The sequence below is a fragment of the Larus michahellis genome, chromosome Z, assembly GCF_964199755.1.
Source record: "Larus michahellis chromosome Z, bLarMic1.1, whole genome shotgun sequence".
NCBI classification, from domain to species: domain Eukaryota; kingdom Metazoa; phylum Chordata; class Aves; order Charadriiformes; family Laridae; genus Larus; species Larus michahellis.
In genome coordinates this window covers 23,177,872-23,299,767 of record NC_133930.1, presented here as the reverse complement: position 1 = coordinate 23,299,767, position 121,896 = coordinate 23,177,872, and the positions used below count along the sequence as shown (strand labels likewise).

Here is a 121,896-nt window from a genome sequence, read left to right as displayed (position 1 = left end):
GCCAGCAGGCCTGCTGCTTGCCCTTCATTAGCTGTCTTGCTGGATCCAAACACACTCATCTGGATGGTTAAAAAAAGGTACAGTGCTACTCTGGGAATCTGCACATAAATGGTCCCTTTAATGTGCAGAACCTGGGGTTGTTACTTGATTCCTTCTGATTGCCATTTGCTGAAAAGATGAACTGTCAGCACACTGTGCAGTATCATTTCTCTTTTTGGTTAGCAGGCTCAAAAGTTCAGGCACTGAGTACAGCACATCTCCACAGCAGAATGCTGACAGGTCTATCAATTGTCAAAATTTTCCAGGATTTGGATTAAAACATTCAAATAGCTCTAATGAATCCCTATAAAACTCATGGCGCAGCACTGCAGTGCTTATAATCTTCTGTTCCCAGAAGATCTGACTGTAAATGGGAAGCATCTTTATTGCTTTTATGTACGAGGAATTGAAGCACCAATGACTGAGCAAAGTGTGTCAACATAGAGTCAAACCCCAAAATGACTCTACGGATCATATTCTGTTGTAGTACACAGAACTCCCCTACGAACAAGTAGTAGTCTACTTCTACACAGTAATTATTTTATACATTGGAGATAAACCCTGTTCCCACCAAAATCAAGGCTCAACTCCCACTGAAAGAAGTATGATCTGGATTTCACATATTTGGAACCAAACTCAAGTACTTTGTCACACATAGCAGAGGTATCAAATAGCCTCGCAGCATGCTTGATCACATTTCATTGTCTATTACAATTTTGAATTATAAAAACACATTATCAAACATTTCGCCTTCTTCAAGTTTTTTCTTTTCATGTTATTGTCGTTCACAGGACTGCTGTTTTCCTTAACTGTGATTACTACAGGCTAAAAAGGGAAAAAGAAGTAACAAAGAAAACAGAACACAATAAATCCTATTACCCAGTTGACTGAATAAATGTAGATTATCACCATGTCCATATCAAACCGCCATCCACGGCTATCATCCTCAAAGTCCATGTAGTCCATCCTGTGAGCAGCATGTGGGAAATGCCTCCTTGTTACAGTATGTGAGCGTCTTTGAAAACCTGCTGAAAAACACAGTAGGAGACAGAAATCTTTACAAAAGCAACCAGACTGAGTTAAAAAAAAAAAAGGTTAAAAAAAAAAAAAGGTTTAACCCTCCTTCCCCCAATTATTTACACAACAAATGGAAGCAGGAAATCTCACACCTCACTGCCAGGTTTCCTTGCTTTGTTGGGCAAGAAGCTCTCTGTGGACTTAATTTTGAAAGATTTAAAAAGTAACTGCCTCCCATGTCTGGAAAATAATACGTTTATTTGTTTGGATTTGGCACTCTTTACTATAGGAAAGTAATGCTATCTGCTTAGGTTATCCAGACTTACAAACAGCTCTCTTTTGCTGCCTTCCACTGAATTTGATTCAGTGATCTAGAATTGAAAGGCTGCATATCTGCAATTAACCTCGTGAGTAACTAATCTCTGGATTCCCTAAGTCTATTCATCTGAATTCTTCAGTAAATGAGACACATCCATATGTGTACACATATAGTTCAATAGTGCAAATACATCTGAATTTCTATTTCTAGTATATGAATTTTGTTCAAAACACTCTTCTAAATAAATCCTGCTTGCTTTAATATTAGGTCTCTATATGATACATACCAGGTTAAAATTTGATTTTTAAATTACTGTTTGTATGCTGATAGTACCTTAAAAGTATATAGGCAGATGCAAACACAGCCTTTCAAGTGGGTAAAAATCCTGTGACTCCAAGAATGGCCTGAGCTTGGGGTCCTGCCAAAAGGTCCTTCTTCTTCCTTCCTCCCCTGACCTCTCTATGTATAGGAGCATAGTTCTTGCATATGTCAAGATACGAGGTTAGAGGAGTCTCTGTGCAGCTGTGTTAGAGAGCAGGTTGTGCACAGGAAAGTCCGGGAGCTGCGCTGCAAAGGCGGAAGATCTGTTCCATTCTGATGAAGGACAAGGAGGGAATGCAGTTTTACTTCTCTGGTAAACTCTCAGGTTTTCAGGTAACTCTCAATTTTTATGATGCATTCTATGATTTTGGAAATCAGGTCTTTGCTGAGCTTCCCAGACTCTTCTCTGCACTGACATCATGGCTTTTGGGGTCTCAAGGTGGGTAGGCAGTGTTCCCTTCAGTGGGCACCACCGCACACCAGTTTGCCTCAGTGTGCCTTCCTCAGTTTTAAACTACTACTGTGCTGTCTTCTAGTCCAGCTTAATTAAGCCTCCTTGAAGTTCTTCAGTCCTCTGTTTTTGACTAATATAAATAGTTGTGTATAATTGGTGTTCATGTGCCAGTAATTTTCATTTTAACATTCTCAGACCTTATTCAAGATAATTGAGAAATATATTTTTAAAAGTGCCCCAATACAGAACTTTGTTGGAATTTCAATGTTTTTCCTTTTCAATGGTGGATATTGAGTGTTTCTTTGTATTTTTTCTGAATTAATATTTTGCCCAGAACTTTTACAGCACAACTGTTTCCACGCCTTCCAAATAAAAGTATTTTCTCTCTTTGGTAACCTTTTCTAAGATAGTTCATCAGAGACCTTTTGACTCCAAATTACATAGGTAAACTGGTCCTCCTCTATGTGTTTAATGACTCCTTTACTTAGGAATTTGACTAGACTACTGAGTCACAGAAATTCTTCCTTTCATCCTGGTACGATTGCATTTCTTTTTACTTTTTATTTTTAATGACAATTTGTATTGGTTTGTCATGTACAGATACTAAGTTTCTAGATCCGTATACATCAGAATCTCTCTAACATTATTTATCTTATTTTGGAAACTATACATGAAATCTCCATGCTGGTTAAGAGAGTGGTCATGTTTTACAATGGTTTTGAGTGACTCCAAGTGGGCTCAGATTTGTCCCACAGCTAAATATGCTACACTGACTCTAGAAAAAAAAGAAGTAAAAGATTCCAAGGATTTACTTTTAAAGATTTTTAGATTACAATACCACAAAATTTTATCCAAGTGTATGAGCTGAACATCTGCTTAAGGATGCTGAAGATCTGTTTAAAGTGTGATATGGACTTCCTTGTTCTTTATGTTATGCTTTAGATTATGTTAATTTAAAATTATGTTAATTTAAAACAGTATCTTTGATTACTGAAAAATAACATTAGTAATTCAGTAACAAAATTCTTAAAAATATGTCTTCTTTAAGGAACTTACTTGAAAAATGCTCATTTAAAAACTTACCTCAATTTCAAACCTGTATCGTTCTTAATTTCTTTTCTAACATTTTATATACATTATAGTCAAACAGAAACCTAAATCTATGCTGTTAAGTTCTACTTTTTAAATTTAATTTGCAAGTGGCATAAAGGTTTGTCACTAGTGGTATATGATTCGCTTTGCCTTTTAAACATGAATTTTAGTGTCTATTATCCACTCTGGAGGGTCTTAGTGGAGACTTCTACCTGTGCTTTCTTTTTATTTATTTCTACACTTAAAGTAAATATAACACAAAATGCTAGAGGCTGGTTTTGGAGCAACAGGGATAATCAAGAAATTTTGCAAACATGTAGTTACATTAGTTTTAACTTGTTACTCCTTGTCTTCTAGAGGATTTGGGCAAATATTATCCTTGATTTGTATGTCTGTGCAGCTCACCTTAAGCAAACCTGCACTGAATTTATCACATATTCGACTTTGCAATGTAATCATTCCACATTCAAGACCAGCAGTTTCAGTATAGGAAACTGGCTATTCTCTAATTGGTCTTCCTACAGAAACCCACAGAAAAATTGTTGGTGCTGTATTAAATGTAAGTATACAATCAGGAACTGCTTACTATACATGATGTGTAGTCCCTGCGGTTTTCCTGAGTGTAGTAAAGCTATTGAAAGCTGACAGCCAGTTTTGTGGAAGAGATTTCAATTCCATTGCTGAAATAATCTCTTTTCAACCATCTGTAAATTGATTAAGCTTCAGCTGAAGTTGTCAATAGTACAACTATTATGTAAAATGAATTCTAGGACTTAACAGAGTCTAACAAAGAATGAGAACTGTTTCTTTTCCCTGAAGTATATTACCAAGTAAACTTGCATACAGTAGTGAAACCAAGGATCAGATTTAGAAGCCCTCCATAATCATGCACAAAAGTTACTGCAGACTCTATGATCTGTACTGTGACTACTGTCTTTAGAAAATTCTGACATGAAAAGTACCTTCAGATGTCTATCTCTCCAGCTAGAGTGGGAATAAGCCATGTCTCTGCATCTGATTTTAGCCATCTGCAGATAAAAACTCAGAGCTGTAGAGTTCCTCAAAAACTGTACAGCAATATGGAGTAGGGGTTTGAATTATGAAACAGAAAAGCTGAGGGAGCTTCAAATCACATCTAATGTATTTGCTTCTTTTTTAAAAAGAAATCCTATTTTATCTGATGGATACAGTCCCTAAACAATTTCTACACAGGCACGTATTTGTTAAAACATATATTTTACTCAACTTTTTTGTGCATGCCTGTGTTGCTATACGCTGAACAAGAACTTCCACTCAAATCATATGAATATGCATGCACAGTGCCCGTGGAGTCTGGCAGACTGTTAGTGGAAACCTGCTACTAGATAACAAAAACAATGTTGTGTGCAAATCACACTTTTATACCCACCAAAGCATGCAAATCAAAAAGGACTTTCACCAGAGCATCGATACACACATCTGTTGCATGTGTACCCGCCAAAGATTTTGCAAGCTCCTGATGAGGTACGAGAATACTCAAAATAAGACTACAAACAATTTAAAATATTCTCCCAATTTTATAAATTGACTGACCTCATTTTGCTATGACTAAAGAATATAAGATATGAGATGGAAAATTTTACTCTATAAGTGCGCTGAAATGAGTAATATGCAATCTGTAATAGCCATTTACATTACAAGTGCTCGTGTAAAAATTAAATTACCTAAGAACAAGTGTTCTTAGGTAATCAGATGTACCAAGGTCACTTTGACGCTGTCTCTTCTTTCTGATCATGAGCTGCAACAGACAGATAGACCTACTGAAAGACTATAAGAAAAAAGGCAAGTACAGACTGACACCTTCACGTATGTGCCCTTGCAACAACCAGCAGCTTAGGACAGCAGTGCTTTGGAAGCTGTGCTCAGAACAGTGCATTAAGACAGCATTTCTTTCCTTACATGTGTCTGTGCATACTTTTGAACCAGATCCCACACTGCCTCCACTTACTGCGCTTTGTGTCCCTTGGTGGAGTAGTCTTAGAGCAAATCAACTGATTTCCTTTCAGGTGAAAGTAAACCAGAAGATGAGCTCCAAGAGCTCTGATGTGTTCCCATAAGATGCTTCAACCACTAATGCGCATTCAGCCCTTGAGACTGGAAGTTGCCCCTGTTCCCTAAAATGCAAATGTGGACATCTGGCCCTCAGCGCCAATTGTTTTGCCCTATCTATTATGGCTGATATAATTGCTAATGAGATAATTGCTAATTGTTCACTGAGAGACAGTGAACAATCTTTCCTAAAACATCTTTATGCCATCCATAATTTTACGGACCTCTTCTATCTGTCTTCCGTAATATCCTTTCCAAACAAAAAAAAACTTTTAAATTTCTTTTGTATGGAAAATCTTCCATACTTCTGATCATCCTTTCTCCAATATGCTTCACCTGCTTTATCCTTTGAGATGATGTAATCTAAAATTATATGCAAAATTGGACAATGTGACATAATTGTTTCAGTTTTGTTATGATCCTAATAATTCCTTCTTACCTTTTGACTATGATTGTGCATTGAATGTTTTCAGAAAACTAATAGCTGTAATACCCAGCTCTCTTTTCTTAAGTGGCAATAGCTAATTTACAGCTCATTATAGTAAATATTATGTATTGCGGAGGTTGCATAGCTTCTGTGGGGAACTGCTCCACCACTTGACTGTCCTCCCAGTGAAAGTGTTTTTCTTACTTGGAGTCTGAACCTCTCATATTCATCATTGCTCATCCTCCTGCCGCACACCACTGTAAATAGCTGGTCCGTCCTCTTGGTGGTCTCCTGATAGGTACGGTGATGCTGCCTGGAGATCCTCCCCAAAGCCTACCCTTCTCCAGACTAAACAAGCCAGTTCCCTCAGCCTCTCCTCACAGGTCAGGTGCTCCAAGCCCCTGAGCGTCCTGATGTCCCTTCGCTAAACCTGCCCTAATTTACTGCTGTCTTTCCTGTATTGGGGGGGGTGGAAACATGACAAAATGGCAGTATTCTAGATGTGGTCTGCTGAGTAGCAGGGGATAAAAACTTCCCTCATCTACTGCTGTTCACACATCATGCTCCTATTCATAAAGCCGAGGGTGTTGTTGGCCTTCTTTGCTGCCAGGGCAGAGTGCCAGCTCACGCACAGCTTGCTCTCCATCAGGACGCCCAGGTCCTTTCCAGAGAGCTGCTGCCCAGGCTGTCAGTGCCCAACCTGTCTCATTGCCAGGGGCTCTTCCTTCCCAGGTGCAGGACTCAGCATTTGTTCTTGCTGAATTTCACAAGGTTCCTTTCAGCACGTTTCTCCAGCCTGTCTAGGTCTCTCTGAACAGCAGCCCTGGTGCTGAAGCTATCAACCTGTCCTCCAATTTGTTGTCCTCTGCAGACCTGATGAGAGTGCATTCTGTTGCCTCCTTGAGGTCGCTGATCAAGAGAACTGTTAGCTTTCAAGTTCGTATTTACTATCATCAGTGAACTGAATAATTTAGTATCACTAATAAACTTTATCAGCTGTATATGTATCACTTTTCCAAATGAATGTTCTGAACTACACAGACTGCTGTGGGATTCCAACAACAACCCAATGTAGTTTGCTAGATGCTCTTTTACATCATATTTTCCATCTTCTACCTTGGTCTGGTTTTCTTTTTATGTGCCCTGCTGAAAGGGACTTTATCTGCCAACGCACCTGCTTCACTGTTTCAGTGCATTTCTCCAGCCTGTCTTTTTCTCTCTGAATAGCAGACCTGCCATTGAGGCTACGAACCAGTCCACCGATTTGCTGTCACCTGCAGACCTGATGACAGCATGGAGAAATGGGCCAAAAATTCCCAGCCTTCTATACTTTTTTCAAGGATACAGTGTTTTTATACTGCTTTCACAAATGAGGTATCATCCCAAACTTCTTGCATAAACACCAGCCTTCTCCCATATGCACATCACGTGGCATCATATTCTGCTTATACTAATATAATATATAATACTAATATAATACTAATATAATATAATATATAATAGCTAAATTGCAAGATTTGCTAGTTAAAATGGGCTATGAGATCTTTATTTCAACACAGAAGCTAGTATATCTTATCACAGAATCAGCTTATTGGAAAAGAAAAGAGAAAGCTTTGAAAATGAATGATAAAATGCAAAAAGTCACATTAAATGCATGCATACATGTTTTACACTGAGTATTTTGCATAACCAACATTTTGATAATTTATTAAATATGAAATCTATTTACCAATTTTATGAAAATATTCAATGACTACTGTGCCCAGTCCCTCTGATAAATTGAAAGCAAAACTAGAACAACTCGTGTTTTCTATCTTGGGCTGTTTAATTCCCTGGAAGTAAATGAATCAAGAAGCAAGAGGACTGTGGGAGGGCAGAATACGCTTAGAAAACATATTCTGTCCAAACATTTGTGATTATTCTATAATTATCAATACTCACAAATACAAGCTAATTGGCTAGTTTAAGTGCTAGGAAGCATACTAAAGCAAGAGTAACTAATCTCACATTTCACAATGTAAAAGTCATTTGACCATGGAAACCATGAAGAAATTTTGATAGCCAGTCTGCAAGAAGGGTTTTTTTAGGTAACCAAGTGAATTATTTGTTTGCTTTTCCTTTCTTCCTGTAAACCATAACACACAAAGTACGAAACAGGCAGGACATCATAGAACAGCTTTTTAAAAAGATTTATAGCAAAACCTACTCTCCTACTTTAAAACCACTTTATTTCAAAATTCAATTAAGGGTGACGAAATAAAAATATTATACAGATGAAATAAAAATAATATAAAGTAACTGAAATGCATGGCCTTATTTTTCAGGGTGTAAACTAGATCTGTGAACAAATGAAACATTTGCTTTTTAGCTGCCCTCCCCTTCACCATACCTGTTCTGACTGCAATCCACAGTCTTGATGACTGATACCAAGAAATGACACTGCCTGGTCTCCCCATGAGATCATGTCATGGATCTAAATGGACAGTTTGCATACATTCTAGACCACAGAATGTTTTCCTTTAGCTTTAAAGGTAAGTTTTTTAAAGATAAGTTTTTGACACTGATGACATACATATTATAGTTATGATAATTTTCATACATTTACCTTAAGATGGGGATTTGTAATCACTTTTGTTCTCATTTGCATGTAGGTAAACTTAACAGTGAATTTAATCTGTGGACAACTTTTCTCCTTGCCATGACAGTGCAGAAAATGAAAGTCAGGGAATCTCAAACAGCAACCTGAAGTATTTAACTTTCCATGGCATGTGCACCAATAATCTATATGAAAAAATAATTTTAAAAAGTATTCAGAATATTCTGACTCCGTGAATTTTCTTATTAATTTTGTATCTATTTTCCATTTCTCTTCCACTGTCTCTTCACTAAATCGTGAACTCTATTCATCATCACCCTCTTCTGTTGTTCTTACTTATTATCACTGAACATTTCTAAAAGTCATGCTGCACGTTTATATTTTCTTTATATTTGTCATCTCCCCAGTTGATCAAATACTGTATTTCACTGCTAGCAACACTTGCTAAATTACCATCATAAGACCCTTCACCCTCTTGTACCATATTGCTGTAATGGTATCAGCTCCCGGTAGGTTTATTCTCCTCTACGACTCTTGCCTAACTTACATCCCTTCAGGCTCCATTTGTTCGGACTGCTACTAGACAAAATACGTAGAGGCAAAAGCCATTGATATTTATAGGTAGGCTTAATATAATAGCTCAAGATGACTGAATAAGTATAAAATAGCATTAAAAAGTATTTCATACCGTTGCTTGTCTCTAGTGGGAATGCTATTTCGTATCGTGCTCAATTCTCTTTAGTTGCTTATTTCTTGATTTGCATGATCACTATATTTTGTTAAAAAAATAATATTAATTTAATACTAAGGATCATTTAACAAAAACTTTTCAGATTTTTGTTATACACTGCTGCCTACAGGCCTTTCAGTGCTTAAGGCTTTAATGTTTTAAGCCAATTTTAGTGGAACGTCGCAAGGTAACAGTAATCCAAATAGTTTCTTAAAACGACTTACTTAAAACTAGCATTATGAATTGGCTCAACTTGTCTTAAGACAGGGTCAGTCTGACAGCAAAGGTCAGAGCGAAAACACAAGACAGGCATGCCACGGCCTCACCACACCCCTCTGTAAGACATGGCTGTATGTATTTACACAAAGCATTTAGTGTATTTGCAAATCTAGCTGTCTGGCAACATGCCTCCCTTAATTCCTCCAGAGAAACTGGTGAATGACCTATCTTGGAGCCATGTCATCATCTTTGAGCAAATTCATATTTAGCTTTAGCTAATGGCAACCCCAAAAATTCCTACTTCCCCTCTGAGCAAAATATTAATTCCTCCAGAGAATGAAAAATAAAAAGCAGAAGACCATATCTTGAGAAAGGTGGCACAGTTTTTCTGAACTAAAAGTTTTCTGATGCTGACAGTACTTAACAAGTTTTTAGGAAGATGACCAAGGTTCTACGGAAAGAGCTGTCTGAAAAGCCTTCATATATGTTCAACAGAAAACTAAAAATAAATTTTCACAAAGAAAAGTTACTTAAAAGGTTATCAAGAAAGAAGCTATTTAAAATTTAAAAAATATGTTTATGAACTGTAAAAAAATCCGTCCTTTATCCTTCATTAAATGTGTAATTGTGGTTATCTCTGACTTTTTCTGATGCCATTTCAAACATCCATCTTTATCTACTCAGCTTAGATATTCACCAAAAGTCTCCTGGCTTTACTCTGCTCTTTGTTCATCTCTTGCTCCTTTGAGAAGGTACGCTTAATCTGGCTCTGGTCTAATAAAAATACAATCACCTTTACTTGTTTATTATTCTCACATGTCACCTTGAGTGCTTTCAGGCTTCCTCTTTTGTCCTTCATCAAATTCAAATTTCAGCTTTTGTTTTCACTTTTAGGGGTCTCCAAAACTCTGCCTTGCCCAAAAAATGTTGCCTTAGTTTTTGTAATTATGCTATGCAAGTACCATAATCCTCCAGAAACCTTAGCAGTTCATGTCCAAATTTTGCAATGGCATGGAACTGTCTGTATCACTGGTATGAAACAGAAATCGTGGGCATGTTAAGAAGCAGAAACAATGTACAAGTTCATCCTACTTTCTTCTCTATTAACTCATTGATAGTGATGAAGCCAACTGATCTCTCTACAATCCATTCTCAGCCCCAAATACTTTGTTATTCTTATAGCAAATGGTATCTCTATGAAGCATTGAATCAAACAACTGAACACCGGGCAAACTTAACTTTCAACGTAAGATGTGTTTACACCAGCAGAGTGGAGACTTCAGGGGCTACTTCAGTACAAACTGCTCTCCTATGCAGTGCATTTCAGTGCTAAGTGGATCGGGGAATTGTGCTGGGGAAGTGCGTCTGACAAAATGTTTACTAAACATAATTAGTTCATAGATAATTAGGAAAATAATTTTACTGGTCATTGCTCAGTGGACATGATCTATCTTTTTGCCATTCTAGTCAGCATAGCTGGCAAGGATCATTCCCCACTTCCGCTAGAACACATAGAAAGATACTTGCTAATTGCTGCCAGTGATGAAGACTGAAAGTATCTTGGCTTCCACTTGTTCACAAAGACCCGTCGTAACTTGAACTAGTGTCTGCAGAATCTTACACAAAACATAAAAAATTAAGACCAAGAGATATTTTAGGCTCTAAACGGATTCTGTGACGAAAGACTACCACTTTAAAAAGCTAGTAATTCAAAGTTTACCTAGGGTGGTTTAACTATGATTATGTATTGTTCTCAGTTGTCTTTAGAGGGCAAATAATAAATACTTATGTAATCTTCTTTCATAAATACACGAAATCTTTTTACAATGCCTAAGTTAAAATTGTAATGGAAGACACGATTGTCATCAAATTGTAGGATATTTCATAAGGACAGGTATACAAAGAGTAGACTAAAGGTCTTCCTACTCTATCATTCTTTCTCTGACAAGGTCAAACAATGAGGAATTAGTGAATGGCAAGGAAAGAACATAAGAACAGGGCAAGCACATTGCAATACTTTTCCTGGTGCTCTCTCTGTTCCCAGGGACTTGCAGTTCAAGGATCTTCGCAGGTAAATGGGGTCTCTTTGCGTTTAGTATACTTTAGTCCATTTTTCTTCCAAGAATTTGCTGTTATTTGAACCCATGCTCTGGAGTAATGACAATTTTATTTTATGTCCTCTACTTCTTTTATTATGAGACAGTGAGTAACAGCAGCCCATTCACTTTTGCCATGCCTCTCATGATTTTAATTACCTCTATCATCTTCCCTCTTTAGTCATCTCTTGTTTTGGCTGAAGCATTCTAGCCTATTTACATATTCCTCATCAGGAACTAATTTAAAACTGACATTCTTATTTATCTTCTCTGTACCCTTCCAGTTTACTACCTCCATTTGCACTGAAAGGAAAAATATGTAAACACTGCTAAAGATCACTCAGTACCACAAGTCTTCTGCCACTTCTTGCACTTGGCTTTCATTTTTATTATTCTGAATATTTCACTACTGTAAACAAACGTTATGACCTCTGTTTCTAGTAATAAATATGCTGGATAGTACAAACTGTACCATATAACGCTCTAGGACCAGACTGCTAATGTCCCTCTGGTGAGAAAAATGAATCATTTATTTCCATTCTTTGTTTGGTATCTTTTAAACATCTATTAACGGATGAGAGGATTTTCCCTCTTATCCTGAACACAGCTATGCTTTTTCAAGCATCTGCAGAAAAGAACCTTCTCCAAAGACTTTTGGAATTTCTAAGCTGCAGGGTTAAAAACGTGATACCTCTAATTCCCCTACAAGTTCATTTGGATCCCTCCAGCATAGCTGTGGGACCGTGTCTGCGTAAGAGGTCTAAAATATTCCTAGTTTGTCTTACCAGCCAGTATGAACACTTGGTTCTCTAAGCAGAACTAAAGATGCCAATCTAACATCTATTCAGGGATATGTCAAGAAATACATGGGAAAAGGCTACAGAATGCTTTTTTTGCCATGGCCATTCTATCATAATCCTTGGTGTTGCATAATTATAGCTATCAATATTCCTGGTACACCAGTCTTATCACAGCTAAATGGAAACAAGCAATCCTGATGACACATACAGATTAGCTAGAATTTTATTCCCTTCAATGCACGGATGAACCAATAGAGATGACTGAGCAGCCATAATTTCTGAGAGTTACTTCACTCTCCCCTACACAGGCTAGCTCTGGATGCAGTCCTCAGCACTGGGAAAAGGCTAGAAAATATCTTTTCCAATGGGACTGTGGCTATGAAGAAGTCTCTAAAGAACAGCCTCTGCAAAACAGCTTAAAAGATAAACAAGGCTATTGATACTTACACAACACTTTGTACTAATGCTGTTGGCAAAACAGCAGGGACAGAAAGTGGCAGTGATAACACAGCTGAAGCTTAAGACATCTCTGTACCTTAAAGTTTCCATTCCATTTTATTTTATTTTTTTTCAGATCCGCTTTTGCATGGTGAGGTGCAGAAGTGAAGGCTTGAAGGCTACCTGGAGCACAGCTGCTCTGTGGGACCCATGTGGGACCTTGGAATCAAGAAACCAGTCATGTGTTTCTTACGAGTGACCTGTTGGAGCTGAAAGCACTTGTGGGCAAGGAAAACACGTGCAAGTGTTAGGCTCCACGTGCTGACAAATCAGCAAAACGACAAAGCCGCCACCAGTGTGACCTAAGACACACACAATCATCAGTGCTTGGATTCCATGCTTTCTGTCTTAATATACTATAGGCATAACAGATGCTCAAAGGCAACACTTCCCAGTAATGTGTGTCTCCTTGAGGCAGAAAATTCACTGTGAATTCTTCACAGCAAAGACTGTAGACTGTAAAAGCATCTTGTGGGAAATGCATGTGTGCAAATTAGCTTTTTGTGGTTCCATAAGCTATACTGAAGAACCTGATGGATCCTGGCTGAAAAAGGAAAGTGCCTAGTGAAGAACCATTGCATGGTCACACAACTGCAGTCTTGAGTAGTATGACAAAGGAACTTAAAGAAAAGCAATGAGGAAGTAAGGAAACTAACTGAAAGAAAAAATGCAGTAAGGAAGGACGGAACAGTAGGACTTGGGAAAAATAGCTCAATATAAGGATTATTCTGAGAGACTTATACTCTGGCATTATTCTTTATAGTTAATATCAATGCTGCACCTTCTATTTTCGGTGACACCTCTCTTGTTTCCCTTCTCAGTAGATCAGAGCATCAGAAACTTGAAAACCAGTATCAGTTTTTTCTTCTTTTTAAAAACAGAAGTATGAACTTAAAACGTAGTTGAAGTAATTTTATAGTTGTAAATTTTCACAGTTGTTAACGTCTTTCATTTATTGCCTATCTGACTGAAATCGCGGTAACAAGAATCTTGAATCAAGAAAGTAGATTTTAAAGTGTTGTATCCTAATTTAGAGACAGAGAGATACAAAAAAGTACCAACATGCATTATTAAAAGCTTTCAAAACATTACTATTATTTTTTAAGTATGTACGAAATTGCACACCCTTTTCTTTAGATAATGGTTACATAAGAGGACATGGCAGATGTGACATACTGAGGTGGTGGGAATTTCCACTGCTATTAGCAGGCATTGAAAACACTGTATCTTGCAATCCCTGACTGATGCAGAAGTCAATAGCTTTTTATTAAGTCACTAAACAGATGAGATCAGTAAAGAACTAGCACAGATTTCACTGTATGCAACATTAGTGCAATGTTTTCTAGATTAAGCATTAAAAAATAAACAGATAAAAAAGAATTGCTATATTTCTAAATAGGGTCACCCATTTTCAATTTAATCAGTATATTTTAAATAAAAACGTTAGCATGAAAACAACTGGAGGAAATTTCCTATTAGTCTAGGAATAATTATATCTTGAAATAGTCACCAAGGGCTGTAACTCAGAGGTTTCATAATCCCTCTCTTTCACTCTGAACACCTATCTATGTACTTATCTTCAGGCATATCTACAATCTTTACATGCAGACAGCCAGCACCCTTTTACAACGTTACCATCTGACTACTCTATTCTGTATCTCTGCTCTCTTCAGTGTATTTCTATCTCAGATTTATGCACAAGCTTTTCTGCCCAGAGTACTGTCTGTCTCAGTCTGTTTTTTAATTCCTGCATTTGACTACACCGAAGTCACTGCCAAATTAAGTACTGTATTTTTAATTTAAATGATCTTTATCACCTTTTTTAGTCCACATTGTGGTATCAAATTGCTTTTTGAGACTTACCCTTAGTTTGTGAAATTTCTGTGACTGTACGGTGCTTATAGAATGCAACTCCAATTTAATGGCATGCATGTGTTACACGTACAATGTTATTAAACTATAAATACATGATAACACAATCCAATCAATATGAATTCATTCATAAAAGAATGATTCTGATTTTTTTTTTGGAGACATCTTTATTGACCACACTCATAACTAATAACTTTTTTCCTTGACTATTTTTCCTTTATTCCCTTATGCAGACACAATTTTTCCAAACAGGAAACTACACATAATTAGCCTGATGATATGCACAAAAATAAAGATTTAAGAATAAATAAACAGGTAAACACATAAATTGTCTTTTTGCAATTTGCAGTTTATCTTTAGATTCAGAGCACTGTGTATGAGTCACCCAGAAGAATTTAACTGATCTCTAATAATCATCCATCTCTGATTTTCTATGGCATGTATAGCTAGAGACTGATTTTCAAATGTACTCAAGACTGAGTGAAGTTTAGGGAAAAATTAAAAAACTTACCTTCAAAAACTCTGAAGGCTTTCTTGCAGCTTGGTAGAGGCCATTTTGCAGAATTTGATTTTTGAAAATTTTCTTTTAACTTCAAATATTCCATAGGGAAAAAAGATTTGGTAGAGTTGTTCAGTTCTACAATAGTTAATACGAAAAGAATGTATACATCAATGCTGTAAATATGGCAATAATTTGCACACATTTATACTATAAAATAAAAAGGCCTTATCTATTGTGTAATCCTTTTTCTGATTATAACATCTCTCAAATTGTTTTAAAATCATATAAACCCAAGCACTTCCAGATATGCAAGAACAAGTCTTAAACATGCGGTTTTGATTCTATTCCTTTGAAAAAAAGCATTTAGGAAAGACAGTGTCAAATTCTAGCAAAATGAAATACATAACAAATCAGGCACTTTAACTTACAAAACTATGATGAGGTCTATGAATGAAAATGGCATCTATCAAACTGACTGTGGTATTAATTCTCAGTTCATATTGTATTTTGTTTAACACCATCAAATAGGAACAGTAATGCAAGGACAGGGGAATTGTCTGAAATTTTTTTTGGAGATTTTTTAAATGTTTTGGATTAACAGGAATTAAGAACGCATTTGTAGAATGATTAACAACACATTGTAAGACTTGACATAATTTACTAATCTCAAGAAATCACCAGCTTCTTGGGATATAATTTGAGGAAATATCTATATGGACTGCAACTCAAAACCGTCAAAACTAAACTATCCATAGCAATACACCAATGAAAAACAATTTAAAAATAACCATATTTTCCTACAACAGAAAAGTGATCTGCTGGTAACAGTTAGAGTTGCCAAGTTAGTAGTTAATGGAAAACTTTCACAGATCTTTGAAAAGGCTTATGTATTATTACTTTACGTGGTCCATTGCAAGTGTATATACTTTTTCAATAATCAATTTGTTACGAAAGGATCAAATATTTTTCTCTGGCAAATTTGAGAAAGCTAAGCTTTTTGCGAGCAGGCTCCACAAAGATGAAAAAATTCCAAATGCCCTTTGGTCGCAGTAGCTTTTTCTATGTAAGAGGAAGGCCTTAGCAGATTTGAAGCAAAAAAAACCCCAAAAATGCCGGTCTTATTCTAAAAATTATCCTGTGTTTCACTGCGTCAGAACGCAGGTGGAATGAGGCTACACAACACATGCAGAGTACAGAAATCTCCAAATCCTTCTATCTCGTTATGTGAGAAAAGTGTTACTACACCCATAAACGTCTGTCAGCGAAGAGAAAGAGGTCATTTTCTCTCGTAAATGTAAAAGGATCAAGCTGTGTATTTTTCAATACTGGTTTTTAATTTTTATATAAGAGCTTTATATGCTACTGAACATATTTGGATTAAGTGCTCTTCGGATTCACAGAAATAGCCTCTCACAGCATCAACTGAGAATATTTTAGTTTCCTTCTACAGGCCACAAAAATCGACTCAGTTCTGTAAACTTTATTGTCCAAATTTAAACACTGAAACCTCTGGTGAGGCATCTAATTCCTGCTTTTCAGAAAAGACAGTGGTGACACCTCTTACTGGGTTTTAGAAGGTTGTTTGGTTAGGCTTTTAATAAAGGACCCTTTCAGGCTGCCCAGGACACCTGTCTTTCTGCATGTATGTGACCCTTTCCCTGCCACGTGCCTGGACCTCCTGTGCACAACCACTACACTGAGTTTGTGTTTCTCCGAAGTGGTGGATTTATTGTGCATAAGTGCCAGATCTGGCCCTTCTTGGAAACACTCAAAATAAATGAAATTTTGTACAAATGAAAGCATAGAAGCCAATTCCCGGCTCACTCTTTCCCCTGGCAGAAGAGGCATTTAAAACACAAAGTTACTTGAAATGGGTTGCTGCAATCAGATCAAAAGCTGTTGTCTTAGGTGTATCCTGGGCATCCTATCAATTGACCAGATGTGAGCTTATCCTGACGGGAGAAGGGTTTTAAGGAAGACTGAGAAAGACAGGAATGCAAGGCAGACACCATGAGAGCAACCTATCTGGACTGGAACTCACTCTCATGGAAACCAGTGGAAAAGGCTCACTTGATGAAGGCAACAGGGCAGAGGAAGCACCCTTGTGGGTCACATCCGGCTTTGTAGCTCTGGGTTAAGTACTCTTTTTCTTCACAATTGGTGGATAATTGACCTGTTAGCCTCCATCTTTTTGTACATGTTACATGCATCCTTCCGTTGCAGTGATGTTCAGTTTGCAAAACTGTACAATTTAAAAAGTGAACTTCTGAATATATCCTTATATGTTTTCTTTTTGAGATATCCTTGTAAGATAAAATGCAATTATCCAAGAGGAAAGCTCCAGAAAATATCCACAATAAATTATTGAGGGAAATAAGACATCCCAGCTGTAGTGTCAGAGAAATACGTAAGAATGCTAGCAACTTTGCTTTGTTGGATACACAAACCTATAGCAGCAGTAACTTTAGCATAATTTTTAAAAGGCTTACTAAATCTGAGTAAAAAAAAATATTTACTACCCTTTACATTGGTCTGGCACCAGTCATGCTACTTTAGTTCACATTAGTGTTGATTTTACTAATTTCACTACGGCTATGATATCATCATCAGTATTTCTTGGTTGATTAAAAAGCTGCTCAATATGTTATGCACTGAGAAATTACAACTGAATTACAAGCTGAACTTGGCAAGTGATGCAAAGAATAATAAAAAGGGCTTCTACAGGTATGTCAGCTAGAAAAGGAAGGTCAAAGAAAGTATACCCCTCCTGACGGCAAACTCGTAACAATAGATGAGGAGAAGGCCAAGGTACTCAACAACTTTTTTGCCTCAGTCTTCACTGGCAATCTGTCTTCCCACTCCTCTTGAGTGGGTGGCCTGCAAGGCTGGGACTGGGGCAGCAAAGTCCCTCCCACTAGAAGAGAAGATCAGCCTCAAGACCACTTGAGCAACCTGAACAAACAGAAGTCTATGGACCTGACAAGATGCATCCCAGAGACCTGAGGGAATTACGTGATGTAGTTGTCAAGCCACTCTCCATGGTATTTCAAAAGTGAGGGCAGTCAGGGGAAGTCCTTGGTGACTGGAAAAAGGGAAACATTGCACCCATTTCTAAAAAGGGTAGAAAGGAGAACCCTGGGAATTATGGACCTGTCAGCCTCACCTCTGTGCCTGGGAAGATCATGGAACAGATCCTCCTAGAAGGTATCCTAAGGCACACGGAGGACAGGGAGGTGATTTGAGAAATCCAGCATGGCTTCACCAAGGGCAAGTCCTACTGGCCTACTATGATGCAGTGACTCCATCAGTGGACAAAGGAAGAACTACAGATGCCATTTTCTGGACTTCTGTAAGGACTTTGACATGGTCCCCCACAGCTTCCTTCTCTCAAAATTGGAGAGACATGGATTTGATGGGTGGACTGTTTGGTGGATGAGGAATTGCTTGAATGGTTGCATCCAGAAGGCAGTGGTCAACGGCTCGATGTCCAGATGGAAATCAGTGATGAGTGGTGTCCCCAGGGGTCCATACTGGGACCAGTACTGTTCAGTATCTTCATCAATGATGTAGTGGGATCGAGTGCACCCTCAGCAAGTTTGCAGATGACACCAAGCTGAGTGGTGCAGTTGACACACCTGAGGGATGAGATGCCATCCAGAGGGACCTGGACAAGCCAAAGATGTGGGCCTGTGTGAACTTCATGACGTTCAACAAGGCCAAGTGCAGGGTCCTGCACGTGGGTTGGGGCAACCCCCATTGTGCATCAAGAAGAGTGTGGCCAGCAGGTCGAGGGAGGTCATCCTCCCCCTCTACTCTGCCCTGGTGAAACCGCACCTGGAGTACTGTGTCCAGTTCTGGGCTCCCCAGTTCAAGAAGGACTGGGAACTGCTGGAGAGGGTGCAGCAAAGGGCTACAAAGATGATTAGGGGACTGGAGCATCTCTCTTATGAGGAAAGGCTGAGGGATTTGGGTCTCTTCAGTCTGTAAAAAAGATGGCTGAGGGGGGACCTTATCAACACTTATAAATACTTAAAGGGTGGGTGTCAGGAGGATGGGGCCAGGCTCTTTTCAGTGGTGCCCAGCGACAGGACAAGAGGTAATGGGCACAAACTTGAGCATAGGAAGTTCCACCTAAACGTGAGGAAGAACTTCTTTACCCTGAGGGTGGCAGAGCCCTGGAACAGGCAGCCCAGGGAGGTGGTGGAGTCTCCGTGTCTGGAGACATTCAAAACCCACCTGGACGCGTTCCTACACGACCTGCTCTAGGTGACCCTGCTCCAGCAGGGGGAGTTGGACTAGATGATCTCCAGAGGTCCCTTCCAACCCTATGATTCTATGATTATGAATAAAGGCTGGGGGATTAAGGGATTGAGAGCAGCCCTGCGGAAAAGGACTTGGGTGTACTGTTCGATGAAAAGCTGGACATGAGATGACACTGCGCACTCACAGCCCAGAATGCCAACCACATCCTGGGCTGCATCGAAAGAAACATGGGCAGCAGGTCGAGGGAGGTGATTCTGTCCCTCTACTCTGCTCTCATAAGATTCCACCCAGAGTACTGCATCCAGCTCTGGGGCTCCCAGCATAAGACAGACATGGACCTGTTGGAGTATGTCCAGAGGAAGGCTGAAACACCCCTCCTGGGAGGACAGGCTGAGAAAGTTGGGGTTGTTCAAGCTGGAGAAGAGAAGGCTCTGGGGAGACCTTATTGTGGCCTTTCCTTACTTAAAGGAGGCTTATACGAAAGATGGTGACAAACTTTTTAGCAGAGCCTATAGTGATAGAACAAGGGGTAATGGTTTTAAACTAAAAGAACAAAGATTTAGACTAGCCATAAAGAAAAAATTTTTTACAAGGAGAGTGGTGAAACAGTGGAAGAGGTTTCCCAGAGAGGTGGTAGATGCCCCATCCCTGGAAACTTTCAAGGTCAGGTTGGATGGAGCTCTGAGCAACCTGATGTAGTTGAAGATGTCCCTGCTCATTGCAGGGGAGTTGGACGAGATGACCTTTAAACGTCCCTTCCAATTCAAACTCTTCTATAATTTTACGATTCTGTTAAAATATTTTTCTAAATATATGTATAATAAAACAAAGTAAATTTAGTGTATCTATTTTCAAAAATATATTGCTAAGCCAAGCATGTTTTGCTATATACTGTATAGCAATACACAAGTAGCTGCTGTAAGGTCATACAGATTTCTCTCATCTGAAGCTGTTAATACTAAACACATCTCATATACTGTTATGGCTTTCTATTTGTAGACTCTCTATTTACATACTCATGACACTATATTTACACTTTAGCCACACAAACCCTTCTCCTCACCACTACATATCTTTGTAATATTTTCACAGAATGGGTTATGCTGCAAGGGATGTCTTGAGATCAACTAGTCCAATCCACCCTGCTCAAGCAGAGTCAGCTACAGCAGGTTGCCCAGGAGTGTGTGTGGTTGGGTTTTGAGTGTCTCCACAGATGGAGACTCCACAGCCTTTCTGGGCAACCTGTTTGACCACTCTCACAGGAAAAAAGTATTTTCTTGTATTCAGATGGAATTTCACGTGTTTCTATTTGTGCTCACTGTCTCTTATCTTGTCAGTGGGCACCACTGAGAAAACTCCAGCTCCCTCTTCTTCATTCCCTCCCATCAGATATGTTTACATTGTAAGTACTCAAAGGCTACAAGTAATCCTGGTAATATTTCACTTAAGTGACAGTACTTTAGATGTGTTGCAAAGTTTTGCAAATACATTTTAGCAAGCATCTGTATTCTCTATTCGTGCTCTCCCAGTAGTGTTTTACTGCAGCAAATCTGCTAAATAGCTTTTTAAAAATTTAAATAGCCCTAAAACATCTAGAAGTAATTATCTATTGGTGAAACGCACTTGATCTGTACATCAAATCCAAAGAAGCATCAAACATTAAGAATATGAAATGAGAACAGCTTGAAACCTCTGTACACGAGCCAGGCAGGGTGCTGAGAGTGCTCAGGCTGCAGCTTTCCATCCATTTTCTCTGCTGACATAGTCAGTCCCTATCCCTGGCTACCAGCAGGTCCCCACTGAACCATCGTGGGGCAGTTTCTTTGTCTCCTTCCCACCAAAATGAGTTCTTATCTAACCCAGTCAGCTCCTCAAACCGGGCTGCCATCAAATTATGCAAAGCTGTGCCTGTGCAGAGGAAGAGTCTGTGCAAAACCAGAAATAGAAGCTAGGCAGCTCTGCTGATCAATGTGAAATCATACTTTAATCTGCATCCCCAACCTGTCATCATCACAGCACTCTCCCAGTTTAAAGAGGATCGTTGCAAGATCTCTGCAGCGTGCAAAAATAAACAAACTCTCCTACATGGCTGAGTCATTTCCATTACTTTGTGACCTGTCTATGCAGTGTTTCAAGTACTGTAAAGGGCCTAAATCCAGACATCATTGTGCAATTTTATCCATGGTGCTTGAATTTACCTTTTTAAGCTCCAGGCATAAAAGACTGGCTCATGCTGTTCCAGGTATCCCATCTACAGCACTACTTACCCTCTTCTATCCCTGTACCAATTCTGACATCAAACACCCCTTACCCACCATGTTTTACTTCTGCTAAAAGTCAGGAACACTAGAGATAAGGGTGTAAGAGGCCACGAAGGGAGAACTTAAAAACAAGATTAATTAGGAGGATTCTATAGTTCTGCCAGCATTTATTTTCACTTGTAGCTAAATTAAAGCCATAAAACCAAGAAAAGAGCACTTTTGTTTTGTGTCATTAAGTTAGCAATTTTAAAAATGCTCTTCTGGTAGGATATTTTGAGAAAATGTTTATTATATTTGGAGTTTGTGATTATTTAGCAAGAGGAAACCAAATAAATGCAAAATATCAGAACCTCACTTCAAAATCAGAAAGTCTTAAAATAGGCGTGCAGAAACAGCTTCTTGCCACTGAAGAAAGCCTGCATGGAATATCCGAGGAAGAGTTAAATGCAAAGAAAACTTCACAGTGGATTAGCATCAACAAATTCTGCTCTGCATGCATTTTGGATGTGGCCCATTGCATATTATTATTTCTTTCTTTCTTCTTTTTATGACTATATTTGGTTAGCAGTGTTTTACTCTTCTTTTAACTACATATTTATTCAGGCCTGAAATACAGGAAGAAAGTTACAAATATTTTTCTGTATCATAAAAATTTCCATTTTTGTACCTGCTTGGAAAAAGACTCTGGCAATTGTAGTGCGACACAGTGGACATGGAGTGCTGGCTGGATTGTCTTTGGCAAGCATCCTTAAGCAAGGTTCACAAAAGATGTGGTGGCATGGATAGCACATGTAAGGATTGAAATAAACATCCAGGCACACTGCACAGAGATAGTTTTCTTTATCCCTTCTGAGTTCGTGCTCATCGTCTGTATGCAGGTTATCATTTGCAGTCTGCAAGAAGAAAAAGAAAACATCTTTTCACTGCTCATTTCATAACTATTTTGGATAAACCAATCATCAGGAAGGTGACTTTAAATAATGCTTAAGAAGTTGGTACACACTGGTGATATTCTTAATTTTTAATACAGGTTACTTTTAACGAAGTGATAAAACGTACTGATAAGACAGGAATGTCACAACAAGCACTCTGTGGGAAAGGAGAACAAAAACCATGAGAAACAGTAAAAGAAGGAAATAACAAAACCAAAACGGCTGAGTAAAACTCTACTATGATCTGATTTCTTATTTCAAAATGAATTTTAGCAATTTCTTTGTAACTTTCTTACCAAAATACCTGGTTACTTCTCCAAGAAAGGCAAAAGTCTCTAAAAATAACCTGTGGATTGTTCTCCCTTTAAAAGGCAATTTGTGAATGGCATGTTTCAGCAACAATAATGACTCAGAGTTTGAAGCAAGCCACGATTTTATTACGATAATGCAGAATCTAAACCTTAGACTAGAAAGTGTAGGAACCCCTAATATCCTTGGTAACTGATTGTTTTTGCCAGAATGTATGCCCAAAATTTCCTTGCATTGGTATACTTGTAGGGCAGCATAGTTGGACTTCCCAAGTGGTGTTCTCTTGTAAGATATACCTTTCCATGTAATCTGAAGATCTCATACTGATGGCATCCAGGGCTTTGGATTAAAGAAAGACAAATATTGTTTTTTCATCTCTATGGGAGCCACTCAAGAGACACTGACTTTGCTCTAGCTCCTCTGTCCACCCTGTCCGTTTCACAGCTATCAGAACCCAACATAACCCAATATCCAAGAGACCCACCAGGAAAGAACCAAGACAGCAGGTGTCAGACATTGCTGAGTGTCAAAACTCTTCTCTCATGCCCCTTGTTTTAAACTCCCAATCCTTGCCTAATGATCTCAGTTTACGTGTCTTAATTGTAGTAGCTTTGTAGTCTCAGTGCTTGTAGCCACCTTGTAGTACCACCAGTGACTTCTTGCAAGCTCCAGTATCCATACTTAATACTCTCATAACTCTTGCTCAACCACTGCTCTGTACCTACCTCTTTTTCTGGTCCTCCAACACCAGCCCTGCAAGTCCTTCCAGACACCTATTACTGACATTAGGCACACCTGTTGATGCATTTCTACCCAATAAATACTACTCTGTGCTAGGGCAGCTGCTTGATTTGCATCTAATTTGCATACTCACCAGCTGTATAATATACAGGCCTCTTGACACTCACAGGCCATGGCAGACAACTACTGCCTGACACTGGTACACCAAATATTAATGACAATTGTTATTTTGTGTCTACTGTAGAGATGGGATTCTCTAGATCTGTTTCAGAGACGATTACATGTACGGCTTACTGGCTGGGATTTCTGTTGTCTCTCATTATAGTCAGTCCTCTTCTACCTGGGATACTGAGCACTGCAAATAATGAATAAGCCCTAACAGTATGGGTACTGTGGAATGCATTTAAATACACAGAGCAGAAGTATTTACCCAGAATTTATCAGTTCTGGATAAGCACTTATCCAGTCAGCCTTTCCAGAATACCAGGTGCCAAGAGGCCTTATAAATTCTGGCTTGCTGTGACACAAATGCATGGAGACAGTCTGTGTTTAACACTGTGTCCTAACGCAAGCTCTTGTGCAACCCTCAGCATCAGTAACTGTGTGACTCTTGTAGCACTTACCTCAGCAGTTATTACTCCAGCTTGATTTTCTCCATGCCAGACTTGAGATGGGCCCAGAAAGGTTCAGTGTGTACTGAAATTTACTGTAGAGGCAACTAGGCTGTCCTGACAAGCAGCTGGCATAGGTCTGCCTGGGACTGGATTCTAGCTTCTCTACCATCTATAGAAGCTGGTCCCAGACAGAAACAACTGGGACTATTACTTCTAACTCCATGCTCTAGGAAACAGCAGCACTGTACTACAACTGATCAATAACACTGTTTGACCAGGCTTTTCTGCACTTACAGCACAGACAACCCACACCAGATTGGAATGGCAAAAATTAACTGAGAGTTGATTATACCTAGAATGAAGCTTAGAATGAAGGAAGCCTCATAATACCATTACTTTGACAAAAAGTGGAAAATAATTTTGCACAGAAAGTGAGGAAAGTAGTCTGAGCATGACAGAGATGACAGCAGAAGAAATTAGGAAATACTAATACATTCTGACAATAACAACCTCCTCCAACCCAGCCACATGGACTTGGCAGTGTTAGGTTAATGGCTGGACTTGATGACCTGAAAGGTGTTTTCCAATCTAAACGATTCTATGACTCTATGCAAGGCCAAAATCATGATTAAAAGCTAGCATAAACCTAAAAAGATGGCTGGTGGTGGGGGGAGGGAAAGAAGCAAGCTTTTGCTGACTGGTTTTGATGAGCACTGATTGGAAAGAAAATACACACTGTCTATAGAGGAGCTGCCTGTCTCATTGGCTGCAAGTTAAACATCTTGTATGAGCCAATTAAGTAAATGAGGGAGCTAGAGGCAAAATGGCTGAGGACTCAAGGATAATGGTTGGTTCTGAGATAGGTTTGTGATCACTGTAAGATGCACAGGCAGGAGAATCTCAGACCCAACTGCAATTAGAAAGAAGATCAAAATCATTCTAATGTGCAAACCAGACTCTAGTTAACAGTAATTTGCTTAGTGGATCACAGGAAGAGCTGTTTTTTCTACAGCTTTATACCCCTCCTCAAAAGACCTACCTAGGCACCATTTAGTACCGCAAAGCTAAAATCAGAGCAGCTTCCTTGTGCAAGAAGCTAATGCGCAATAATTAAACAGGCATTATTTTTCATTTGCAATTAAGCAGTGCCTATATGTTCCAACTAGAGCCAGAGCTTTGGTGTTTGAGAGCTTTACAAACATAAACCAGAATATTGTTCTTGCAGAATTATAGTACAGACAAAATCGAGAAAGGCCATGTAGACACCAAAGACAGTCATGGGAGTAAAAGATTGCCAAATACTAATAGGAAAACCTTGAAAGCAAAATGATTACTCCTAAGAAATCAAAGGAAGGTAAGAGCCTCCAAAACCTTCCTAAGTTACTTTGGAACTGCTAATACTGACTGTATCACCTGATGGTAACCCCCGGTATTTCACAATCTGGACGGCCAAAGGATGTTAACAAAAAAAGAAAGAGAGGAACAGAGGATCAACTTTTGCTTGAAAAGCCTATAAAGAATGTTAATTAACAGGAAGTCTAACGCAGTTTGGCTGGACTACCTGAAAGTATCTGATTCAGTCTCACATTCACAGAAAACACATGCACCAACGAATAGCATGATATTTAATGTAAGATTTACCTGTAATCATGTGACAGATCTAGAACTAGTGGATGTAGACACTAACAAGAAAAGATTCTGTATGTATGCTACCAGTAAGAGGAGGTTCAGAGTAAAATCTGGAAGTATGATCAGAACAGTGATAAAACTAAATAAAGCACATAACATTTTCCCCAAGATGCCAAACTATGAAAAAAACCTGGCAAACCCCTTCATTTTAAACTGATGAATTTAGAATGCTTTGTAAGCTCAAAAATGCCCACAGTTAAAGGAAATGATGACCAAGAAAAACATCAATTCTATACTTCACATGATTATCTTGCAAAGATAATTGCCTGAAATAAAACTTGGAAAAAATACATAAAAGTGTATTTCATAGAAATATTAACCCAGAAAAGATTAATGATCAAAGGTGGAATTTTTTAAAGGCTTTAAAGTTAAGTAAACATTAGAGAAAGTTTTCCATATATTTCACTTCTTAAACAGAAGAATGGAAGCCTAAAGATACCTGTGTATGCTTTGTCAATGCAAACACAACTCCAAGTTAATTAGTAGTTGACTTACTACTAGTGCATAGTAATTGTGCCAATAAATTGCCCTGAAATTACACCAGAAGAATAATCTAAATGCCTTGTAGGTCTACATTCTTCTACTAACCAAGAGTTAAAAAAGAATGACATGGACTCTCCCCATCTAATTGAAATTAGTGTGAAAGCAAAGTCAGGGACAAGCCATTCGGCACAGACATGCCATTTTCAGGGGAGTGCTTTGCAGTGTTGTGGTACCAAGAATGAGAAATAATCTGTATAATCTGGGATGGGATGTGCTAAGCAGCAGAGTGCCGTGCAGTACAGAGGCCTAGAGAAACACCTAGCAGTGTGAGATGCTGGCCTGAGTACTAACGAACACTCTGGAATGGCTGGGCATTAAATAGCACATGACAATGCAGAAAATTGTGTAAGAGTGATGGAGAGCCCTGTGGAACAGAAACTGGGGAAACAAGACAGAGGCATTACACCAAAATACATCCAAAGTTATTCATCCTTGCCATAAAACTGTGGAGATCCCATTCCAGACTGCACTTGTAATGTAACAGTGACTACATGTTCCACTGGACAATGATAATCTTTTTCAGTAATTCCTTACTAAAAGATAGTGACATATGTGGCAATTGGAATACATGTTCCATTAGATATTACACAGACTGGTTAGGAGGTGAAAAAATTTCTTTCTGTCCTTGTATGCTTAATGTAAAGGTGGAGAGGCAACTCCTTCACTGTTTTCTTACATGAACAGTACCTCAAACAGTACCTCAAAAGGGGAACAGTGGTGTGGGAGGCTCAAGAAGCCACATTTTCACCCTTAACAAACCCAGAGGAAGACCTGATTTGCTGCATATTGGCATACCTCACATTTTGAAAAGGCACAGTATGCGTATTCTCCTTTGTTCTCTTGGAAGCTGCCTCTTGGTAATTTGTTCCATGCTATTCATAAACTGTACACAAAAAAATCTACAATGATTTGCAGCTCTAAAATAGACTTTAAGTCTTCAGTCTTCAGAATCATACACCCCAGGTCTGAAAAAGTTTGAAAGAATGAATATAGATCCTGTTTTGTACAGAAATGGATCAAAAAGGAACAAATACTCTCGGTTACTGCTGGAGAAAAATAACCAGTTGGTTTAGCCTGATTTCCAACAGAAATGCAGCTTATGGGAGTGCCACGTCTATACATCTGTCAGGTGGTCCCACAACAGCTTTTGAACCCATTAGTCAATTGTAACCAAACCTGACACAGGGTTGTGACCTCAGATACATTTCCTTCATGAAAATTTCATGAAAATTGACAGCTAGATTGAGTAGAGAGACTGAAATGAGTGTGATCACTATAGGAAAGTCTGCAGGTGCTTTGTTGTTTTGAATAGAATTTATCTAACCTAATTTCTGCAGTCTAGATTGGTGACTTTTAATGGAATTTCAAAAGCAAACAAAAGAAAACAAATTCAAGTCGAATTTTAAAATGTAGGAAAAACCCTACCAAAAATCTGAACTAGAAGAAGTTCTTACAAATCAGGCCATAAGGCCCACCAGGGTTTGTATGCCTTTGAGCATTCTGTTTTGGTTGACTGGTATGATGAATGCAAAAGGGCATCTTTCAGGTGTCTGGCAAAGCTAAGCTTGAAACATACAAATCACAACAGGGCAGACATGCCAATGCCTATGGCTTAAATACCTGTACAAATCAATAATTCAGTCTGAAGTCCCTGAACGCCAAATTTCTCCCTGTGCAACATTTCAGAAAAATCCAAAGGCAAACCAAAAACTTCAAAGCAGAGCAAAGCAGCCTAAGCATCTCTCTGGAGCTACCTACTGCCACGTCCTCCGTTCAACCCTCTCTGCTGCATTTGGGTTGGAAAAAACGCTCAAGGGGAAATAACTGAAGGGCATTTTCTTCTTTCTTCTTCTAGGGAAGTTTGTTTAAAGCTAAAAGTGTATTTTTTTTTTTTTTAAATTCTGCATCATTTAGAAGTAGCTTTAGGCAGTGGAGTTGTTCATCTTGTGTGATTATGTGCTTTACAGATCAAGGATTTTGAGGCAACTACTGACAGGACACCTATACTTTTTGCATATGGTGCTCTAAAGAGACAACAATAAATGAATATAATAAACAATGAAAGTGAAAATAAGAATATTCTCAACAGATATTTGCGCTCTAACCTCTAGTTAGCCTCTTCCATGTTCCAGAAAAAATAAACTACCTATCTTCTTGCTTGTCTGAGAAGATATGCTCCTTAACAGTCTAATGCCCTTTCCCTCTCTATTTGAGTTACCAAAGGTTGTTCTGAGGTCATGTTTATTCACGAGGGCTACTGCTTTTCAGACCTGAAAAGAATTTTTGACCCTCCAAACTTTGTTTTTTTCCACACTCGAGCAGTTTGCCTAATCAAATATGCTTTATTTGATTTGTTTAATTAAATACATGTACACGTACTAACTAACTTCTCTCTATCAATCTTGAATTGTTTCTATCTTTAGGTAATGATGGTATTACTACAATCTTTTCTTAATCCTGAATGATCTCATAGTGAAAAACATAGGCTAGTTAAAGTTTACTGAATTATTTTGCATAGGCCATAATTGAGAAAATTAAGTATCAGGTTTTTAATGTTTACTGTATTCAAACATTACACATGCTACAAACACAGCCAGGTCAATAACTCTATGAGTTTATCATACTCCTGCTGAAGATAATTATCCGGTCTATTATTTTAGTATCTGAGCATTTCAGGAGTACAACTCATCACAATTTGTCTGGTTAGCTCAATCAGTTTCTCTAATATGCATTAAAGTTTCCTGTCCTTGCCTGCTGCGACTTTGTACTATTGCCAACCTACTCAGCTATGATAAACTCATGAAGTTCTGCACAGTGGTGCTTGGACGTGACTAGGCGACTGCCTTTGCACAAATCACTGGTGCGTCATTAGAAGGTCCAAGTCTGTTAGCCGCAAATTAAAATGCATGCAGAAAAATTGGATAGCATACAGAAAAGATACTAGAGATTAAACCAGTGAGCTATTGGCCTGAAGATGAGATGCTCATAAAGAGCAAATGATGCTTGTTAGTTATGAACCATAATCTGTGAACTGGCACTAGTACTGTTTTCTTTTGTTCACATGCAAGAAGACACAGTTCAGAGGAGTGATCAAAGGTGCTGACAAGGCTCTGCATAGTCAATAAATCTTTAAGAATTGCTCTGAGTTCACTACTTTCCTCAAGAGTTGAAAGACTTGGAAGTTGTGCACCCTGAAATATAAATAAGTCTTTTTATATGCTGGCCTGTAAAAGTTAGCTTGAAGATATTGTTGAAGCACAAAGAAGGAGGTAGGAAAGGAGACAATTTCTTTGGTACCAGATGGAAGCACTTGGGCTAAGTGGGAACTGGGAACTGAGCAAAGGATATGCATGGACACAGAGCCTTGCTTCTGTGCTTACAAACACTGCCTGGGGCTGCCGTACTGGAAACTATTCCTTATGACTAGTAAGCAGAAGTCAAGTGTCCAGAGCCAAGAAACTATGCATTTCATTTAACTCATGTATATTGCCCCTTTGATGAGGCCATTCACATTATCAGCAGAGCAGAGGCCTCACTAATGGAAGATATAGGAAAATGGAAAACCTGACAATTCTGTGGAGCCTTTTAAGGCAAAAAAATTCTTCAAGTATTGAATGTCAGGTCACCTTCACAACCACAGGGTAAATGTGGGTATAAAAAAAGTTGGAAGAATGTAGTTTGCACTTGCTCTCTTGCTGCCTTACATAAACTGCTTTTAAAGGCCTTCCTGAAGTTCTGTACAGGTTGTTACTGAGATGTCTTCTAGAATAACATATCCAAGGGAGAACATCTACAATTTAAAATTAATATTGAAAACCAGACGGGGCACAATAAAAACATATAAAAGCCAAAAATTCTTCCTACAACAGAAGGCAAAAGAATTCAATCAACTTGATTTTTAAAAATTTACCATAAAAGGAATAACAAGGTGCCACATGCTAAAGATGTGACTAACACTTCAAACTGAAAATAAGCCACAAACTGGAAGTAAGAACAATAACAATTCAGATGGATTATCAATGTGATAAACTCTCTGAGAGTTACAGGCTACCTATGCAGACTATTTATTTTCAAAATAGCTTATCCCAAGGCCTGTAAATGAATGGAGCAGGTATAAGACACTAAGTGCAAAGCCTACAAGAGGCTATTTAACAGTATGCAACTATTACAACCCAGCTGCAGGCAGAAATTTACTCAGAAACAGTACTAGCACTGAAATGGCTGGATTAATTCAGCACTCGATGGAGCATAAAGTGCCCTTGCACATGGGTGCTTCACTGGAGTCTAAGTAGTTTCAGCCTGTGTTTTTCTTTTCTAGAGAAGCAGTTATATTTAAAAAATATCAAGGCAATCTGACAATATCTGACTTTCATAGACCTAAAACTACTACAAAGAAGCAACAATAAACATAACTTACTCAGAATGAATTTAAAGTTTTACTGGGTATATTTATTTAAATCTGATTGCTCAAGGAACCATGTCCTTTTTACACACTTCATTAATTAACAAATGAATTAATGACTATTATTTAGAACACTTTTTAAACTTCCAGTTAGAGATTGAGAGTTACAGAACTGTAATAACCTCAGTAGCCTGTTAACAACAAAGATTATTTAACATTAGTTAAATGCATTGTTAATATGATTTCTTTAAAGTGAAAGGACAATTTGAGGACATAACTGGAGTACCTTAAGAAAAATAAATTTATAAAATGCCTTGATACATAGCAAGTTAATCAATTTGTCTCACTGAAATATTCTTAACTTCAGCAGATCTTTAATCTTATTTATGTCAGGAGATAAAGGCTTATTTTGTGGAAGAAGTGAAAAACAAAACTCAGAAAAACAGATAAAGGAGAAGAAAATTATTTAATATCTTTTCTTTTTATTCTTGTACACACTTCATAGAACTAGAATAATGAATATTTTATTATATTACCGACTCATACTGTTTTAATCGGTTTGAAACAGGCCACGTAGATCTGAATATCCCTTGTGCAAGATGTTGTACATAGGTATTATGTACATATCCCCTTTCTTTCCAAGCATCTTATATAATACATTTCAGTTTCTTGTTATGATGGATTTGAAATTATTTAAGCATTTTTTGTTATGCAATTTGGTTAATCTCTCCAGTTCCTCCTGTGGAGTAATTGAGCCTTTAAGCTTTAGGATATACATCTAAACTGGCAGCTCTAGATATTATTACCCCCTTGGAAATTTCTCTTAGGAGAATCATATTTATTGTTTAAGGAATATCTGTTAACACAGCATTTATGAACATCTCTTGAACATCATGGCAACTACTTCATTGACTTATCATAAAGAATTATTCATTTTAAAATAATTTAATTATCAAGATGAATTCAGAGACAGGCCACTAGAATAAATACTACTCAAATTACTTGAACCCCAATCATCATAATGCTTTAATATTTATACCCACCCCTAAATGAGGACATAAGAAATGAGTGCCAAGTTACAAGCCTACCTTCGTTTTCATTTTGATTTTGCATTTAATAAAACATACACATTATTTACTCAGGCATTTGAGAAAATGATGTGAGCATTATAGCTAGAGTTGGTAACTGAAGCTTCACGCCAAAAATAAATATGCAGAGTAGAGCATCTAGGCACAGCTATTAGTGTCAGTACACCTAACAATAAAGCAAATATTAATAATAATTCATCTGTATTGTAACCATTATTTCAAAAAAGAGGAGGAAAATTAATTTGCAGAGGCCTGCAGAAACTTCTATGAATCTCCTAGAGCCTTGATGCAATGCCTAAATAACAGATAAGAGGTTGTATTGGCCCTTGTGGTGTGAATTCTATGCAGAGAAAACATTTTCTTTTTTTACAACTTCTTTTTTTTTTTTTCACAGAAGTTGTAGGGGAAAAAACGTGATTAATATTGCTCCAGTTCCTCCTTTTGGTATTAGAGATCTCCTTTGCATTTGAAATGATGTAGAACTGGCAGTAACACGTGTGCTAAACATACTGCTGAAGTTTACAGACATATTTGGACTGGAGGGTTAAATGATAGTCCTGAAGAAGTAAACAAGCCGCAAGCACAAAGATTGCCTTCTGTTAGTTAGATCAAAGCAGTTGCTATCTACATCTGAAGAGTCCTCCTCTCCAATATGACGAGAATACAACTGCTCTCTAGTACAACCTAGTAGTTGTGCTGGTAAATGGTAAAAAGACAGAATCCTGTCAATTCACATACATCAAGAGCTAGAGAATCAGTAAAATATTTCTGTTGAAATATTAATGTTATACCTGTAAGAACAGTGAATCTGTTAATTTTAACAAAGTGATTTGCAGCACTGAAATAACAATTGGATGCATTTATTTTTCCATTCTACTTCTAGACTTTGCGTGAATCTATGTGTAGTATTACTCTGTTAGGGAAAATACTTGTAACAAAATGTCTGTAAAAGAACGTCTGGAACAGTGCTGCTATATTTTGGCAGCTTTGCATAAATATAGTCATAGTATATCAAACAACCCATCTGAAATTCTTCTTGTCAGTCAGCATAAATTTAAGCAAATTACAGTGATGCATGACACAATTTGAGTTAATAGATATCACAGAAAAGGCTCTTTAGTGCAGAACACCTACTCTTACCATTAAAATAGGGCTCTTCCCCAGCACTATACAACAGAAAGTGGAGCAGATGACATGGGGAGGGTGCTGGTCAGAGATGGAGGTCCACTCCTGTTCTGAATAGTATTTACAAACTGTTTATAACTCAATGTATCCGGAACACTTCTGGAACACAGCTTTATAAATAACATCACTCTACAGATTTTATGTTTCCTACCAAAGCCTCATTGTTCCTGGGATTTTCCAGCTCCAAGTTACAGTTCTCTCTGCTCATAAAGTCTAGAGCAACTGCACAGATTTGTCTGCTAACAGTTAGCAGAAGATCAACACAATGAGAGTTACACAGAGTTTCTTGCTGCTAGATATGGTTATAGAAGACGGACTACTGTTTCAGTTTGCTGAACTTAACTGTCACCATAAGATTTTTCAAAAATGTCTTTAAATAAATTTTACACAAATTCCTTGTTAGCCTTATGCAAGCATGACCTTCATTTCAGTCGTTAATTGTGGTGACTACATGATGATTCAAATTTATTAATACAATAATAACATAGATTTCCAACACAGGCTGGGGCAGAAGTGAGAAAGTTCTTGCCTTTTATTCACCAGAGAGAAGAGAATTTAGGTGAGAACCATCACAACTATGACTCAAAAGAGGTATTTAACCCAGATAAATTAACTGTGCGTCTACCTGTGTTTACCTGGATGCACATTACGGTGTGCCCAACCCTGACCCTTCAGCTGGGCACTTGTCAAATGTGACATCCTTCCACCTGAGCTGGGGGCCCACAGTGCCCTTTTCATTGGGCTGGGTACATGCCTACCTCCCACCCCAAAATCAAGATACAAAGAGGACACCCTAGGTTTACGAATCTGCCAAGTACCCTCTGTTTCCACAAGCGAGGCATAGTTTGTGACATATTACAGTAAAAGAAGAATTCACCTAGTGAGGTGAATTGCTTTAAAACATGCTGCCCTAAAATTAGGAACCTAAAGCTGTATTTAGGCAAATAAATGATTGTCCCAGTTTTCAAAAGCTTCCTTCTCTGGGTGGGGCAACTGGGTGATCATCTTGCTCAGAACAATCAGGCCACCTATTTAAAGTGCAGAGTTCCTAAAACTCAATTTAATTTTTGATGACATAAATAGAATCTACCTCTAAACAGTGATCAAAATACAATGTTCACTTACACTAAAGGAAAATAAAGACAAGTAAAGGGTTTCAAAAAAGGACATACCTGAAAAACTTAGGGAAAAGGTAATCAGATTTCATCACTGTTGCTTAATTTTTTTATACCTAGTCAGATCACTACTGAATCCTAACTTCATCAGAATCAAACCTGTGAATTCACTTCTTATGCAATTCTGGGATCACCTGAAAAGATCATACACAGTTTTTCTTTAAAATGGAAAAAAGCAAATCACTGAAATACATACATACATACATGTCTTTACTTCAAAAAATCAGGAAAACAATGGTAGATTTTCCATTAATACAAATTTGCAAGAAGTCCAAATCTGTTTGATTCCCCATATAACTTCTATTGCCTTTCTGGAGATTTTCTCTAAGTGGACACTTTGGAAAGAAAAAAATAATTTGAGGTTAAGACTCTAGGAGTCATCAACAACAAGAAGCAAAATATTTTTCTCCATTTTGATTAGATAGTTACTCTGACTCAGTAAAACTTGTAATCCATCTGTAGTAGAAATTGTAATGCAAAATTAAAACAATAAACCAATAAAATACCAAAGCGTTTCAGACGTCTTCATGTAGCAATAGGAAAAAAAAAAGTCCCCTTTGTTTCTTCTTTTCATGCAGCCTTTGGAGAGTGACTCTGAAATTTGATCCTGTGCTGTTTAAAAAAAATCCATGTGGATCTGCAGTAACAAAATACAATCCAACTGTTCCATATATTGCTTTTCCGACAAATAATATCTAGATGCTCTATTAGATTAACCAATCTCTCCTCAATTCTTATTCTTCATGATATTTTATCACAAAATTTATCAGAAATTTTATCATAAATTACAGTTCTGTCATGGCAGCTGTCAGCAATAAACACTACGTTCTTTCCTCGGTATTTTATTCAGTCATACCGAAAGTCATCCAAACTGTGCCAAAGCTTGTTTTCCTCAAATTTAACCATTAGATGCCTCAGTCTGAAAGTGCTCAACGTGGATGGCTTCAAAGGGGTCAACTGTCAGTATAATGATACCTAAATAAATCCTCTTTCCAGATACTTGATTTAAGCTGCTATTATCCAAATCTTTTCTGTCTGATAAACAGAGCAGAAATTATTGCTTATTTTTTATTTCACAGGATAAGTGCAAAATCTTGTATGCATGTTTGTATAATAACTAGTAATTTCATATACACTTCCACAAATATTTCCTTTCATACAGAGCAAATTACATTCCCTGAACAGGTATTACAACATTCAGACTTTATTTCATGCAAGATGACTTTTCCGTGTTGTATAAGCAGCATATTGCATCCTACTTCATTTTCCCCAGAAGTTATTTATGAAGATGGTAAGGCCATTTTAAATTTTAAGGTGGCAACATTTCTCGAGAGCCTTCGTACAAAAACCTTGAGGGGTCTGAATAATGACCACTGATGATTTCAATCTTTTCTCTCTGCTACAGTTTAATAATGCAGATTTCCCCTCTAGTGAAGGCTCTCACAAAGCTTCTCAGAAACCGAATATGAAAATCCGCACCCCCTGCAGCCCCCCCCCCACCCCCGAAATATTAAAAAATATCAGTGTTTAAAGTTTTCCTTTGACAGGATACTGAAATAGAAAAATCAAGCTGAACATCTGCTATTTCACATTTCTCTGCCAGGATTAAAAAAGTAGGATGCAACTATTAATGTTGGTGCAACATACTCACCAACAGAAAGATTTAAGAATTACTGTGCTAAAGTCTATAAATGATTATAAATAGGATTAGTAGCAATAAGAAAGCAACCTCAAAGTAAACAATAACTGTGTAAGAGAGAGAATATGGATTAAAAAAATCACAGACCATAACCTTGACCTTCGCTTCTCAAACACCATTTCCTTTGAAATAACTTGTTTAAATCATAAACTTTACATAGGGTCTAGATGGTCCAAAAATTGAAGCTTTATTAATTTTAAGCAGCAGACTGATGAAAAGATCTTTTGACGAGCCCTGCCAGCTGTGCCCTTCTCTTGTACAGAAATTTCTTCACTGTTTAACAGTGGGCTAGGCATCCTATGTGGCACCTCTTTAACTGGTATAAAGTTGTTATAACACAGTTATATTTATGATACACATGCTACTCTGCTAATTATTATGCCATAAGTTTCTGTTTAAATAAGATGTTGCTACGAAAATAGACCTTGGGATTAAAAAAAAAATCAAAAGAACAGTGATGCTACAGGATTTTATTTTCTGCTTACATTGCTGATGAAATTTTATTAGCAAAGGGAACAAGCGCTTCACTACATTTGCACAGGAATTTAATTCAAATTTTTTCTTGTCTTTGTGTAAAAAGAATATAGCCCCGTAGATGACGCAGAAGTGGCAGAAAAAGTTTTGCAAAGAATGAGCAGGATGAAGAAATAACAAAACCTGTCTTCTGCTCAGCTGTTTAGGATACTCTGATATTGGCGATATTTAGGAGGTAGAATTAGACTTATCCTTTCTTAGAACATCTTGGACAATGATCTTCCAGAGGAAGCCTCATTGCCAGTTACTAAGCTGTGATCCATTGCTTGTAACATTACAGTTTCATTCTTGACAAGATCCACTGCTATAAGCTGATGTCGACTGAACATAATTTGTCTTCTGCGACTCAGAGGGTATGGGACAAGGGACCTGCCTCAAGACAGGCTCCTATGTCTCTCTCTTCAGAGGGGATGTGAGATGCAAAGACAAGGGCCACCATGGAGCACTGCCGTTGCAATGCTCAACACAAGAAGATTACTTTTTTGGTGAGACGGTGGAGCTGAATTGGTCTTCTTGCTCTAACGAAATTACTCCACATTTTGATTATCTGTGTAGGACAGTGGAAACAAATATTTCCTTATTTTTGATAAAATGTGCTTAGCAGTAAGTTATGATTCTGCTATCATGGCTGTTGTTTCATTCAGGTATATTTTGTGCCTTTCTTGTAACAATTACATTCATACTGCACACTGACCTGGAACTTATCTTTCCATTATGAGCAAAATACAAACCAGCAACATATTTCATTAATGAAGGGATCTGTACAGAAATGCTCTTTGTGTTCTCATTTTCACCTACAAATTATTCTTTTGATAAAATAATGTTTCTGTAAGAAAATGTGCTTCAAACCTTGTGAATTGATTATACTGTAACAGAAACTTTATTACCGTATTCTAATCACATCATCTCCAGAAACTGAAGCAACCCCAACACATTCTGTTACAATTGAAGAATTCCAATTTCTGGTTAATTTTATGTGGCGAATACATTTCATCTATGTTCATCTATGTTCATCTCCAAATAGAGCTCCAACTAACTAACTTCCCATTTTGCTTACATGCACAAATAATTAAAACGATACAGCTTCCTTACAAAAAGAACAAAAATAATTGGCAAATGACAGTGAGTAAAAAAAGATCACCTATGAAAAGGTTAGAAAAACCTCAACGGACAAATTCAGTCCTAAAATAGTGACAATCTCTATAGCTAATTAGATCTTCATAAAGGACACTACTTCCTACCTTGCATCTAGTAAAACTGTGGAGGGGAAAAAAAAGGAGAAACTATCAAAATAAACTTACTAGACTTCAGCAGTGGACAGATCTTGCACGAGAGGATCCCGCATAGTTCAGGACTCTCAAGTGAGGTCTTGGAAACTTTCCAATGTTAGCTACTAATTTTAATTTCCTTAATGTGGGCAGCATCCTACGTCCTAGTTTAGCACAATGGAAAAAGTCTTTTCTAATGCGAAAACATAACAGGCAAAGACAAAAGACCCAATACAGTAAAGCACACAAAGTGAACCAATGTCATTTAGTTTGATTGTGCTGGGTTGGTTGCCTCCTTAATGTAAGTTTTTAGCTGACAAACTGATCATTTTTAGATGTATTATTTATATCAGTTCTTCAGGCAAAAGCAGGGCACGTTCGGAGCAATGAAGCTCACTTTTAAATTGTTCAAAGACCTGCTATCTAAAAAAGAATAAAAGTTGTTAGGCTACATACTTCTCATTTTATGGCTTTCACAGTGCATTCAATGGGAGGCTAGGACTTTATTTTGGGTCTTAAAGGATGCAAGCTAAAGCCCTCAAGCAGAAGATCTGACATAAAGCCTTTGTGAAGGGTAAGACCAGCACAAACACTTACAAGTGCACATGACGAGTTCAAATCCTCTAGCACCCAACATTTTGTTACTAAAGAGAAGTTTTTAGCCCTCATTCTGCAGAAAAACCTTCAAAAGTAATAAAATTTAACTGGTGGAGACAACCTGAAAGAAAAACTCAGTGATGCGAACTCTGCCCTTCTTAAGCCTGAGTGCAGCCTTAGCTCTGAAGTCCATCACTGTCAACTTTAGTCACTTAACCACGGATCATTTAGTGGATACATAGGGTATGAAACGGCAGCGAAACAGACTCAGCTGGGAACTGGAGATGCTGCTGGGAAGAAAGTGCAGAGAAAAGCATGAACATGTGTCAAAAAACACCTACCAATAAGAGAAAGAAGAAAATTTCTTTCTAGAAGTCCGTATGTGGCTGTGCTTTGTATTTGTGGCCAAAACAGTGCTGATAACACACCAGTGTTTTGGGCATTGCTGAACAGTGCTTGCACATTGTCAATGCTTCCTCTCCCCCCACCACTGCAAGTAAGCTGTTGGTGGGCTTCATGTTGTGATGTTGGGAGTGGATATAGCCAAGAGAGCTGACCCACACCACAGGATGTCACTCTCAGCAATAAATCCTCAGGGAGATGAGGAGGAAAGTGGGACGTTTGCAGTTATGACGTTTCTCTGTGTAAGTAACTATTATGTGTGCTAAGGCCCTGCTTCCCAGGAGGTGGCGGGACATCTGCCTGCTGACAGGAAGAAGTGAATAAATTCCTCCTTTTGCTTTGCTTGCACATACAGCTTTTACTTTCCCTATTAAACTGTCACTATCTTGATCCGTGAATCTTGTTGCCTTCCTTCTATTTGTCCCACAACGCTGTGGGAGAGAGGGGTGAGTGGGAGGCTGGGTGGGTGTTTGGCTGCTGGCTGTTGTCAGCCCACCACAGCCCTGAAGGTATTGAGCAGATATTAATAAATAAATGCTTAGTTATTCTTCCAAAGACCATATCTTGTCAGGAATAAAGAGGAATACAGATCACAAAATAATTTTCCTTCGAAAACAATAAAAACCTCAAACAAAAAAGTCACCTGTTACATAGTTGTCGAAGATAATTATACAATTAAGGAATATAAAAAAGCATTATATTTTTTGCTCTGTGTACTAAAGCAAATGATGTACACAAGTTTTTAATAGTTCTTCAGTCTGCAATCACGGTGCATTCACACAGTGCCCCTTACATTAGTATATATAAACCTTGAGTTTCAACTGCTATTTTTAAAATGCCAGAAGAGACCACTTCATATTAAGCACTTTAAAATATTATTTTAAAAGATCTTGTAAGAATCCCAAACCAATACTAAAATGTAATAAAATCCAGTTAGATCTTACCCCTATAATTTTTATATGAGATGTCATCATAAGTTGCCCTTTAAAAACAAGAAATTGTGAAAACCATTCTTTAGCACAATATTTGCACAGCTGCAGCAGAAACCTACAGAGTTAAACTGTACTTCCACATTCTGGGAAAGGCAGACTGAAATGACATACTATACACTACAAATGCAATTTTCATAAATGTAGAAAGAAGCATATGTTAACTCCTGAGTATAAAGAATGCTCTATCATTTCCTAGTATTTCTAAAATAATATTCAGAGTAGTTGAAACTATATATCAACTGAGTATTAGTTTGCTAAACAAAATTAAGTCCATATAACATCTCACTATACAATGTGTGTTCCTGTTTCAAAATATACAAACTTACTAGATAGGGCTTTATATAATCAATATAAAATGCCAGCATACAGATGCCAACAAACAACATTCACGTTAGTTTTTTAAAAGATGAGACAGCATCTAAGAAAGTTAATCGAAGAATACAAAATCAGTTTAATTTGCAAAATCAAAATTATACTTCTAAGTTATTACCAGTTATAAAAAGGCCAAAGTAATTGATACTGTCCCACACAACACTCTTGCCTCTAAAATTAAGACATGGATTTAACAGCTGGACCACTGGGTGGATAAGGAATTGGCTGGATGGTCACACTCAAAGAGCTGCAGTCAATGGCTCGATGTGCGAGTGGAGACCAGTGACGAGTGAGGTCCCTCAGGGGTCTGTACTGGGACCAGTATTATTTAATGTCTTTGCTGGGGACATGGACAGTGGGGTTCAGGGCACGCTCAGCAAGTTTGCAGACAACACCAAGCTGAGTGGTGTGGCAGATACTCTATAGAGGGAACGGATGCCATCCAGAGGGACCTTGACAGGCTAGACAGATGGGCCCATGTGAACCTCATGAGGTTCAATAATACCAAGTGCAAGGTCAGGGCAATCTCAAACATGCATACAGGCTGGGCAATGAGTGGAGAGCAGTCCTGCAGAGAAGGACTTGGGGGTGCTGGTGGATGAAAACCTGAATGTGTGCTGGCAATGTGTGCTTGCAGCCCCGAAAGCCAACTGCATCCTAGGCTGCATCTAAAAAAGCGTGGCCAGTAGGTCGAGGTGATTCTGCCCCTCTACTCCGCTCTTGTGAGATTCCACCTGGAGCTAAAGACATGAACCTGTTGGAACGGGTCCAGAGGAGGGCCAGAAAGATGATCAGAGTGATGGAACACCTCTCCTATGAAGACAGGTTGAGAGAGTTGGGGTTGTTCAGCCTGGAGAAAAGAAGGCTCGGGGGAGACTTTATTGCAGCCTTCCAGTACTTAAAGCGGCCTACAGGAAAGATGGGGAGAGACTCTATATCAGAGAGTGTAGTAATAGGATGAGGGGTAATGGTTTTAAACCATAAGATGGTAGATTTAGACTGCATACTAGGAAGAAATTCTTTACTGTGAGGGTGGTGAAACACTGGAACAGGTTTCCTGGAGAAGTTGTGGATGCCCCATCCCTGGAGGTGTTCAAGATCAGATTGGGTGAGGCTTTGAACAACCTGATGTAGTGGAAGGTGTCCCTGCCCATAGCAGGGGGGTTGGAACTAGATGTTCTTTAACGTTCCTTCCAACACAAACCATTCTATGATTCTATGAAATTATATTGTATCTTATACATGTGACAAGTGCTTAGAAGCACTGCATTCTGAATACTTATATTTACTATGCTAGAAACTACTTTACAGGTAGGGGAACATATAGTAATCGAGAATAGTTAACAGAAAAAAACATTTTTGCAGGACGAACTGTGGTATATAGGAAAGGGGAGAATGACACATCTTCCTTTATACAACTACAGCTTTTGCATCCCAAATATCACCCCACATGCTCAGACCATACTCTTAGACACGCAATACCTACGCATAGTTTCATGCTGCAAAAACCACCACACTGGTACACTGTTGCATATATAGCCACTTTGACCTGATAAAGGAGACATCCAAGACCTGATTACATCTTCAGACTGCAGGGCACCATCTGGGGCTCTGACCCACACACAAGTGACCTGCACGCTGGACACAACAAGTATGCTCTGTGGGGAGTGAATTCTAAGCAGAGTGACAGGACCAGGGCCACCAGGCTTCAGGCCAGAGGATGACTCCTTGGTCCTCTTTCAGCAATTACAGACGTACCTAGTATGTCTAAGTGCCTGACTTATTTGAACTTAAAACTTGAAATCTATCACCTGAACTACAGCCTCTTAAGTACTTCCAATTTTTATAAGACTATTTTCACAGAACTGTCCTTTTGTCAAGTATGTATTTCTGGTTCCAGATTATGCTTTGTTTTAAGCATAATTTATACATACTCAGCAATAAATATTCATTATGCAGATAACAGCTCTGTGAAACCATATATCATCTTTTATAACATCATCAACTAAAAACTATTTTACCTGCCAAATGAAACTAAATTAATAATTCAGACTACTCCATAATACCACAATCGATGCAGCAGCTTTTAACCCAACTGAGGAAAATACTTCATAAGACTATGATCTTTCAAATCGGAGATGATTTGCGGTTTGCACCAGGCATATACTTACATATATACATACATATTTATATAGAAAAGAAAATCTTTGCAATTGGGTATGATGGTCATGTAACAAAACGAAGAATACCGTAAATGCCCTGCCAAGCAAACATATCATTGCTTCTTGAAATTTAACCTTTTGTAACACTGGAAATATCTTGTGAAAAATCACTAGCCACTGTCTGCTGCCATTCTGATATGGACTAATCTCGCATTCTGCATGGGCAACTATCTGTTTCTGGGATGTCTATTTGGGTTGTGATTAACTGTCAACAAAGCAAAGACAACTGGCTCTTTGTACAGCCATTTTTATCTAGCAGGTCTCATAGGACATATCCAGAATCACATGAAAGCTGATCTTAAGCTTTCAGCACCAGTTAGATACATGAGCAGTCTAGTCACTTTCACATGGTGTGAAGAAATAAATTTAGCATATCAGAGACGCTTCTGTGCAATGTTAGCTCAAATACTTCTGCATGATGAACCCAGAAAGAGGAATGTATGCTGAAGACCCCTGAGTGAGCCTGCCTGGATTCAGGATGATTCATACAGAAGCTCTCAGATGGTCCTGCATTGTGCTCTTTCTCGACGGTGTAAACCATGGAATCGACTTGAATGTAGCCCTCAGCGCATTCACATCAATCGTCCTGTGATGTTGAAGAGGACAGCAAAAGAACGCAGGAGCACCTGCAGAATTCAGCTTGCTCCCTGAGACAGGCATATCGGACATGAGTTCAGCACTGGCCAGGCCAGACCCAGAACGATTATACATGCAACAAACAACGTGCCTTTACAGCATGGTTGGAGAATCCATTTTACTTGTGTTTTTCATCATTTCCATCCCTTGAAATACCTCAGGATTCCTCGTGCTCCAGATGAAGTACCTATGCTGTGCTCAGTATTCACAAAGAAAAACCTCTACCTGGAAGACATGACATGCTTTGTTTTGCATCAGATCAAATTTAAATTTGAATTAGTATATCTAATCTATCTTATCTCACAGTCCCTGGTCTGCCGGTGTTTCTAGCCTCACCATATCATGCTTTTTTCTCCCACAAGCCTCCAATAGTTTTTTCTCCCGCAGTAACCTCCCTGAACTGTCTCATCATTAGTCTCCACAGCACCTATTTCAGTCACAGTGAGTAAAGAAAACACTATTTATTTCTAATTTTGTTAATTATATTCAGTTGGTCACGTGCTTCTTCATACACAAGGTGTTGTTGAGCATTTGATTTTATTTCTCCAATTTTCATGCTTTACTTCAGCTGATCTTCACCTTTCAAGTTGGCTGTTTTCTTCCACTGAAGCATTACTGAAAGTAAACTGCATGCCCTTGAGGCAGGGATTATTGAGTTTACCTACACTGAAAAGCATCTAACACTTCTGAAGTTCTCTGAAACAGATGCTAGGATACACTACTTCCTAAAGATTTAATTGGAAATGCTACAAATCACTTCTACAGAAAAGCTACACACTAAACAAAATGTTGCTTACAAACCAAATGGTTTGGTACGAATTTAGCAATATTTAAAACAAATGATATAGCAATTTTTATGGGGAGCTCTTACAGCTTCTTAGGCACCATCACTGTGTATTTAGTGTGACTGCAACTGTACACTGGTACACTTCTACATTTAACTTCATTTCTGTCCTTCCAGAATGTGATGTCCTTTTTTCCAATTTGTGACTAGCATAAGCAAGCTTAGGTACCTCAACAAGTAATACAATTTGTAGGCTACAAATCATCTGTGATGATGGCTATTGTTTAGATATAAAGCAGTCTTTTCCAAAACAACACTAGTGGAAAAAAAAAAATGAAATAATGTTCATAGGCTTTGGAACAAATATTTAATGCAGTATGATGAAGCTAAGCTAAACCAAGCCCTCCTCATGGACAGAATGAATCAAGCACAAGAATTAGCCTTAATATACTGCCAGACTTTTTACTTTCAACTGTGCAATTGTTGGTATGCACATATTTGACATCATAATTTAGCATTACAGCTATAGCAATATTCTATAGCAACTCTGCAGCATTGAAATAAGATTGCTGTATACCTTTTGCTAATTTTTCAATGCACTTACTGCAGTGGACCGTGTTTCGTAATTCTTCTATTCCTAAGAAAAAAACAACAACAGGAAAACACTTTCATTGCTTGACAAAATACAAGAGAGCATGCTACTATGTAATATAATTGTTATCAATTAGGCAGTGCAATAGTTAAAGCTATGCTTGTATTGCCAGAACTCACTCACTTTTTCAGAGCATATTTCTAATTTTCAGAAATACTGACTTGGCATTAAAATTTTTCTACAGGGATAAAATTAAAATGCCACTGACTGAAGTTCTCTAAATGTTGTCTATCTGGACTTTGGTAAGGCCTTTGACACTGTCCCCCATAGCGTTCTCCTGGAGAAGCTGGAGAATCATGGCACAGACAAGTGTACTCTTCACTGGGTTAAAAACTGGCTGGATGGCCGTGCCCAGAGAGTTGTGATTAATGGGGTGAAATCCTCTTGGCGGCCGGTCACTAGTGGTGTCCCTCAGGGCTCAGTTTTGAGGCCAGTTTTGTTTAATATCTTTATCAATGATCTGGATGAGGGGATTGAGGGCACCCTCAGTAAGTTTGCAGATGACACCAAACTAGGTGGGAGTGTTGATCTGCTTGAGGGTGGGAAGGCTCTACAGAGGGTCCTGGACAGGCTGGATCGATGGGCCAAGGCCAACTGTATGAGGTTTAATAAGGCCAAGTGCCGGGTCCTGCATTTTGGTCAAAACAACCCCAAGCAATGCTACAGGCTTGGGGAAGAGTGACTGGAAAGCTGCCCAGCAGAAAAGGACCTGGGAGTGCTGGTGGACGGCCAGCTTAACATGAGCCAGCAGTGTGCCCAGGTGGCCAAGAAGGCCAACAGCATTCTGGCTTGTATCAGGAATAGCGTGGCCAGCAGGAGCAGGGAAGTGATCGTGCCTCTGTACTTGGCACTGGTGAGGCCTTACCTCAAGTACTGTGTTCAGTTCTGGGCCCCTCTGTACAAGAGGGACATTGAAGTGCTGGAGCGTGTCCAGAGGAGAGCTCCCAGGCTGGTGAGGGGTCTGGAGACCAGGTCATATGAGGAGAGGCTGAGGGAGCTGGGCATGTTTAGTTCGGAGAAGAGGAGGCTGAGGGGAGACCTCATTGCCCTCTACAACTACCTGAAAGGAGTCAGTAGAGAGGTGGGTGTTGACCTCTTCTCCCAAGTGAATAATGACAGGACCAGAGGAAATGGTCTGAAGCTGCAGCAGGGGAGGTTTAGATTAGATATTAGGAAGAATTACTTTACTGAAAGAGTGGTCAGGCACTGGGACAGCCTGCCCAGGGAGGTGGTTGAGTCACCATCCCTAGAGGTATTTAAGAAACATCTAGATTTGGCACTTCAGGGCATGCTCTCTTGGCAGAGATTGTAGGGTTTTTTCTCTGTGTGTGTATGGTTGGACTCCATGATCTCAAAGGTCCCTTCCAACCATGAAGAGTCTATGATTCTATTAAAACATGGGTGGACATTTTTTCTTCTATCAAATGATAAAAATATAATAAATTCTGTAATTTCAGATTAATTTCAAAAATACTTGTAGAGAGTAGTTAATTATAACTATGTTTATGATGTACTGTCATGTCCATTCAGGCTACACTTAGCACAAAAGTAAGGGGCCAAACATGAGAGTGAAAATTTGTCTTTTCTTGAGTCAGTTAACCTCAGGGTACATCTTCAGACTTTGGTTACCTGATGTTATCAGCATGCAGGTCACCCAGGCACAATTACTAGATAGGATGTTCCTATTCATTGTTCTTGCATTACTGGGCGGATATTAAAGTGTACCACACAGAATTAGACCCGTTAGTTTCTTTGGAAACACTGGAATCACCAGATACATAGTTTGTATTGTACTTTTCATATTTTTTAACCCAAGAATATGCTCAGTGTCTTGTGGAAAGAGGGTTGTACATAAGTAGATAGGCAGGCTGTTCTTAGTGCCTAAGAAATGCTCCGTAAAATCATCACTGTCAATTACTTTTCATTACACAAGTGGAACAGACAGCTGGAACTGGGGTTTCAAATTTGACCATTTGGAATTAAACAAATAAATATTTCTATTAATATCTCTTACAAATACCCCTACATGAATGGTACTGCATAGTTACTGAAGCTGATCTTAATTAAATAAGAATCAATACATGCTTCTTTTCCATGGTACTTGACCTCCCCATCCCAGCCCCCCCCCCCAATATTTTAAGATCTTGTATATCACAGAGGAGAACATTTACCTTCAGAGTTCTTAATTTTTTGAATAACATTTCAGATTCTGCTGTTGAAAAAGTAGTCCTTCTCAAAAAAAAACCCTAAACCCAGTAATTTTTATAGCAGTATAAAAAATTCTATGAGCCAAAAGACAAACTCCCTGACTATACTGCAAAGCAATGTATCAGTGGACATGCTAGGTTAGAATAATTCATTATTTAGGTATGAGTTATTAAATACATTAAGTACGTAAGGCTACAAAAGCTCCAAAGCAGATACAAAAGCTCATCTTAAAAATTTATGAAGATAAAGATGGATCAGGTTTAATAGTCACATTATAGAGTCAGAGTATCAATATACTGTGATTACGCATTAGCCCTCAATTCCCTTAGCAGCAAATCAGTTCTGGATAATGTGTCATACATTTCCACTGAGAATAATTACATTGCTATAGCTATCATAAGAAACATCTATCAAGTGAAGATTTGCTGATAGGAAACCATATGACTGCAAACAACCAGAACTCTAACATTGGCACATTTTCTAGTGGGATTATTAGAACATGAAACAAATGAATAGTTAGCAAAAATAATAAGCATATAAAGGCATGCTTTCATGTTACAGCTCGGCTGACCTGTCAACTAACATTTCTTTACCTCCAATCACACAGTTCCAACTATACTCTTATGCTGGCTGTAGAAACTTACTGAACCCAGCATGAGCTGACATGGCAGAAAAATCAGTAAGACAACTATTTAGTTTTTGCCTTTTTATCCTCTCTGAATCAGAGTACTGTGGAGTCATATGAAACAAGAGTAGTAGACAGCTGTGGCCAGAATTGTATGGAGATTCCTTTTCACCCACAGTAAAATGAAACCACTGCCTACATTGCCTACTCACACTATCATTTAAGCTAAAGAGATAATTAGATATTGGCATATTTTGGCACTGCCAAGTTGTTCTGAATATGTTGGTACTTTGAACAAAGAACTGTGCAAATTGCCTAGAAAGTCATTCATAAAACTACGTTGCAATAGCAAATCACTGGCACAGTGAGTCATATACCTTCCTTGCAAAAGCCAAACAAAACTCCTGAAAAGTTCTGATTCAGTCAGAAATCCACTGTGCCAGGCCACCATTCTGACAGGCTGGCATTCTTCACACAGCCTAAACAAAGTTGCTAGTAGGAACCCTGCAGAAGGGCACAAGATTCAGGAGAGTACAAGTATCACACCTTTTGCTCTGTCTTGTGCCAAAAAATCTAACTTCATTAGTAAACTTGTCAAAAGGACAAGCTGTAAAGTAGCAGGGGCGCTGAACTCCTAGTGAGCTTCCAGAAGAATGTCCCATAGAAGGTGGATCTTGCACCAACAGGCTCAAAAACAGGAAAGGAAAGCTACTGGCATTGTACAAATTTGTGCTGAAATAAAATTTTGACAAAGCATTGGGTTTTTCTGAATAAATTTGACGCTAAACACAAAAATTTCATAAAATCAAAGAAGTTCAACATTATTGCTCTACACTAAACTAGGAGGGTTTCCTTAGATAAATTCATAAGATTATAGGAAAATACAGAGGATGTTCTTGGACAAACCACGGAAATGGACACAATTTGCTTTTTACTAATATGTCTTAAATTACCTTTTTCTTAAAAGTAGAAACATAGACCCAAGTGAATAAAAGACACTACACTGTCCATTCTGTGTATTCCACATGCCCCCACAAGCTCGTGGCCTCTTTCCTCAACATCCAAATATAAGTGTGAGTTGACAGGCACCACTCTTTGTCTCTATTTTCTACTTCTTAGATTTGACTTGTGTGTACGTAAGATGTCATAGCCTCCAGAGAGCCTGCTCCGCTTCACCCCACTCTGCTTTCTTCTTTATAGTCCAGCTTCAAAACAAAGCACACTAGAAGCAGGAAAGGTACATGCATTTGCACTCCAGCTCCACTACCTTTTGTTCTTCTACGACCTCCAGCTGTAGTCCTACCCAACACAGCAGGTGCATGACAAGAGACAGCTGAAGAAAAAAACCTGTATTTCCTCTACTTTCTTAGGCTACTCTTGGACTCAAGATTCACAGCGAACTTCCAGCTAGCTCTGTCTGTGCCAGGTCTCTTCTGTCTCCACACACAAAGGACCTCTTACAAACTAGTATCAGGGCTACAATGGAGTGCAGAAGGTGACACGAGCTACATTTGGGCCATAGTTTACTAGTTGAGGGGTCCTGCTGCAGAGGTTTCAATACCTATGGTACTAAAATGTACTATTTTAGTGCACATTATGGATGTTATAGAATCATAGAATGGTTCAAGTTGGAAGTGACCTTAAAGATCACCTAGTTCCAACCCCCTGCCAGGGGCAGGGACACCTCCCACTAGACCAGGCTGCTCAAAGCCCCATCCAACCTGGCCTTGAACACCTCCAGGGGTGGGGAATTAACAGCTTCCCTGGGCAACCTGTTCCAGTGCCTCACCATCCTCACAGTAAAGAATTTCTTCCTGATATCCAATCTAAATCTCCCCTCTTTCAGCTTGAAACCGTTACCCCTTGTCCTATCATTACACTCCCTGATAACGAGTCCCTCCCCATCCTTCCTGTAGGCCCCCTTTAGGTACTGGAAGGTCGCTATGAGGTCTCCCTGAAGCCTTCTCTTATCCAGGCTGAACAACCCCAACTCCCTCAGCCTGTCCTCATAGCATAGGTGCTCCAGACCTCTGATCATCTTTGTGGCCCTTCGCTGGACCCATTCCAACAGGTCCATGTCCTTCTTGTGCTAAGGACTTCAGAGCTGGACGCAGTACTCCATGTGGGGTCTCATGAGAGCGGAGTAGAGGGGCAGAATCACCTCCCTCGACCTGCTGGCCACGCTTCTTTTGATGCAGTCCAGGATGCGGTTGGCTTTCTGGGCTGCAAGCGCGTATTGCCAGCTCATGTTGAGCTTCTCATGCCCCAGCACCCCCAAGTCCTTCTCAGCAGGGCTGCTCTCAATCCATTCTCTGCCCAACCTATATTTGTGCCTGGGATTGCCATGACCCAGGTGCAGGACCTTGCACTTGGCCTGGCTGAATTTCATGAGGTTCACACAAGCCCACCTCTCAAGCCTGTCCAGGTCCCTCTGGAGGGCATCCCTTCCCTCATCTATATGGCTAGGAAAATACTGACAAACATTTTTTACAATATCCATTTTGAAGTGTAAGAATTTTTCCACTGTGCTCAAAATCACACTTTCTGCCTGCTTTTCACGAAAAATTACTTGAACAATTGAACTTTATCTGCAATAAATGATGAAAAAAGCATACTGCATGCAAAAATACAGCGAGTCTTCTCCCACAGAACCTGAACACCCATATTCGAAAAATGACAGAAGAAGGAAAAAAACTTGTCTTAAAATAAGAAATGAAAGACAAGATGATGCGAAAATGCACATGAGATTTCAAAAAAGCAACTGCAGCAGTCCTAAGATTTTTGATAGGCACCACATGTAGGTCAAGGAAGGGCAAAAAGAGACAAACTGCTGCCAAAAGCACAGGATAAACAGATACCCTCAATCTCATCTCACCAGATCACTGGAGTTGTTGAGATTCAAAACTCTGAACAAAATCTGTGTTAGAAGCAAGAGAAAAATGTACCTTTGTAGCTGAAGGTGATGAAAGAGTAGTATGGATAAAGTGAAACAGAGAGTAATATAACATGCTGGTAGAGAAAAAATTCGTTAAGATCTTCCACTGCTAACTGAGGCAGGTTTCACAGAAGTTCATGAGGAGAACAACTGGGAGACCATCTCATCACTCTGGCTGAGCAACCACCTCCTACGGCGGCTGTCCATTAAAAAGTGAGATTGTATTTTACTAACAGTGGATCAAGTTAATCCCAGGAAATCCTCATCACATCTGTTGCCGCTGTCGTTGGTCACATATTTTACTTTTCAGCTTATGTCTCTAAAATTCATCACTGCTCACAGTCATATAAAAAAAGTTTCAGTGCACTAGTCAATGCTACATTTATACTCAAGCTAAAGGGAATTGGGATACTTTTGAACAAAATAAATCCAAAGGACAGGCATCCACACAGTGGTTAATACCATTCTAAATACAGATATATTCCATAGATTAACAGATTTCAATGCAGAAAGATTCATCTAGTAGTAATTCCAATGCATTATTTATATCCTCCTAAAACAGCTTACTTTTAGAAACCAGATTGGTCTGCTGTGCTGTGCTGCAGAGGGAAACAACATATTGCCACAGCAACCACAAAAATGGTGTTCTGCTTTTCAGTTTAGTAGCTCCCTGTAGAAGAGATTTGATCATCCAGAAGAAATCTGTTTCTGTTCAGCATTTTTTCTAATGCATAAAATCAAAATTCATTTTGCTAGTACACCAAAATCAGTATTCCTCTTTACTGTAACATAATTAACATTCTAAATTCAGTCTGGATTTTGGACTCACCTACAAGTAGGGAGTACTACTTACCAGTACAAGCTGTGTCATTATGCAGGCAAGAGGAACTGCCCGGTCTGCCTGTATCTAATCTTCAAACAATCTCTTTACATATCTTTTCATACAAACTTGCCTGTTTTGTAGCAAGTGAGATTGAGCCCCGAACCCACTTAAGACCTGGGAAAAATGCAAATTATAAGAATTGTATACAATTGTCCACATGCAATGCTACGTTTCTTTGCTATTCTAGAATCCTACTTTTCCAATCTTGTCAATAAAACAAACAAGTAGTTCTCTAAACCCCAACTCTACTGCTAACAGGGAGGAATATACTTAATAGCTTCTGTAAGATGCAAGATTAAGTCTTTGTGATCTTTACAGGTATAATAAGTTAAGTATATCTGCTGTGCACCAGACTTGAGGAATATAAGGAAATTAACCTGACTGAAGAACAGCAGGTCCTATCTAGGACTGGATGTGCCAGTGCTGGCAGGTCTGCTACCACAGTGCTTGGTTTCTACAGACTTTTGTTTTATGACTGGTATTTTTTCCTTTTGCAATGTTCATGTACAGCATTTCCCAAATTAGAGCACTTAAGAGTCTCCTACGTTTACCCAACTTCCTTAAATTTCCTAAATACGAGCAGTTATTCCAAGATGAAACTTACTACACCATAAATTGTGGATGAAATGAACAAAGAGGGTAAAAAATATTGAGGAAACACAGAAAAATGAAGAATGTAAGTTTATTTCCATATGAATGACTGGCACTGAGTTTTTACTCAGCATAACCTCAGGACTAATGTTTCATTCTAATCATACGTGCCTTTTTTTTTTTTTTTTTTTACAACAAACCTTCTGTTATATCCAATTGGAAAACAGTCAGAATGCTCCAAAATCACCTACTCTTTCCAATTCAGGGAGCCCACTGAATGTAGCACTTCACATTGCACAGTTTCTTTCACTATTTAATGCTTTTTCATCCTTCACTATGTCTGTGAAGTCAAGCCCTTTTTCATGTTTTAATGAATGTTCTTTGCTCTGTTATGAATTAAATAGCTTTCTATGACTTATTTTCTTAACCCATGGATTGCTTTGCATGAGAATGATGGGAATAATAGTTGGGCAAGCACACGGTTGGAGTTTTGTTTTTCCATTAAAATGCATTCCAGAGTTGCACTGTAAGTCTAGCACTCCTCTTCCTGAGACATACTAATTTTCATCTGCAAATGGAAGCTGAGATATTATAAATTAGATCTACTTGGACCTTCTGATTTTAACTTTAAAAAAAGGCCATGGAATTGCTTTTTCTTCCCCCCTTTTTTTTGTTAGACATTTCTTCACTTTCTATACAGCTTTTACTAAACCGTGAATTAAAATTCTTGTAATTAGGGAAGAGTTACAGACTCATCTTTCTTCACCAGTTGCTTCCTCTCAGTTTCCCTTAGCTAAGACCACATTTTAGTTCTCAAGCTGCTAGCTAATTATCTGCAATTTGCTTCAGAATCTGTATTAGCAGTGCACTTTAGCAAAAAGTCTAAATCATAATCAAAACTCAAAATGGCTTTTAAAAGCTATTGAACGAAATATAAATGAAATAGATAATGCCATTAAAAGTTGGGAGAAGCATCAAATGATTTATTTCTTTGAGTAAGCGTTCATAACGTCAAATATTTATTTGATTGTACATACTTTTACTAATCATACAAAATTGATTAGTGAAAGTAGGGCAAGCTCTCCTTACTCTCTACATAGAGGAAAATGAGATATACAAAATATTAAAATAAGACCACTTAAAATTTTTCAACTTTTTGAGCTACAGAGGATTAAGATTTGGTTAACCTTTTGTCAAACGGTTGTATTTCTTTTATAAAGAATATGGGGAGGACGCCTTACTTAATGAAGACGAATATGCCTCTTTCTGACTGATGGCATTTTAAAAAATGTGAGATCATTACTGAATACGAATGTTTCTTTTCTGCATGTTCACTATGGCCAAACGTTTTCTTGTTCATACTGCAATCTCCAGTCTTTAGAAACAACACATCAAATGTCCTACTGCTCAAATGAAAGGTGAAATAATTTTAATTAGAAACTTGATTGCAAATTACTAATAATGGGAACTGACAGATTTCTAGCATCTTCACAAAAAGCATATATACTCTTGAAAGAAAATAAAAAAAACCCACCACACATTCTGTCCCCCATAATTCTAAATTGTATTAAATATGAAGCATGTTTTTAGCCAAGTCATCTATAAAGGAAACCTTTCCCTTCTGATATATGATCACTTTAATTTAGGTGTTGATATAAAGCATTAGGGAAGCACATGATATCAGAAGAAGAATTGTACCAAATAAAATCTTAGCAATAGCTAGCTTTAAAAAATACATGTTGTCACAGCTTTAAAGCCATAAGGGTGTTAGATTATAACACAGGAAACTTTAAAATAAGTTTTATTTAACTTACTGGTATAAGTTTATACTTTGGATATGAAAAAGGCATTCATATGCCCAAAAGACTACCAACTTCTTCACTTCAACACGAGGAAAAAAAAACACCATAAAATTTAAAAAGAGGTCATGGATGAGACACATTCATAGATACATTGACCACTACAAAGCATGAAGAAATAGTTCTTTAAAAAAAAGATGGGTAGCTTTAATTCTCCTATGTTAGGAATACCTTTTTTCCTGAAAAAATTATTTTTGAATTTGAAGAACTAAACCCCACCCTCTACTGAAATCTCCATGCAAGCAGCATTTAGTTTACCTCAGTTTGTATGTGTTATTCAGAGAGTTTAGTACCATGAAAACCAATTAGAAATATAAAACTTACTCAAATTCTTAGTCACTGCATCAGTAACAATTTGTAGCAGTGAAGGACTACCGGCCTGGGGCACAAAATTCTATAAAATTTTAAGTTCTTTTCATATGCAAAGTCTCATCTTAAACTCTCTCCTTACTCTGTGTCTGATGTGGTCCTTCTGGTAATACACAGTAAAACTCATAAATATGAAAATACTCTTGTATTTTTGTTCATACCATTGTTGGACTTTGATTTTTATCTGCTACAAGTAATCTTATATAACTGCAATGTAGTCTGCTCTTCACTCTATCTGTGTAATAAGAATTCACGCTGCAATTATGGGATGCACCTAATGACACACCACTGCAACCCACCTCCATGAACGGGTTATTGCCTGTCTTAGCTGGGGGACAGCATATCTCATAAATTGTTATGATCTACGCTGGCCGTGCACTTCTAGGAAACCTAAAATAATAATTCCTAATACTTACAGTTTATACAAGAAAAAAGGATACAGTATTTCTATAGTTCTAGCCTGCTCATCAAGATTTTCTTGGACTAGCAATCAATATAACCTTGGAACAGCAGCAATGATCCGTATGCTCTTTATTAAAACAACCCACTTTTTTGACAGTCAACAATAAAATACATAACTCACTTAACTGGGCTTAGTTTCTTTCCTGTGTTGCTTTTGTCCAGCAAGATACAATGCCTGGGAAGACGGATCAGGATCTTATCCATGCCATGGCACATCACCCCAGCTGTTGATTCTTAGGGTTGTAGCACTAGTGGTAAAACATTACTATTTCAGGTAGAGGTGACTGCATTTGCAGACTTTGTGTGTCTCTCTTCAGAAAAACTACACATTACCAAGGATGCTGGAAAAGTACAAAAAGGTCAGTGAAAAGCATTGCCTCTTCTTAGCATACTAACAACCAACGTTGGCCTGACACATGAAGAAGCAGATGATCTCCCCTTCGCAAGACAGGCACTTAATGCACAAGAGCTCAGGCTTCTGCTATGCTGAGATTATTCTATAGTATTTATACATTCTGAAAGTATCTTATAGACAAGCAGCTTGTTCTTATATATTTCACTTAAATGAAGGAATACATTCACAGCACAGCCAGCTATTTTGGTCTTCGGTAAAGGTATATTATGACAGTGTAGGTACAGTATATTCTAGTCTATATATTCTAGCTTCAAGACAATCAGAAAAAACTTTAGTTTACAGAGATACACTGAGACAATCCTGATATGCTACATTTATCCAGTAGTAGTGCCCTGAGTAATTTTCCCTCTTTTCCACCGTATGAGTGAAGTGTTAAGTAGTCTACAATACAATCCATGAAAGAAGGCAAGCAGAGCTTCTTCCTGACCAATTCCTGGCAAGTTTGCACAACTCTCTATCCCACTGGTTATTATTAATACCAAATTGTGTAAAAGACATATCAAACAGTAGAAGAGGTCAGGTCAGACAACGCCCTCAAAAGCTGCAATCACACATAACCGCATGAAAAGACTGCAGCTAAAAGTAATTAAATTCTAAAGAGTTGGGGTCTAAAGGTTTGGAACAGGAGCTCCAGATGCATCTCAGAAACCAGCAGATTTTACGTGCTATTTCCCTCAGATACAACCTCCATAGAGACTACAACTGCAATTCAACAAAAGTAAGTCATGCATTTGAGCACGAATCCATCATTGTTAATACCTTCTTGTTAATCCAGTTTATAATCAGTGACAGAATTAATCTCCTAATTACAGAAGTCGCCATGTAGTAACAATAGTTACAATCAAAGAAAAAGCGATGATAGACAAGCCTTGGCTCAGAAGCTGCTCATGCCCAGAATTTCTCCCCTCCTTCTATCAGCTAGTTAAAAAAGATGCTGCTTCTTACTTGTAACCACGTAGCCCTGTAATGCAGTATTGCTGCTAGGAACAGCCACAAGCTTTGTACTGAACTTGGGAGTCCTGGGGCCCAGCCCTGGGGGCCGAGGGTGGCCATGCTTCTCTGGCTGAACTTCCCTTGCCCTGCCTCCCACTTGGTTTTACGTGATCTAGCTGCGAAAGCAATTTCTCTAACTGATCAGACGCCTGGGGCTAACTTGTTTTACTTTTGTTATGTTTGTATGGTACAACCACTGACAGAGGATATTTTATGTAGAATGAGATATTTACAACTCTGATATAATGATGAAGTGTAAAGAAATACAGGCCTGCTAAAGACAGTGGAGGTCTTGAGAAATGGAGACCCAGGATGCACAATGGAGGAGTACTGGCATGGAGCCACATGAGATGGGGCACTGGGTTGGCACTGGAGACCACAACAGCTATAAGTAATTTCCCAGGGGTCTGTTAAAGAAATGCAGACTTGGGCCTGGACAGAATTGGTTTTAAGGGTGACAAACAGAACAAAGAAACGGTATTTTACATACATAAGAGTCACCACATCAGGTAATCTGGATGTAGCATGAAGCTGCAGACCACTGAAGAAAGAGCAAAGGTATAAAAGTGTGTCACCAAACATGCAAAAAATGATCTCAAGTGGATTCTGGGGTAAAGAAAAAGAAACGATCAACATGAACATCATATTGCTCCCAGCGAAGGGCTCCAGATGCTGGCAAGCGGCAGTAACACCCCTCCCACCAGACCCCAAGGTCTGCTGCCACCGCCCAGCCCTGAGACGCAGTGCCATGGGCAGAACCGCAGGGACGGGGGAGGAGCAAATGAGTGCATATTATTCTTTCTTTTTTCTTTAACAGCTAAATCTGGAATAACAATAATCACACTTTTAAGATTTCAGTTATATGAAGAATAAACTCTTGGGCTTAATATACACAACATGTGTTTCTTCTTTGACCATAAACAGGATGCGCATGTAACACCCTGCAGCCTTGCTGCTCAATGTCTCTTAAACCATTAATGCCATAGCACCATCAGTGCAATACTATTATTTCAGAAAGAGTAAATCATAAATATATCAGGACAAGGACTGTGAACTCTGCAACTACAAGTTAAAACAGAAGCACTTCAGTCTTCCTTATATCAAAGTTTATTGTGCTTTAAACGTAAGTTCAACCGGTTAATTATGGAACTTAAAAATCACTATGTTATTTTGAGAATTTATGCAGAGCAGGAGTGGTTTTGAACACTGAAATCAAAGTTTCCACCTTTTCCAGGCTGGAAAGGTTTATATCAATATTTGATCTTCCCTTCTCTTACAGTCATTTGAGGAAGTGAATGTGAAAGCTGGTGCGGATTCAGTACGAGCTGCACAGTGTCAAAATGCTCTCCCACTACTGCATCCCTCAGTCTTAATCCTGAGGATTCACAGCTAGCCAGTCACTGCAACTGAACATTACTTCATATTAAAACCACTGTCTTTTGGTACAGATCTCAGGTTATGGGATTAGGACTGCCCCTTTTCTCCTGTGTTTCCTTTTTCCTTACTGTAAGTAACTTCTCCAGGGCCTCGTATTTCCCTAACGAAGGTCACAATTGAGACCTTGCAGTTACTGCTTGCCTCCTCCAGCTGTGATTTCATTTCACTTCCTTCTCCTCCTGCTTCACTTTGGTACCAACACTAAATAATGCTTTTATCCCTCCAACAGCCAGATGAGGAATCCATAAGCAGAATCCATAAGCAGTTTGAGGATAACTTTTGTTATGAGTATCATCATAGAAAGAGTGACTGAAATCCAAGTACATAAACACATAACGAGACACCTGAAGCATTTACAGTTTAAATGCAAACATGACAAAGCAATAAAAAGAATTATAAACCAATGTACAGATGAAGAAGATACAAACATAGATTTAAGTGAACTAAGGTCACAAGTTATACCTTTGAAGCTGAGCACCTTCAACTACAAGACTGTCAGTTGCTAGAGAACATCAGTACAGACTTGAAAACTCAAGGCTGCCGGGCAAGATAACAGCACCTGAGAGCGTGGATAAACAATGCAGTATCTAATCCACCTGTTTATCCTGGGAGCATGAAAGCAAACTCACTTCATGAAAACTGACCACTAGTCACCTTTGTAAGACAAAACTTTCGTGTTTTAAAAAAGATACAAAAGAATTGATGTTGTGTCAAGTTATAAAATGAAGCAAAAATGACAACAATATTTTTTCCGATGGATCAGGACCATTTCCAAGAGGATATTGCAGTTTTGAAGGTGGCTACATAGTCTTCCTCTATGTAAAATGATCGTGAAGAGAAATGAAATAAAACTGGAGCAGCCACAAATGATATTTCTGTCTGAGATCCTTCAGAAGATTATTACAAGCTTCAGACATTAGCAAACAATGCAAACATACAACAAGATACACACAAAAGGGAATCTATAACAGAAATAGTTCATCTTCTTAGCTATACCCACAATAACAAGAGCCATTATCAGTACTGGCAATTCCTAGAATTAAGTAGTTATTATCATACCCTAAAAATAGACCAGAAACCTAAAAATCCCCCACAAACACAAATGTGCAAGAGCGCACACACACACACACACACACAGACAAAATGCAAGTATCCCCCTCACAGGCATTAAGAGCTTCCCCTTGCAGAGCAGACAGAGGGATCCTGGGTCCCTCTGCTGTCAGCAGCCGAGCTCGGTCCCACACCTACTCCACAGAGCCTGCATCAGGGCAGGCATCTGGGGGGCAAGCGCAGGCCAGGAGCTCACAGAATCACTCCAATTCACAATCCACGGTTTATATGCTTCAACTTAATCATAGAGAGCATTCTGCCACAACACAACTTTTATGGGCACATTTTGGCTTACTGCAAGACAGAAAAAATGTTTGACAGGTAAAGTTATCACATTGCAAAATAAACCTAGAGAAGCAGCCTATGCATTTACAAAGAAATTCCAAAGCCTGAACAGCTCTGTTCTCTCAGACTGCTCACCAGAAAAGCTTTAAAGATAAAAATGAGATGCACAGTACCTTTAACAGGCTTAGGAGATTCACCTCACACCAAGGTTCTGCTGCACTGAAATACTTCTTAAAAGAGCAGTTAAATGAAATACTTGCCATTATCATTTATCAGAACTGTTTCACTCTGTCCACTCAAAGGCTTTTTCTCTCCGCGAAGTTTTACTATCTGATTGCTTAAGCCTGTGTGGTAAGTATGCTGAAAATGGTAACAAAGTACCACAGATCAGCTTCCTGTTATAAGTACTGCTATAATAAATGCATATTTTTACAAGGAGGGGTGTCAGAATGATGAAGAAAAAGGACAGCAAGTGGAACTTGCAAGAAAACAGAGGATATCTAGACTGGCACACAAGAGGGAAGCAGCCACGACGAGGAGTGCCTTGCAGAGGAGCATCCCCTTTTGCAACAGATCAGAATGTACAGAAGATGCAGTTTTCCTGGGAAGATACCACAGTGATGGGAAACACAGCTGCACCAGCCGCACGTGCTGCCTGACACAGCGACTGAGAAGTAGGCCTGTTTAAATACCCCATCTCATGATCACAGACTTTCACCAAGGTTAATCAATGCAAAACCAAAATATTTTCCCCTAATACTACTTTTTGAAACCAGATGATTTATTTTACATACTTATTTTTAAATTTTTTGTACTTTGTAAACTGTATGCTTACTGATTAGACATACCAGATTTAACAACTGTATATCATTTGCTCTACGAAACTTAAAAATAATGTAGGAATTGGTTAACCATCATTTAAAAAGATCCAAAAGTATATTTTTATTTCTCTGTACAACATTTCATTCTTGAAAGTAATGTCTAACAAAGATTAAAGTGTCTGGAGAAACTGCAGATGACATGACTGTGCAAAGGCTTATATATACTGTGCTTTTGCATCATAATTTCATTTAACACAAACAACTACTGGTCCTATCTATCCTATTGCATGAACTGCAAACAAATAAAAACAATTTACTATCTAACCTACGCATAGTTCATTCAAATAAGCTTAGTATTTCTCAATAAAACATAAATATTAAATTAGACTTGATTAGTATAAAATGTAAAGCAATCACATTAAAAAAAATAATCTGTGAAATAAGGTTTACGTGAGCTTTACATGTCACTACACTTCACCTATGGAATATCTGAAGATTATCACAACGACATAACTACCCAAAGTGGGAACGATTTCTTGATCTGTGATGAGAGTTAGTATGTTTGCTCTTGCTGGCCGCACAGTATTTTTTTATGATGAGAAATTTTCTTTCAAAGGCATACATATCATTAGTCTTTCTACTGAATTTCAGAGCAAACAAAAACTGTTATTAATTTTAAGATATATTACTGGTCCTTCTCCCTCCCTCCCACCAAAAATTGCATGACCATCTATGGTCTTTAATTCTGTTCTGCTTTAGACGGTTTGAAGAAGGAAACCATGGCTGTATAATTGATAAGAATATGTAACATTTCTGTTAGATTTGTGGACAAAATATTTACCTACTAAAGACTAATATTTTAAATAGCAACAATCCTTTACTCAAATAAAAATATTTGTGTTACAATAAATAATAAATACAAACATCTTACAAAAGCAAGCCAAACCACTAAAAAATAGCATAATTGATTTTAAACACCTACTTGCTTCTGTAGCCATCGTTCTCTTCTTCTTTGTTTCCTCCTCAAGCTTTTCAACTTGTTTCTTTCTCTCTTGTTCAGCTTTTGGTTGAAGGAAATACTCGTAGGCTGCACAAGACCAACAGGTGTGATGTACTGTTCCTCTTCTAGAGTACTTGTAGGTGAAGAATGCTCCATCACAAATGGTGACCCATCAGCAATGGCACTCCCAGAAGATTGTCCAGTAGCTTCAAAATCACATTTACTTTCTGTTTCTCTATGTAGTAAGGTAGTAAAGGAAGTAACTCGAAACCTTTTTTGTAGTAGTTTGTCAGCACTCAATCTATATAGGTCCTGAAAAGAACTACTATCTTTCCTATTGGACTCCAATTGCAAGCCACTCCGTGTGTAAAGAAGTGGATTTTCATTTTGGCCATGGTAAATTGTTCCCATGCTGCAAGTTTCATATAACGCAGGTGACAAAACAAGTCTCTCTCTGATATTTAAATCCAAACTACGTGATCTTCTGTGAAAAGGTTTTACAGTGCAGGCATCATTCATAGGATAGGAAGCAGAAAGATTTCTTTTTTTATATAATGCCTTTAAGGGAAGTTTTTTACTTCTCATCTCAAATCCAGGAGCTCTTACTTCTAGACAAAGTGCTTCTGTTAATCTTTCAGTTCCATTATTATTTCTGGCCATGTATGAAATCCCTTGATTTCTGATTTTCAAAGCTGCAGTTTCCACTTCATGGGACGTACCCTTGCTAAAACCAGGCTGAATTTTGAGGAGAGGTAACTGTTTTCCTGATGATTTTGCCAATTCAACAGAGAAAGCTGGCTGATAGTCAGTCCGAGTTTTGCAGAAATGTATATTTACTAACTGTCCACAGGAACATTTTGTGTTGCAAACAAAGTTAAAGCCCCCTAAGCAGGCCTCACAGAATGGACAGTGCAGTTTTCCAATTGTCCACTGTGCCTATTGACAAGAAAAGAAACAAAAACATCCAACACATTCATTGCAAATAAGTGATTAAGAAATCATCACTAGAGTTACTTTTCTCCTTTAATAAAAGGATTTCCTTTTTGTTTTTCAAACACAATAAAAGAGACTTCACAGCAGAAAGAAAATCCGCCATAAATAATGTTTTGGTCAAAACTCTATTTGCTGCAGTACTAACTAATTCTAAGAAATCTAGAACACACATTTCAAAATGTAGTGGCTTTGAAATATGTTTAAAATTTGTCCATAGATAGTATAACGCTGAAATACTAATGAAAACATTAGATCCTTTAAAGCAGTGAAATCAATTTACCATGTTAATCTGGAATTGGCAAGCACAGTTTCCCAGCCTAGTCTTCTGAGTGCTGATACATTTCTTGCATACTAAGTACAGTGGAAGGAGATTTCTTACAAAATGAATAGAGCTTTTTACTTCATTTACCCCACAAAAGCTTGAAATGGTACCTGTATTTTGGTGTATGTAGTATTACAACACAATTTATGTGCAGATAGCACGACAAATCCTTAATACTGTGTCTATACGGAGACAGTTATTTTCATTATTTGTAATTCTATGAATTTAATTTCAATTCTAAAGGCACTTTTTCAAACGAAAATATTTATCAAAGATCTATAAAATCCTACATATTTGCACAACTATTGGTATTTTCAGTAAATATATTCATCCGTCAGCAGAAACATTTTTGAGGATTAAAGTTACACAAGAGTTTGTAGAATCAAAGCCCAGATCAGAAACATTAACAACTCCAGTCACACATTACTCACTAGTGTGCCTAAAGTGGGGTTGAGCCATGAATACAGAACCTGACCAACATTTCTAGCTAAAGCCTTGCTTTCAGTTGCAAATGTCTTTCAAGGTAGTTTGGGAAGATGATTCCATGACTGATGCTTGTCTGATTGAAAGCTTCAGAAAGTTTCCCTAAAACCAATTTTGCAGTTCAGAAAAAAGACTTGTGTGGAAAAAGGATTATTTTTCACATGCAACCTGAGAAAAAAATACTTGAAACTCGTCTTTAAGAAACTTACTCCTGCCTTGCGGGTTGAAACCTCAAAATTTCACAAAGTATCAAAGATGTGTCTTTCATTACACCTATGAGAATCTGTTTAAATCTGCATATGTTTTAACTTAGAGAAAAAAATCTCAGTTTACCTATGCCCAAAGGTGTTCAAATCCCTGAAAATTCCTTGAAGAGGCACAGTCTCTCTCAATTTATAAGGCTGACCAATGCATGCATATGCCATTCCCAAAGAAGTATTAAGCTGGTTCAGAGATTTACTATAAATCTCCCACACTCCATTTCCCAGATGCCATGGGCTAGGCAGTAAAATTCAGGAAAAAGACCTTTCTAGCGTCTTTAGTGAGTCTTTCTGGCACTCAAAACACTACGGAATAGTAACCTGGATCTCTCAAATGGAGAGCAGGATTGATTCATGAAGGTTAGGGAAGAAGGCCAGGAGCCTGGCAAAAATGGGAATGCAAGAGAGAGTAGGGAAGAAAGGACATCTCTGTGTCCTATAAGCCCAGAGACTGGGAGATGAGGTACAGCACTAGGGAGTCCAGGACTGATTTAGCGTAAGTTTGGCAATGGACTGTGGAAGCATTGACTCAGTAAAAGAAGTAACAGCCTACTAGTGGAGGAGGTGGTAGGGGGAAAATCAGCAAGATCTGAAAAGGAGTTGAGGGTACACAGATTTAATGATGGACTGCACAGAGGAAAAACTGGGAAGGGTTAGTCACAGAAGCTAAAACATGTGATCAGTGATGGGGAAAAGAAAATGCAGGTCAATAAAGGTCACTAGGAGCACTAGCTAGATATTTATAATTATTGAAGATTATCTATATGCTAATGCCTGCATGAAACCCAATGAGATTGGTTAAGAACAGGGACAGATGGCAAAAAAGAACTGGCTGGGAAGCAGTGGGTTTTTACAGCCTGCAAATAGACTTTGTGCTTATGTAAAATGATTTAGGAGTCGTACAGGAGAAAATAACACACGATCACAAAATTATTCAGAGACCAGGAGGATCTGGGGATAAGTTAGAATTGTTTAAAAAACCCCACATATTTATCCATAAAGCCACAGGATATTTCCAGAGAAGTCTGAAGTGAATGAGGCAAGAGTTCCCAGGATATTAAAGGACAAAATGAATGCCAAGATACTGAAGGTGTTTATAGAGAAATGCGTTCTCTGCAATGCTGAGTAAATATGTTAAGCCTTTTCTGAGCAGTCTATAGGTTTTGTGTGAATAAACATAAATACATTCACCTATAAATGGGCAGGAACAGAATTTATCACTTGTAGGTTTTGTGCATATGTTAAAAAAAATATTTAAGAGGGGAAAAAAATCTCTGGTAATGATAGAAGTTACTGAGAAAAATTCCCTCAGTTAGAAGGTCTCTGTAATATACGTGGACCTTGGCAGAAAAATGCCCTTGAAATTTGTTCCCCTTACTTTTTTCACATTTTGAATGACAAAGATGCAAGCAAAAAAAGATCTACCTTTTCAATGACACATTTCACCCACTCTGGGATGGCTTCTAAGTTCACATGCCATACATTGCAAGACTCCTGAGCAGCGGCTGAAGGTTGTGATGTCTGTTAAAAACAAGAATTATTTTATTGATATTCAGCATTCAGGTAAGCTTTTTTTGTTTGAATATAGCGAGAATTCAGCTTCCCAAATTCAGTAAATATTTTATTAACAAATGATAAAACTGAAATATATTGGTGCATTATTTAAGCTAAAAATGAGGTAGATGCTGTCAACAATTGTCTATTTATGAATCTAAGGACATTGGACAGACTCCACTGTGCGGATGGAGGCGTTTGGAGGTGGTTTTGTTTTGTTTACAGGAACAGAAAGTATGCAATTGCTGATCTTCCAAGTATATTCGGAAATTGATTTCAGAAGCACTATCAGCTGGCACAATTTTCCAGTAACAACAGGAAAATTTGAGTTCTAGTTCATATGAAGACTGTGCTCAGTACTGCACAACTATTCTAATGCTTGTCAGAATAACTAGCAGAGAAACCAGGTACTCTTAGCAACTTTTGAGTTTTTACTGCAATGATGTGACTGATGAAGAGAAAACAAAATATAAAAAACTGTAGCATTTCACCAACTGATACTAAAATAAAAATGTTTACCTAACTACCTTTTAGTACAGAAGTGATACTAGTGCAATTAAATCTTTTAATATGGTTTAGAATGTCAGCAAAGTTACAAAGATGGATAAAAATATAAGGAAACTCTGGCGAGTGTTAAAGTCTTAAAATCAGTTGTTAAAATTTATGAATATGGAAAATCACTGACTCCTATGTTATGAAACTCATGGGAATAAAAGTTTCATTATGCTGAAGATTGAAAGTGGGGCTATACACAGAAGACAGAACATTTTAGCAATTCTCTAAGTAATGACAACAGATAGATAGATCCGTTTCCCACGTCTACGCTATTGTCTTCCTCCTATCTGTGGAGAGTACTTGTACTTCACCTTGGATATAATTCTGATTTAAAGTGTTTATACTGCATTCATAACTTCAACATATGGTTTTAAGATTTGTTCTAAGATTTTTCTATTTTACTCATATTTCAGCTACATCTTTGACTGAAGGCCTAAAATTCAGCAGGGAAAGCCGACATACTGATAACATTACTCTTCTCATCATAGTGCAAACTTTGCCTCCCAGTGTCTCAGAAAGTAGTGTTAAATTACACTTTTATATCTGCTATCTACATAATTAGAGAAGGAGGTACTTCAATCTTGTGCACAATGATGGTGAATCTCCACTAGCAATTAAAAGCTCCACCATGGGGCACAGACAAAGATAACCTCCTTCTTTTCACTACATTTTTTCCATGAAAGGAGTTGAAATTTCCCCCCCACACACACCCAAAACCCACTCCAAACCATGCACAAAATAAAAACTCTTCAAGTATAAAGAATGAAGGCTATTCCAGAACTTCAAGCTCTGTAAGTGGACTGATCAAAATGGGGGTTATTAATAATACTAATTATATCAGGATCTTTAAAATTAGTTTCTACCTCGATTGGGTATACCCTTCTTCAGTGCCAAAGAGAATGTTGTTGCATTTCTAGTGCAATAATATAAAAGATCAACACCTTCCCTTCTCTTTGCTTTTTCACTTTGATTCAAGATCATAGGATGTAAACACAGACTTGGGGCATATTTCGAAAGACTCTAAGTCTTTATGATTACTAACTTCCATTATAAAGCAGCAGGAAATAACTCTGTCATTGTTTATTCCATATAATGATTTTTCTGTTTATTTTAATAAAGATTATATAAATTACTAAGAAGTATTTTAGTAACAGGCACCCCCTCCCCCCAGGGCAGGCTAATCTTCTTAATATTTCTGTGCACAGATCATCTCCCGCTTTTTCAAAATGAAGGGCAAAAGTTTCTGATGTAGGAATATTTGACACATAGTTAACTACTGCAGTGGAAATTAGTATCAGTGTTTAAAACACACCTTAGAAACAAAGAGTTCTCTGTCAAGGCATATTAAAACAAAAAATTACTGCATTAAAACTGTCAAAAACGGAACCCATTTTTATATGACAAGTGGTAACACTATATACTCTACACAAGCTAGTAGTCAAATGTATCATGAATACCAGCCTTCATGCTGCAGAACATAAAGGTGATCACTACCTACTCAGCTTGACTAGCACTACTGCTTACATTACTCTCTATGGAATTGTCCATATTTTAGTACTTATCACCACAAGAGATTAATTACTAAGTGATGGCAAGTCTAATACTTCTCCTTTGTTTAAAAACAATGGCACTGGAAAAAGTTACAAATTCCCTCCAGATGCTCGACTTACTTCAGATGGTTCTTTTCCATGACATTTTGCAAGGCAAACAGAATTGGCTATACATTTTCTACATCTCCAGCAACGTAGAACATCAGCCTCTTGGTTACTCATTTCAGCTTGTGATTCTTCAGCTTTTTATGTCTATCTGTAAAGACCACAAAACATATAATTCAGTCACCTGTTGAAACCACACACTTTCCTCTTGTGACCCAGAAGTCTATCAATTGTCTCTTCACTATACAGGAGACTAATATTTTATTTACAAATAATCTCTGATCTTGTATAGCATGCCACCTAGACATTTTCAGTAGCAAAGTGCAACAGTTGTTTTTATTCACAGGTTGCATACAGAACCAGAAAGCAACAACAACAACAAAACAGAACAACTTGCTCAATATTTAGACAAAATACAAGAGAACTCCAGTTTTCCCAGAATACGTCCATAGAAATAAGTGATTGCTAACCTACACATTAAATACACACACATGATGCCACATAACAAAAATGAATGCTGACATAAAACCACAGAAGACAGTTTTCTCAATGTGCCCCTGGAGGCTTGCTCCCTTCAATTATCTTGTGTGGGAGGGTCAGTGCTGCTGGTGCAACAAAGCTTTTCACAGACCTGAATCAACCTCCTCCTAAAACGGAGACCCAAATTAAGACAACCAGGACAAGACAAGTATTTTTCTCTTTGTGCCTTGATATGTTATGATGTCTCTTTGATCTTCTCTAATTTGTTTTCAAAGCCTTCCCTTTTCACCATGCTTTTTCCAAAGGTCCTCCAACTCTTCTTTCTACCTGCTTCTGTTTTTACCCCCTTGTGCTAGCTGCATGAGAAAAATAAGAAAATCTTTTACGTCTATACATTCAACCCAAGCATTATGCTAGAGTTATGCCTACCCACAGTGGTAAAGTGTACAGCTCTTACTGACAGGGAAGCTGGGGCATAAAACTTAAAACCAGTATTAAAAGAATGTCTGTTCTTCCACAGTCCAAAGATAGGATTTTGCAATTATTTCAATGATTTAATTTTTATTTAGTTTTCACTAACTAAAGAAACTCTGAGGTCCTCAGTACAGGCTGTCTGAAGAACAGTTTGACTTATTGAGCCATACAGACTTCTGCATTTTCACCTTTTTTCCCCATTTCTACCTTTCCCTTTCCTGATTTTTTTTCTAAAGTTATCAAAGCAATGAAGAACACACACAGAGGTTATTCATTATTTTTTCATTTATATCTGAGTTCTTCTTTCAGCAGATTTCCTACTTTTCTACGTATGTAAAGAATCTGAAACACAATTTGGCAAGGAAGAACAGAAACAACGTGTGCATACATTAGACTCCTAGCTGAAGTGTACATGCAGCTCTTAATAATCAGATCCACACTAAGCTTAGAAAGTGAAATTAAGGCAGACATTACGCCTTTTCTTGCAACGTCACATTCAATTAAAATGAATTTTTGTTAAAATCCCATTAACATATTTTAATGTAAGTTAAGATGGCCAAGCAAAAGATTATAGAAGAGGCACTAACAGAAAAGGCAGTATTTACACTAGAAATGTGTTTTGTTCATGACCAAAATGTGATGATTTAAACGCCTTGACTTTAACAGAATCTCTCGTAACTTTTTATTAACCTCACTATGTCAGTGCTGCTACTTTCTGTACCAGACACATTTTGGAAGTGCAATGTAAAAGAATGATGGACCTCTCTATGAATGACTTTTTTTTTTTAAAAAAAAAGTAAATTCAGGCTCTGAAAGATTTTTACAAGCAGTGTGTATCACTTTGCTGTGATAAATGCAGCAATAGACTTCACAGGGTATTGAAAGAATGATTACAAGTTATCATAGAGTAATGGAATCATAGAATACGATGTTGGAAGGGATCACAAGGATCATCTGGTCCAACCCTTCTTGGCAAAAGCACAGTCTAGACAAGATGGCCCACCACCCTGTCCAGCTGAACCTTAACAGTGTCCAATGTTGGGGAATCCACCACTTCCCTGGAGAGATAACTCCAATGACTGATTGTTCTCATTGTGGAAAATTTTCCTGTTGTGTCCAATCAGAATCTCCCCAGGAGTCTCCATCGTCTTCGTAGCCATCCTTTGTGGCCCCTCTCCGGACCCTCTCCAGCCTATCCATAGTTTTTTTGTATAGCAGGGACCAAAACTGAACATGGTATTGCAGGTGTGGCCTGACAAACACTGTTTAGAGTGGGATATTGACTTCTTTATCTCTGCTGGTGATGCCCTTGTTGATGCAACCCAGCATCCTGTTGGCTTTCTCTGCTGCAACAGCACACTGCTCACTCAAATTGAGCTTGTCGTCCACCAGGACCCCCAGCTCCCCTTCCACAGAGCTGCTCCACATCAGGTAGATCCCGGTCTGTGCTTCACTCCTGGATTATGTTTTCCCAGGTGTAAATCCTTACATTTGCCCTTGTTGAAGTTCATAAGGTTCTTGTTCACCCACTTTTCCAGCCTATTCAGGTCTTCCTGCAGGGCTGCTCTCCCTTCCAAAGTGTCCGCTTCCCCACTCAGTTTGGTATCATCTGCAAACTTCATCAGGGTACACTTGAGCCCATCATCCACATCAGTTAATGAAGGTATTAAACAGCATTGGGCCCATGATCAATCCCTGGGGGACCCCACTTGTGACAGGTTGCCAGTTTGAAAAGGAGGTATTTACTACCAACCCCCGCCCCGGGTGCAGCCTGTCAGTCAGTTCCCCACCCACCGCATAGACCACTTGTCTAGACTGTAATGCTTCGGTTTTTCTAGGAGGTGGCTATGAGGAACTGTGTTGAAAGCCTTGGAGAAATCCAGGTAGACAATGTCCACCGCTCGCCCCCCATCAACCATGCAGGTTACTTTGACACAGAAGGTGATCAGGTTTGTCAAGTGCAATTTTCCCTTGGTGAATCCATGCTGGCTTTTCACAGTCATGTGCTTCATTTGACTTGTGATAGCCCCCAGGAGGATTCCTTCCATAACTTTCCCAGAAACTGACGTGACACTGAGGGGCTTATAATTTCCTTTAAGCCCTTCTTGTAGATGGGGGTGACATTAGCCTTATTCCAGTCTTCTGGAATGCCCCAGCCCTCCATGACTTCTCAAAGATTATGGAGGGCAGCCTCACAATGACGTCAGCCATCTCTCTTAACACCCTCGGGTGGATAGCGTCAGGGCCCATTGATTTGTAGGGGCCAAGCTCCTGTAATGGTTCACATACCAGCTCTTCCTTCACTGATGGTGGGTCTGTGTGTGTATCAACCTGGATTGCTGTCCTGAAGGCCTGGGGCCCAACAGTGCTGGTAAAGGCAGGTGAAGAAATTGTTGAGAACCACCTCTGCTTTTTCAGCATTGTTGGTGACTAATTCACCTCTCCTGTTTATCAGTGGGCCAATATTTTCCTTCTGTTTCTGCTTGTACCTGAAGGGCCCTTTCTTGAACTTTTTGACATCTCTTGCCAATTTCAACTTAAGGTGAGCTTTTGCTTTTGTAACTGCTTCTCTGCATGCCCTGTCAATGTCCTTGTAGTTCTCAAAGAGTATTCATCTGCTTTCTATCTCTGGTATGCTTCTCTCTTGGTTTTGAACTCAGAAGCTTGCAGTTAAGCCAAGGAGGTCTCTTGCTCCACCTACCTCCCTGACCTTTAAAGACGATGAACTGTTTTTGTGCTTCCTGGAGAGGGTTCTTGAAAAACTCCCAGCACTTGCTAGCTCCTTTATCCTCCATGGAATCCCTCCCAGCTGAGCTCTGTGCAAGCTGAAGTTTGCCCTTCTAAAATCTAAAACCTTTGTCTTTGTACTAACCTTCAGTGGGCTCAGCAGGATACCAAACTCCACAATATTGTGATCACTGCAGCCAAGACTATTGCTAACAAAGCAGGTTTTCTTGGTTTGTGAGTAGTAAGTCCAGCAATGCCTCATTCCTGGTTGGCACATCTAACATTTGTAGGAGGAAGCAGTCCTCTATGCACTCCAGGAACTTGATGGACGACATGTTGTATTGTTCTTCAAACAAATATCTGGGTAGTTGAAGTCACCCATAAGAACCACATTGTGTTGACCCAAATACTCCTTTGTTCGCCTTTTCGTCTTGGTTTGGAGATCAGTAGCAGATGCCTACTGTAAGATCCCCCTTGGAGAGGACCCCTCTGATCTTGACGCAGAGGCATTTGACAGGGCTTTCACAATCGCTGTAGTTGACTTCTATATATTCAAGGTTCTCCTTAACTTAGGGTGTGACTCATTCTCTGTTTCTTCCCTGCTTGTCTTTACAAAACAGCCTATAGCCATCCACCATGATCCTCCAGTCATGTGAGTTGTCCCATCATGTTTCAGCTATTCGTATGATATCATAACTTTGTGACTGGGTGCAGAGCTCCAGTTCCTCCTGTTTGCTCCCCAGGCTGCGTGCATTGGTATGCATACACTTGAGGTGGCTGGTCTTCTGGTTCACATCTTGGGAGGCAGCTAAGGAACATTTGTCACTGCTCCTGTTGGTCTGGCTTTTCCCTAGTTGGTTGCAGTGGCATGAGTGTTGCCTCTTTGGACTCTGTTCCCTGTATCCTTCGGTTTAAAGCCCACATCAGCAAGTTACCCAGCCTGCTGCCAAATATTCCCCTGTCTCTTCTAGACAGGTGGATCCCATCCCTCCTTAGCAGGCTATAGTCATTGAAGAATGTCCCGTTGTCATAGAAGCCGAAGTTATGAATTTGTTTGTATCACTGAAACACCTTAAAGCTGCTCTAATTAATTTATTCTTCACAAATTCATAACACATTTCTAGAATGTATTTAATCTTACAATAGCTCAGTGAGAACCTCAAATGCTGCAAAATTAAATAACTCCCAGCAGCAAACAATTTTTAAGTAATTTCAGCATGATATCCTTAAGACTTTCAGATTCACACATGCTCATCAATATGTTAAGGGAAGAGGAAACAGGAATTGTATTTTTTCCCTTCCTCCCACTCTGTCTGGAAAACCCAGAAAGCTGGAAACACCACAGAAAGGCAGTGAAACTATTCACAAAGAAAACAACAAAAAATAGGTGAAGGATCAAGCAGCAGACATAGCAGCCAGAGAAATGGTACAAAGCAGATCAGCTTCCTGTTTATTCATCACTCCTTGAATGGGACACTTTTCCTTCTGGAATCCCTTCACTAGTAGTAAGTCCTCTTTGATATTTATATCTAAGTTTCTTATACAATCTTAATTGTATAATGTATTAAGCTTTGTCCATTTCTTCTTCAAAAAGATTGCTAGAAAACATGAAGTAAAACCCCAAGAAAAAATTCTCAAATGTTCAATATGAAGAACTAAACACAAACCACTGAATTTCTGTTGAAAACCTAGTTTAGAATTTCTTTTCAACTAGCTTGCCCTTCATCCCCAAACGCCTAACAATAAGCAAATGAGTACAGCAGCACAAGTGGTTCTCAATGCTTTTTTTTTTCAAAAGTCACCTGTGCTCCTTTCAGAACACTGCAGCCATGAAGACTGCAACAATAATTAGGCTGCAGTGAAAAATTAGGGCACAGAAACTTGAGCGTTAGTTACCAGGAGTCTTGAAAAAATATCAGATGAGTAGCAGCTTTGAAGGAGGATGACAGAGAGAAGCTAGATGAGCTGTCCTAGCCAACAAGTATCTACACCAGAAGTTCCTGCTCCCAGAAAGGGAGGAGCTGATACTTTGCTGGACGGAGAAACAATTATGGAAGGCATTCAGGTACACATAATAACTTGCTGCTAGCTTCTGGTTTCCAACGTATTTCTGCTTAAAGAGGCACTCTTAAAAGCATACTTAACCAGTGTTTCTCAATAAAGTAGCACTTAGATGTGAAGACAGAAAAGAAAGTTTAAAGAACTGACTCCAGGCTGCCAGAGAAGCAAAACTGCAAGATGTGCGAGGAGCTGTGCCATCTGCTCCTCTGCCAACTCCTGCTCGATTACGAACTGTTCTACCAGTTCAGCTATTGTGTGTTCAGCATCCACACCATGGACCGCTGGTTGATGAGAGAGGGTGGCCAGCCTGTGATAACTCCCTTATAGGAAGAGTAACCCACATAATTAAAAGGCAGTTAATGTAAAAACGGGAAAGAATGTTACTTGCAATGCGTTACTTAACTTGCTAAAGAATCCTACTGCATGTGCTGAAGTCAACAGGTCTACCAGACACCGCAAGGGAATGTGGAACGTTTAAATCCCTTTGACAGGGCACAGACCTAAGAGGTCCATGGAAACCATGGATCGGCGCGTCACCTCTTCCTTGCATGACATCCCGCAGACCAGTACCGCCTGTTCCATGCGCTTTCAAGTACAGACATTAGCTGTTGCACATAATAAAGGACCAAACGAGCAGGAATACGGTGCCCACGTCCCCTGGGCTCCTGACCGCAGGCCACCAGGCAGCACGGCGGCAGCGGCCCCGCTGCGGGCCCGGCTCGGCGGCCGGGCCTCCGGCTGGGCGGGAGGAAGCCGCGGCGCGCCCGGCAGCCGCCCCCGGAGCGGCGCAGGGAGGGCCGGGCTGGCAGCCCCGCACTCCGGTGGGCTGGCGGGGCGCTTTGGGCGCTGACAGCCGGCGGCGGCGGCGGCACCAACAAGTTAACTCTGAGGAGAAGTCGGGCTCCGGCGCCCCCTCAGGCAGGCGCCGGTCTCGCCCCGGGACGGGCAGCCCCCGCCGCCCCCCACAAGCTCCAGCCAGGTGTCGGCACCTCAGCGCTCACCCCGCGTCCCCAACGCCCCGCTGTCCGGCGGCCCCCACAGGCAGGGCCCAGCTCGGCGGCGGCACCTCCCTCCCTCCGCCCCGCCCGCCCCGGCCCCGCGTGGCTTACCGGATCGCGCTGTGCCAGGCGGAGAGGGGGAGGCGACGCCGCTGGGGCGAGCGGGCGGGCGGGGAAGGGGTTGCGCAGCAGCAGCTGCTGCTCCAGCGAACGGGAAGAGACGGGAGACAAACGGCGCCGGAAAGCGCTCCGCTAGCGCGGCGCCCGCCCGGCCTGGCCGGCCGTGGAAGTCAGCCCGGGGCAGGCCAGGCCTCTCGGGCGGCTGCTGCCTCCCTCGTCGCCGCGGGAGGCCGGGCCCATGGCCGGCTGCGGGGCCAGCCCCTGCTATCGCCGGGGAAGGGGGCAGCGGCCTCACCCGAGGCCTGAGGGTGGCACGTCCTCTCGTCTCCTGACTGGCAGGGATGGAGCCGGGGTGGGGTCAGGCTGTGACAGCCGTGAAGAGGCGCGGCGGCGAGCTGCGGCGAACTAGTGGAAAACTTCTCCATAAAAATTGGGACAAAACCCATATGTTTCTCCGGGCCCGAGGAACAAGCCCAGACCCAGAGAGGTTACGGCCAAAGAGCCAGGCCGGGCAGATCAGGGGGACCCACAAGTGCTGACACGCAGTCACATAGTGGGTGTCATCAGCAACCCCTGATTATGTTAATAGGTAGCTATGGTGAGCAGTCCAAGGATCAGTGCCAAACTGACACACAGTAAATCAGAAACCAAGGAATATTTCTGACTTGCTGTTCTGAGACAAGGATACTACAGCAGGGAGACTATATAGAAGGCTATTGAAGGCATCAGTGAACACTGAAACACACTGCAGTGGTGTAGTGATTTGTGCATAGACAGTGGCACATACTGTTTTCACATCCATGGCACATGTTCACAGGTGCTCTATGAACTCTTCTAACAAGTGGTGGTGTATTCCAATAGCTACATCAGGGACATGTTTTATTTACCAGTAGTGTTGAAGAAGCTGGAAAAAGTAATCCTTAGCTGCCTAGAAAAATGGATGACCTGACTTTCACTCCTGTAGAGTTCCTTTTATCAAAATACATCTTCTCCAATAGAAGAAATTACATTTTCTCCAGGTATTCAATAGTGCACTAGTGACTACCATAGGCGTTAACCCAGTTCCGTAATCCCTAGTCCTTTGACCCATTAGGCTGTCCCCATCAGCTGGGGTCATCTCCATGACCTGCATATCTATTATTTGATCACCTGTGCTGGAGGAAAGTGTCTTAGAAAATGACCAGAGAGGGAGTATTAGGAGAAATGAATGAAGAGAGGGAAGCTACGGGGTAGAACTTTTGGGACATGGTACTGAGCCCAGGAGGAAATTTATTGTTGCTGTTACCTGTTTTTTTGCACACTTGAACAGCATTTTATTAGGAGAAGCCCAATGAGCAGCACTGGCCTGTTTCACCCTTCACTGTAGGATTCATTGTTGGAAAAACTTTGGTAACACTAAGTGTTACAATAACCATAAAGCACAACATTTCACTGTAGGGAGATTATAGTCTTTTTTACGTGTTATTTTCCTTTCAAAAATACACACTTTTTCAATTTAACTTGTCATTGAAGAACTTTTCCTATTACAAAGTCAATTGTAAAAAAATGCTATTTCTTGCCCTTTCCCTTGAAGATAATAGTTTATATTTGCAGTTAAGATTCCAAATCTGATTTGTAAAGCTCATCCTACTCCTGTAAGAAATCTAAAACCTATACAGAATATCCATCATTTAATAAATCATTTGCTTTCCCTTTGCTTCTTTTCGAAAAACAATCAGATCAGCCTGAAATTGCTGTATTTATATAGGCTGTGTTAGAGCTAGGGTAAACATTTTTAAAGTTACTTAGGACTAGATCTTATAAAGTCATTCTTAATACCATTTTCTTAGTTTCTGGTCACTTGTTCCCTGGAATAGAATCCAAAACTGTTAAACACAGGGATCCTCTCTGTGCTTCAGAGCCCTGCTAATCTAGGAATCCTGCTATCTTGAGGTAGGATAAAAGAAAATGCCATAAAGAAGACACGTTCTGCAAATGAGTAAGGTCAATGAAGTTTATTAGACGTGTTCTGTTTATCACCTGTTGGGAACTAATTCCTAGAAGTGAAAGTACTCATACAGAAAAGAGACCTAAGGTCACTTCTTTCTACGACTTGCTTATTTATCCCGCATTTCCCATAATCTGGGAGAACACACTAGTCACCCAGCTAAAGGTAAAAACATGGGGTTTTTTTCTATATGGTGGCACAGCTTCAAAGAATTTATGATCTGTGGGACTATACGGGATGGAAGAGAACATGCCTGTGCCCAAAGAATTGTAGTACTCCCATGGGAAAGAGATACTTGCTGATTAAAATGCACAGCCAACTGCAAGTACAGTTCTGGACAGGGAGTGGGGCGCAAGGTGTGCTGCTCAAAAAGAGTGCTTTTGAAGGTGGTTCTCTCACATCAGGATTTCTGCTGGTGTCTTCACCGTGCCCTGCTGAGTAAGGGGTTGGTGGTGCTATTAGTGCCGTTTGGTTGATCACACCAAAACTTTCCTTCTACTGAGTCTCCATTTAACTCATGGAGTGTGAACAGAAAGCTTCAACTAGAAACAAATCTTTTACATTCTTTCATTTTCACAAGAACTGACACATTTTTGTGAGCAATGGATAAAAACCAAGCCATCTTTTTATGTGTTACGGCATATACCACATTCTGGAGATAGTTACTGTGGGGCTGTTCAGGTTAGTGAGACCTTGTAGAGTTAAATAACTGTCTGACTCAGCTCTGCTACAGAAGAGCGCCATGGCCAGAGCAACCTGGTGGGACTCTGGGAGGACACAGCTGAGCTGAGGCCGTGGTGACTGGCACGAAACACTGATGGCAAGCAGAAGATAGAAGGTGAGGGCAGGGAGTGGAAAGGAGCATAGCAGTAGCCCCAGACGTGTGTGCAGAGGCAGGATTGCCAGTGCCATAGAGAGCACTACACATGCAAGCACTGTAGGAGCAGATGGCCCACTGGGACATCACCAAGCAATGGACCATGAGCACACAGCCCTCACTGCTTGTATTTTGGTGCTGGCAAAGCCTGGCTCAGCCTGGCTCATGCCTGGACTCCTGCTGAGCATGCCTGTGATGTCTGGAGGGTTGAGCGAGGCTTTTCCTGGTGCTGGGTTGTGCTTTGGTACTGCTGTTGGAAGGTCTTCGTGCCTGTGCCGAAAGCCATGAGCTGTATTGTCCCTGGCCCTGCCTGGTTCAGGCAGACAAGCACCCTGGGGAGTGCTTCTAGCAGCAGAGGTGAGCTGTGCAGGAAAACATCCTCCTGGGTGGCCATGGAATGGGCAATGGGGCTTGGGGAGGTCCTGGCCCCATAGACAGACCCTGTCCCAGGTTGGGTGGGGAGTGCTTGAGCAACACCCAAGCTATAGGGGCCTGGGAGGCTGTCCTTTCTGAAGGACCTGGGCATTTCTTCGTCCCCTCCCAGGGACAGCGAATGACCATGGCCTCTCTCCATTTTGCAGCATGTGACATCCACGGCCGGCACTGTGGCACCAGCAGGGGCAGCAGCTCCTTGTCCTCAGCTCTCCCCAGCATACTGCGACAAGCAAACATGGCCACGCAGGCAGAGTGGAGCTGCCCCATCTGCCTCCTCAGGTTGCTGGCCACCAGGGTGAGCAGGGGGCTGTGGGACCAGTGCCCAGAGCTTACATGGCTGGCTTCCAGCCTGAGGTCTGGCAGGCCTTTTCTGGGACTGCTTGGAGATCCTTGAGCCCCTGCTGACCTGGCTCAACCAGGTGCTGCATGGGTCCCTCTGGTGGGAGGTAGCTTCGACACAGGGCACCATCATAGTAAGTCTGTGCTGCTGTGGGTTGGATGAGGAGGCCTTGGTCCAGGAGCTGCAGGCCCTTTCTGCAAAACCAGGTAGTAACATTTGTGCACCAGCTTATCCATGTCACCAGTGACTGGTGCAGCGAGATTCCTCAGCAGCTGGACCTCCTGGACTCCTATGCTACCAAGGAGGAGGACGACAGTCCCGCGGCCACCCCCGGCCCCGCTGCCTCCCTAGGGGGTACTCCTGCCCCCACAATCCAAGGAGCAGGAGGAGCCACACAAGGAGCTGGTGCAGGTGGTGGCAGATCCTTCCACTGCTGGCCAGGGCAGGGACTGCTCACCTGGGTGGCCCTGGTGCCCCCAGAAGAGGAGGGCCAGCAGCTTCCAGGCCTCTGCAGCCCACAAGAGGCCATGCCTCTGACAACACTGGGGTGCCCCAGAAGCAGCTGCAACATGCGCTGGCCCACAAGGGGACTTGGAGGCACTTGTTAGTAATCTAAATATTAAAGAAGAATATAAAACTATGAAAACTTCAGGAAAATTCTTAGTCTGTCATTACAAACAGTGCAACTGGTATTGCTGTCCCCACCTGTGATGCTTTCTCCTCCTTCTTTTGGTGCTGTGCACACCTTCCCCCTCATGTGTCTGCTGCAACCTGATGTCGATGGGGCCTGTCTGGTGGGAGGGAGTACAGCTGGGCAGCCCTTTGCCGGGGTGGAGAGGTCTCCAGGTCCAGTCTTTGCCCCAGTGCTCATTAGCCCAGACCTGGCCTCCTCCACGCCTCAGTCTCTGCCCTGACGTCCTGGGGCTCTGCTCTGCTGGCAGCCTTTGCTACGACCTTGGTATGGTTGCACCCAATACCTCCTTCCATGCAGAGACACATCTTGGTGCTGGTCTTTGTGTAAAACCATGGCTGTGCCCTACCGAGGTGAGCAAGAGTGCAATGAAGGCACAGTGGCCACCTGGTCAGCAGAGAAAGTGCCATGAGAGCTCAGCCTGGTGAAATCCTAGCTCCAAGCTGTCCAGACCACATCCCAGCACAGCAAGCCTGAGCAGCTGGTGCCCTGCTGCTGGCAATGACCATGGGCTGTTCCTGGGCTACAGGGCTCAAGGGCTGGGGTGCAGGAGAACCCCTTCTGGGTATGTGGACAGGAGGAAGCTCAGGTCCCGTGAGGAGCAGTGGCACAGTCCCTGCCTTGGTGGGAGTGCCTTGAAGAAATCTCTTCCTTGGGGATCCTGTGGCTCTAGTGAAAGTGTTCTTCATTGGAAACATCTTCCTGTCATGATCTGGGTGTATTACAAGCAGCTTGGGGTGGTCTGTGTGGAGCCCTGGTGTGGATGCACTTTGCAGTGCATAAGAGAGAGCATTTCTAGCCAGGGACTTGGCAAGAGCTTCCAAACACATGGGAACTCACAGCAGCTGCAATCAGTCTGCGCTGTCTTGTCATCTCCCCAGTCTTTGAAAGTGTGTGTGGCTTTTTTTGGGGAGAGATCTGCTGTTTGTTTCCATCCTGGCTTTCAAAACCAATGTCTGCAGCCTGAAATGACATGCTTGGGGGCTTCTTCTGACCTGGCAGTGGGAAAACTGCACAGTTCACAAAAGCAGTGGAAGCTGAACTGTACCGTTGTCTGGTCTGTCCCTTGTGTCATCCCGCAGAAGTCTAATATCTCCCCTGCCTGCCTTTCTGTCAGGAGTGAGAACACAGGGAGACTGCCCTCCCTACTTTGGAGCTATCAATCAACTGTTATATTATTTCTGGAAGCAGATGTCAAAAATCCACCTATAGATCAATAAATCAGTAAGAACTGCTGTTTTGAAACTTAAGTTGTTAAGTGGCCAAGTATGTCAGGATATAGTTGGGAACAATGTGAGCTCTTTCCTGGGATTCTTATACCCAGAGATAATTTCCAGCAGTTGCAAAGGTGGTGTAGGACTCATAATGCAGTTTGTTATCATACGTAACTTCTTTCTTTTGTCTATGTAATAAAAAATATGCCCTTGAATGGGATCATGAAACTTAAATTATGCTGAGGCTATGAACTTTGCTTAATGTCAAAATTTCTAATGAGTAACAGGACACAGAAAAAATAACTGCTATTAATAGTAGGGAAAAAATCTGCAGATAAAAGTCATTCCACAGAAGATAATGAGAATGTGATCATGCAGCACACTGTTCTTCTGTAAGATAAGTTGTCTGCAGTTCGGTTTTATTTCCATCTGCCTTCACTCCCCCGAGTGCTGGTTGCTTTGCCAATCCCAAATTTAAAATGTACTTCAGCATCCTGATGTTAAATAGCTTTCATTAGCCCAGTAGAGTTGACTGTTCATATGCATCATTTATGTTCCATACTGTGATAAGTGTGCTTTCCTGTCAGTCTCTTGGGACACAGGTACTGTTGAATGAGCCCAAAATAAATAGTAGTCAGTCATAATGGTTTAAACACAAGACTTTCCAAATAAGAAAAAAATGTCAGGATTTATAGCAACCTGATCAGTCATGAATATTTGACACTGTTCCATAGAATCTTGAAAAATATGAGGTAGAAAAGCTATAGTGGTCTGAGTTTCAAGAAACCTTTCCTGTCTTTCCCCATACTGTAGGAAACTTGGCCTAATTATCGTGATTACCATAAAATAAATAAATTCTAAAAATGGAAAGGAAGAAGAAAAGAAAAGGAAAAGGAGAGGGCAAAGGAAAGGGAGAAGGAGGAGGGGAAGGAAAAGGGAAAAAGGAAAAAGAGAATAATTCCTGCAATCTCGATACAGGGTAGCAAGGCATATTCTCACATCCTGACATGTAAAATGTTTTTGTATGTGCTTTTTATGGGGACACAGAAAAATTTTTTGAACCTTGAAATGTGAAAACGGATATAAAGAGATTAACTTTGGTACAAAACAAACATCCAGGCACTCTAGCTTCCCTAACAAATTACTGTATTTCTCAAGCCTTAATAACAGAGAGATGGTCATTATTTGCACAAATAGCTTGGCTTTTACATCTGGATTTTCTACTGGAAAAAATAGGATTTAAACTCAGAGCCTTGTTCATGACAAATTTGTATTTCTGAAAAATATTTTTCACAGTAATCAGCCAAAGACCTCACTGAATTCTATCACGGGAAAACAAATCCACCAGTGAAACATGTGTTAGCATATCTTAGATAAATTAAATATCTGAGTTCATACATACCAGGTACAAATAAAAGGTGGGAAACTGAGTATTTTCTTATTAAAAATTTGAATTTATGAAAATTATCAAGCTTAAAAGAAGAATTGTTCATTCACACGTAAGGCATTGGAGGTTAGCCCACTAATTAAAAGGAGATTTTTTTCCCTTCAATTGTTCCTGTAGCTTTTCCCTCTTAATAAATTTGCTGTTGAGTTGTCTTCTTTTCTCACAGTAGATGTTCAGTCAGTCAAGACATAGCAAAAATAGCATGAAATGCAAAATAATCACAACATAGTTGTTACAGTTAACGTGATCTGTACACTCTTTATAACAGAATAGTATATGCAGCTCCTACTTGCCACGTCCACTCAGGTGGTCCACTTGCATCGCTCAAACTGAAAATCCTCAGGACAGGTGCAGTGATTTTTTTTGGGATGTATCTTCAGGGATGAGCATGGCAGAGACTGTATCTGGCTCTTAAAAGATGGTACAATATCATGATGATATACTGATGTATAACAGTGGCAATGCAATATACAGTTGGCGTGTAATCATAATTTTATATTAAATGGCAGTCTTCAGCCAATGCTTTATCCTTTGGTCCATGATGTCACTGTTTCAGAATGTGCCAAATACTTCCTACGGCACCTCTTTTTCTCTGCTGCAGGAATCTTAGATCTGTGATTGTGTATGTTTCAGTTTTTGTTTTGATGCAATTTTTTTTCATTTGGTTAGATTAGTAATATTAATGACATATGAGGTACAATATTTGTTGATTTCTATATTAACAGTGTTATACTTTACAAGTTCCTCATGATAAGTGCAGCACAGCAAAAGCATTGTAAATTAATATGCAATTTAAATAATGAGGATTATAAGAAGATGTTATTTAATTTTAATAATGAGTAGTAAAATCCTTTTATACTTCCACAAAAATATTTAATTCTTCTTGCCCATTGCAAGGTGAGGTTAAGTGAGAAGAGCTGTTGGTACTTTGCAAGTAAATTCAGTTTGCTACAACAGTCTCTGTCCAGTTAATGGGGCTATAGAAATGCATGAAGTAACATTTTACTGTCCTTTAAAGCTGAATTCTTAAAAGTTTAATTCTTTAATAAAAAGGAGAAAGAAAATGTTTTTGTGTTATATTGAAAACAGGGATTTGTGTAAAACATTGGGAAAAATAGGTCTTTAAAGCATCTAAACAGATGGCTAAAAGAATCTAAATAATGTCAGAAGTCACCTGTGCTCTGCATGTTCTCACGGCCAGGCAACATGCTAAGGAGATGCTAAGTGATGGGTCAAAGAATCACATTCCCAACTGGAGTATTGCCTGTGTCAGGTTGGCAGTGAGAGCCTACTTGGCCTACTGCTCGGAGAGCTCCAGAACAGCTGGAGAGATTGTGGACTGGAGTTCTCCCTTCTAGGCACACAATTGCCCTTCAGTTTTCTGTTCCTGACGAGTCACTGTGTGTAGGCAGCGTATCTGCTGCTGCTCTGGATGCTTCTGAATGATCCTGGGACATGGGCATCTCCTGAAGCAACCACCTGTGGTGCGTCATAGAAGTGTCACATCACTGACCAAAAGAGCTAAAGACACTATATCTGAGTCCGAGGGAAGGAACAACTAGTTGTCATTAGCAGACTTGTGCCCATAACCATGTTTGCATGTCTTCTAATCGGAGAAATCAGATGTGTGCTGTGGCGTATTTTTAATGTAACACTTTTTAAATAAAGTAGGAATGTCAAGAAAATTGTATTTTCAGCTATCCATAAACTTCCATGAGGTTGAAGTGTCAATGAACAGGAGTGGTACTGCTCTCATCTATACTGATGGTCATGCACAGTTACAATCCTACGCTACACAGGATACATATTTTTCTCACGCTGCCTTGTAGAAAGCACATGCTTGGGGTAGCCACAAAATCCAGGTCTAGGTATCTGCCTTTGGGGTTTGTTTGTGGGGGTTTTTTTTTGTATTTTCCATTTTTCTCCTAACTGCATTTTTTAATGCACTCTTTGATACCTGCTTAGCCTGTGTATTTTTTCTGTAGTAATAGTTTTAAGATATTTTCTGTGTCCCCTTTGCAATCTTTTGTATCTCTTATCTTTCAAGGTACCAATATTCTTGTGTTCTAGTTTTTATCTACCCTTTTCTTATTGGTGTTCAGTATTTTTTTTTATCTGGCACTGCTTTTCTTCTTTTATTTGTTTACCAAGTATCTGTTCTTTCCATTAAATATCCCTCTCTTAATTTTATGAGTTCAACAGAAACATGCAGACAGTATATCTTGCTCACATAAAAATATGTATGAGATTGCTTTATGTAAAGCAAAAATACTGACTGTGCTTCCAGGCAGTGGGACACCAAACAGATAGGAAAAGATAAAACCGTAGGTTGGATCCATCTGGTAAATGCTGGGTTGTGATTATAAACTGTAAAAGCAAGAGGCTCGAATGACCAGCAGAGGGAGTGATTTCCACAGTCAATACCCCTCTGTTAGGGATGCCCTGACTCCGGCCCCAAAGAGCAAGCATCACAGTGACAGCAGAGGCACAAGCATAAAGCTTGTGAGGAGATGTGTAACAAAAAGAGATGGCTAAAGCAAAGTATGTAAACTACCTAAACAGAAAGCACTATCTTGAAATGGATGCAACTCTTATTTAATTAGTAAAAAGTTTGAGGAATTTAGGAGATAAGAATAAAGAAATATTCAGAGAATCATAGAATAATTTAGGTTGGAAGATGCCCTTAAGATAGTTGAGTCCAACTGTAAACTTAACCCTGCCAAGTCCACCACTAAACTATGGCCCTAAGTACCAGGTCTATGTGTCTTTTAAATACCTCCAGGGATGATGACTCAACCACTTCCCTGGGCAGCCTGTTCCAATGCTTGATAACCCTTTCAGTGAAGAAATTTTCCCTAATATCCATCCTAAACCTCCCTTGGCGCAGCTTGAGGCCATTTCCTCTTGTGCTATCGCTTGTCTTTTGGGAGAAGAGACCCCCACCTCTCTGCAACCTCCTTTCAGGCAGCCATAGAGAGCAGCAAGGTCTGCCCTCAGCCTCCTTTTCTCCAGGCTGAACAATCCCAGCTCCCTCAGCTGTTCCTCATAAGACTTGTGCTCTAGAACCCTCACCAGCTTCGTTGGTCTTCTTGGACATGCTCCAGCACCTCAATGTCTGTCTTGTAGTGAGGGGCCCAAAATTGGTTAGCTGTGTAGAAGTGTGATTACATACTGAGGAAATAATTTTAATTTATGGTGGTGACATTTGTCTTCACAAATGCTACAAATCAAATATTGATGAAGTGAGATTGAGTCTTTAAGAGAGAAATTCATTTCATTACTGGAACATGTAATTTTTCAAATCAGTTCATTAACGTGTAAACTGAAATGCTACATCTTCTTGCTGAAATGCTACATCTTCTTGCTGAAATACTTATTGGTTAACAAAATTTTCACCACTAACTATGGAAAAGATGTAAACAAATGATAAAACCAACTCATAAAAGCCAACCTATGTAATGAGTAATTAATTCACTGGTAGTGCCTGGAACATTATGAATCTCATTTCGATCATAATGTCGTATGCATCCTTCCGTAATTTACTGAAATTAATTTTCAGTTCTATTAAAAATAGCGCTGCTGGGAGGGGATTGCTGTGCCTCTAGATTAGAAATAAAATGAATGGGTGTGGTTATTATGAACTAAAGAATAATTACTCAAACTAATTGTGGGGAGGTAAGCATAAGGATTCAACAAAAAGTCAGTATTAGGAAAAATACCATTCAACGTGCCTTGATAATGATTCAAATAACATTTTAATTTATGGATTGGCAATGTTCTAGGATGCAATTTTAGATCAAAACATAAGATAAAAAGAAATTAAAGGATAGTGTGTAGCTTTCAGAAAGCATACTGTAACAAAGTTTATTAACAACAAGAAATACCAAATCACAACCCAAACCACACCCAATGGAGTTCTGGGTAAGTAATCCAATCTGTAATACATCACATAGTGGTTGAAACTTGGGTGACATAAGGACGCTTACTGTTGCTGATCTTTAGGTCATACCAAATGCCAAAGTAATATTTACCTAGACTGTTGTAATTAGGATGGGTAACGAAAGGGTATTTTTCTTTGTTGAGGGGGAGTTATTTTATTTTGATAGCATTTTCTCAATATATCAAAACCCTATTATAAACTGTGCACATGTATTACTCATTTAATACATGGAAATGCTTTTAGAATTCAATAAAAGAAGATGGAACAGCCCAGAAAATGCATCTGAAAATTATCAACATTGCTTAATTACTTACTGTGCATTTGTTGAGCACCTGCCACAATAGAAGTCAGCATGGCTTTGGTCATTAGGAGCTACTTTAAGGATATCTAGTAATAACATTCAAAGGGAGAATACACAAACATCTTGCTCACCATAATTAATTGCAAAATATTAAAGTAATTTCACAGTAGCTGCAGATGAGGGAGGGAGGCTTTGGTATCATATTGAGACAGAATGCTTCTCCTAAAAATCCCACCTGAAGATGGGAATCATCAATGAGCAAAATCCTACACGTATTGTCATCTAATAAAATAAAAGCATTAAATCAAGTGATGAACACCTGCGATTCTTATTTTAACAGTCTGTTGCAGGCTGAAAATAATGCTCGGAATTAGCAGTTTGATAACATCAGCCAAATTTGTATTCTCCTGGGAAAGGGAGGTGATACTAGGTAATGGTTTCATCTTAATTTCTTTTCTTGACTAAAATACATGTAATTCAGATCTTAACAGAAAATTAAAAACTCAAAAGATAAAGGAGATTGAAGCTGTTAGCAGTGAAAAACATTAAAACTGAGGTATTAAAGGATGGCAAAGACAGTATGCACTGTCACTCTCAAAAGAACACAAAGATTAACATAAAGATTTCTACGTTATGTCATTGAGTCTGGTCAATATGTAACATCCACAAGAGCAAACTTAAATATTGGCAGGGAAATAATTGGTGGGTGACCCACTAGCTATTTTTGGCCCTAGCTGCTGTGATTATTTTGATATAGAATTAGGGAAGCCCATGCTTGTGAATTGTTTATATAGATATGGGGCTTGAAAGACATAATATGATATTAAATATATGAAGGAGTATTTCTGACAGGCTGGGTATTTGGAAGTGTTTTGCCAGCAAGTGTCATTTTTAGGATTTTTTTTTAATTTGAGATGGTTCCTTCTATTTGCAGCGAACTAGGGAGGGCTAATAGCTTATATTTGACTGATGTGATCAGAAAAAAATCAAGCATATTTCAGAAGGCTGACCTTCTTTGAAAAGACACATCATCAGACTGCAGGCAACATCCCCATATCATGATGTAAATGGTTTAAGTATTTGTGAGAACAAGACCAAGACAGAGACTTTGTTCAGACATTTTCCTATACTCACTTACTTCATCTTCACCCACAATGGGATTTTCATCATAGGAAATTTTCATATTTCAACAGTCGGAATTTTCACTGATTTGGGGCCATCAAAAAGCATCTTCTACATGCGCCACCCCAAGGTTAATTAATTTTTAGATAATTGCCTAATGAAATTGCTTTCCTTAATGTGAGATATATCAATGGCACTTTAATGATTTATGTTACCTCCCACCATTGTGTCACCATCAAACTGTTCCCAAAATATCCTCCAAAATACAGAGTTCACCTGGTATTATTTGTATTCTGGATATTTATTCCAAGGAAAATGCACGGTGGGAGAGACCACTAATGCAAATTGGCTAAAAAGAATATATTCAACTTTTTGTATGTTTTTGAAAGGACATCAGGTTTGCGATAACAGAACAGTCAAAATGACTGACATGTTGTTTTTTCTCTGATTTTTCTGGGTATTAATAACTTGTCATTCCGTATACGCTTTTGACATGCTTCAGAAGAGATTGGAACCTACTGAAAGAAATGGGGAAACACAGTATTTATAATTAGATCTTCCCAAGAGCAACTACTACTATTAAAAATAGGCATTTTCTTTTGGCAGAGGTGTTATTTCCCTATAACTCCTCCCCAAAGAGCCTTCCTTGCTGTGGCATGCATTGTTCTAGACATTCACCTAAAGTAGCTTTGGTGCATTTGTTGTTACTATTTCTGTAGCCACCATTTTATATATGGTATAATTAGCTAGCGGCTCACTACTGGTAGTATTTACCTTGAAAAGAACTTGTTGTAGCTTAAAAACATGAAGGTGGATGTTCTTGCTTGTTTTGTATGTGTACTTGTATGTCAACTTACAGACTTTAGTTATTGTCCAGGAGCCCACTGTTAGTAGGAATGTTACATGGTAGAATTGTGTTTGCCAAATTACAGCAATTGTGTAGTTTCTAAAAGCTCTAAGGGACCAATGTTTAAGAAAGGGAGGTCCAATATTTGAGAGAAATAATGAATGTATGAATATATGCTTAATAAGCATTTCACACACAGGTATCGGTTAAATACAAATCTTACATTCCAATGCAAAGATGTTGTAAATGTTGGCACTTGGATTTCTCCTTTTCGTAACTGGTTCAAAAAGTCATTTGTCCCTTCTTCTAGATCAGGCAGGATCTTTCACTCAGTATACTCTCCAGGTTATGCTGGGCTGCTTTTTAAAAGGCTATTAAAGATTATGACTTGCTCTAAATTACAGAGATATAACAAACCTGGGTTGAGAATCAAGGGCTATCCACTCAAAGCAGCATTGAGTTAAGAACTGATATTTACCAGGCTAAATTTAGCTTCTGCTGAGCTGTGTGGCTGTGGCCAGACTGTCAAAGGTTCCCAAGCTAACTTCTTTAAAGTTAATATGATGGTTGCTAGTACTGGTGCTGAATAGTGCTGTATGAGCAGACCTGTATGCTTAATGGTTTCTCAAGCATCTTTGCACTAGGCTTTCACTGTGAAATGTGGTTTCTATTTCTGTTATTGTAATTTGTTTAAAAGTTACCTTTATTTATAAAGTGCCTCGATAGAACATAACTGAACTTGAGGTGAGATCTTGTGTTTCTGACTGGTTTCTGTCACAATTTACCCTGTGGCATGGTGAGTGCTTACAGGTGTTATACTTCAAAAATATAAGAAACTTGAAGAATATCCTTCTTTTGGCATCTCTTGGTGTCTAGTGTGTCTCTTTATTTTAAATGCAAATTGTGTCAGTAATGAATGCTCAGAGTGGCGATTTACTGACTCTTATTGGCTCTGCCAGGTTTCGTGTGTAAAGTATATACAGATTTGTGTGGGCTCTGATTGCCCTCTCCAGCAAGTCTGCCATAACTTTAGTATTTATATCACAGTAAACAAACAGAACAAACAAATACACAACTCTCTGATTATTAGCTGTCCTAGGCTGTCTAGAAGTCACAGATTTTTTCCTGAATAGAAAAAGAACATGATGAGACATCAATAATGTACAATGAACTTCTTTCATTCCAGCATATTGATGAGGGAAAAAACCCCAAACAGATCCTTGAGAAGGTGGATTCCCCTTTTCCTCAACAAAACTAAACCAAATGAAAACCAGGAAAGATGATGATTTTTGTGGGTTGGCCTAAGGTGCTTTATAGCTCAACACAGGTAGCATCACAACCGTAGCTGTTTTTCAAGGGCTAGTGCTGGCCATCCGTTTCCTCATTATAAAGTTATAGAGGAGAACACTGAGCCATAGGATGCCAAACAGAGCCTCTTCTCAACCTTCTAGAATTGATACTGGAATCACAGATCTCTTCTGGGCTGCTTTTATTGCGAAAATATTTCTGACTTTCGGTGGGATACACTGATCACTTATTCTGCAACCTAGTGACAGGCTCTCACTTCTTTAGGGAAATAAAGGTATATTTGACTTCATCTTTGGCTGAATGTTTTTTCCTTTTGGCTGCTCCCCTCCCATCTGTTGAAGTCAACTACCTGAAATGAAGACAGAGACAGACAAGAAATGGATGAGGGTCTGGAGTAAAAATAGGAATAATAGTACTGCGGCTTGGAATGAAGAAACAGAGGAGACATCTGTCTATCGATCCACCAAAGAAGGCTTCTTGAAGTTGCCAACTGTCTTACGGATTTCAGTGTGTAGCTAAATGCTAATACTAATGCTAATTAATGCTAATTTAGCATGAATGTTCTTAAAAGCTCATGGTGGCCTTTAACCCCTTCTTTGAAGAATTTAAATCCCAGACTACAGCATATCAAAAAACTGGATAATTAAATCAATTTGATAATTTATTTCATGAAATTTTAACTTTTGATCTTGTACCATCTTTACATTAAGGAAGAGTACATTGCTTATTGCTCTTTTGGAACCTGACTTGGATACATTACACTGAGCCCTAATCCTTCTTGCATTCAAATAGAGTTGTATCAGTAATCAAAACAGAAGGATGGTAAAATAGAAGCAGCACATATGGTAATAAATCCCATGAAAAGAACACAGACTGTAGCATAAATCCACCATCTGCTCTAAGATTTACAGACTCCCTTTTTGCTTACTAGATGACAAACAGATAGATTACCTACCCTGTTAGCCCACGCTAAAAGGGATTTTTCCACTGTCTAGTAATACAATTAGCTGGGCTGAAATTTGCCTCGTACTAGGTTTGCCCGTCTGAACCTCCTCAGTGTATGGAAGAATACAAAGATGGTAGTTCTAGAAAACAACCTCCACTCCCCCAAACAGAGGTGTTAGTCAAGAGTCACTGTAACAGCTAGTGGTTTCTCAAAGCATGGTGAAAAGGAGGCGCAAACATTTCTACTAATAAGGCAGATCAGCTGTAAACCCACAGTTTAGAAAGCCAACAGAATGAGAGCACAGCACTGTCTTCTTTAGCTCTATACTTCACCTTGCCATGGCTTTTTTTTTCAACTGGGATGTCTGCACAGTGCGGCCCTTTTTTTCCAGGTGTTATCCGTCAACCTAACTTAGTTGCTTCTACGTATAGGTAAGATTCACCTCTGTGTAAAAAGAGGTCAATTCAGTGCTTTGTACTTTCCAAAACTTCAGTTAAAAGTCCTTATTTTTGAGCTGGAGTTTCACGCAGCAGAGCAAGTCTTGCAGGGAGCTATTTTCTGCCTCTGCAGAAGTGGCAGCAATTTGCTTGCCTTTTACAGAAGCGTGCTCCACACCCATGCATTTGCTGCCAGGGCTACTGGAAACATGTGGAAGAATCTCAGTCTCTGTAGGAGGAATCTGAATCAGTATCTTCAAAGCTTAACTCCTCTGTTTCTACCCTCTGCTGTGATCAATTAACTGAAGCACAGGAGTCCCCAGTGGTGAGCAAGCACAATGGTGTAACATCTACACTGGCTTGAGTTCTGGAACTGGCAACTCTGCTCTTAGTGGGAATTTGTCATCCCCCTGGATTGTCCTTTCAGATTATTTTTACCCCTCTGAATTTAACATAATTGACAGTGTTGGTATTTCGGATATCTACATTTGACTCCAAAGTCAAGACCTCAGACATACAACTCTTTACTCTGAAGTCTCGTTACACATCGCTGCTCGGCATTCTGATTTGGATCACACATAGGTTTCAAGCACAGAGCCACAGCTGCAGATAGAGGAATTAGAATCTGAAAGGCACAATCTGCAAAACTGCTAAGCACACAAAATTTAAGCAAGTCCTGATAGAAATGTTTGCAACTCAGAAAACAGTGGGAGAGAGAGAAGGTTTAGGTGCTATGTATAATTTTAAGAGATCTTAAAAATGCACAGGTAGACCATTAATCTGTTTGGTTGAACTGTATTTCCATAACATTTTACGCTTCTCTTTCTTAAGAGTGTTTTCTCATTGGTTGAGTAGTTTTGTATACTTAAAAACTGAAAGCATCTTAAGTTAGACAGTGTTTTATTTTTCTTCTGCTTCCTTGAAGGTTTCTGCTAGAAAGCTCATTTGTTCTACTTTTTCCTTGTTTTAGAATTCTCAGTATCATACAAAACTAGAAGGTGGAGGGGAATAAAAATTTTCCATTCTGAGTACATCCTTTTCATCTTTAAGATACTTTTTTCTTAAATGCAGCTTTAGCAGTAATGCCTCAAATGCTTTTAACTTTTAGATAAGAAGCAAGGGCATTAAGACATACTTAAGTCAGTTAGTCTTCTCTGGAATCAGCCATCTTCTTCTGGTCAGAATTTCTTTGAGAATTCAGGATGCTTCAGATTAGGATTTTTTTCTCTTCTGTCTTCTGCAAATTTTGAGGACACTCGGGAGAACTTTTGCTGCATCAGAGGCTGGCTGGCTCCCTGGAACTCTCAACAAGTGTGAGTAGAAATGTTGGAAAAACCCTCTTGATGCTGTTTCCCATGTCGCTGCTATTACTGTGGCACAGAAATGACGGGGAGTTACTCACGCAAGGGTTGAAATTATATATATCACTTCCTTGAAGAGAAAAACAATGAGCAATTCAATTTTTCTTTCAGTGTGATGACTACTTGAAGTATCCCTTGCCTTAATGATTGCTATTCTTTTACAGGAAGTAGATGTAGCCATTACACTTCATGTACACAGAAACTTGCATCATTGTTGAGATTACATCAATCCTTAACCAAGCAAACTACCTCAAACAGTCCTAAGGGGCAAAGGAACCTCACTGTTATCATAAATTCTCTTTTTGAAACCTACTAGTAAATTTGAACAGTGCAAGGGAGCACTCCTGAGCACTGAAATTCAACTGTACATGCTGTGAGATTTTTAGTGCGGTTCCTAGTATATTTTTGGCCCACACAAGCTTGCATTGTTCCAACCAATTTCCAAGCCCAGTTTGTGATACACTATGAATCATTTCCACTAGGCAGTTTGTATGTGCCCATGCTGCTGTAGAGGCTAAGGTAATTTAGTAGTGTGGAAGTGAGCTGTTCCCTCCTGGTTGGCGTCAGCAACTTGTCACAGGCACACTTAACTGAACTTATGGTATATCAAGTGACACAAGAGACATTACATCATTTTGTTCAGTGGCATAATGAAGGCCTAGGAACAGTCTCACTTTGTAAGGTTCACTTATTCCCTCTTCCAGAGTAGCCATGCAGAAACGACCTTGTCTCCTTGGCATCTGGATGAGCATCCAAAGAGCAGCTGATACATCGATTTCCTTACCTCCTTACCCCAAATCTTAACCAGAAGTGACGGTGCTCACTGTAACAAACTCTTTGCATACTAATACACAAGAAGTGTTGCCAGCTCTCAATTGCAGGATTTTCTAGCGTGAAAACCTTGATCCTGCTTCTTAAAATGCATCTGCGAGTGCATTTTCTCACTCACACGAGGCAATAAAAAACAAGCTAAAAGTGCAAATGCACACCAAAAATCACAGATAAGAGAGAAATCTGAAAGACATAAACCAGGTAGAGTACAAGCTATGTTTCTGAATATCACTCTAAAACAGGTGCCTGCTCAGTGTGTAACCATCCAGTTGAGGCCAATTAGATGCTAAAAGTGCAGACTACTCTGACTTAATACACTCTGAGAAGATAATTTAGCTTTACTTGAAAACAATTGCTAATATGGTGATGTAGCTCAATGAAAATGATTAACTCATATTCTCAAGGGCAATTTCCTACTTGTTTAAATATAAAGATATAAAAGAAACTTTTGAACACATAGAAGGCAAGAGATTTAGTTGTTAATCACACCTGTCTAAGTTAAATAGATTCTGCAGAAGTCTGAGATAAGTAGTGAAACATTTCATGTCCTCACTAATGAAGGAAATGGAATTCCACCTTTAAGACCAATTGAAATTTATTTTGCCTCAAATCCTAAATGTCACTGAAGCACTGACTGAAGTCTTGAGTTTCATGTCGTAATTGATAATTGTTCAGGCATTCTTTATCCATTATACTGATGTCTTCCTACATTCTGGAGCAGTCTCATTCTTCTTCCTGGCTAACACAGTGTTCTACTTGGCATGTACTGTGTCTCTGGTGCTGCAGATTCTAGTGGAAAGAATCAAAGAGACAAATAATGAAGGTACAGAATCAAGAATACCTGAACGTTTATTGGCACAAATGTGGGAAGATCTGGAAGTATTTCTGAACAGTATTTCTTACTCTTGTTTGGAAACCAGTTTTGAGGACTTCAGTAATGTCAAGAATTATCTGTGTGAAGATTTCAGTTTCAAAGTTTTCTTTCCTTCCTGCTAAAGGTCATTATTATAAGGTATAAATAAATCTTGAATGGAGGTTGCATATTAGTGTATTGTCTGTCCATTGACAATATCTGTGTTAGCTTTTAAGCTGCTTATTATTTTTAAAGCTATGCATATTTCCTTCACGCACCTTATAACTAAAGTCATGCCAACATTGCACAGTGACATTAAAAAAACCTCTGCAGTACAATTAATTATTTGTGGATTTGATAGAACGTGAGGCAAAAATACTGCAATTCTTCTGACTGCGAGTCATGTATGCAAAAAATCACTGAACACCTCAGAAAAAGTATACAGCCACTTTTGTTAAGCAGTCTTGATTTTTTCACAGCTGGCCTTGCAATCTTTTCTTCGTTAATCTGTCCATCATTCCCAGGCTAGTGTACCAAGAATGGAAGCTATGAGCAAAAGCAGTTGTAGTCACAGATAGGAAAGACTGTTGAGATTTGAAGCATAAGGGGAGCTCCGTGGCTCCTTCTCCTCATGTAAAGTGCGCTGTATAGCTCTGGAGTTATGCGCAGGGAGCTGACTGATCACCACAGGTTCAAAGCATTAGTAAAAAATGTAAGAATCCCCAGACTAAGAACTTTCAGTCTGAACATACAGAGAAGACAGTGCATGAGGAAAGGGAATGCAGTATGTAGTGACAAGTGCTAATTTCTGTGTATGGCGGTATGGATTATGAATTACAATAAGAAAGTTAGCAAGTTTGTCTCGCTGATGATTTTCACTGAGGTCTTGACAGCTGATCTTGCTCATTATGGCTTTTTTGTTACTGACATCCATGGGAGTCAGGCTGTACATATTTTGTCTGTGAAGTCTAATAAAAACAAAAACAAACATCCTTCCTTACTTTTTAAATAAGGAAAAACTGTGTTAGCAGAATCCTAATCATTGTATACTCCACTCTCATACAGAGCAGCAACAAGAGCAGGCCTTCAACAACAGCAGTATTTTGATGACTATCTTGGAGTTGATCTGTGTCTTTGTGTATAAATTCTGATTTTTTAATTTTTTTATTTATGACTTCCAGAGTGGACCTTTCAGGCAGTTAAATCAAGGCACTACATTATGGCGACAAAACAAGCTGAGCAGTAGAGATACAGGCAAAACATTCTTACAAGGACATTGTTTGGAATAACAATAAAGCAGATTTTGTATTACAGCCTTGACTTGGAACTATCTGTCTGATCTAACAACTCTGTTGAAGGTCAGATTTACTAATGAAGTCACAGGTAAAAAAGAAATCCCTTCTGAACAGCTTGCTTACAGTCACAGTGTGTTGTCATTGAAGTGCCCTTTTTTAATTCCATTTAAGAGATTATCTGTGAGGACCAGAGTTCATATTTTCCAAACATTCCATCAATGTTGCTAATTTCTGACAAAGTAGCTGTGAAGGACATAGAAAGGTATTGTAGAATGAAACAAATAATTTGAATAGTCTGTAGGTGATGTAACTAGAAAAAATGGCAACCATGCAAAATGAAAAATGGTGTGAGAAACAATCAACAACTGTCAGTTTGCATCAGTTAATTATAAATGCTTCTCTGTATCAATTCCAACTTATTTTTTAATAGGAAAAGCAAAAGGTAGTTGCTTCATTGTTAAACACATGCAGATTTCTCTTTATTATCCTCATCTGATGGAGTTTTTTTTCCTCTTTGATATAAAAAAGATTCAAAAGTTGTATTTCTTCACATTCCATTTAAAAAGTAGCATGTAAGAAAAGAAAGCAGCATGTAAACAATGAGTAAATGCTATTTGCTTTGGAGAAGTATACTTCCAAACAAAGGCAAAACCTCCTCCACTTGTTCAGGAAAGCAGTCTTCAGTAGACTTACTTCAGTAGAATTCCTTCTGTAAACAAGGCAAGCAGGATTCAATTCTTTTTAAGTGGTTATATTCTAATATAATGATACTTTGTTGATAACATTATGCACAGGGTCTCTTGCAGAAGCAATAGGAATATTGTATAAGCTACTGCGTCTGAAAAGAATTATGGCAATTGCAGCCTTGATAGATGTATCCAAGCTAGCTTTAAATGAGCTGGCTTGGATAACAATAATATTGAATATACATTTCTGTAGGCTGCTAGTAGTACAGATGGTCAGTTTGCACTGAAGCGTATAAACAGTCTTCTCTGCAACCATCAGCTGAGTGAGCTACCATTCTTAATTCAAACTTGACCTGCACTCTACCTTCACTCTATTGAATGTTCTTTCAATATATACAGATTTTCTCTTTCTGCGTCACATATGACCTCCATTTATGCAAGCTTAGCCATAAAATATTTTGCTTCTGCAGATTTCACCTGGTCTTATGGTAAAGAGCTGTAGACAATAAAGTGAGCAGCTCTTTTGGACTTTGACCATCATTCATTTCTCCCAGCTAAAGACTTTGATTGCACATGTTTTCTTCATCCTATTTTAATATCAAGTTCCTGTAAGTATAGTAAGCATAAATATACAATTAATATTTATGATTCAATGTGTGAAAATTCTGTTTCAGTAGTGGATTAGTTGTCACAGAATTGAAGAATGGCTAAGGTCAGAAGGGACCTCTAGAAGTCACCCTGTCGAGCCCCACTGCACAAGCAGGTTCTCAACCTGGAGCTGGTTGCCCTGGATCATGTCCAGACTTTTGAACAGATTCATAGAATCATTTTGTTTGGAAAACATCCTTAAGATCATTGAGTCCAACCATAAACCTAACACTGCCAAGTCCACCACTAAACCATTGTCCTAAGAGCCACGTCTACGCATCTTTTAAATACTTCCAGGGATAGTGATTCAACCACTTCCCTGGGCAGCCTGTTCCAGTGCTTGATATCCTTTCAGTGAAGAAATTTTTCCTAATATCCATCCTGAACCTCCCCTGGCACAACTTGAAGCTGTTTCCTCTCATCCTGTCACTTGTTACGTGGGAGAAGAGACTGACACCCACCTTGCTACAACCTCCTTTCTGGTAGTTGTAAAGAGCAATAAGGTCTCCCCTCAGCCTCCTTTACTCCAGGATAAACATCCCCAGTTCCCTCAGCCACTCCTGTAAGACTCATGCTCTAGACTCTTCACCAGCTTCATTGCTCTTCTTTGGACACACTCCAGCACCTCAATGTCTTTCTTGTAGTGAGGGGCCCAAAACTGAAGACAATATCGGAGGTGCACTCTTCATATCTACAAGGAAGGAGGCTCCACAGCCTCTCTGGGCAACCTGTGCAAGTGCTCAGTCACCCTCACGATAAAAAAATGTTTCCTGAAGTTCAGACGGAGCCTTCTGTGCTTCTGTTTGTGCCCGTTGCCTCTAGTACTGTCACTGGGCACCACTGGAAAGAGTGTGGCTCTGTCCTCTCTTCACCCTCCCTTCAGATAAATGTACGCATTGTTAAGACCCACCCTGAGCCTTCTCCTCTCCAGTCTGAACAGTTCCATTGTCATTGTAAGCCATCACATGCTTAGGGTCATGAGGGCATGTCATACAAATAAGTATTTTTTACCTTTGCTGTTTTCTGAAAATTGTTTTTGTATGGCAGGTTTAATTAGAGAAATGTAAGTTTTTGGAGAAGGCATTTATGTGTGGGATTTTTGACATCATTGATTAATCTGCTTTCTGTTGATTTCAATGTGAGCTACTACAGACCATCTATCCCTTTTCAAAAAATTATAGAATAAAAATTGCACCTCTCACAATAAAAATAATCTGTGTTTATCTTTCTTTAGAATTTTCTTTGCAACAATGTGATTGAACTCAGAGTAATAAAAATAAACAAAAATCTGATTTAAGATGCTCTCGAGTCCTCAAATATGTATTATGTGAGACCTGCTCGATATCATAATTCAACAAAACTTCCACTGGCTGGAGTAATTTTTTGAGTCAGACAGCCTGTTTGTGCCAGTTCAAGAATGTAAAGAATTACATATTTTTTCAGTCTGCTTTGCAAAGCTCATATTGCCATACAAAAATTGGATAGCAATTTTGAAATATATTATTCTTGTTGGTAGAGTCCACTGTGTTCAGTGCAATGTTATTTCAAACATCACAATGAGTTCCTAATCAGGGAAATGTCTGTAAAAATATCATCATTATTACTGTATCAAATCTGTTTATTTTACTTTTTCCCCCCCTATCTTTATATGCAGACACAACTGGGATCAGAAAATCAAAGTGTATTCTTTTCTTCCAGTATTCAGTAAAGGTGTTGTGCATAAGCCACATTTCACTGATAAGGAGTTAAATCCTTCTTTCTCCTCTATAGGTGAGCAGATCTGTTGCACCAATAGACACAGGAGAAACTTACTATCCTTTTCTTTATGTCAGATTTTCTTGTACTTCAGTGAACACAACCCTGTGCAATGAGGGCAGAATTTAGATCTCAGACTAGTAAAATTGGTGGGTTATACACATCCCACACTGAAGGACCTATGTTCTTTTATCAGTATTGAAACAATGTGAAGTGGTAAAAAACTGCAGTCTGTGTTCAATTATAGTAGTCTTCTTCCAGAATCTTTCTGCAAAGCTGCCCTGAAAGAAGACTTAGCTTTTGAAGGTTTCAGTTGTACTGGTACCATGCTCTGCCAGGCCCCTGCATGGAACCTATTTAAGGCATTGAGAATTGATTCTAGATCCAAAAATGGTGCCAGTGGTGGGTAGAGGGTACACTAGGCTGCATGAAGACACTTTCTTTAATCTCCATATGTGTAAAATGAGAAAAAAAACCCAAACAAAACAACAAAAACCTGATTTGAGGACTAAGAAACAAAAAAACAGATTCACGGTGTGGATAGGTCACCTAACTACAGAACATGTCTCATGGGAACTGGAGACACATTAGAATATAATCCTACTGCTTCTATACAGAAATCCAAATATATATAAAGTTAATTTTTAAATAATTTTTTTTTTTTTACTTTTAAATAGTAGTAACATGCTTTAAGATCACAAGTTGCTATTTTAACAGTCCTGTACTAAAGCCACATTTCAATAATGGCTGTAAAGAAATACCCAAATTAAGACAAGATAACTTCTCCCAACTGAGATGGGCTCAGGCCACAACCAGACTGAGATATCTGCATGAAGAAAACTGTTGAAGACGGCTCTTGTGAGGATCTTTACTGAATAATGGAAAAAATTATGAATATTTACATCACTTATGTCTTTAGCAAGATGTATGAGCAAAATAAAAATTACCGAATTTGTCTCTTCCACTAAAATGACTATGAAATGATACGAGAGGATTGTCATGTCATCTATTCAAGTTCCCACTCTTTACAAATAGTTTTGAGGGATTTTCCTCTTTTTGATATATCAACCTGTTCTACTCAATAAAATTTATTAGAATAGATTCTGATAAAATTTCCTCTGTTACTGAACTGGTCATTCTGTCTTTGCACAGTTCCCTTCAAGAAGATGCGAAGGTGCCCAGGAGAGATAGCCAGCTCTGCAGTTGAGAATATTTCTTAATTCCATGAACTAATTTCTTAATTCATCCACATATGGGAGAGCATTTAACGATAGATTTCCCTGTCTGAGTGTACCAGTGGACATCATATACAAGTGGCTATCTCCTGAAAATTATAACCTCTATAATTTGCCTATAAAAACATTGAGCTTTCCTGTCCACTCACTTATACGACTTTGCGTAGTCTAGTCTATGCGCTTGCACATGTATTTCAATTTCCTCTTTGTGCATATCCCTTCAAACAATTGAGTCATGATTCCTTAGCTCAAACGGCAGCAATCTTGATTCTTCCAGTTACAGAATTCACCCATTTTGTCCTTGTGTGTTGAGCAAGAGGCAGCCTTTACAAAACTAAGATCCCTTTGGGTTGCCTGCATATGTAAAATGTTGCAGTAGGGTAAACCAAAGCAGCTTACATAGACCAGTTCAAAGAGCTAAAAGAAAAAATATGCTTGATCTATTTTAATTATTTTTTAACTGAATTAACTTGAGTCAGTAAGTTATCTGGGTGACATAGACATAAACAGGAGTTCAACTAATTTAAGTGTCTTTGCAATAAGGGCTTTTTTATAGTTTAATGAGCAATAGGGGAAAATCTGAAAATGCTCCTCCTCGGAGGCTCAGAAAACAGGAGGCCAGTCAACATGATGTTAACTTTCGCTTTAGAAATGCAATTTGGGCTACTTGGCAGTAGTACAGGAGAGTAAAACATTTTCCAATGAAATTATTGTCCTTGGTTTTTTTTACAATTTGTTACCTAAAGATTACATGGTTATGTTTAAAGTTCATAGTTAAAATTAAGATTTCCCTGTGCTGATATCATAGGCTGCACTCTGATAAACCATATAAATCACAGCTTGTTTTGACACTTACAAATTATCAATTAACTTCTGTGCAATTTGTCTAAAACACCTGTTGCAAACTATTTTATTATTGTAAAGGTCTTTGACAGAATAGGATCACAGGGCTTTTTTATATTGGTTCTCTTCTCTGTGTACACCTACCTCCAGGTAAAACCGGGATTTTTTGTTTGTTTTGTGAACACATTAATTAATATCATTAAAATAACAGTTTAAAAATCTAGCGCAGATGTATTGTATTTTGAATCTATTAGGCAGTCAAGATAAACTCTTATCTCAAGAATTTGATTCTTCCAGAGTTTCTTTTAACAAAAGCTAATATGTCAGATTATAATTTGCCATTAAAAAGTGACAGATTTAAGAAGTGTTAGCCAGCACCCTGACAAAGAGGCGCTACCACTGACTCTTGTGCTCTGAGGTGGTTGTTTCACGGTTGCTTTAATCTGACCTTTTCACTACCTGCAGCCACTTGTTCCGAGACCCTTTCTTGTGCAGATTTTAGCATTGAGATGGGTAAACTGGGCCTGGGAACTGATCCAGCTGATAACAGCAAAGTAAACAAGTAGTTTAAAAGAATACTTTTCAGCTGCACCACTTTCCTGTTCTGATTCATCAAATGACCAAACAAATGTTCGTGTGTGCTGTGGATGTGCTGATGAGGGTTATGTGGATGGTGTAAATCACTTCCTTCAGTAGCAACCTGCATTTATGTTGGGATTAAAGTAATATGAAACCATATTGTAAATATACCCAGCAATGGCCTTAACCAGCAATGATGGATGTCTAGTTCCATTGACAATGTTTTGGAAATGATCCTAGTTACATCTTATAATACTTTCAAGATTGTTCAGTAGATCTCAAATGACAATGTCTTAAGCAAATCCATCTGCATTATGTCCAGTCATAGCAAAGTTTTCACAGAACGATAAGAACTGCATCGCAGTTGCTGCGCTCAGAACACACTCAGGAATGAAAACCAGGGTATGAGACTAAGCAGCAAGAAGAAAATGCTGTGCATGGCTACATATAATAATTTTAAAGATTTCATTTGTCACAGACAGAGACAAACTTTCAGTGGTTTTTTTTTGGTTGTTTTTTTTTTTTAGTTTGGTTTGTGGGGTTTTTTGATACTGCATGCAAGAGCTGTAAGGTAAAATCACCAAATGCTATGTGTAGCACTTAAAAATAACTACACTAGATCTGCTGTTTCATTAATGTTTCAGCCTTTCTTGGCATTTTGGGACCTGCTTAACAGGAAGCAGGACCAGACCAAAGCTTTAGTGTGTGGTACATATAGCATGAGGCATGCCACCGGAGTCTGCAAATCACGTGAGCATTATATAATGTGACAAACGTGGATTTTTCCATAAAAAGAAGAGATTTTGTCTTTGGCTATTCCCTCTTCAGTTTCTCCTCCCTGGTCTCTACTTTTTCCAGAACTGGCTCTGTGTCGTTTCTATTACGTTTTTACGAAATTATGGAATATGACACAGATGATTCAGCCTTGTCACATGTATTTGATCTAGTTGTCCAATGTAAACACTATGCACTGATTCTCAAAGAAATCACTGCCATAGTGATTACAAAAGCTACTAGAAATGTTGTATCTACTTTTTCACCTTGGAGGTGAAATTATCAAAAAAGGCATCCTGGTGCTGCCCTCACATTATGGTAGTTTTTCACATCATTATAATCTGTAACCACTAGGAAAAATGGTCAGTTAGCAAGTAGAACTTCTGTGCTTCCAGTACAAGTTAGCATCTCTCTAGACATTTTCTGTAAAACTCTTTTTCGAGGTTCAGGTTTTTTGAGAGATAGATTTGCCCTTGGTAGATACCACTTTTGATATGTTTTCCTTTAAAACAGTTAAGTATCTTGAGTATCTTAATGGAAAAATTATTGCACCATCGAGGTTTTTAGTAATAATCCAAGAGAGTACAATTATTTGAATAAGATCCTTTTGGAGGGATGTCTTTCTTGAGTACAATTCATAGCTTGTTTGAGTAATTTCTGCAAATTTATTTTCTAATTTCTTCCTTGTAGTCTTCACTTTTGCATTCCATAGGACTTTCCCAGGGAGCTTGTGATTACTCTGAGCAACTTCCGGCATCATGAATTTGGACATCTGAATATTGAAAAACTGTTTTTTATTACAAGAGATAGGAATTTCTCTGATCTAGAAGACTGTGCAACTTTCGCCAGGCTTAATGCCAAGGTCAGGATTTTTTTCTCTTTTCCTTAAGCCAAAACAGAAAATATATAACATTTTTTTGAGACTTTGTGGACTCTAGATAGTACAGTTATAGATACACAGAAAATTCTCTTTATAGAGAACTGTGCTACATTATGTTTGTTGTAGGGCTCTGTGCGCAAGAAAATGGACCAATACCTTTGGGGGAATAAGTTGATTTAGATTTACCAAACTATAGTTGTCTAAAGGTGACTGGATTTTGAAGGTAACAAAACTGTGGTGAATGTTTAAAACAGAAATACTGGGGAAAAGTTTCCACAGTTGTAGTAACAGAGCAGAGGGAAATCAAAAGAAAGACCTGTTTTCAAAGGACAACCCAATCTTGCTCTGTAATTTTATGACAGTGAACAGCATAGGAGAGATCAAGTTGGATAAAATAGAGGTGAAGAAAACATCAATGTGTACCAGCCATGAATTTCAATCAAATAAAGGAAACTTGGGCAGAATCACATTTCTGTTAATGTATTTGAGAATTCTGTAATGATGGGAAAGTTCACTCATCTGTGTTGTAAATAGAATAAAATTTGGTATTGTGGATACAGATGAAAGTGTGAAAATACACATTTTCATTGCTAGGACTATAAGCAATTCCTACTTTGAGCAGAAAGTACTTAATTATCTTCATTGCTGAGAACTGTGTACAGAGAAAAAGCAACTGTTCATTTTTTATATGTCCTTTGTATGTTTTGTCCTCTAATTTTATCTATGCTTAACTGTCCAAGTTTCAGTGCAGTTTACTGTGTTTTCTGTCTGTTCTTTCAGGCTTTGGGAAAGTATTTTCTGTACATATTTCACTGACATCTCTGTCCTTCATGCCAGACCCTTGCCCTCTTATGTACTGGTGGCACAAAAATTTACTTGTTAGCATTTGCTGATGTTACAGAATATACCTAGTTCAGTGGCAAACATTGAGAGGGAGGTCTCTTGACTGAAGGAAAAACAGACCCTGAAGTTCTCACGGGAAGAGTAGATGAAACGCATTAGCATGCAGGCATTAACTTGCTTCTTAGACCACAGATAATACTGAATAGAAGACAGTTGCACAAATATGCTTGCCTAGGTCATTGTGAATGAGAAAACTGACAAGTATGTTCAGCCTTTCAAAGTGAGTTACATTTCTTGAGTCATAATTGTATAAAGTTGACCATATGACTGTGGTAAATGTCAAAATCAAGGACACTGGGAGTAGGCTGAAAGAACATGTTGGTCCAGGGGTGGAAAGGGGAGAGTGAGCAAGCATTTTCCCACAGATTAAATGATTTAGTTTGAACTGCTGTGATTGAACATGGGACTAGCACTTGTGATAAAAGGATTTTTTCTGAAAGGGCCTTGTCACATGTGTCTGCTCTTCAGAACATATGCTAAGGAAAAGACATCCAATATGGCATCTCCAGGAGTTACTTAACCCACCTAAAATCCCCAGACACACTCTTGGGTATTGGAAGAAAAAAAACAGCTGTTCAACAGGCGTGTCTATGACTTGTAAAATTCATACTCAGACTGTCTCGTAAAGATATGCTGGAGCTGCAGATTCCTTCTGAATTTACACCTGACAAATGCTAATGACCAGGGGAAGGATTCCTCCCGCAGGCCAAAGCTACTGACAACACACTGTACTGCCATTTGCATTGTCTGGGCACATGGGAATAGGCTCTGGGAAAATGCTCGTAACAAAAGTGGAGACTTGTGTTGAATGAGTCCTGTCAAACATTTAGGTCCAACAGTCCTGAAGGAACTGCAATCCAGCTGCAGCATCAGAATGGTCCTTGTATCCTGCCCACAGAAACAGAATGGCTGCCCTGGATTGAAGGACAACACACTGCATATGGTACAGATCTACTGAGAAGGGAAGAGGAGCAGTGGAAGGGGTTTCTCCTCCCCTATAAATGGAAATGATTTCTAACAAACTTGAGGATCACTAATGGAAAGAAATTTTTATTTTTATGTGGCGTGCCAGACTCTGTGTTTACTGTGTCTCTGGCTGTATAAAGTCTATTACAGTTTTGAGAAGCTGTACCTGCCTGTTGAGTCAGAAAAATATGGGGAAACAAGAAGACAAATAAATCTTTGGTGTTGTATCTAATAGGCTTATTTGCCTTAAGTTTCAAACTTGACTAATTATTTTATTATTTTAGTGATTTCATGCATGTACAGATCGTTCCAGTAGAAAGTGATTCATCACTGAACATGATTTCCATTGCATAAACTATTGCACAATGGCTGAATAAATCTATTTTAAAGAATACACACTTCCCCCCATGTGATGCATGACATGCAGCTGTATATTATTTTTATAATCAGTAATACTGCAGGGAGACTTCTAAAAGATTAGATGCCTCTAGAAGATACTGCTGACAGCCTTTAAGTGTTGCATAGCAGGAGTGATTGACAGCGTTTAGGCAGACAGAAATTACAAACTCTGAGTGTCATTTTTTTATTCACATTTAAGAAGTAGAATCTTATTCTTTATTGTTACATTTAACATGAAGATTTGGTCCTTAAAAGAGTAATTGTCTATTACCCTGCATGATGTGGTATGCATCAAAGCAAAAGGAACATAAAATACTGTCATCTGATCTTGGCAGCATTTTAGCATTTGCTATGTATTATTGTAAAGTAGAGAATTTTACAGGTAATAAAGGAGAAAAACATCTACAAGAGGAGAAACAGGTTTTTTATAGTACAGACTTATGTGTATGAGGTAGTTAAGATTCTATGTTTACCTTTGTAATATTTGAGCACAAGTTTGTCCATTCTTCCCTGTTACACGGGGCATATATGATTTAGGTAGCATAGAGACAAAACGTAAAGGTATAGAAGCTTGCGTTCATCCTTTCAGCATTAGCAGAAGGACCCAGAAGTCCTTAGAGAGAAGCAAACAGTGTTTTAAGCTTTCACCAACTGGCCTATCTTGGAGGTGAGGTAAAACTTGGGTGCTGCTGATGTTCAAATTAGTCTTGCAGAAGACATACATATATAGACATATATGGATTTTTCAGCAAATACACTGGTTACAAAAGTCCTAATCTAATGGCTCCATATAACTGAAACTTGTAGTAGTCCTGGGCAAATTGCCGCAGTTGGCTTATCCTGGGCATAGTGAGATGTGTGTTGTCAGACCAAAACCAGAAAGCTTACTGCCCTAACCTTACTGCCCAGCCCCTTGACAGCACCGATGCCTCTGAAGCAAATCCAGCTGATCACTCATGAAGCAGCTCAGTTGTTACTGAGCCTACCAAATTAAGCCTCACACAAATGCAAGCAGATGGACAAGAGAAATAATTGCCTATGTCAGACACTATACCAGAGCATCTTACCTATCAATCATGGAATTGTTCACCTAATTTCTAGCATAATGCATAAGTAACCCACAGACTACAGATCTATTACCTTTTGGCTGGCTTGAGATACGGGATAATGTCATTTGATCTCTTAATTTTTTTTCTTCCAACACATGATCCTGAATGAATCTCATACTATTCTGAAGTGGTGGCTTGAGTCTTATTTAGGAGGAACTAATAGATAATTAGAAAAAAAAACTAGTAGGAAGTGTTTGCTAATCCGTTATATCAGAAAACTAATGGGAATGAAAATACTATTGAAGAAAATGAAAATTCCTTAAGGAACAGAAATTACGAAATAACACATAGAAACTGTTTAGATTTGCATATTCAGTAGTCATAACCATGCATGCAGAAGTAAGAGTACAAAGGCAGGTGTTAAAAAGGAATATGTGAAAGAACGTAATTAGCGAAAGAATCTTTATTGAAATCAGAGTGGCAAACTGACAAGCTGTGGAGAAAAAAAAAGGGTAACACAAAAAGGGAGAAATATGGCTGCATCTGCTGTTATTTAATGAGCAAACAAGCACAGGTATATAACAACAAAATTAATAAGACTAACCTTGAAAGTAAATGACACAAGAAAACACCAAGAAACAGGCATTCTTCTGTAACAGAAAGGAACAGATAGGCTTATTCTGTAAAGGGGAGCAGTGTTCAGATAATCATAGGTGCAGAAAAGGATGACACTTTCTCTCAAAGAGCCATTTATTAGCGCTTTGTTAATGAACTTTTCTTTACAAGGGTAAACAGACCATAACAGAAAGGAAAATAAAGTATTTGTATATGCTGTATGACTACAGGTTGCAAGGGCTGGTGAAACTCTGGTTTGTTGAAGAAATCCTGAGCAACCTTGGAATCAATGGAGATTATCACTTTGAACCTGGAAAGGACAAGGCAAATATGACATATACCTTGAAAAAGAGCAGAGAAGGACTTGGAGAATTATACGTGTGTCAACCTAATATCAGTATCGGCTAAAGTGCTAGAACAATCAATTTTGTGAGCATCTGTGGGATAACAATGCTGATTAAAGTATCCAGTGTAGATTTGTCAAGATTATATAGCGGAAGCTAATGTAATTTCCTTTTCTAGTAGGAGAACCAGTCTAGCAAATGAGGGAGAAGCAGGTTATATGATATACTGGCTTCAGTAAGACTTTTGTCACTGTCCTGCATGACATTCTCATTTGCAAACTACAGAAATATGGTCCAGATGAAATAAAGTAGTCATCCAGTGGGGAAACACAATGTGATTCTCAATGGTGTCCTCTCAGTCTGGGAGGTCATTTCAGGACTACTGCATAAGTCTGTCTAGGGCATGCTTCTGTTCAAGAATTTCATTAATGGCCTGGAAGGTGAAATAAAGACCATATTGAGAAAGTCTTCAGATACCACTGGACTACAACAAGTTTAAAATGCTTTGGAGGAAAGACAGGAGATTGGAATTCAGTGTGTTACTATAATAGAGTCCAAACTCTAAAGAGCATTCCATTTGTGAATCACATCCATAAAACACATGCAAATAATATTCCCTTTGTATATGTTCTATTTTTAAAGGTTAGCTTTTTCTTTAAATTCGTAGCAGGAGTGTACAGACACTAGGGGAAAATATTTTAATAAGCATTCACTGATCTTCGCAGAATTGAGTGACACTGGCATTCGCCTCACCAAAACACACAAAGTGAGGAAGTGTACATGTTTTCTGAGGAATACATGAGTAAGATTTTCATAATTAATTGAGCAACCGATGCAATTCGGAGCTATTTAGGAACAAGCAGTCAAGCATAATCGCATATAAGATATACGAGGAAAATTCACAGAACTGAGCACTCTGAGGGGAGATAATAATGAAACATGATGGGACGTGAACAGAACCGATAGAGTACATTATTACAGAACTGCAGTAAAAAAGCAAATTTAAAAGAACAGCTAATGTCATATTGTACACAACAGGCCATATGGTTAGCACTAGGGAGAAGATCCATAAAGACACTATCAGACTGTCTAAGCTGGCAACACCAGTTTTTACATATAGAGAACAATTTCATCACAGCAAAACAAGATATTCCAGATACCTGCTTTTCCTTTGTGGTTTTCCTGTGTGGAAAAGGACTCCTGAAGTGGACTGTGAACTTTTCCCCAGCTGTGTTTGGTATTGCAGGCTGTTGACTTCAAAAGAAGTCAAGACAAAAGTGCTCCTCAGGCCGAGCTGTGTTAGTTTTTTGGAAATTTGTCAGGGGAGAGTCGGGCACGTCTGGCCATCTGTTGTCTGCTGTAAAATAGGGGAGTACAGTCTGCAGCAGTGTTTCATGAGGTGTGACTGTGGAGGTTTTCATGATAATAAATGTGAATGGAGTTATCCCTTTAATATTTCTAATTGTTGTTTTGTTGTTGTTTTCTGGGATGAAGGGATGAGATACTGGTGGAATCTTATGTACTTTCTTTATTGTAAGTCATTGGATTAGTAGCATCCTTGGTCCGGTCTTCCTGTGAGGGCTGTGAATAGAGTGATTTAAGACCAGGAAAGCTGTGTGGCTGGAAACCTTCCTTCAATCACTGTGCGACACTCCACTTACATGAATAATGTGAACAATAGTTATCAGAAAAAGAATACAGAATTCTTTATCACAGGACACAAAGAACTAGCGCTAGAACTTAAGTTAGTGCTAAGAGAGTGTAAAAGAGTGGAGCAGAACTTTGTCCTGCTTACACAATCCCTAACTCAAAGAAAGGTTCCAGTCTATTACACCCAATCTGTACTTGAGGAGGCAAAGGAGTGGATATTGGAAGTGTGTATGTGTATTAGGAGAAGAGGTCATATTTGACTCAACCACCACCCTGCAGTACTAAACTGTGTATACTGGGAGCTTTTTCCAGCTTTTGCTAGAAATTCACATCAGATTGTGAGTTATTTGTACCATTGACACATCTTTCATGGCTGTCGTTTTGAACTGTCTCACTCCAGAGTGAGGCCATAGTTTCACAGTCATCAACAGCAAATTAACATATTATTGAATCACTCATTTATAAGAAAATGATCCAAATCAAGCATGCAGTCTATAGATGTATTTATGTTTCTTTAGCTGGAGCATACTGTGGAATTCATGGCTGGTTTTATGACAAAATCCAGATGCAGGAGTTCAGATGATAATTCTCTCATGGTACAAAGTCAGCTCATCAAGGCATGTGTGAAAACATCTCAAGTTGCAACGAATTTGAGATGGATCGGTGCTTTTGTGTCACATTAATGCAGTGATTTTGATCTGGTACTGGAAGCCCTAAAGCCAGACTCAGTGTTTCTTGGAAATACAGACTGATGGCATAGTTGCAGGTATTTTCCCAAGTATATCCCAGATGGTATAAAACATTTCCCTTTGCTTGCTTGTGGATGCATGTTCTTATTTCTACATTGTAGTTTGTCATCACCTCACTTTTGGCAGTGCCAAAATGCATGAGCTGTGCTGCACCCTGGGCCATGGGAAGGAAGCATCCCACAAAATGTTGTTGCTTGTTTATTCTTTATTAGACTGGGTGATCTCAGTGATTCAGTCGTTTAGTTTGCAGTGGGACTCCAGTAAGCTGTGTAAAACCAGCTGAGGAGCGATGCCTTGTGTTGTGACGTAGGAATGAGTAGTCAGAGACAGGGGTCACTTGGGTTAGCTTTGTCATTTAGGGAAATGTGCATATAACCACACACAATAAATAAAGAAGGTCTTCTGGACAAAAAAAAATGGTTTAATCTGGTAGGTGGGGGCAAAACCATATATGACAGCTAAAACCAGCTCAGGAATAAAAGAGTCAGTGTAACATTCTACCAAGTCTGACTGCAGCCAAATCCTCAGCTTTGCCCTGAGCTTACCAGTTCTCGAATTATCTCAAATGGCCAGCTCTCTGCAGATGACCCAAAAGCCTCTGCTTTGCAGTGGAAACAGCATAACTGAATTACTGAACATTACAGATTTTTTAAAAATATTTGAAAAAGTGCTGTGTATTAAATATGCATTTATTATACCCAGAGAGTGTGAATAAAATTTACAAGTGATGATAGCATCACAGACCGGAAGAGGCTTTGTTAAGGTTGAAAATATACTAGGTGTCAATTTTCCTTGAAAAGAAAAAATGATTTTGAATGTTTTTATTTTCAAAATGAGTGAGTGCTTTAGTATTCAATGAATCAGGGAAAGCAGCTGAGTGCTTATGAACAGATGTAGAAATACCTCCAAAACTGCTAGTAAATGTGACTCTTAAATGAAGAAGTATACTGAAAAAATGTACCAAAAAACTTTTAAAGAGTTTTTCCAACCTGAGAGAGATGATGACTCTGAAATTTACTACAATTCTTTCAGTTTTTTATTTGAGATATCCTACAGCTAAAAACTCTCTTCTCTGTAAAGAAAAAAAAACCTAAGAAGTGCAATTGCTGTAAATTAAGTCTGGAAGCTGTATAGAGACTAATTCAAACTGGATGTTAAGCACGGGCTTTACCAATGAAGGTGTGAAATATTGGAACAAACTATCAAAGTATTTTTTTTAATGACCAAATACCTTCAAATCAAAATTGGATAATAAATTATTTGGATAAGTATAGGGGTAACTGACAGACATAAAATGGTCCATGCCATGTAAAAGACCAGGCTGAATGATCAGAAATTCCTTTGGGTCTTAATTTTATCAATCCATGGAAAAATTCTTTCTTTACTACTGCCAAAGCTGCCCTTTCACTAGCTGAGGGTCCTACATAACCAGCTATTGCACATTTTCTCATTTTATGGTTATTGCTAATTTCAGCAATATCACACTTCAGCAGTTCTATGCCAAAGGCTAGTAACTGCAGCCTAGTTCAGTGCCAATGTCAAACAAAATGAACAGAAGAAAATCTGGGTGTGGAAGTGAAGTGGGTTAACAAAATTCAAAATTATATGAAATTTGTATCTGTTTAGATAAAGGATCAGTCCTTCCTCTTTTAGAGTCTAGGCAGTTTATCACAGCATATTCTTGAAGTGTGCAATTTTAACTGTTCAGATTTGCACATAAGCGTTTGTGTGTGTCTGAGATCAGACATCAAATTATAAAGTGCAACAATACACCTGAATTCTGCAACTACATCTACCACTGCAGTTTACAGCTTCCCAGGTTGCTGAGCAGCAGCCCAAATGTGCTCATGCACCAAAACGTGTCCCCTTGTACTGCGCGAGCTTTCCCTGCGATGCCTTCAGCTCTGGTCATTTGCAACTTCCAGTCAATCCCTGTGCCTTCTCTGGGACTGTTGCTAAAAGACATATTGCATGCAACTACCATCTTCTGGGTGCTAAGAGAGTTTGTTAGCGTAGCTGTGGGCCTTTTCACGCATTTCACTTCAGTGCCCAAGAGCATTCCCATTTAATTGACTAGAACAGACAGTTTGAGCTGCCTGCCTTGCTCTTTACTGTATATGGTTACCGAACTGGGTGCTGTCAATGGCTGATGGTCCCCAAACTGTTTAAATTATTAATAGAAAATAATAATTGAAGCATTAATTAAATATATTAAAACTTGTCCTTGTTCCATTACTGCTCTCTTTCCATTAGGGAAACATTTTCAAAGGCACTCGGTGTTAGCCAATTCTTTTTCCCCTGATGTCCATGAAATTCCCAGCCCATAAATATGCAGCATCTACAAAAATGTGTGGTTTACTTTATATCAATTGTGACCCCATATCTCAGAGTGATAAATAGTGGAAATGTAGCTAAAAATGATCAGACATATTTCTGTCCAATTTCTGGCCATTTACCAAAGGAAGTCTGGCTTGCTAAGGGAAGATGATCCTGAAGAGCACACATACATGTAAGCTTGCTGTCCCTTGGTCCTTCCACATAGCCAGACTCTACGGTGTTTGACCCCTATGCCTGTGGGAATGAGAAATGTGGGAATGAGAAATGAGAATGAGTTTCTGGATGAGAGATTGCTAAATGGCTGTGATTTTTCTGCTTTTCCCTCACAAGCTCCAATGCTTGCATATGTACCATATGACCGTTATAACCTAGATAGAGTCATTCCATCATTTCCCTTTAAAGGAAGGATTGTTCTTTAAACTACCACTCTCTTTGATGGTGGTTTATATTCATTCCAGCCAATAATTTTTATTGTACTTCTTTCAACTCTAGTTATAAAAAGCATATAACATAAAACCTTGACCAGGGTATTAAAAGTTGAGCTACCCATAATTTAGTGGCAGAGTTCTCCCCAACTTTGTTCTGTTATGCTACAAAGACTTCTTTGCATAAGAGATTCATATTATAATAGCTGCTATTTGTTTGTTCATTCATTTTTTTCAGCATTTCCACCCTGTGTATATGAGGAACATTTTGCAGTTTCCCAGCTAAATGACGACGTTTAGCAGCTTGAGTCAGCCAGGACACTGACTTGTTTCTTTCAAGTGCTGACAAATTGTTTCTACTACAATGTGAAAACTGTTCTTGTTCTTTCTATTGTCTTTGCACAATTGACTTCCTGAGGTCTGCTATGTTGGTTATGTTCCTCTTTCAACATTTACTAACCTAAATTCCCCTGGTCCCATATGCATTACTTACAAATATATTTGTAACTTCATCACCAGAAAAATCCCCCCCAAGTCCCAAACAAGCAAAGGTCCCTGGAGAATATGATATAAAATGAGCTAATTTAATGTTTAGAGCTATTGAATGTATTTCATGGGTACTGCATTGCTTGGATCCCTTCTGTTAAAACTGAAGCAGTATGTGAAATTTCTCACATCAATTTCAACGCCTTTCGGTGTTTTCAGGTGAGCATGAAGGTACTGGCAGCATTTCTGGCTATTCTTTATACCTCACTGCAGCCCGGGTAGCAGCTGAGATCTGTTTTAATTTTAGGATTGCTAACCTGAACTGGAATGACGACTGAGAGGCAGCCAGCTTTATAGGAAGCTTATAAAATGCTATTTGCCAGGCTCAAAATTGAGTGGTTTCATCCTAGAACTGCTGAGGATTATGCATTACATACTAGAAGGCTTCTTACATTTTACCTATTGATTCCTAATCACAGGTGGCTGAGAGAAAAATTTAGATACCTGTCTGGAGTACCATCACATGCTGGTTCATTCTGACCACTGCTTGTACACATATATGTAAAGGGCATTCCCACCTACCCATGATTTAAGACTGTGTGCTTTAGTAATTCCCTCTTGTGTCCATGTTACCATTTAATGTGTTGATCTGATTTAGAGATTTGACAAATTTATCTGCTTCCCTGAAGCAGAAACACCACTGAAATAAGTAAAGAGTACTGACCCGTGTCCTAAAGCAAACATGCAGCTATGTGATTTCAATCAGGAGCACTGAAGAATGTAAATGCCTGCTAGTTTCAACATTTTTTCAAGTATTTTGCTGAATCAGGAGTTATCTCTAAGCATACAGATAGCCTCACTAAGGTCCCTGGAATAACTAGAAGTTAAAGGATGTGCCTTGCTACTGTAATTGTGGGGTTTAAACTCTTCACAAAAAGACATGCCAAAAGCAGAACATTTACAAGTCCACTTTAATCTGCACCTTATCTCTTTTTGATAAGAACTGGTATAGCTTTTGCTGCTGCTTTGCTCTTTTTCGTACCTATTAGCTGACTCCTGAATGGAATTCTCAAAATTTGGATTGCCTTCTTGCAGCTGAGTTACATTTAAAAATCAGTCAGACTGGCAGTTTCTGATTGCCAGCTAAAATACATTTAAGCACAGTTTCATTTAATTTCAAAAGATGGATTTTTTTTTCTTCCAGCTAGTTACTGAATACATTCCACCAACCCAGTTTCTTTCCAGCAAGTGAAATATATTTTATCTTTCTAAATATATGCATTGATCTGACTTACAGTGTACATGTTTGAAATCTTGCCTGGTTCTGACTAGGAGATCTGCCCACATCTGTATTTGGTGCAGAATTTTCACGTGGTCTAAGTGGATGGGAACTTTGAATTTTGGGGGAACCAGGATTTTATGTACAAGTTTCATACTCTTACCTATGAGATTTCTTTTATTTTCATGCTTCTAAGTCCTTTTTTTGTTTCCTTTCTCCGACTTTTCCAGATAGTTCATCTCAAGTGGTATCTACATCTTCATATGCAATTGTGTGTTGGCAATTGTTTGTCAGATGATGTCTTCGCAGAAAAAAATATCTCAACATTGTGGTCCTGGGCAACAAATAAGACATTTAGTCAGCTATAGAAACTATGATGGCAGAGCTGGCAGGGCTTGCCACATTGTAGTTGTACATTTTAAACTGCTGAATGCTTCCTGCCAGTTAAACCATCAATGCAGAACACCGTTGTCATTGACAGTGATTTGTAAATTACATGGGGATGGTCTTTTTTTAGGAAAAGAAACAGCAATGAAAGAACTTTAATCTAAACAGTGGTCCTCAAAGTGGGGTGTGCGCACCCCAGGGGATGCACTAGACAACCTGTTGGGGTATGGAAAGAAAATATTTTTTGTTCCACTAATAAATAAAATAAAAGAATATTTTAAAATATCTTTATTTCATCTTAATCTTACACTTTTTTCATTTCTGTTTTTATGTGCATTTTAGAATGTGCATATATAACGTGTATAATTTATAAATAAATAAATAAATAAAACACAAACAAACATATATTGGGGTTGTACTATCAAAAACGTTTGTAGACGACAACTTTGTGACAGAATCCTAGATGGATGTCAGAATAGCATGCAGATGATCATACAGCTGATTTTGCTTTCACTTTTTTCAATTTTAAACCAATGTGGTTCTAATTGAATTATTTCTGATTTATTCCAGTACCAGATCATTGGTCTGACATTTGTAATTGGAAAAGTGGGGGCTAAATGTAAATGGAAACACTATCTCAGCTGCAGGTTTGCAACTGCTGAATCACGTATAGAAATGCCTTAGATCTCTGCAGCATGCTGCGAGCTTGGTTTTCATCACCTTGTTGTAATCTAGGAGAAAGTGCATTGAATTATACTGGAGTAAATCTGGTGCATAGGAAAGAAGCAAATGCTGGGTCACTCTTAGGCTACCTATGGCTGAAAGCCGCTAGAGACTTGCTCTTAGGAATTCATTTTTGGGACTGAGAATTTATAGGACAAGCTATGGGCTGCAGCTTTTGGGACTGAGAATTTATAGGACAAGCGATGGGCTGCAGCTTGATTTTTTGAAAAATCCGTACCCAGGTACAGTTAGTATCCAGTGCACAGATAAAGAGCTATGACCACATACCTGCACTTAGGGAGTATTAGCGATTTGGTCCAATTAAGGATCCTGTTGTGAAAGAAGAAGATCCAGCCTGCAGGTATCCAAAGCTTCTGGTCTCTCAGACAACTCACAGTTTGCCAGTCTAAAATCATAGATGTGGAGACAAGTGCTCGTCCTTGGCCTTTGTAACCAGGCTGTTACTGTGACAAATTCAGAGAGAGATGTTGAAGTACCAAATATGCAACCAAATCTGAGGCTGCCAAGTAGGAAATATGTGTCTAGCCTGGATTATTCTAGATTTTTGGGAAAACTCCCTCCTGATGCAAAAATACAATTGACTGATTAATCCAGAGCCTAAAAAGATACCTCCAATCTGAGTTCAGCAACTAGGAATCTGGCCTTGAAAGATGTTACACTGCTTGATAGTAAAATAAAAGGCCATAAAGTTGTGTGAGATCCATGGCTATCAAAATAACAGTTATTACCCATGGCTACTGCTTTTAGCTATTATCTGTGATAACTACTGATTTTTTTCAGATTGAAAACCTGCTTTGCTGTTAGGCTAGAACTTGTTAGGGTTACAATTTAAAGGAGTTGGATTTCCATTACAGTCTAACTCCAGTCTTCGGTAAACTCTCCCAGACACCAAGACTAAAGAATGAGACATTGGAGGAAAAAATATTGACACCAAGAGTAATTTTGTTCCAGGATACATGCACAAATTTAGGACTAATGTCTATAGAAAGGACAGTACTATTTAGATTAAATTACTTTTCCTCAGAAAAGGCCTGAAACTGAGAGATATCTTCTCATAAGTGACAGCTGGATCATTAGGATACATCCCTAAGGTCTTGAACATGTGTACTGAAGTCCTCCAAACTCTGTTTGATTTGTGGGAGAGACTTGAATTTAGGTCTTCTCCATGCCCAGAAGGCATGCTGGCCATGAGGCTATTGGATATGCTGAAGTAAGGCACTTTTCATCTTGTGGTGGAGATATTCAGCAGCTTGTTAGAGCTGTGCTGCTTTGTATAAACAATTAATTTGTCACAGTGATAGAGATCTTATGGCTGTATGCACGCAACCACTGAATCATTCTCCCCGGGGACTAATGGATATTTATTTATTTAGAGAAAGTAAAATAGTTTTAATCAAGAGAGAATTAGAGAGACAAATACTGAATTTTTACTTTCCCTTGACACCTTTCTACCGTTTAGGAAATGAACAATCAACAATACATTAACAGAAGCATCATTATTTGAATTAGGATAACTATTGGGTTTCATCTTCTTTTAGTTTTAGTCAAATGTGTGATTTGCTGTAAATATTAGCCATTAACACTAATTTTTGTTAAGCATTTTTGAAGTGGGGATTTTGATGTTCTGGGAAAATAAAAGAGAATCTGTTCCAAGATATGATAAACATGAAAATTAATTGTTGAAAGAAAGCCTATCCTCACTGAAGACAATGGAAAGAACTTCAATACACAAAAAAAAAAAAAAAATTGCTTTTAACATAGCCAGAGATTCATCTGTTTTTTCCCCCAAATTCTGAAAATTTGTGGGGTAGTTGACTTGCCCATATATGTCAGTGGGACATACCCTTTCAAACAGACCTATATGTTTGCTAAGCATGGCATATGTTCTTAAAATACTTTGCAAAACCTGCACTCTCAACTCTCTCTGGCTGAAATGAATTCAAGTTGGAAAAAATTTTTTGTCTGAACAAAGGCTCTTGTTCCAAGAGACCATTTATGGGTGGATTTTTGCTTGCCAGAGTCTTTATTTTCATGTATTTTTAAAGAAAAATTTTGTTAATTGTTTGGTATTGTGAATTTTGTTAATTTTGTTGGTATTGTGAAGCTGTCCATATATACTTGGTAAACCTGTAGCCCTTATGATTGCAGAACTTCATTAAAATCAGTGGGGACTTTCCTGATGCATGAGACTTAGGACTGTCTTCATCCCGTGTCCATTCTGTGAACATCATCCTATGAAGAATTGGAATATCCACGTCAGGTATGAAGAAAACCAGGATCCTAGTATAGCCATAGAAGAAAGAAGATGATAAAGATCCATCTTCAGTGAACCTCAACAGAAGACAAATAAAAAATGGAAAAAGGAGTTAGAAAAAGTGACGTGTACATACCAGAACTCTAAAGGTTGTTTTCATTACAATGACCCCAATACAGCAGGCAAATGGAATTGCTATATGGAATAGGTAACAACTATTATAGAGAAAGCATTTGTTAAAGGCTGATCAGAATGACATGATAACCATTACAGCAAAAACTGGCAGATACCCAAAGTCAGGAATGTAGCCCCAACAGCAGTGATCCTGTGGATGAAGATTGGTGGGTGCAGGATTACAGTCATCATGCAGCAGAGCAGATATTCCAGCATTGTCTCAGTTTGCAGTTATTTTCACAGTCTTGGATGTCTGTATTTCCATAATGCCTGTATATTAAAAGAATGACACATTTGCATCCAGTTTCTTGCATCTGATAATATCACCCTCATTTGCATCTGATTAAGAAAGGTGGGACATGTTTTATTAGGTGAAAAAGGTGCAACTATTATTGTGGTTCAGAGTAACCAAGAAACAATTTCATTTCAACTGAAAATTTTTCAGCCCACTTTCTTTCTTCCATTGAACTACCTTAAAAACATGGAATAATGGAGCATTATTAACAGCAGTCAAAATCTTTAACCTACACTTGGTGACCAAGTGTGATGGAAACCAGAGTTAATTTTTGTCTGTGCTCATGTGACAGAGGATATTCTATTTTATCTGTCACAAATGTCTTTGAGTCTTACTAGGTTCTCAGTTTTTGTTATAATTTGTGGCTATTGATAATTACATTTTGATTAAACTATCCTGATTTACAGCAGCTGGGAAATCAAACCCACATCTCTTAGTAATGACATTTATTCTAACCAATTTCCACTGTTCTTTATCCAGGAAATTTCTTTAGACTTTTTCATTTAAATACTGATTATTAATTTCTGTCTGCACTCACGATAAGTAATATGGACAATGCTATTACTTATTGAAAAAGCTTGAAATCTTTATCTAACCGTCAGAAAAATGGATGCAAGAGAAACCAAATACTATACAGGAGTTTGTTCCAAACTATATATGCATTGAGTAAGGTAGTTCAAGGAGAGAGAAGAGCTGCTTATCGAACTAGTTACTGATAGCACTCTTCTGAAGATTGAGACTAGAAGCAATAACTAAATTACTTTCTCAGGTGAAAATTTCACATTTGCCGAAGTGAAATGTGAAAAAGGAAAAGGAACTTTATAGGCTCTCTTGTCCTGGGACAATGCTTCCAAGAGACACAACAAGCACTCTACTTTTGAGAAGAGCTTAGACAGATAGAAAAGCTTCCCTGTGATGTGAAAAGACTGGGTTAATTCTGTTCAGACAGAACTTATTAGAAATATATATAAGAGCTAGATTAAATAAGGATATAGAAGGTATTTCAGGCTTTTCTCAATACACAAATAGAAAACTCTCTAATAAAAATGTAAAACCCCATTTATAATCCTTTACGCAACATATAATTAAACTATTCAACTCATTGCCAAATGTGAAATAAAGGCCAAGCGCAAAATGTGCTTTCTTTTTGAACCTGATATTTTTATGACCTTAATTATATTAGGGTAAAAATGTATGTAAAGAGATATGAATAGATTCTCTCCTGTTTTTCAATATACATTAATCATTAACTGCGTGGGACTGCAAAATCTTTCAGTAATTTCTCCAATAGGTATATTGTGCATAATTGTCCTCTGAAACTCCAGTTTATGACCACTGACGGATAAAGATGCATCGCTTTTCTCAATGAGTGGAGCTTCTCCCAGCTGCAGGTTGCACGGGATCTACAGGGACTTCAGAGTAAGAGGGATGAAGCCAAATCTCCCTCTGAGAAAGCCCCTTAGACTTCAGTAATTTCAATCCAATTGACTTGACTTTTTGTAGATTAACAGAAAAAAAAAATGTACTTAAGTACTGGAAAGGGCCAGAAACGGTGCCACAGACTTAAAAGGCAGGATTTCTGGTGACAGAAATGAAGGACAGGCATTTCTCCCCCTTTGAACCTTATGTATTTACCTACCACTTCAAGAATGGTCAGATAGAAGCCCCTCAGAGGAAGATGCAGCCACAGTTTAAAATATGAACCCCTAAAGGAACATCCAGGATTTGATCTGTGTAAGGAATAGAATGGGTAATCATTTTTTCCCTGTGATTCTCTCTTGTGTTGTTTAAAGCCAGATAGATTATTAACTTGAGTGATATTGCAGACACAGAGAGTCATAAATACCATCTTCCTCAGCTCTGCTCTGTCTCATTGTCTTGTAATAATCAAATACAAGTAAATCTATCCCCATGATGACAATGTTACTCTGACATCAAGATAAACAAAAACAGATATGTGCATTTATGCAGAAAACAATTTACTCCCTTTTTTGTTTGAAAAGCCTTAGCCAGCATAATTACTTGCCAAAGTCCTGCTGAAACAGAAATGGAGAATAAGCAAAATGCAATTGAATTCAAGGGTGATATCGTAATATTGATTTCTTACTAAAAATAGAATATGATGCAGAAGAGGACTGATACAAAGGGAACAGATACATGAAGTATATGTATGGCCGCAGTGTTAATTTTCATAGAAATGTCTTTAGAAAAATATCTTTATTCGATTAGTGAATAAACTATGTTTTTTCTTGGTTCACATAATCAGAGTGTTGGATGGGGAAAAGAATGCCCCGCAGATATTCAGATAGTGAGGAAGAAGAGGCTTTTGACATACTCCTTTTTCTTCTGAAGGAGATCGATGGAAACAGGTAACAACTGGTAGTTTACCCTCCCCTTTGGACATGTGGAGTGAAGGAAATTAATTGCTCCTCTCAGAGGCATAATTCTACGCTTCTTTACAGTAATGCAGTTATATATTGCACCAGAGTACAGGTGAAAGAAAGGTTATATAGCATTTCATGACTAACATAAAACGTGTCTTAGCAAGAAAAACAGTGAAGACTACTTTGACTACTTAAAACACATTGAGACTTTTGTATGAACAGTCATGAAGATAAGATTATTGGAGAGAATGGAGAGGAAGGTCTGGTTTATTAGAATTTTCTTAACACCTCATTCTCAGATTTTGTTCTGTAGTGGTAAAGATACTGGTGCTACAATGCTGAGCTTTTGCGTGTAGGTAATTGGAGACAGCACCTAACAGAAGTAGTAAGGGCTAGGTTTTCAACTAAGCTCATTATTGCAACACGTGCCTATGGGCAGAATTCTGCTTCTCACAAAGCCTACTTGTAGATGAATATTCATAAAAGCTTTAGTAGGACACTGTGCACTGCAATTACACTTTACAGCCTCCATGGTTGCAATGAGACATTTAGATAGTTTTGAGGGCCTCAAAATCTCATCCCATGTGGTCAGATGAGATTAAAAATGGGGAAGTGATAACAAGGTGATCACAGGCCAAAAAAAAGCCCTTTTGTACTTATTTTGAACCTAATTGAATAATGACAGAAACTGCTAAGAGGGAGTTCAGATGGCAGTTGCAACTAGAAAGGGAATGTCGAGTGTCTGTGGCAGATGTGATGAAGCTCCTGAGAGCACAGAAATTTTGCCTAGCACGTAGGAGCTTGTAAGGATTGATTAACAGGATAGGAGAGTAGAGAAGAAAAAAAAGAACACTGCGAAAGAACTAATGTCATCAAGGCACCCAAGAAATAACACAAACACCCTCGTATTCTTACAGTGATGTTTAAGATCTGATCAAATCTCACTTAGCTGTAGCTTTGTTAGTTTTGTTTCTTTGTAGCAGCCAAGGTCAGTTTGGCTTGTCTTGGTAGTAAACTCATGCATTAGATTACACAATGTGTTAGTCTCTGTGTTTCTAAATGCCATGGTTAGCCAAAATATTTGCCCTCACTGTATGTTTTCCCTTGCTGGCCTCCTTTTAGCATCACCTGGTGAAAGCGAGGTGTGGGGCAGTGGCCCGCACTGCTCGTCTGTGTCTTGGACTTCTCCACTGGTCTATTTTCCACTGGTGACTTCCCTGGTCAAATTAAGAAAGCCCACATTGTTGCTGCAGTGAATGCGCAGAACTGTTCTTTTCCTGCTCCCATCTAAGCTCCAGCTGGATTCACAGACTGTGACGTCTGTCCAGCAGGTTTATTTTGAACAGGCCTAATCCCATACAAACATAACCAAGAGGAGATAGTAGTGACGCCTCCCATCACCTTATACCCAAAACCGCAGGATTTTTTAAACTATTTGAAAATAGCAGCTTCCTGAGGTTTCTAGTTCTGCCGATGGAATTAGGTATCTGAACTACTTTGGTGACAACAGGCTAAATAACACTCTTCTCCTTAGCACTTACTATTGGAAGGATTAAGAGGCTGTATGTTCAATGTGCTAACTCCTGTGGATCTGTTTTCTCGGGATCTTTGAACTTCATTTGTTACATAGTAATCCTGGGTGATTAACTCAACCTGAACCCTGCTAGTTAGTAAGACACTTAAAAGTTAATGACCAGCAATAACGAGTGAACCCTTATAAATTGATACCAAGGATGCTGCGAAAAGGGATGTTTCTGCATTACACCATATCCTTGGCCATATACTTTAGCTGCCTCAAGCACTAGCGTTTGTGCATGGTACAGTGATTGCACTAGGAAAACTCATAAAGAAAAAGAAGGGGGTTGCAGCTGAGTAATTCCTCAAGAGCATACTTACTTCCAGCAGGAAAACAAGACCTCCTTCCTCCATGAACCAGGTCCCAGGTTCCTGGGAAGACGTGGTGGTTTAGTACTGTGCCAACTAATGCCCTGGGTAAGGGAGATTAATAGATAAAGAAAGACAATATCCTCATGGCCTTTGTCAAGGTCACTCTAAAAGCAGAGTCTGTGTGACTAAATGTGGCTCCTCTCTGCTTAGAGAAAATAAATTGTTTTCCATTTAAAAGGATAAAGTTAGTCTGCAAAGAAAAGACCTTCCTAAAATTTAATGTCTAGACATCACTCCTGCTTTTTCCAAATTGTATTATTTTTAATAATAATAATATTGTCTTCATTTTAATGTAAGGAAATTAAAATTAAATCATAATAACATCTTTTGAAAAATGCACTTGGATTAATATACTATTGAACTGCAGTCAATACTGTTGAGCTCCAGTCAGCATGCATCAAAAAGGAGAGTTTATATCCTTTATAAGCCATGATGTTGGAACTCTACCTGCCATCTTTATTGATTAAGGAGACAATAATGCTACGTAATTTACTTTTAATCTCTAGTGCAGTATTGAAGCTCTGACATGATAAAAGCAGAGGAGTTCATCAGTTGCTGCACCTGCAACTCAACTGTAAGATTCAAACACCTTAACTTTATTTCAGAAAATATTGATAAACTCATTTATATTGGCCTGATATTTAAAGCTAAGGCCTGTAGAACTTTAGCTAGAGAAATCAGATGTTTTTTCATAACTTGCTGTTATTCAAGAATAATTTGCCTCTTACTTTGTCTCCTCTGAAGTGAAAACATATGTATATAAAAGCATCAAAAACAGCCCTTGTAATAAAAATGCATAGATCTCCTTAAGCTAAATTTTATTTTAAAGTCTTTTAATGCTCATTGTATAAAATTACTTCTTATGTAGAAACTAGGCCTTTTTTGGGGGGCGGGTGGTGAGAACAAAACAAAAAAAGTTTGAATATGTCCATTAAAACGTATCCACAAATAAAATAAATAATAACAGAAAAAAGAAAAATGCTTGCAAAGCTTGGAATATATTGGCAGTTCTTGTTTAAAGAATCATGCAAATATTGTTTAATACTTGGAAAAATTGCTTAAGATGTAGAATACTACTCGAGTCTGGTATGTATTGTCAGAAAATGTTTTAAGCCAGTTGTGTATTTTGCTACAAGATGAATGTGAATGTTCAATACATAGATAGAATAATCTTAATTAACTACAAGAAAAAGCCTGATTTAACCAAGAAGCTGCTCAGTGCTAGTCAGCAATTTTAAAATTGTGTAGTGGATGTTATTAAGATGATTTATTTTGCAAACTCTGGTTAAGAAAAAAATTAGTTGTGAGCAAGTACTTTTAATTAAATTACAAATATCAGATTATAGTTTTTAAGAAACTGTTTCGCTGTATTTTGGATTCTTGGGACTGCATTGCACCACACAGGTGATTCTTAACCAGCTGCAAAGTCCCTCTTTACAGGGACCAGCTCCTAATGCACCAGCTCTGCGTGTTGCTCTCCCTTGCCTCTGACACGGGAGATGTGCTGATAAAAACCTCAGCATAACTGGAACATTGCTTTGTTCTCCACAGCATGATTTGAGTCGACTAAATAGATTGTCACAGAGTTTCTCTGGGATCAAGTCTGTGCTCAGCGCTTAAGTATCGAGAAAATGCACAAATGGTTAAGAGACAATCTTCCAGCTCTTCCTTCGTCACAGCTGCGCTGCATATGGAAAGGGCAACACAGAAAATTGAGCCTAAAGTTGAGTTTTCCCAGAATGTCAAAATTCTGAGAAGTTTCTATGAACTTA

General features: G+C 38.9%; 1 protein-coding gene across 2 annotated transcripts; it reads right to left on the bottom strand.

Annotated features, from left to right (window-relative positions):
* Window positions 1-216: 216 nt before the first annotated feature.
* RNF180 (ring finger protein 180) lies at window positions 217-73,160 on the bottom strand. Of its 2 annotated transcripts, none has more exons than XM_074570690.1 (7): window positions 73,097-73,160; window positions 66,261-66,396; window positions 63,907-64,002; window positions 60,406-61,359; window positions 22,262-22,487; window positions 15,080-15,205; window positions 217-1,067 (listed from the first exon to the last, which is right to left on the bottom strand). In XM_074570690.1, exons 2-7 carry the CDS (start codon window positions 66,360-66,362, stop codon window positions 865-867), a joined length of 1,707 nt encoding a protein of 568 aa, XP_074426791.1. In that variant the 5' UTR covers window positions 66,363-66,396; window positions 73,097-73,160; the 3' UTR covers window positions 217-864. The 2 variants fall into 2 exon arrangements, with proteins under 2 accessions (XP_074426791.1, XP_074426792.1); XM_074570691.1 differs by having other exon boundaries at window positions 715-1,064.
* Window positions 73,161-121,896: the final 48,736 nt, after the last annotated feature.

Excerpts from the sequence above, each read along its gene's own strand:
- RNF180 (XM_074570690.1), bottom strand. The coding sequence starts at position 66,362 with ATGAGTAACCAAGAGGCTGATGTTCTACGTTGCTGGAGATGTAGAAAA. Across the intron at positions 64,003-66,260 it reads ATGGAAAAGAACCATCTGAA|ACATCACAACCTTCAGCCGC; the intron begins GTAAGTCGAGCA and ends TGTTTTTAACAG. Across the intron at positions 15,206-22,261 it reads CAGAGTCTTTTTCCAAGCAG|AACTGAACAACTCTACCAAA; the intron begins GTACAAAAATGG and ends TAACTATTGTAG.